The 144,179-nt window shown below is 43.7% G+C and overlaps 2 protein-coding genes across 4 annotated transcripts; one reads left to right on the top strand and one right to left on the bottom strand.

Annotated features, from left to right (window-relative positions):
* The first annotated feature begins 77,845 nt into the window (after positions 1-77,845).
* Positions 77,846-129,994, top strand: LOC135193138 (atrial natriuretic peptide receptor 2-like). The gene is made up of 23 exons (XM_064176651.1): positions 77,846-77,934; positions 78,965-79,061; positions 84,081-84,213; positions 89,087-89,210; positions 91,315-91,419; positions 91,993-92,095; positions 93,709-93,854; positions 102,284-102,356; positions 104,575-104,719; positions 106,881-106,967; positions 107,228-107,371; positions 109,504-109,625; positions 111,141-111,282; positions 113,562-113,610; positions 114,500-114,604; positions 115,523-115,642; positions 116,385-116,478; positions 119,432-119,519; positions 120,274-120,413; positions 122,243-122,395; positions 123,275-123,373; positions 127,132-127,223; positions 127,732-129,994. The coding sequence occupies exons 1-23, from the start codon at positions 77,869-77,871 to the stop codon at positions 127,894-127,896; spliced, it is 2,592 nt and encodes an 863-aa protein (XP_064032721.1). The 5' UTR covers positions 77,846-77,868; the 3' UTR covers positions 127,897-129,994.
* A 2,626-nt stretch (positions 129,995-132,620) lies between these two features.
* Positions 132,621-140,776, bottom strand: TMEM215 (transmembrane protein 215). Of its 3 annotated transcripts, XM_064176624.1 has the most exons (3): positions 139,628-140,776; positions 134,657-134,747; positions 132,621-133,206 (listed from the first exon to the last, which is right to left on the bottom strand). In XM_064176624.1, exon 1 carries the CDS (start codon positions 140,514-140,516, stop codon positions 139,794-139,796), a length of 723 nt encoding a protein of 240 aa, XP_064032694.1. In that variant the 5' UTR covers positions 140,517-140,776; the 3' UTR covers positions 132,621-133,206; positions 134,657-134,747; positions 139,628-139,793. The 3 variants fall into 3 exon arrangements, with proteins under 3 accessions (XP_064032694.1, XP_064032693.1, XP_064032691.1); XM_064176623.1 differs by lacking the exon at positions 134,657-134,747; XM_064176621.1 differs by lacking the exon at positions 132,621-133,206 and having other exon boundaries at positions 134,384-134,747.
* Positions 140,777-144,179: the final 3,403 nt, after the last annotated feature.

Here is a 144,179-nt window from a genome sequence, read left to right as displayed (position 1 = left end):
AAAGTAAAAGAGCCTAAAACTGGGAATAAATTTGCTTTGGATCTGAAAAGAGTTCAGAAAATACTTCATATACAATAAGAAATGGAGTCTGGGGGAAAGAAAAAATCATTTCATTGCAGATATCTGGAACTCCTCAGCATGAAAGGAAAATAACTGAGTGACTTCCAGAAAAACAAACCACTTCTCATGTGATCTATAAAGCCACAGTTTTCCTGAAGAGGAGCTCACCTCTTGCCTTTCATAAATCTGGTTTTCCTCAGAAGGCCTCTGACACCAAGCCCTAGTGCTTAAAGGAAGGGTTTATGTGTGCACAGAAAGCTTTATGGTATTCCTATATAATAAAATCCTTACTTGTCTATGCAGCTAGAAGCTAGAGTTTGCAATTACTTTCTTAACTTCTTCTAAGCAGATAACATTTGTTCGTATTCACAAGACACTCATCCATCTGGCATGTGATTACTTACAAGTTTAACAGCTTGTTACCTTACAGAAACAAATCACATCTGAAACACTGAAGCCACTTTCCTCTGACAAGTTAATTAGAAAGAGAATTTCTACACACAGCTCTAAAATATTTTCTTAAAAGCTGATATCTTATTTCCTGCACCCCAAAAAGATCATATAAAGCCTACAAATGGGGGGGTGGGGGGGGTGGGGGGGGCGGGGGGTGCGGGTGTAAGTACGAATTTACTCATTTTAATTCCTAGAGGGTAAAGATCTTCCCATTTCATGTTCTGTTTGATGGCAAAAAGTAAGGAGTTGTTGAATGTTCCCCAATACAAAGTCATGGAATAATGAAACAGAGGAAAGCAACACAGACAACAAGTTTGCTATTCTACTCACTCCCAGACTGATCTGCCTTCCAAGCATCTCCTCTAACCTCACAGGAGTTTACAAGAGGGCAGTCTTGTCTGAAATTGTTTTATGTGCTACACAGCAGCGGTCGCTGAACTCCCATTGGGATGACTAGATGAAGAAGAGGAAGGAGGAGGAAATCTCAGGAGGGAGAATGCTGATTTCTCACTAACAAATAAAATATTTGAAGCTCAAGACCACATAGTGTTGTCTCCTTCAGTTAGGCTTCACATGAAAAGTATTTGATACTGCCTGAAATCCACTAAAGGCTACAAATTAAGCAAAGTGAGATTTAATTATTACAAGCAAAAGGACTTAGAATGAATCACAGGATTTGAAAGATGGAAGAGACCAGTTAAGCTATTTCAGCTAGCCCAGAGCTTTTCCTGATTGTACCTTTCCAGACCTGTGCCCAACCCAGTTTGAAATGACCAGACACACCAACAAGTTGGAAGAAAACTACCATCAGTCAAGTGTCAGCATGGGAGAGAGGTTGGGACCCTTCTCAGGACTTGGCTGAGCTGTAGAAAAGAGGCATTGTTCTGTCCTCCGTATACTCTGTTGGATTTGAGAAGAAACATTATCACACCATTTCTACTCCATTAATGAAGACAGCAGTAAGAGAGTGATTAGAAATCACCAGGACTGACATGCAGCAGAGTATTTAACTTCCTGGTTTTAAATCCCACCACAGTATACATCTTTGCCAACTACCAGTATAAAGACTATGGCTGATTCTAGGTTGTAAAGCTGAAGCTGGAAAAGAATTCAAAGTGGAGATTGCTTGGAGATCACCTTAGGTGGTATGTGAGAGTGCTGGGTGACTTTTGCATCTGAAAAACAACACATTGGTCAAAGGTTTCAGGGAAGGCTTTTGTCCACACTGTCCAGGGTGTTTGGGCACAACAGAATTTCTCTGCCTTTCAGTCTTGTCTAAGGAAAGTACAACAACAACACAGGTTTTGTCAATAGGAGCAAGTTTTGCAAGTTCAACAAGACTACAATCCAGATGTCTCACATGGGCTGCAAATCATTCAACAGCTTCAAGATGTTCCTTCCCACGGCTGTTGCATTTGCCTGCATGTATGGTAATTGTTTCTAGAAGTGTATACTGTGAATCCCCATTTGCAAAATAAAATGTGATGTGTTACTATTCCTTCCTAGGAACAAGGTTGTTGTCATCTTAGCAGTAAAAGGAAATTGTGGGAAGGCAGTAGAGATGTCAGAATTTGGGTTATGTTATCTGTATCTAGATGGGCAAGCTGCTGTCAGAGAAAAGCTTGATTTACCCTAAATCTCCTAGAAGATGGTTGCCTCAGACTGAAGGAAGCAACTAGAGAAAAGGCAGCTTTCCATGTGCTTGGAATCACAAGGAGAATATCCAGAGCCTGCACTATCTTCAGAATGAAGACAAAGTAAAAGGATCATTTCTTGCCTTTGCAGCTTCCTCCCAGGGAACCCACTACATGGTGTACACTGCAGAATAACCCAGTCCACAGGATTTATCCCAACAGTTGAAGATCCCTTCATTTTACTCTTATCAGCATTTTCTTTCACTCATATTTCTAGTGCACCCTCCTCACTTCTTGCCTCTATTTTCTTCTAACGTTAGGTTGATTGCTGCTTGACTTGTAGCACAGCATCAGCTATAATGCTCTGCAAGATTTCTTTATATAAGGTTTCTTTATCCAGGAGCTCTGGAGCACGTCATTTGGAAGAAGTACTTGCTCTTGTTTCATGCCAACTCTTTATTCATACTAATACTTTGAACTTGGGGAGCTGGAGGGGATGGGAAGAAAAGGGAGTATTTTCATCAATTCAATTAGAGGTGCTCATTGTAACCAGTACCCAGCACAGTGCTGTTCTGCATTACTGCCACACGGATTTCATTTGAAATTAAACACAGAATTAGAGCTTCTCATGCCATTTCCAAATAAAAACCAGGTGTTTCTAACCCAGAAGTGCCATGCAAACAGCATGTCATATTTGGTCTGGAAAGGTTAAATAACTACAAACGTCACAAGAAATTTGACTTGCTGACCAGTCTTTGAAGCAGAGAAAATTGAGAAATAAGATGTCTGATATTATTATTATTATTATTATTATTATTATTATTATTATTATTATTATTATTATTATTATTATTGTAAATCAGCTTCTGGGATAAATCCTCAGTATCACCCTCCTCTGGGAAGTTTGTCTCAAAGCTGATTTCATTAAACTAGTGGTTGTAAAGCACTGCAGAGCTAACAGTTTTGCAGGATGTTGCCTTGTGCATGCACTAGATGTACTGGATGCTTTCACAACTGAGAGTAGTGTAAGCAAAATGCTCGTCCGCAGTAGGAAGCATGGAGAGGCACAAACCAAAGTCGAGACTGTCATGCCTTCTCCCGGGTATCTGGGAAGAGAAGAGGGCCTGAAACACTGGTGGGGTTATTCTGTGAACAATGCAGAAAGGTTAATTTGCTTCACTCCCTAACCATGTCCAGTGCAATAGTTAAACAGCTACAGTGAAGAATGTGGGTATGGAACACAGAAACTCAGTTCTGATACAGAAACTGAATTCTTAGGACTACACAATGTTTCTCAAACACTGCAGAATGAAAGCACAAAACTGCTATTTCCTCAGTATTAAATTGGTATATCTAGAGGCAGATGTCCTCCTGACTGGCAATAAACACTGATTAATCAAGAGCACATTATTAAAGCGGTAAGATTAAATAACAAAGCAAAACAGAGTTTAATGTCTTTAATAGATGTTAATTTACAATCAAGTTACTCGGAGGATCAGAATTCCATGACATTCTATACAGTGCTGATGTTTCAGTGTCTCAGGTGATAAACTTTGTCTGATACATGAAAAAGTGTAATTGTAACTCCTCAGAATTCATCTACGAAACTTCAGAGCAACAGAGTATTTACTTAAAGGTCCACTTGAACATGAAATGGAAAACCATTGAGGAAGAACAATAGAGGAACGATTGCTAAATAAAAGCTTCAGTTCCACAGGTTACTGGCTACACAGTCCTCTGAATGTCAACATTTGGGTGTTCTGGTTTTGTAGTCTGAAGTCAGCATTAAATATGTCATGGTGTATTATCCTCCTCTGCTTTCTGTAATTTCTTTTACAGCACTCTTGCGTAGATTTAAACCATATTAAAGGAAGTGGAAATTAAGCTGATTAGCAAAAGAATGTGATTTTCAGCAGTGAATAAGTTATCCTCACTTTTCATCAATGTTGAGTTATTCCCATTGTTCTGTTCCACTGGAGGGCTGCTGAAACACAGCTGTGCAAGTACCGAAGACTACTATCCACATCCCAGTCAGGTTTGTTTAAAGGTTCATGGGCAACTGGCTAAGTGGTTAAGTGATATTTACTATCACATCATTCATCAAACAACTATTTCAAATCAAGACAAAAGGGGCCCCTTAAAAGAGGGTAATGGTATTCAGATGAAAACAGAAGGGGTGCCTCAAGTGTGCAGAAAGACCTGCTAATCAGGATGCTCCTATGTATTGCTACCACAAATGGATTTCTTCTTGGATCATAGGGAGATGCCACATGACTCTAGAAATATTGTATTGTACTGAGACCTGGAAGGTAAGGCAAAATGGGTTTGGGTTCTCTTTTTGTTTTGGTGTGTTTTTTTTGGGGGGTGGTGGTGGTGGTGGTTTGTTTTTGGTTTTGTTTTTTTTTAATAAGCAGGGCATATTTTCAGGGGGAAAAAAGGAAAAAAAATACTCCATATTCTTCTCAAATTAAAGTTGTATCTTAATATGAAAGAACAAAGACCATTACACAAATGATGTCACATTTTATCAAAAATTCTTGTCTTTGCCTACACGAGATGTGGTATTTTTAAGACCAGACCAGTATTTTTCACACTGAAAAAAAAAAAAAAACAGACAGTGGATCATATAATTAATGTTTGCTACATCTGCACTAATAGGTTTAAAACCACTTGCACTGATAAAGCACTCCTACCGAAGAATAAATTTACATACGCATTTTCCCTTTCCTCTTGCAAGAGATTGCTGTTGAATGCTTTCAGCACCCAAAAAGGGACACAGCTGTACACAGTCATTAATATAAACACTAAGAACTGCTCTAGAGTTTTCCAGCATTAATGTCCTTCTATAACAACACAGCTGCCTTCTCAGAGGCATGGTGAAAAGACAGAAAAGGAGAGGAAAGCACAGAAGCGTCAGCACTGATTCCCTCTCTCAAAGAGACAGACTCTTCACACTTGTCCCTACATTGTTCTCCTGCCTTCCCCTCTTTCTAATCCTCTCTACTTTTAGCAGAAGAGAGACAGACATCCTGTCTGTCAAATAAACATAGATGCACTCCTTTATAATGAGTCTGCTTTGCTTTATAAAACAGCTAATTTACGAGCAACCGTGCGAGCCAATTCTCTACAGCCATCTATGAACGTTCCCTAGCCACATCCGTGAAGAGAAGCAGAAAGAAGAATGCAGTTTCAGCAAAAAAAAAAAAAAAAAAAAAAAAAAGAATTCATAACACATAAGCTATAACATGACCTCAGGCTGGTTTCTGGATGAGTTAGCAGAAAATGGATTATGAAGTAAAACAAAAGCCTTTGAAATCTACCTCAGTACTGGCAACAGGTTGAATAAATTAAGTATCTTGAGTAAAGGTATGCAATATCATCCCCCAGACTAGATCCTAAGCACATTATCACTTAAGCCATGGGACACTTCATAAGCCACTTCACTGAGTTCTAACTGGAAGCATTGCTTAAACCATCTTTGGCTCTTTGTTGTGGCAGATGGATCAGACATTTCTAGAAGAGGCCAGACATGTCTGCTTCTTGTAACAACTGTGGCTCATGTGGAAAATACTGCTCACCTCATATGCATCTCCACCAAGAGTAGGACCTACAGCACCTAACAGTGTCACCAGGAAAACACCTCTGACTTTAACAGTAAGCATTAAATTACAACAGCCACCAGAATTTCCACTTTGCAAGCAAAGTACTGCCTTAAGTCTGTAGCTGACAAAAGCCATTCTCTTGGTATGTAGTGTCACTCCATAACTATGTTACTGAAGGTACCAATAAACAATTACCCTTCATGCCACAGGGTGGTTTTGCCTAGTTTTTACAAGCATTCTCATGACTTGAAATTCTGCAGCAGAGCCAAACAAGAGAGTTTTATCTAGATTTTAATGGAGTCAGCTCTACCAGAGGAGAGCCAGAGCTGTCACTTATGTAGATAATCTTACATTTTAAGGATAATGCTGTATGTTAGGTACTAATATCTATTAGACCCAAACTCATAAACATAGAGTCAGATACTCATCTGTGGTAAGACATGGTAGCAGCTCTAACTTCAAAAGAGTGTTTTACTTTCATCATCCCCTGAACTGGTCCTAATAATTGTAGTTTTAATCACAGGCAGAGCCAGGTTCAGGTTAAGACTGCTGGAAAATCCAGAGGCCATGGCTCTACTGTCTGATTTGCTGGTGTTAGAGAACTGAGCTTAGGGATAATTTTCACTTCCAGGCATCTGTCACAGAATCTAAAATCTTTAAAAATCATGCCTTACCCTTCAGACATCTGCCCTGCCTCCTATTCATTCTGATTTTCCTTGTCCTTCCATTATCTCCCTGAGGCAGAAAAAAAGTTTAAAAAAGGTCCTGTTTCTAATCTTTGCCTTGCAGAGCTTTGTTCCCAAGGCTGAAAAGTGTTCAGCTGGCTCTGGTAAAGAGTTAACTCCACCAGGTGAGAGGACAGGCTTTCTCACTTGTGCAATCTCTCAGAAAGGCCTTACTGAGAAGAAAAACCTGGTCATTTGTGCTAGTTTGAAGCAAGCTGGAATGTTTTGGTAACAGATCTAGATAACGGGCAGTGAAATGAAAATAATTGATGTCAACTTCTCTCACAGTCTTGATGAGAGCTCTGGGAAGAAGAAAAACTTTCTCCATTTTGTTTCTCACTCTTGCTTTTGCCTTAGACCTGGTCACATCTCATTAATCCTGCTCCTACTAACCTTGCTCCCTAACCTCTTGGCTGCACCTCTCTTCTTCCTGAGAACTGGGGTAAGGTTGAGAGGGCCGGGGGGAGGTGTTGGGGTGGTTTGAGAGCCCCTCCTGGGGACTCAGGTTTCTGGGAGGGGAGTTGTGCTTTTGTATTGTTTATCCTTTGTATATTTCTGTATATAATTGTATATAACTGTATATATTGTAAATAGCTGCTTGTAAATTCTGCTAGCTGTAAATAAATTGCTTCATCTATATTCCCAGGGTCCGTCTGAGTTAGCTGGGGCAAATTCAAAAGTGTGGGGGGGCGGGGTAACCCCCAAACCATCACATCATTCTAAGCCAGTGAGAGCTTTGGCAGGATCATTATTCAGTGTTTGCCCTCCATGTCTAATCCTTAACTGAAAATTATTTTTCTGTAAGCAGTAAAATTGATGTTTCCATCCATGGAAGGGAAAATGTCCATCTTATTTGAAACCACATAAGATCTTATTGTTTAATGGCAAGGACAGCATCAGTAAGTCTGCAGATGACACCAAGCTAGGAGTAGATGTTGATCTGTTGGAAGGTAGGAGAGCACTGCAGAGGGACCTAGACAGGGTGGATGGGTGGGCAGAGGCCAATGGGATGAGATTTAACAAGGCCAAGTGCAGGGTTCTGCACTTTGGCCACAACAACCCCAGGCAGCACTACAGGCTGGGGGCAGAGTGGCTGGACAGCAGACAGAAAGAAAGGGACCTGGGGGTACTGACAGAGAGTAGCTGAAGATGAACCAGCAGTGTGCCTAGGTGGCCAAGAGAGCCAATGGCATCCTGGCCTGCATCAGGAACAGTGTGGCCAGTAGGACAATGGAGGTTATTCTGCCCCTGTACTCAGCACTGGTCAGGCCACACCTTGAGTGCTGTGTCCAGTTCTGGGCTCCTCAATTCAAGAGAGATGTTGAGGTGCTGGAATGTGTCCAGAGAAGGGCAAAGAAGCTGGTGAGAGGCCTGGAACACAAACCCTCTGAGGAGAGGCTGAGGGAGCTGGGGGTGTTTAGCCTGGAGAAGAGGAGGCTCAGGGCTGACCACATTGCTGTCTACAACTACCTGAAGGGACATTGTAGCCAGGTGGGGGTTGGTCTCTTCTGTCAGGCAACCAGCAACAGAACAAGGGGACACAGTCTCACGTTGTGCTGGGGGAAGCATAGGCTGGATGTTCGGAGGAAGTTGTTGCCAGAGAGAGTGATTGGCATTGGAATGGGCTGCCCAGGGAAGTGGTGGAGTCACCATCCCTGGAGGTGTTGAAGAAAAGCCTGGATGAGGCACTTGGTGACATGGTCTAGTTGAGTGGATAGGGCTGGGTTGGACTGGATGATCTTGGAGGTCTCTTCCAACCTGGTTAATTCTATGATTCTATGACAGTAGTTTTTATTGGATTTTTTAAGCATTTGCACTTAAAAAGGGTCTTTATCTGAGTGGAAGGGGATAATTTAGTACAAAAATCACTGTATTCCATTAGCCAGAACAGATGGAAAACTCAGGTTTCAGATGGATTACACTCCCACAAAAGCCAAAAAAAAGTTCAGCTAACAACCACTGAGAACACCAAAAGGATCAATTTGAGGTTTTGCAATGCTAATTTTCAAAAGGTAATATACACTAGGGAAAATATTCAGAATTCAAAGAGTAAATATGTTGGAACTATGTAAAATGCAGAAAACTTTGGAGATGCCAGCTTCTGGTGGTGAGACAATGAATAGGGACGACTTAATGCAGAGAATAGAATTCCATTTGGGGAAAAAAATAAAAATCTTGCACATTCTTTCTCATATTGATCAGTTTTGAGAATTGTCTAACCACAGATCAGCTGTTATTGTCCCACAGTGAATGAGCAGGAATCATAGAATCACAGAATCAACCAGGTTGAAAGAGACCTCCAAGATCATCCAGTCCAACCTAGCACCTAGCCCTATCCAGTCAACTAGACCATGGCACTAAGTGCCTCATCCAGGCTTTTCTTCAACACCTTCAGGGATTATGACTCCACCACCTCCCTGGGCAGCCCATTCCAATGCCAATCACTCTCTCTGCCAACAACTTCCTCCGAACATCCAGCCTATGCTTCCCCCAGCACAACTTGAGACTGTGTCCCCTTGTTCTGTTGCTGGTTGCCTGGCAGAAGAGACCAACTTCCACCTGGCTACAACCTCCCTTCAGGTAGTTGTAGACAGCAATGAGGTCACCCCTGAGCCTCCTCTTCTCCAGGCTAAACACCCCCAGCTCCCTCAGCCTCCCCTCATAGGGTTTGTGTTCCAGGCCCTTCACCAGCTTTGTTGCCCTTCTCTGGACACATTCCAGCACCTCAACATCTCTCTTGAATCTGCCATCTGCCTCAGGGGCTGCAAAACACTGAAGTTCACAGCTGTAAGGAAAAAAGGAAAAAAAGGTAGAAGCAAGTGATAAGTATCCAAAAACAGTAATTATATTCTTTTCAGGTATAGAATAGAATAGCTCAAACTGAATGTGACCCCTTTTAGGGCTTACAACAAGTTAAAGCATGAATTTAAGAGCATTGTGGAAATGCCTGTTAAACACTGACAGGCATGAAATATTCAATCACCTCTCTAGGAAGACTATTCCAGAGTTTGACCATTCTCTCAGTAAAGAAATGCTTCCTAATGTTCAATATAAACCCCTTGTGCTAGTTTGAAGCTAGCTAGAATGTTTTGGTGAGAAGGACTAGATTACAGGCTGTGAAAGGAAAACAATGGTGATGTCTACTTCCCTCGTAGGCTTGCTGAGATGTATCACAGTATCACAGTATCACAGTATCATCAGGGTTGGAAGAGACCTCACAGATCATCAAGTCCAACCCTTTACCACAGAGCTCAAGGCTAGACCATGGCACCAAGTGCCACGTCCAATCCTGCCTTGAACAGCTGTGTAAGAACAAGAATCAAAACATAGATAAGGCACTTCTGCTGGGGAGCTCCAAGCTGCATTTTCCCCTTCTAGCCTCTCTGCCATTTCTCTGATTAATCCACTTTGCTTCCTAACCCCCTGGCCAAACCTCCATTCTTCCTTGGGACTGGGGCAAGGTTTGGGGGCGAGGGGGAGAGAGAAGGTGGAAGGGCAGTTGGAAGCCCCTCCTGGGGACTCAGGTTTCTGGGAGCGGAGTTGTGTTTCTGTATTACCTTTTACTTTGTGTATTTCTGTAGATAAATGTACATACTGTAAATATCTGCTTGTATATTGTGCTAGCTCTAAATATAAGCTTCATTCAATTTCCAAAGCTGGCTGAGTCCAGTCTGGGTGATTTCCAAGTGTGTGGGGGGCAGAGAACACCCAAACCGCCACACCCCCTGTGGCACAGCTTTCAACAACTGCCATGTATCATACCACAGGATCTCAGAGAGAAGACATCAGCATCTTTCCCTCTCCACTTCCATCCCCTAGGAAGCTACATAGAGCAACGAGGTCGCCTCCCAGCCTCCTTTACTCCAAGCTAGACAAACCCAGAGTCTTCAGCTGCTCCTTGTAGAATAAGCAATAGTAATTTGCATTTAGAGAAAGCTGGCTTAAAATCAAATTCTTTCCCTGGAAAATCACATACATGCTCTATAGCCTAAAGTTCATTTTAAAGTCAGATTGGCCACTTGCTACAAATTCCTCACCACAGAATAAGCAGTTTGTTAAATAGTTTCCATTGAGGTCTTCCATGAAGAAGGATATTAGGAAGAAGTTCTTCACAGAGAGAGTGATTTCCCATTGGAATGGGCTGCCCAGGGAGGTGGTGGAGGCACCGTCCCTGGGGGTCTTCAAGAAAAGACTGGATGAGGCACTTAGTGCCATGGTCTAGTTGACTGGATAGGGCTGGGTGCTAGGTTGGACTGGATGATCTTGGAGGTCTCTTCCAACCTGGTTGATTCTATGATTCTATGATTCTATGATTCTATGATTCTATGATACTTTTCAACTGGTTTGACTTCAATCTTTTGAGTTGGTCAGTCATTAGTACACCACATCTTCAGCTTCACAGAATCATAGATTGTATCTGGTTGTAAGAGACTGCAAAAAACATCCAACCCTCAACACGGTGCTGAAGGGTCAACATTAAACCATGTCTCTAAGCACTAAATCCATACATCATTTAAATACCTTCAGGGATGGTGACTCCCACACTGCTCTGGGCAGATCATTCAAATGTGTGACAACCCTTTCAGTGAAGAAATATTTGCTAATACCCAGCCTAAACCCCACCTGGCACAGCTTATAGAATCACAGAATCATAGAATGGTTTAGGTTGGAAGGGACCTTAAAGATCATCCATTTCCAACCTCTCGCCATAGACAGGGACACCTCCCACTAGAACAAGTTGCTCAAGGCCTCATCCAACCTGGCCTGGAACACCTCTAGGGAGGAAGCATCCACAACCTCCTTCGCCAACCTGTTCCAGTGTTTCACTACCCTCACTGTAAAGAGCTTCTTCTGAAAAGCCAGCTTAAATCTCCCCTCTTCCAGTTTAATCCTATTACTCCTTGTCCTATCAGTAGAAAAGCTTGTAAATAATCCCCCTCCAGCCTCCCTGTAGCCCTCTTTAGATACTGAAAAGCCACTATAAGGTCTCCTGGAAGCCTTCTCTTCTCCACACTGAAGAGCCCCAGGTCTTGTAGCCTGTCCTCACAGCAGAGCTTCTCCAGCTATCATCTTCATGGCCCTCCTCTGGACTCGCTCCAACAGCCTGATGCCCTTCTCGTGTTGGGGGCTCCAGAACCACACACAGTTCTCCAAGCGGGTGTGACAAGAGCAGAGTAAAGAGGGAGAATCCTCTCCCTTGCCCTGCTGGCCATGCTTCCTTTGATGCAGGCCCAGGACAGTTTCTGTCTGGGCTGCCTGTGTACACACTGCCTGTTCATGTTGAGCTCTTCATCAACCCAGACCCCCAGGTCTTCTTCCTCAGGGCTGCTCTCCAGCCTGGATTTGTGCTTGGGATTGTGCTGACCCAGGTGCAGGACCTTACACTTGGCCTTGCTGAATGTCATGAGGTTGGCCTAGGCCCATCTCTGCAGCCTGTCCAGGTCCCTCTGGATGGATCCCTGCCCTCTAGCAACCCAACTGTGCCACACAGCTTGGTATCATCTGCAAACTTGTTGAGGGTGCACTTGATTCCTCTGTCCATATCTCTGACAAAGATGTTAGACAGCACTGGTCCCAGCACTGACCCCTGAGGGATGCCACTTGTCACTGGTGTCCAGGTGGACATTGTGCTGTTGATCACCACTCTCTGCATTTGACCATCCAGCCAATTCCTTATCCAGCACTGCTCCACCCATCAAGTCTGTGTTTTTCCAGTTTGGTGACCAGGATGTCATGTGGGACAGGGTCAAATGCCTTACTCAGGTCCAGGTAGATGATGTCAGTTGCCCTTCCCTTGTCCACTGTTGCTGTGACTTCATCATAAAAAGCCACCAAATTTGTCAGGCATGATTTGCCCTTGGTGAAGCCACTGCTGGTTACCACCAATCACCTCTGCTTTGTTTTCCATTTGCCTTAGCAGAGCCTTCAGGAGAATCTGCTCCACAGTCCTCCTGCACAGAGGTGAGACTGACTGCTCTGTAGTTCCTAGGGTCATCCTTTTTTCCCTTCTTGAAGATGGATGTTATGTTTGCCCTTTTCCAGTCAGCAGGAACTCACCAATGTGCCATGACCTTTCAAATATGATGGACAGTGGTTTAGCAACTTCATTTGCCAGTTCCCCCAGGACCCCTGGGTGGATCTTGTCAGACCACATGGATTTGTGCATGTTTAGATTTTGTACGTGCTCATGAACATGATTTTTAATTATACTGGGCAGATCTTCCTTCTCCCAGTCTTTACTTTTGCCCTCTGGGACAATTGGCACCTCAGCTTTATCCATATCCTTTGTCACCAGCTCTTCATCTTCCTTCTGGAAGGGTCCCACATTCTCCCTAGTCCTCCTTCTCTCACTAATGTACCTGAAGAAGTTCTTCTTGTTCCTCTTAATGTCCCTAGCCAGATTTAATTCTAGCTGTGCTTTAGCTTTCCTAACCTGAGCTCTGGTTGCAGGAACAATTTCTTTGTGTTCATTCCATTCAAATGCTCACTCCAACCTCTCTTTACATAGTTGTAGAGAGCAATGAGGTCTCCCCTAAGCCTCCTCCTCTCCAGACTGAATAATCCCAGCTCCCTCAGTTGCTCCTTGTAGGCCAAGTGCTCTAAACCCTTCATTGACCTTGTTGCTGTTCTCTGGACATGCTCCAGAACCTCAGTGTCCTTCTTGTAGTGAGGGGCCCAGAACTGAACATGACACTTGAGGTGTCGTCCCACCAGTGCCAAGAAGACCTAAAAGGGACTGGAGAGCTGTGTCAGTTCCAGAAAGATAGTCATAGTAGAGGGAGGTAGGCAGAAAACACATCCCACCAGCATATGTGCAGCTTCAAGGGTGCAGGGACAGGAATACATTGAGTAATTAGTTGAGACCTTGAAAGCTAGGGAAGCAGAGGACAAGGAGTTAACATTGATTCACAGAAAATACAGGTGGAGAATCATAGAATCAACCAGGATTCTATGAAGAGACCTCCAAGATCATCCAGTCCAACATAGCACCCAGACCTATCCACTCAACTAGACCATGGCACCAAGTGCCTCATCCAGGCTTTTTTTGAACACCTCCAGGGACAGTGCCTCCAACACCTCCCTGGGCAGCCCATTCCAATGCCAATCACTCGCTCTGGCAACAACTTCCTCCTAACATCCAGCTTAGACCTCCCCTGGCACAACTTGAGACTGTGTCCACTTGCTCTGTTGCTGGTTGCCTGGGAGAAGAGACCAACCCCACCTGGCTACAGCCTCCCTTCAGGTAGTTGACACAGCAATGAGGTCACCCCTGAGCCTCCTCTTCCCCAGGCTAAACAACCCCAGCTCCCTCAGCCTCTCCTCATAGGGGTTGTGTTCCAGGCCCCTCACCAGCTTTGTTGCCCTTCTCTGGACACGTTCCAGCACCTCAACATCTCTCTTGAATTGAGGAGCCCAGAACTGGACACAGCACTCAAGGTGTGGCCTCACCAGTGCTGAGTACAGGGGCAGAATAACCTCCCTTGTCCTACTGGCCACACTGTTCCTGATCCAGGCCAGGATGCCATTGGCTCTCCTGGCCACCTGGGCACACTGCTGGCTCATCTTCAGCTACTCTCTATCAGTACCCCCAGGTCCCTTTGTTCCTGTCTGCTGTCCAGCCACTCAGTCCCCAGCCTGTAGTGCTGCCTGGGGTTGTTGTGGCCAAAGTGCAGAACCCTGCACTTGGCCTTGTTAAATCTCATCCCATTGGCCTCTGCCCACCCATCCACCCTGTCTAGGTCCCTCTGCAGGGCTCTCCTACCTTCCAACAGATCAACACCTGATCCTAGCTTGGTGTCATCTCAATCTCCTCGTCCAGATCATCAATAAATGTATTGAACAGGACTGGGCCCAGCACTGATCCTTGGGAACACCACTAGTGACAGCTGCCAACTGGATGTGGCACCATTCACCAGCACTCTCTGGGCTCTGCCATCCAGCCAGTTCTTGACCCAGCACAGAGTGAATCTGTCCAAGCCATGAGCTGCCAGCTTTGCCAGGAGCTTGTTGTGGCAGTGTCAAAGGCTTTGCTGAAGTCCAAGTAGACTCCATCCACAGCCTGCCCCACATTCACCAGGTGGGAAACCTGATCATAAAAGCAGATCAGGTTGGTCAAGCATGACCTGCCCTTCCTAAACCCATGCTGGCTGGGCCTGATCCCTTGGCCATCCTGTAGGTGCTTTGTTATGGCACTCAAGACGACCTGTTCCATCACCTTGCCTGGCACTGAGGTCAGGCTCATAGGTCTGTAGTTTTCCAGTTCCTCCTTCCAGCCTTTCTTGTGGGTGGGCATCACGTTGGCCAGCTTCAAGTCTTTTGGGGACCTCCCCAGTGAGCCAGGACTGTTGTTAAATGATGGAGAGTGGCTTGGCCAGCTCATCTGCCAGCTCTCTCAGCACCCTAGGATGGATCCCATCTGGTCTCATGGACTTGTGAGGATTCAAGTGACTCAGCAGGTCCCTTACTTCTTCCTCATGGATTAGAGGGGGACTACACTGGTCCCTGACTCCATCTGCCACTTCAGGAGTCCAGTTGTCCTGGAGACAACTCTTGGAGATTGAGGCAAAGAAGGTGTTAAGCACCTCTGCCTTTTCCTCATCCTTTGTCACTATATTCCCCTCTCTATCTAATAAGGACTGGAGGTTGTCCTTGGCCCTTCTCTTGCCATTCATATATTTATAGAAATGTTTTTTATCCCCTTAACAGCAGTGGCAGCCTAAGTTCTAAATGGGCTTTTGCCTCTCTATTTTTTTTTCCTACAAGATTTAGCAACATCCTTGAACTCTTACTGGGATACCTCCCCTTTGTTCCAAAGGTGACACATCCTCTTTTTATCTCTAATTCCTTCAGCAGCTCCTTGCCCATCCAGTCTGGCTGCCTCCCTTGAAGGCTCATCTTCTGGTACAATGGCACAGCTGCTCCTGTGCCTTCAGGAGTTCTTTATTGAAGTAGGTCAGTCCTTCCTGGACCCCTTTGTTTTGCTCCATTTCCCCTACTCCTATGGCTACCTGACATCCTAAAAAGTCTCTGACCAGCTTTCTTGTATGCTCATTTCAGATACTGGAAGGCCGCAATAAGGTCTCTTTGGAGCCTTCTCCTCTCCTCTGAATAATGCCAACTGTCTCAGTCTGTCTCCATAGGAGAGGTGCTCCAACCCTCTGATCATTCTTGCAGCACTTCTCTGGATACTCTCCAGCACATCCATATCCTTCTTGTAATAGGGACTCCACAACTGGATGTAGTACTCAAGGTGGGGTCTCACCAGAGTAGAGTAAAGAAGTGGTCTAAATTCTCCCATATGCCTGAAATAGTCCTGCTGCTTCATCCTTTTCCAGAACACTAACACCAGAGAGACAACAATAGAAGCTTCTGCAGCCTAAGAGTATCTTACTGTGTAACAGCTGTGCCTGCTAGAAATAAAGATCCTGCAAGTGAGGTTTTACTCATGACTTCTCAGCAGCACAGGACAATTCCAAACACTGTTATCTAAAGAAATGTTGTCAAGACCTTACCAGTCACTCATGACTGGAGGCTACAACCAGGTGTATGTAAGCCATTAGTAAAATCAACAAAGTGTTTGAAGCTCCAGTGATTATAGCCCTTCCCTGGCAGCACCTATGGGGCACAGTATGAAGCCTCCCTCTACAGCGTTAACTTTAAAAGCAGGATGGTGCCAGTCCACCTGCCTTATGTACAGAAACAGCTAAGGTGCTGCACACAGTCATGAAGAGAAGGTCTGCACTACACTGTTACACAGACAGTTGCTTAAAGAATTAGATTATTACAGATTTTCTTCCACTTAAGAAGTGTATTTATTTATTTATCAATCTCCTCCCTCCTAATCTCCAAGTAATACAAATTTACCTCCCTGATGTGCAACTCTTCATCCCAGTTCCCAAGCATGGAACAATGGGAGAAGGAAAAACAAGGCAGTTTTTCATTTGACAGCCAAAACCTTTTAACCTATAGGAAAGTGAGAAATATCACAAACTTTTTCAAGTGAAAATTCCAGCCTAAGGTGCCCTAAAGGAGCAAAAAACAGAAGAATCTCAGAAATGCTTCAGAAACATAAAATGAAGCAATTTCTTAAACAGTTGGCTGAACCATGACCACATGGATTGGCAAACAGGCTGAAAATTACTACTTCAGTCTAACTTACTGCGAGTTCCTGGCTATGTCCGATCTTTAACCTCAAAGTCACACCACTGCTTATTGTCCATTTACTAGTCTGCTTGTTATTTTTCACACTTGTAATATGTCTCTGTTTCACAAAGAGAATTTCATCCCAGCCTCTCTGCACACCAATGGAACAGTGGAAAAAAGCCTTTGTCATCTTGTGCTGCATCATTCCCCATATGAGATTGTCGTGGAGGGGTTTCTCTTATTCCTCCTCTGTTAGGGGGAGGTGAGAAATTAATTTGAGGCAGTATTAATTTTTTATAATTTTTTTAATTAAAATTAATATTTACGAATTTGTACCACCCCCAACCACTATGAAGTCAGGTTTGTTATGTGTAAAGTTGTGAAAACAGCTTGGGATATATTTACAGGGATTGATTATTAAATGGAAATATCAAATTATCAGCAACTATAGACAGAGAGAATTTCCCTTAGGCTTAATGCCTAACAACTATACTGTCTGCCCAGCAAGGGCTGAAACTGTGTCTGCTCTTCAGACAGAGGTAACTTATGTTACAAAGGAATTAAAGCTTGCTTAAATGTGTTGCTCTTAAGTATTAATCATTAATCACCCTCCTGGGATTGTGTCACAGTGTGTGCCCAGTATTTGGGTCTTGGTGAAGCTGAAATCTGTCCCAGCTTGCAGGGGATGATAGGTGTTCCCAGTCTCTGGGGTAAACAGGATTTCTCTGACCTTCTCTCCTGGTGTGAAGTGGTCTCTGCCTCGGCGCTGCTGCTTCTGGAAGCTGTGTGTGTCCAGAGATGATCAGCTGGCAGGATTTCCAGGTGCGGGAGAAGGATTTGTCCATGCAGCTTTTAGCTTCTGACAGTCGTCTCACAGCTAGCAGGCTGTGTTTGTAGGTTAGCAGACAGTCTCAAGATCTGCTGGGCCTGGATCTTTCCAGACTTCCAGAACAGCTGATAAGCAGTATATGCCGGGCAAGCAGGGTCTGCCGGGCTGCAGGGAGACTTGAGCTCCATAGATAAATGCAGGATAGCAAGCCAGTATGTATGGCTGCTCTAGGCTTAAGCAGGGGGCTCTCGGCTCCCCATATATGTATGAAGTGCAGGCGTGCATGAGCTCTGCTTCTCAAAGGGTTCACAGACAGCTTAACTGCGCCTTGAGATCAATGCAAGAGGGCTGAGCCTCAGTAACGTTTGCAAGTGAGGCCTGACTCTGTGTCTAGGCCATGCAAGCAGGTCAGGGCAGCTGGGTGCTGCTATGTGGATCAGAGAGCTGAGTTTGAACGCTTTGAATGCTCTGAACTTCTGAACACGTGGTGCACCTTTGCACTCCTCTTTATAGACTCTGAGCTGGGATTCGTAGCTCATTTGGCCATCTAAAGTGACCAATCAGGCTGGCAGTAAGCCAAACCTTACCTTAACAGGCAGTAGCTGTTTGCCTGGACTCTCCCAATAGGGGATCCCCTGGGTGGACCCCAGGGGTACACGGACTGGGCGTGTGTGTGTTACACAATCTGTTTACTGCCATGGGTCTCTGGCAGAAAAACATGTCCAGGCATGTAGAGGCATAGAGAGGCCTCAGCTTTGGGGTTGCTGCCCCTCCACCACAGAGATAAGTGAAATGATGGGCTGTCATATGCACATGAGTTTATGTGGATTTGCCTCTTGTGTAGAGAGCAGGAAGGCTAAAGGCAGGTGAGAAAATCACAAAGGTCAAGATGTAAAATCCAACAACAACTTTCATGAGGAAAGTCACCTACAGAGGACCACATCATATGTCTATAACCACCTGAAGGGACATTGTAGCCAGGTGGGGGGTGGCCTCTTCTCCCAGACAACCAGCAATAGAACAAGGGGACAGTCTCAAGATGTGCCAGGGAAAGTAAAGGCTGGATGTTAGGAGGAAGTTCTTCACAGAGAGAGTGATTTCCCATTGGAATAGGCTGCCCAGGGAGGTCGTGGAGGCACTGTCCCTGGAGATGTTCAAGAAAAGCCTGGATGAGGCACTTAGTGCCATGGTCTAGCTGACTGGATAGGGCTGGGGGATAGGTTGGCCTGGATGATCTTGTAGGTCTCTTCCAACCTGGCTGATTCTATGATTCTATGGTTCTATTCCTGGACATAATGCATGGGATAAAAGAAAATCAGCCAACAAGCACTGTGCAAACAGAATAAGTAGCCAGACAACAAAGTTCAATAAAATCAAACGGGTTAGTTCTCTCTATCCCACCTAATGAGCCTTTGTGGTACATTCTTTCCAAGTAATTTTCTGTGGTGCCCATTTAAAGTACCTCTCTCCATAATCATGAGCACAAGTAACAAGCACCACTGCATGGTATTTGACCTCCATGCAGCGCAAAACTTACTAAGCAGAACAATTTCTGCTTCATAAGTGTATATTTGAGTCTACAGTTTCTGCAACAAATTCCATTATTGTTTTCCAGCACCGTATCTCACTCTAGGCATCTAGCCCTGAGTAGTCACCATAGACACAGATGTTTGGCTGCTATACAGTCTTGGTATTCAAAACAGCTTCCCTTCCTCTCAACAACCTAGGCTCAGTAGCAGGATCAGTGGGAGCCAAAAGAAATTCCCTCAATGTGACTTACAAAGCTCCAGCTACTCTTGCAGTTGAAGTTCTTAGAGTCTGTTTAGCACAGCATTATTAGGACGGCTGAAGAAAGAGTATTAGAGCCCTGACGAACCCACCAGACTTTCAGAAAGGAAGTTTACCTTATCACTAAGGCCTCTGTTCTACAGAAGTTAACCTCTTTCTGATGGTCACGGCAAATGTATTCAAGGAGAGACATGGCAAATGGATTTCTGATTTTTAACAAGGATAGAACTTATTAATGTTTATCAATATTTGAGGGGTGGGTACCAAGAGTCTCCTTTTGGTGGTGCCCAGTAATATGACAAGAAACAACAGGTATAAGCAAGAACACTGGAAGTTCCACCTCAACATGAGAAGAAACCTCTTTATTGTGAGGGTGACAGAGCACTGGAACAGGCCACCCAGAGAGCTTGTGGAGCCTCCATCTCTGAAGCCCACTTGGATGCATTCCTGTGTGGCCTGCCCTAGGCAATCCTGCTTTGGCAGGGAGTTTGTACTGGATGATCTCTAGAAGTTCCTTCCAAACCCTAACATTCTATGATTCTGTGACCTAATATTTTCTCTTTTTATCCTCTTCTCAAGGTATTGTGTGCTATGGATGAGAACAAACACATTTCCCTCTCAGAACAGGTCCAGCTATTCTCTCTTTTCCAGCATTCCACACTGGGCTTCCTAATGCTTCCTTGTTCCTTCAACAGAGTTTAACTTGGAGTATTTCTCAGGGCACTGCACTAAGCTGTCAATAACAGCAGTCTCCTAAATGAGTGGTAAAAAGGTAAAGAGGCAATCCAAGAATTTTCCCATATGGTTTCCCCAGTGAAGTAATGTTGTTCTTTGGCCTCTAGGCGCCAGAAAGTAAATTAACTGCAAGTTTCTTTCTGAGCCTGAATTTCCTACTTTTTTATTATTTCAAGGAGAATGTCAAGGATATGTTTTGGAAGTACTAGGGAAACAGGAAATTATCATCCATAAATTGCAAAGAAGAATTGCAAAGAAATTAAAGTGCAACACAGCCAGAGCCCACAGATTACCAACAGGACAACCCATACTGGCTGTATCAGGTGTGTCACTTAGACAGATTGACACAAATTCATTAAAAAAAAAAACCAGCAATCTCATAGTTCTTTGCTTGATAGCTTTGATTCTAAAATTAATAAAATTATTAATAAATTTTAATAAATATGTACATTAAATATTGATAAAATTAATAAAATTATTGATTTGTTAGTTCTATGAGACAAAAGGAAAATCCTGCCATGACACTTGAAAGACCATGCAGCTCAGTTTTAAACAATTTGGGGAGTTACAAGATATCCAGACAGTTCACTCTAAAGTACTGGCAGTGTTGAATTGCCCAAATCACACAGAATGTCAGAAGCCCAAAGAAGACCAGCAGAACTTCAAGCACTATGTATGAGCACATATTCAACCCTCTGCACTGATCTGCTGTTGTGGTAGGTCTAGCTATGCCTACAGAAGTGCTTCTACTCTCAGAAAGGTCAATAAGCCTGTGGAAGCTTCAGATCACATCAGAATTTGTATTTACAATAAATTTCAGGGATGGAGGTAAAAGAAGCAGAAAGAATAGTTGCCTGTTAGGGTCTTTATACCACAGAAAAGGCTAGCATTAACATTAAACATGCTGGCCATGAGAGATAAAAAATAGAGTTCGGGCTTTTTTTCCTTCTTTCAGTTGACATCTGCAAAACAAAAAGCTGCAACAAACTTAACTGCATGGTGTTTGCACTAACCAGAACTAATATATCTTACAGGGGAAATAAATAGTGTCAGTAATCAGTAACAACAACATTTAAAAGGTTGACTAACGTCTGCATCACTGCTACTTTTCACCAGATCACATTCTTTACCGAATTTGTTCCCATTATCAACTTCACCAGCTTGAAAACAGAACACTGAATGTCTGTAGGAATTGGAATGGATTTCCTTCCTTTGTTTGCCACTCATGTTGCTGCTATCTTCTTGCCCGACGGTCATAGGATTGCTATTTCACACTTTGAGGTGTTCTCTGGTCAGAAAGCAAGAGTAAAATTCGCATAGTCTCCACAGTAATTTTAGCGTGTTTCACATCTGTTCATGCTTTTGCATGTCAACAACAACCCCTGCAGCTAGACGTGAAGATTCTCACCTGTGCTTGCAAACAGCAGATTAAGCTTTTTCAAATTTGTGCCCAAAACTGGTCTTCAGATTTTTCAGGGGACAATGTTATTGTTTCGCTGTCAATGTCACTCCTAAGTTCAATTTCAAATGTTCTCTGGATACACTTCAGCATAAGCCCACGACTGTTAGGGGGGACTGTTCTCTAACAACTCGACCGGCACTGTGTGATGGTTTGGGGGTTACCCTGCCCCCCCACACTTTTGAATTTGCCCCAGCTAACTCAGACGGACCCTGGGAATATAGATGAAGCAATTTATTTACAGCTAGCAGAATTTACAAGCAGCTATTTACAATATATACAGTTATATACAATTATATACAGAAATATACAAAGGATAAACAATACAAAAGCACAACTCCCCTCCCAGAAACCTAGGTCCCCAGGAGGGGCTCTCAAACCACCCCAACACCTCCCCCTGGCCCTCTCAACCTTACCCCAGTTCTCAGGAAGAAGAGAGGTGCAGCCAAGAGGTTAGGGAGCAGGGTTAGTAGGAGCAGGGTTAATGAGATGTGACCAGGTCTAAGGCAAAAGCAAAAGTGAGAAACAAAATGGAGAAAAAGTCTTTCTTCTTCCCAGAGCTCTCAGCGAGACTGTGAGAGAAGTTGACATCAATTATTTTCATTTCACTGCCCGTTATCTAGTTCTGTTACCAAAACATTCCAGCTTGCTTCAAACTAGCACACACTGATACCTCTTTCCCTGCAGCTGTGTGACACAACCCAGAGACTCTCCTCTTTGTCCTACCCAGCATGGGATGGCAGCAGCTGGGTGAGTTATCTTTCATGCCTCTGACATAACAACTCAGACTGTGCCACGGCTGCAGCATGCCAGAGCTGGAAGCAGGTGCCACATTTCTACACGAAGGGCCAGTGTCTTGGCAAGAGCACTGCAGCCAGCAAGTCTGATCATCTCAAGCATGTGGCTGGGTTTCCAGGCCTCCTCACTACCACTTAAAGAAGCTGTACTATTCCTGCAGGTGCTGCTGGGCAACAGCTTGGCAGGCAAGTGTTCTGCCATATGGGGCCCTGGGCAGGGAGCCACCACGGAAGATACGTTTGGCATGTAGGCCTGCTGCTAGGGAGGAGATTTAAGCTTATAGCTATGAGTGGTGAGGGAAGATGAGACGCCCATATGACATGCCACTAGTGGCAGATCACAGCAAGTGTCACAGTATCACAGTATCACAGTATCACACAGTATCACAGTACCATCTGGGTTGGAAGAGACCTCACAGATCATCAAGTCCAACCCTTTACCACAGAGCTCAAGGCTAGACCATGGCACCAAGTGCCACGTCCAATCCTGCCTTGAACAGCTCCAGGGACAGCGACTCCACCACCTCCCTGGGCAGCCCATTCCAGTGTCCAATGACTCTCTCAGTGAAGAACTTTCTCCTCACCTCCAGCCTAAATTTCCCCTGGTGCAGCCTGAGGCTGTGTCCTCTCGTTCTGGTGCTGGCCACCTGAGAGAAGAGAGCAACCTCCTCCTGGCCACAACCACCCCTCAGGTAGTTGTAGACAGCAATAAGGTCACCCCTGAGCCTCCTCTTCTCCAGGCTAACCAATCCCAGCTCCCTCAGACTCTCCTCGTAGGGCTGTGCTCAAGGCCTCTCACCAGCCTCGTCGCCCTTCTCTGGACACGCTCAAGCATCTCAATGTCCCTTCTAAACTGGGGGGCCTAGAACTGAACACAGTACTCAAGGTGTGGTCTAACCAGTGCAGAGTACAGGGGCAGAATGACCTCCCTGCTCCTGCTGACCACACCATTCCTGATGCAGGCCAGGATGCCACTGGCTCTCTTGGCCACCTGGGCACACTGCCGGCTCAAGTGTCAAGATGGCTTCAAATCTGGCTTCCAAGACGAGGGCAGCAAGGCTGTTTCCACTCTAGAAAATTATCACAAATGTGAGTCTGACAGGACATTACACCCAAGAGATGGCTGAGGGAGAGGGAGTTGATTCAGTACAAACACTCAAAAGCCTGCAATTCACTTTCCCTGAAGAAATTCCCACCAATACACTTTCCATCCTTTTAGTTGTGTACAGGAGACTACCAGTGTGGGCCAGTGGGAAAATGTCTCTTAAAATAGCCACAAAAACAGGCATATATGAATGAAAAATTTCAGGAGGAAAATATAAGTCACAAAGTACAGCAATGAATAAACAGTTTGTCCAGAAGCTTTTTAAAATGCAAGAGATTTCTTCATGAACTGCTTTACAGTAACAGACCACAACACTACTACACTGAATCCTTAAGCACGCTTGAGCTACAATATGCATTTATGTATCTGCTCACAGATCACTAATTTCCTTCTAAACATAGTAACCTTCTTTCACAGGGCATGACTTAATTCACTATGGGAATGACTCTTCTAAATTTCACCATGAATTAAAATCATAACGGCATACCAAATAGTAAACTGTAACAGTGGAAAGTTTATGAGCTAAGATTTCTACACAGGGATGAGACTGCAAATATTCAGCAGAAGAAGAGGAATAATTAATTGCTTGCACTTACAAAGCTGCAGTTCTAAAACAAACTATTCTAGCAAAATTAAGCTCCATACCATGTGTTGCATTGTATTGCACGACACCACAGCAAAACGCCTATCTTAATTAAACACCATATTTTTAGGGTGTTCTAGAAAAGAAATCTGACATCTTGGAGTTCTGGCAAGAAAGAGAAATGTAGTTAGGTCTAGACACAAAGGTCTTGACCTTTTGAATATCAATAAATAATTCCTGGACTCAGTAAGTACATTGCTTACTGTCATTTATTGTTGTTTAATATTGCTGATACTGAACAGATTAATTATCAGCTATAAATGCAACTATGCAGTTCCAGTAGGACTTCTTTCATCAAAGCTGAAGTGTCCTCATGTGATGGTTTGGGTGTTCCCCACCCCCCACACACTTTAGAAATCACCCAGAATAGACTCAGCCACCTCTCGAAATATGAATAAAGCTATTTATTTACAGCTGGCACAATATACAAGCAGATATTTACAGTATATACAGTTATACACAGAAATATACAAGGTAAAAGGTAATACAGAAACACAACAGCCCTCCCAGAAACCTGAATCCCCAGGAGGAGCTCTCAACTACCCCTTCACCTTCACCCTGCCCCCTCTCAACCTTACCCCAGTCCCAAGGAAGAATGGAGGTTCGGCCAGAGGTTAAGAAGCAAAGTGGGTTAGCCCAAATGGAAGGGTGTGTTAGAGAGACGTAGCTCAGGTGGATGATCTGGATGAGGGCATCGAGTCAGTCATCAGCAAGTTTGCAGACAACACCAAGCTGGGGGCAGATGTGGCTGGGTTGGAGGGCAGAAGGGCTCTGCAGTGGGCCCTTGACCGCCTGGACAGATGGGCAGAGTCCAACGGGATGGGGTTCAATAGCTCCAAGTGCAGGGTGCTGCACTTTGGCCACAACAACCCCACGCAGAGATATAGACTGGGGTCGGAGTGGCTGGAGAGCAGCCAAACAGAGAGGGATCTGGGGGTGCTGATTGATACCCACCTGAACATGAGCCAGCAGTGTGCCCAGGTGGCCAAGAGAGCCAGTGGCATCCTGGCCTGTATCAGGAATGGTGAGGTCAGCAGGAGCAGGGAGGTCATTCTGCCCCTGTACTCTGCACTGGTTAGACCTCACCTTGAGTACTGTGTACAGTTCTGGGCCCCCCAGTTTAGGAGGGACATTGAGATGCTTGAGCGTGTCCAGAGAAGGGCGACGAGGCTGGTGAGAGGCCTTGAGCACAGCCCTACGAGGAGAGGCTGAGGGAGCTGGGATTGGTTAGCCTGGAGAAGAGGAGGCTCAGGGGTGACCTTATTGCTGTCTACAACTACCTGAGGGGTGGTTGTGGCCAGGAGGAGGTTGCTCTCTTCTCTCAGGTGGCCAGCACCAGAACAAGAGGACACAGCCTCAGGCTGCGCCAGGGGAAATTTAGGCTGGAGGTGAGGAGAAAGTTCTTCACTGAGAGAGTCATTGGACACTGGAATGGGCTGCCTGGGGAGGTGGTGGAGTCGCCGTCCCTGGAGCTGTTCAAGGCAAGGTTGGACGTGGCACTTGGTGCCATGGTCTAGCCTTGAGCTCTGTGGTAAAGGGTTGGACTTGATGATCTGTGAGGTCTCTTCCAACCCTGATGATACTGTGATACTGTGATACTGTGATACTGTAATTAATGTTTTGGGTTTTGCTAGTTATTTCTTAAATGTTCTAGATCCTATATTACTCCATGACCATTGCAGAAGAACCTAATTATTATCAACAAATAGTAGTCAGGGTGGCAAGAGTTCTGAGTATTGAAAATTAATAATAATATTTTTTGAAAACCCTATCTCATATCAGTTAATTATCCCATATCAGTTAATTATTCCATTACTATAGAATGACATCCCGGTCAGTATGACCTAAGCGCCAGGGAACAGATCACCTCGAGTGTCATTACACACCGTCTAGAGGGCAATTAGGGAATCAGGTCCAGTCAACATGAGTTTATGAAAGGCAAGTCCTGCTTTACGAACCTGATCTCCTTCTATGACAAGGTAACCCATCTAATGGGTGAGGAAAAGGATGTGGATATTGTCTACCTGGACTTCCATAAAGCCTTTGACACTGTTTCCCAAGGAAAAACAACAACAACAAAACACAAATAAACAAACAAACAGAAAACCAGCTTGTCATGGCTTGGATGAGCATAAGCTATGCAGGATAAAACACTGGCAGGACAGACAGACCCGAAGAGTACTGGTCAGTGGAGTTAAATCCAGATGGCAGCCCATCACAAGTCATGCTCTTCAGGGCTCAGTATTAGGATCACTCCTATGTAACATCTTTATAATGACCTTGATGAGAAGTCAGAGTGTGCCATCAGTAAGTATGCAGATGACATCAAGTTACGTGGGAATGCTGAAGTGCTTCAAGGTAGGGAAACTCTACAGAGGGACTTAGACAGACTGGATCAATGGGCTGAGGTCAATGTTATGTGCTTCAACAAGGCCAAATGACAGGTCCTGCACTTGGACCACAACAACCCAAATCAATGTTACAGGTTACAGGCTTGGAGAAGTGTCTGGAAAGCTGTCCAGCAGAATGGGACCTGGGGGTTTTAACTGACAAGCAGGTGACTGTGAGCCAGCAGTGTGCCCACGTGGCAAAGAAAGCCAACAGCATGCTGGCTGGTATCAGAAATAGTGTGAGCAGCAGTAGGGATGTGATTGCCACCCTGTATTCAGTATTGGTAATGCCACATCTTGAGTACTTTATTCAATTTTTGGGCACCTCAGTACAAGAAAGATATTGAGGTACTGGAATGGGTGCAAAGAAGAGCAATTAAGCTGGTGAAGGGCCTAGAGAATGTCTTATGAAGAGCAGCTGAGAGAACTGTGACTGTTCATTTTGAGGAAGAGAAGTATCACAGGAGACCTTTCTGCCCTCTACAACTACCTGGAAGGACAATATACATAGGGAGGTGCTGGCATCTTCTCACAGGTAATTAATGACAAAACAAGAGGGAACAGCCTCAAGCTGTACCAGAGTAGGTTTAAGCTAGATATCAGGAAATCAGTTTCACTGAAAGAGTAGTCAAGCATTGGAACAGGTCATCCAGGGAGGTGGTTGAGTCACCATCCCTGGATGTGCTTAAATATTGTTCAGATGTAGCACTTAATGATATGGTTTAGTGGTGAACTCGGTAGAGTAGGGTTAATGGTTGCACCTGATGGTCTTAAGAATCTTTTTCAACTTGAGTGGTTCTATGATTCTATGACAACAGACTACCAGAGCTACTTCCTGGCAGTACTGACAGCATTTGGAAAAACATCAAATACCACAACCTTAAAACACCATTCTCAAGTTCTGAGCCACAGCGACAGTATCAAATTCATGTCACAAGAACTTCAGTTGTGGTACCATTTTACTGCCACTCTGTCACATGTGTTTTTTATACAAAATGCAAATCTTTACCATAGGAAGGTTAAGTAATGTTGTTCAGCACAAGCACTTAATCAGAAAGCTATAGTAGATCTGGAAGAAGCAAACAGAAAGCAACACCAAGGAACATAATACTGCCTCTCAAGTATCTCACAACATTCTGTGCACAACCTGCAAGGCACTATGCCTTGGAAACTGCTTGCTAAAGTGGCAGGAGGCCACTCTGACCACCTCACTTTACCTAGTTGGAGAAATCCCCAGGGTGTACAGCATGAGAAAGCCATGCCTGAGACATTAGCATTTAATAGCAGTCCATTCAAGTGCTAGTTATTAAGAAAACATCAGAGAAACTGTGGGGTTAAGAAGGGGATCTCCTGCAAGTAGAGCAGTAAAGCAAACACAAAGGGACTCCTTAGTATTATACAAACCTTGTTTCAAGTGCAAGGGACAAAACACTACTTGGAAGTACTTAAGGGCAGATAGCAACAATTCATATAGCAGAGAAATGCAGTGAAACGATCCTGCCATAGTAAGACAACAGTGGCACCCAGTGGTTTCTAAAATAGAGAACGTTTGGGGTGTTTGTGAAGTTTTTGTGTTGGTTTGGGTTTGGATTGTTGTTTTGTTGGGTTTGCCTTGATTTGTTTGTATGTGTTTCTTTGTTTTCTTTTGGTTGGTGGCTTTTTTTTTTAAAGCTGCATTTCCTTTTGAAACTGATTCTCGATGCCATCTCTCACAGTCAGCTAAGACCAGAGTAACGACTGACTTATTCCTAAAAAAGAATGCAGAAAGCTCAGAAAGCTTTGTTTCAGCTCTTCCTGAATGTTGTGGTACTCAATATGCTAGCCTGTTGCAGTAAGAATTAATCATAGAATCATAGAATCAACCAGGTTGGAAGAGACCTCCAACATCATCCAGTCCAACCTAGCACCCAGCCCTAACCAGTCACCTAGACCATGGCACTAAGTGCCTCATCCAGGCTTTTCTTCAACTCCTCCAGGGACAGTGCCTCCACCACCTCCCTGGGCAGCCCATTCCAATGCCAATCACTCTCTCTGTGAAGAACTTCCTCCTAACATCCAACCTAGCCCTCCCTGGCACATCTTGAGACTGTGTCCCCTTGTTCTGTTGCTGGTTGCCTGGGAGAGGAGACCAACCCCTACCTGGCTATATCCTCCCTTCAGGTAGTTGTAGAGAGCAATGAGGTCAGACCTGAGCCTCCTTTTCTCCAGGATAAACAACCCCAGCTCCCTCAGCCTCTTCTCACAGGCCTTGTGTTCCTGGCCCCTCACCAGCTTCGTTACCCTTCTCTGAACATGCTCCAGTATCTCAACTTCTCTCTTGAATTGAGGAGCCCAGAACTGGACACGGTACTCAATATCCAGGCGTACTTCAGTCCAAGAGATAGGCAGAGTAAAGACTTCTGATTTTGTCTAGGTTCCCATACCAGGTGTGGTTTCCTGCAGTGGTTTCTCTCAGTTAGAGGATTTGTTGTGTTGGTAGTCCTATCCTTATCTCACACTTATGCCATGTCCCAGTTTATTGTTTACCTAAGGAAGAATTCAACAAAAAATAAGTTTCCTAAACTTTTTTTCATGATGCTATGCTATGAGGAATGGATTATCTTTGGGCTATGACTATGTTTTACTAATATTCTAAGGAAATCTCTGGACTATGCGTGAGAATGGGGAAAATGCTTTTAGACTACTATTTTTCACACAATGCATTCTTTTTGACAAAACATTTTCCAAGTCTGCAGCGATTGATTTATAGAAGCAACACCTGCATGGTCACAGAAAACAAAGTAAGCAGTAAAATGAACTGAAAAAGAGACCTACATCGCAAAGTTAAACTAGAAAATAAGAAGGAAGCTGTTCACTACTCTTACAAAAAAATACACAGCTGTACCTGGGTGTTATTTAGAGAAGACTGATGGAGAAAGCTGTACACACTTACTCCTTTCATAGATATGGTGACAAAAAATCCATATGCTTTTCCACATTTTTGAAGCCCACTGAGACTGTAGATACTACCTGAAATACCTGCACTTAGAGACACTCAAGAAAATACTCACATGCAGTAACTCATTTGTATTTCAGGAAGCACTGCAAAGCTTACCACTCTTCAGATAAAAGCGCAGTCAAAAGGACAAGGAAAATAGACCTTGTAAGGGAACTAACAGGCATGTGGGGGGCAGAAATGAACAGTCACAGCCTTGTTTATGCAGGACTTAAACAATAGCAAAGAGTCTCAATGTTAAGGAGGGAACACAGCTGGCCAAATCACATGGCTTTGCAGTGGAAATCCAGGAATAAGTAGAACAATGTAAGGATCGGGCACAGGAAAAGGCTTTTGGAAAAAACTATGCTAGTAACAGTAACTCAGAAAAGACCTTTAATTTGGTTCACACCAAATATAGGTTGAATGGTCTTGTCCATGCACACACATGCTTCATAGAAGATTGAGCTTGCTCTGTTGTCCCTGCTGATACTCTGATTTAGGACTGTGGAAATCCAGTTAATTCGAGGTTATGCTTTTTCCCTCTGGAGTATACTGGACAACTGAAGGTGCAGATCTGATGAGTTTTATGATAGGCAATTTTACATCCAACCATAGCAGCACCTTTTGGTTGCAACAAAATTAAGCCAAGTTCCACCTATCATGACAATTGTAATAGCCTCTGCAGACCATTATAAACACAGTTGGCTTCTACTATGTATTTCTTAACAATTTTGTCCATAAATTCTGGATTTTTTTATGTCTGTCTCAAAGCAAACCTGCAAGCAACATATTGTTTAAAAGTTCTAAGATCTTAATTTGCATTTAAGCTTATTCACAAATGTAAACACATGCTTTGCTCAACTAGAATATTTACTGAAGCAGCAATGTAAGTACAATTGCATAAATCACAAACAGAAATGCTCTAAACTTCTCTGATGTTCCTACCTTCATAGCAGTTGTCAAACCCTAAGATATTCAGGCCTTATACCAAAGCAGAGAAAAGACAGACATAATTATCGTTTTATTCTGCTTGGCAAAACAGAATAAAGTGGGTGGTTCTGCTGAGTTAGAGAATGATGGGAGAGCAATTTACAAGATGAGGCTTGTGAGAGTTTGAACCATCCCACTCTATCTCTCTGCTCAAAAGTTTTTTTAAGCACTTGCATGCTGGCCCTTATTTGATTCCACTTAGTTAAGTACAGTTACAGTATTCCAATTTATTTCCATTTTTAAAGAGGAAGAATATAATCCCCAGATGGGCTTATTCAAAGAACCAACCTGAAGGGTATCTTGGGAAAAAGCCCTTAAAAATAAAAGGGTCCAGGAAGGTTGGACCTACTTCAAGAAAGAAATCTTGAAGCCACAACAACAGGCTGTCCCATGTACTGAAAGCAGAGTCACCAGAGAAGATGACCAGATTGTATGGGTGAGGAACTTGTGAAGGAATTACGGGGCAAAAAGAAGGGGTGGTAACTCAGGAAAAATTGAAGGATGTTGCTAGGTCGTGTAGGAAGAAAATTAGAGAGGCAAAAGCCCAGTTAGAACTTAAGACTGGTCACTGTTGTGGATGATAACAAGAAGTGTTTCTATAAATATATTAATGACAAAAAAATGAGCAAGGACAACCTCCACTGTTTACTGGACAAGGAGGGGGATGTAGTGACTAGAGATGAGGAAAAGGCAGAGGTGCTTAACCTCTGGAAGGTTGTCCTCAGGACAGCTGGCCTCCCGAGGTGGTAGGTGAGGTCAGGAAGCAGAGCAGCCTCCCTGTAATCCAGGAGGAACTAGTTAGGGACTTGTTGAGCTGCTTGGATCCTCACAAGTGGGACCAGATGGGATCCATCCTAGGGTGGTGAGAGAGCTGGCCAAGCTGCTCTCCATCATTTATCAACAGTCATGTCTCACTGGTGAGGTTCCTGAAGACTGGAAGCTGGCTAGTGTGGTGCCCATCCACAAGAAGGGTTTGAAGGAGGACCCAGGAAATTACAGATCTGTCAGCCTGACCTCAGCGCCATGCAAGATAATGGAGCAGATCATCCTGAGTCCAATCAGAGGGCCCCTACAGGATGGGCGACTGATCAGACCCAGTCAGCACAGATTTAGGAGGGGCAGGTCCTGCTTGGCCAACTTGATCTCTTTTTATGACCACGTGACCCAACTGGTGGACACGGGCAAGGCTGTAGATGTAGTCTACCTGGACTGCAGTGGGGCCTTTGACACTGTCTGCAATAGCAAACTCCTGGCCAAGCCGGCAGTCCTTGGCTTCAACAAGGACACTCTGTGCTGAGTTAAGAACTGACTGTCTGGCCAGGCCCAGAGAAGGATAGTGAATGGAACCACATCCAGTTGGCATCCAGTCATTAGTGGTGTGCCTTAGGGATCAGTGCTGGGCCCAGTTCTGTTTAATATCTTCATTGATGATTTGGATGAGGGGATTGAGTCCATCATCAGTAAGTTTGCAGATGACTACAAGTTGGGAGCAAGTGTGGATCTGTTAGAGGGTAGGAGGGCTCTGCAGAGGAACCTGGACAGGATGGATAGATGTGCACAGTCCAACATCGTGAGTTTTAACAAGTCCAAGTGCTAGGCTCTGCACTTTGGCATAACAACCCCATGCAGTGCAACAAGCTGGGGACAGAGTGACTGGAGAGCAGCCAGGCAGAAAGGGACCTGGGGGTATTGGCTGACAGCCAGCTGAACATGAGCCAGCAGTGTGCCCAGGTGACCAAGAAGGCCAATGCCATCCTGGCCACTATCAGGAATAGTGTGGCCAGCAAGACCAGGGAAATCATTATTCCCTCATACCCAGCACTGGTTAGGCCACACCTTGATACTGTGTCCAGTTCTGGGCCCCATCCTCTTTAACATCTTCATAGATGATCTGGATGAGGGCATGGAGTCAGTCATCAGCAAGTTTGCAGATGACACTAAGCTGGGGGCAGATGTGGCTGGGTTGGAGGGCAGAAGGGCTCTGCAGCGGGACCTTGACTGCCTGGACAGATGGGCAGAGTCCAATGGGATGGGATTCAATAGCTCCAAGTGCAGGGTGCTGCACTTTGGCCACAACAACCCCATGCAGAGATACAGGCTGGGGTCGGAGTGGCTGGAGAGCAGCCAGACAGAAAGGGATCTGGGGGTGCTGATTGATACCCGCCTGAACATGAGCCAGCAGTGTGCCCGGGTGGCCAAGAGAGCCAGTGGCATCCTGGCCTGCATCAGGAATGGTGTGGTCAGCAGGAGCAGGGAGGTCATTCTGCCCCTGAACTCTGCACTGGTTAGACCTCACCTTGAGTACTGTGTTCAGTTCTGGGCCCCCCAGTTTAGGAAGGACACTGAGATGCTTGAGCGTGTCCAGAGAAGGGCGACGAGGCTGGTGAGAGGCCTTGAGCACAGGCCTACGAGGAGAGGCTGAGGGAGCTGGGATTGTTTAGCCTGGAGAAGAGGAGGTTCAGGGGTGACCTTATTGCTGTCTACAACTACCTGAGGGGAGGTTGTGGCCAGGAGGAGGTTGCTCTCTTCTCTTAGGTGGCCAGCACCAGAACAAGAGGACACAGCCTCAGGCTGTGCCAGGGGAAATTTAGGCTGGAGGTGAGGAGAAAGTTCTTCACTGAGAGAGTCATTGGACACTGGAATGGGCTGCCCGGGAAAGTGGTGGAGTCGCCGTCCCTGGGGCAGTTCAAAGCAAGATTGGAGGTGGCACTTGGTGCTATGGTCTAGCCTTGAGCTCTGTGGTAAAGGGTTGGACTTGATGATCTGTGAGGTCTCTTCCAGCCTTGGTAATACTGTGATACTGTGAAGAAAGATCTTGAGGTGCTTGATCGTGTCCAGAGAAGGGCACCAAGGCTGGTGAGGGGGCTGGAGCACAGCCCTACTAGGAGCAGCTGAAGGAGCTGAGGTTGTTGAACCTGGAGGAGTCTCAGACCACACTGCTGTCTACAACTACCTGAAATGAAGTTGTAGCCAGGTGGGGGTTGGTCTCTTTTCCCAGGCATCCAGTGACAAACAAAAGGACACAGTCTCAAACTGTGCCAGGGCAGGTTTAGACTGGACATTAGGAAGAAGTACTTCACAGAAAGAGTGATTGCTCATTGGAATGGGCTGCCCAGGGAAGTGACGGAGCCACCATCCCTGCAAATGCTTAAAAGGAGGCTAGATGAGGCACTTAGTGCCATGGTTTAGTTAATTAGAAGGGTTAGGCGACAGGTTTGACTCCATGATTGCAGAAGTCTCTTCCAAGCTGGTTAATTCTGTGATTCTGTGTGACTGCAGGAGAACATTTTAGACTCAGACTCTGCAAGAGTAGATAACGCAATTGCCACTGGGCAGATTATAGAACCCACCTTCAGCGATGTCTATCTCTCCCCTTTTTCTTTTTCTGAAGCAGTTGTACTCCCTTTGGAAGGAGATGACATTTTTATTTAACTGGAAAAACAATGGAATAAAGTTTGGCTGTTTTTTTTTTTCATATGTGACTAGTTTTCAGGATTACAAATTCTACTGTATCAAAAGACAAGACCAGATGTTTACAACACATTGTTTGGGCACAGCTTGTCAAAACAGAGTCTTGGAAAACGTGAATAAGCACTCATTGCATTATTTTCTTAGTAACTGTTCACAGCTCTGAGAATTTTTGCACTCCTCCTCAGAGCTGCATTACTCAACACCTCATTTGCCGTAAGGATTTCCTGTTGTGCTGTTTATCATCTCTGGGGCCTGGACCAATGTTATCGTTGTGCTGCACTGTCTAACACTGGCTTCTGATATGACAAAATTATTCATGTGAGACCAATCTGATATTTGTACTTGTCATTGCCATCACCTCCATACTTCAAGAATTGCCCCCTGGAATCTATTATTATCTACACCTTTAACTTTTTCTCCTCAGAGAGCCATTCTATGGGTGAGATACCTTATTCCATACCCTTCCTTCCTAGGCACTGGGATCTGAATTATCAATTAAAGGGTGAATTAAAGCTCAGTGGACCCAGGACACTTCATGTCATCAAGGAAGGGATTAACATAGATGGGCTCATGATCAAAGGGAGGACTTAATCACGGACACTATTCCAGAGGTTATCCATGAATGTGAACCATGAGCTGCAAGCAAGCGAGTCAGCCAAGCAGTTAAAGCCTCTGTGGTAGGGAGGCTGATGGCTGAAATATAAATATGGAGAAGTCTGGCAGGTTGACTATATCACACTCCCACAAACCTACCAAGGCAAGCACCAGGTGCATATAATGATGAAGTAACCACCACATGTCTGGAAACCTACTCTGCACCCCATGCCATCACATGGCACACTATCCTGGGCCTTGAAAAGCAACTCTTACAGTGACAGAACACCCAAGAAAGAAATGAGCCACACAATGGGATTTATTGCCATAAATCATAGACACCTGGGCCAAAGAGCATGGCATCAAATGGCTGTATCACATCCTCTGTCATGAACCAGCCTCTAGAAAAAGTCAAACACTACCATGGAGTGCTAAGAACTACAGAAAGCAATGCAAGGTTGGACCTTTAAACTTTGGGACACATATTTAGCAACAGCCACCTGGTTAGTCAACACCAGGGAATATGCAATCAGGCTGGCCTATTCAAACAAGCTCCTATATACTGCAGAAGGAGATACAGTTCCTGTAGTGCAGGAAATATACTGTGGAAAACACACAGGGTTATTTCTGGTCTGGGCAAAGGTAAACTTATCCACAAGATTGCTTTTGCTGAAGGATCAATATACACTTGGTGGGCAATATCGAAGGATGGGGAAGTTCAGTGTGTACTTCAAAGAGATTTGATTCTGGATGAGAATAGCCAATGATTTGAATTGCATGATGTTGCCTAAAGCACATCACCACTACTAGAGTTGCTACACACCACAGCAATAGTAATACAATAACAATGTGACAATTTGGGAGTTACCCATCCCCCCACACTTGAGAAAATCACCCAACTAGATTCAGACAGATGGAAATTAAAGAATGGAGCTATACTTACAGATTAGCAAAACACACAAGCATATATACACAAATACATACAGCTATATAGAAATTAAAAGTAACACAGAAACACAATACCCCTCCCTGTTATGAAAGGGGATAGTTGAAATCTGAGTTTGGGGTGAAATGCAATGAGGCCGATTCAAAAGTTATTAAATAATTTATTCATATATAGAAAGATAATTCCCCCCAAATTTATCTACAACTATCCACATAAGTTCTTGGATGCAGTTAGCAGAACTATTTTACAGAATGTCTCCATACAATGGAATTTTGAAAGACTTCAGAAAATGTCTTTAATAGAGAGTCTGGCGGCCTAATTCACTGCTTCTGAGGTTAAGCAAATTCCTTTAAAAACCTGAATAAAGAATTCAGAATGCTCACTAGTCCTCAGTCTTAATGTCTGTGGCCCAAAACGTACGCAGGAAAATACTCAATAGAAGTCTTGTGGTGAATTCCATGTGGGCTGCAATGTGGAATCGGCTGCTGGCTGCGGTAGCTGAAGTGTCTGAAGTGGCGGGCGAGCGGCAGGTGAGTGAGGAACGAACAAGCACGCAAGCACCTTATTCACCTGTTCACCCCCTTCTGTAAGACAATGGCCAAGGCTAATGGTCTCATTGGCCACACAATCAACCAATCACCTTTGGCAATCACCCAAAAATGCCCAAAAAAAGGAAGAACCCACAGGCTGTTCTCCGAAAATGGGGGGCACATACACCTTGCACGTGACAGGGGCATGGGCCTTATGAAACCACTCTTATGCAGCCAGACTAAACCAGACTAGGTTGCCTGGGTTTCTTTTTTCCTGTTTTCCTGCCTCTGGCTGCAATGCAGACAGGCAGGTAAACATATCTGGACAAGACAGGACATGCTCAAGCCCATCTTGTGACCTTTGGGACTCTCCACCACACTCCCAGAAACAATCAGAGTCCCAAGGAGGGATCCTGACCCAAACCCCCTTCCTCCTCGTTCTTTCCCTCCCTTCAGAAATAACCAGATCAACACACATATATCTCATGTGATAAAACTGGAGATCTGAGGTGAGATGTCAAAAAGAGATGACAAGGAGTTTAGAGGAAAAAGGGATTAGGTGGATTAGAGAGTTAAAGGCAGAACCAGCCACAGAGAGCAGACCACTAGAAAGAAGGCACAGCCTGAAGTGAGAACTGAGGAGTGTGTGTGTGAAGTGCCTGACTTACCTATATTTTGACTAGTTGCGTTTCTTAGTAGAAGAACAGTGATATAGGTTACTGTTGCTTTTCTTTCTTCTCACAGCTAAGGATTCAATTTCTCTCAGTAAAATATTTCAGTTAGTCTCAAACCAGCACAAACAGTTATCCAGATTAATGAATTTTGATGAAACCAAGTGAAGTGCAGCAATGGCAGATTCAGGACTGGTTTCAGCATAGAACAATCCAACACCATCCACCATCTTTCCTGTTCCAACTACTTTAACAGATGAAGCCCAAAGTCATAGACTAGACTAGCTCAATGGACATTTTAGAAGGATGGAAAATAGACTAAGGGAATTATATCTGCACATATGTATCAAAAGATGGCAACAGAAGTCCTGGGAAGCATAGGAGCTGGGTATGATGTCACTGGTATTGAACAAGGGGTGGATATTAAACTAGGGTGGAGATTATCACAGTATCACAGTATCACAGTATCATCAAGGTTGGAAGAGACCTCATAGATCATCAAGTCCAACCCTTTACCACAGAGCCCAAGGCTAGACCATGGCACCAAGTGCCACGTCCAATCTTGCCTTGAACAGCTCCAGGGACGGCGACTCCACCACTTTCCCGGGCAGCCCATTCCAGTGCCCAATGACTCTCTCAGTGAAGAATTTTCTCCTCACCTCCAGCCTAAATTTCCCCTGGCACAGCCTGAGGCTGTGTCCTCTCGTTCTGGTGCTGGCCACCTAAGAGAAGAGAGCAACCTCCTCCTGGCCACAACCACCCCTCAGGTAGTTGTAGACAGCAATAAGGTCACCCCTGAACCTCCTCTTCTCCAGGCTAAACAATCCCAGATCCCTCATTATACCAGGGTGGTCCTGGTTTCCATTGGTACAGAGTTCATTTTCTACCTAGTAGCTGGTACAGAGCTGTGTTCTGGATTTACCTTGTTGACAACATTGACATTTTACTTGTTTCTCAGCAGAGCAACCTAGAGCATTGATATCTCGTTGCCTGATTAAGCAGGTACATATGGAGTGTTCAGATGTTCTATGATAGCACAGATTCACTATCCCTCCTTACTTTCTTTCAATGAACTTTGCAGTGAGTTCAAACTGACAAAACATTGCCAGGCAAAGAAAAATGTTTTAGATTAGAAGGGAAAGAAACACAAATGGGACTAATAAAACTACATTTGAACAGGAGGTACCTAATTATTTCAGTGCATGTAATAATGCAAATGTAAGATTTTGTTTCTTAGATTCACAGAATCACAGAGTATCTTTGGATGGAAGACACCCTGAAATCATCTAGTCCAACCTGCAATTCAGCACTGCACAGCCACCACTAAGCCATGTCCCTAAGCACCAAGTCCACACATCATTTAAACACCTTCAGGGATGGTGACTCCACCACTGCCCTGAGCAGTGTTTGACATCCCTTTCAGTGAAGAAATATTTCCTAATACCCAGCAAGAACGCCCCTCGGTACAGCTTGCATCCATCTACTCTAGTCCCATCACTTGCCACCAGGGAGAAGAGGCTGTCCCACTGCTCACTCCAATCCCCTTTCAGGTAGTTGTAGAGAGCAAGAAGGTTCCCACTCAACCTCCTCTTTTCCAGACTAAACAACCTCAGTTTTCTCATCTGCTCCTCATACACCATTTGCTCTAGGCTGCTCATGAGACTTGCTGGCCTTCTCTGGACATGCTTCTTACAGTGAGGGGCCCAGAATCACACACTATACTTGAGATGTGGTCTCACCAGCACTGAGTACAGGAGGCTGATTGCCTCCCTGTTCCTGATGGCCACAGTGTTTCTAATGTAAATCAGAATGCCATTGGCTTTCTCACCCACCTGGGCACACTGTGACTCATATTTAGTCAACTATCAACAAATACTCCATGTCCCTTTCCAAGTTGCAGCTTTCCAACACACATGACCAAGTCTGTAGCTTACCATGGGGTTGCTATGATCTAAAAGCAGGACCTGGTACTTGGTGTTGTTGAACCTCATACAGTTAACCTTGGCCCATCAGTCTAACCTGTCCAGATCCCATTGTAAAGCTTCCCTAGCCTCTGGCAGACCAATACAGCCACCAAGATTGGTGTCACCTGCAAACATATTGAGGGTGGCCTCAGTCCCCTCATAATAAAGATATTAAAGAGGACAGGACCTAGTACTGAACCCTGGGAAACATCATTTGTGACCAGACACCAGCCAGATTTAGCTCCATTCACCATCACTCTTTGGGTCTAGCCATCCAGTCAGTTTTTTTACCCTGCACAGTGCACTTATCTAAGCCTTGTGCCATGAGTTTCTGAAGAATGCCTTGGCAGACAGTGTCAAAGGCTTCACTGAAGTCCAGGCTGACAGTGCCCACATCCTTTCCCTCATCCACTAGGTGAGTCACCTTGTTGCAGAAGGAGCTCAGGCCAGTCAGACAGGATCTGCACTTCATAAACCCATTGTTGTGGAAGATATGCATCCTGGCTTGCCGCGGCATGATCTCATTGTCCCCTTCCCTCCAGTGGGGAGGGGCAAAAGTAGAGTGTAGGGAGAAGGCAAGACTTGCCCAGACTTGTACTTCCTATGTAAGGGAAAACAAGCTCCTGACTTCACCTAATATGGTCAAGTTTGGCAAAATGCCGTTCTGATTGGTGAATCACTGTGGTCCAAGGGGCCATCACATTTCAATCAATCAATAAATAGGCTTTTGCTACATGGGTTTTTTGCTTTTTGCTTTTGTTTTGCTTTCCCTGCTTTGTCCTGCCACGTTATGGTCTGATTTGCCTGCAACAACTCTCAAGACATCAACAGAACTCCCTTCAAATGTTTTGGGGTACTGTCTGATTCTATTTTATGAGTAAATATTCAAAGCTTCTTTGTAAGAAATTCTGTAACTAGATTCTGTTGTGCTGGTGAGGGGCCTGGAGCACAAATCCTATGAGGAGAGGTTGAGGGAGCTGGGCCTGTTTAGCCTGGACAAGAGGAGGCTCAGGGGTGATCTTATTACTGTCTACAACTACCTGAAGGGGCATTGTAGCCAGGTGGGGGGTGGCCTCTTCTCCCAGGCAACCAGCAATAGAACAAGGGGACACAGTCTCAAGTTGTGCCAGGGTAGGTATAGGCTGGATATTAGGAAGAAGTTCTTCACAGAGAGAGTGATTTCCCATTGGAATGGGCTGCCCAGGGAGGTGGTGGAGGCACCGTCCCTGGGGGTCTTCAAGAAAAGACTGGATGAGGCACTCAGTGCCATGGTCTAGTTGACTGGCTAGGGCTGGAGGATAGGTTGGCCTGGATGATCTTGGAGGTCTCTTCCAACCTGGTTGATTCTATGATTCTATGATTCTGCCTTAGTAGCAGAAAGGAGCCTCTCAAGTCTCCTGGTGGGCAAGCAATATAATTGAAACTAAGAACCTCTTTGCAGTTTTAAGTTTAATGTTTGTATTTGCTAGTTATTTTCTTAAAAGTGTTCTAGTTGGTCTGTCCCCTGTGTGCATAAGCATTGAAACCACAAATTTTGAACATTTTAAGAAAGTTTTCTGGTGAGATTTAATGTTAATAAACAATTTTCATAGTTATCAACAATCTTTTGCAGACTTTGTAACACCCATATTGACTGGGCCTGATCACCTGGTTGTCTTGACTTTGCTATGTGATGGCACTTACCTGCTCCACAATCTTCATTAGCATCAAGGTCAGACTGACAGGCCTGTAGTTGCCTGGATCATTCTTCCAGCCATTCCTGTAGACACATGTCACATTTGTTAGCTTTCAGCCAGCTGGAGCCTCCTTGGATAGCCAGGACCACTGATAAACAATGAACAGTGGCTTGATGAATACATCTGCCAGATCCTTAAGCACCCTTAGGTGGACCATACAGACTTGTGCACATTGGCGTGGCACAACAGGTCTCTGATCATTTCTTCTTGTACTGTGGGGGCTGCATTCTGCACTCCAATCCTGTCTTCCGGTTCAGGGAATTGGACTCGCACAGAGTAGCTGGTGTTGCTGACAAAGACTGAGGCAAAGTAGGCATTCAATAGCTCAACCTTTTACTTCTGCTTCATCACCAGGTTCCCTCTCCCATCCAGTGGAGGGTGGTTTCTCCTTTGATCTTCTTTTACTGTTAACATATTTATAAAAACATTTTTTACTACCTTTAATGACACAGGCCACATGAAATTCTAGCTGAGCTTTGGCCTTTCTAATTTTCTCCCAGCATATCCTTGCAACAACCTTGTACTCTTCCTGAGCTGACTGCCCCTTCTTCCACAATCAGTAGATTTTCCATTTCTTTATAAGTTCTACCCAAAACTCTGTTCAGTCAGGCTGGTCTTGTCCCCAGCAGATTTTTTTATGGTACACAGAGATAGCTTGTTCCTGTGCCTTGCAGATTTTCCTCCTGAAGAATGCCCAGAGTTCCTGTACTCCTTTTTCTTCAGGACTACATCCCAAGGGATGCCATCAACCAGTCTCCTAAACATGCCTAAGTCTGCCCTCAGCAAGTCCAAGGACATGCAGTTCTACTGAGCCTACTCCTACCTTCCCTAAGAATTGAAAACTCCACCATCTCGCGCTCACTTTATTCATTCAAATGCAGCTTTGTCTTCTATACTTGTATATTTGTTGTGAATGTTTAGAAAGGGATTTTGTTGATGATAGAAAGATGCAGGTCCTTACAGGTACTGAAGGAAACAGTGTTTTCAAGAGAGCAGGTCTTGCTGTTGCCTTGGGAAGTGACCATTAATGGCTGTAATGTCAGTATGCCAGCGTTTGAGCAGGATTGAGTAACTGAATAGTCTGAGAAGGGAGAACAGGCAGGGTGAGACCAGGGTCACTCTGATAAGAGGCACAGCTGCAGAGAAGCAGCCTTAGGTAGAAGCTGAGAAAGTTAGTTGTTGTCTGTAGCTAGCCGTGCAAGGGGGCCATGAAAGGGGTGTTATAGAGGGGTTTGAGTCTGCATTTGGGGTGAGATAGGAGGCCAATTTGAAGATTATTAAATAATTTATTAATACATACAAAGAGAATTTCCCCCAAACTTATGTACAGCCAAGCCACACAAATTCTTTGTACATGGTTAGTGAAACTATTTTACAGAACGTCTATTTACAGCCAAATTAAGCACTTTGGTACAGGTTTTGGAAATGTTCTGGTCAGAGAGTCTTGCGGCATAAAGTGCCACCGGTAAAGTCAATGAAATTCCTTGGCAACTTGAATCAAGAGAGTTCAAATACTCACTAATTGGAAGTCTCAGTATCTGTGGTCCCAAAATATATATAACAAAAGCCACGTAGCTGGTTCTCGTGGAGCTAAGAGTTCAATTCAAATTTGGGGCACGCTGTGTGAGAAGATTCCACGGACATGATTGGGCTGATGCAGCGGGCTGGAGCAGTGGCCATCCCAGAACACCTCGTTCGATCGTCCACTGGATCGGTGCGGAGTGCCATGGAACAAAGGGTCACGTATAGCAGATAAAGGTAGTGGCCCCAGGCAGCAGGCAGGGAGAGGTGAGCGGCAGGAGTGGCAACAGCACCTTGTTTACCTGGATCGCCCTATGGGTCAAGACTGATGGTCCTTTGGCCACAATATTGTCCAAACACACCAAATTAGGAAGGGTCCACAAGTCTAGTACCCCCAAATATGGGAAGAGCATAGGTGGGCCACGCGCTAATCGTGTGGGCTTATGCAACCTGTTTACATCCACATTATATAATCAGGGCAGGCCAGACTTTATGGCACCAGGCCTATTGTGCCCCTTTGTCCATTTAATGTGTTTACCTCTGGTTTGGGCAGAAAAACGTGTTTGGGCGGGAAAACATGTCCAGGCAAGTATAGGCATATGTAAGCCTATTTGGGCCTATGTGGCCCTCCACCACAAGGGGACAGGCTGATCAGCCCTGAGAACAAGCAAAATTGTTGTGGCTAGCAAAGCCTATCAGAATTACGTATGTATGTACCCAATCCACTCTATAAGTATCACACTTAGCTTCAATAAATGGATTGACCTTCTATGTATCATATTGGTATAAGCTCATGTCTTTCTGGTCTCCCGCATGGACTTTGAGCAACCCAGCATCAGTACCTGAGGTAAATTAGAATCATAGAATTGTTTTGGTTGGAAAAGACATCTAACATCATTGAGTGCAACTGTCATGGCAAAGATCAACAGAACAGAGAGCTGTTGCACACCTGAACTTAACAGAGAACTTTCAAACTTACTGGAGCATTTACACGTTTATATGAAGCAATATGTCTCTTCCAACCTGGTTGATTCTATGATTCTAAGTACAAATACAGTGATTAAAGTGATGCCATGAGTTCTGAATCCCTTTAATATGTCTTTCCAGTTATACTCACAGCGATTAGCAATACAGAACGGATAAGTCCTACTCTTGTAGGAAAACTCCAGAAAGTGTACCCTGATGCATAAAGAAGACACAAAATTATTGATAAAAGCAAAACACAGGTTTATTTTATATTATTTTTATTTTAATGCCATTTCTTTAGCTCTGACTCATGTTACAGAAAAGCATATCTTCAATTTATTTTATCCAGGCTCTTACTTAAATTTAAATGCAGATAAATACCTACATTAAAATGAAATCCTGCAATGTATCCTTTCAGGCTTGAGTGACCTGCTTTATGACTTAGTCAATCCTTAAGAACTTGGTAAAGATAAGTTGGTGGTTGGTTGGTTTCCCTTCAGACCATAAATTCAAGCAAGCAAATCTGAGATCTTGTATTTTTCAACTAATACTGTACAAATTTCTCATGGTTATTTTTGAAGGATGGTGATTTCTTCAATACAGATTTCAGAAATACTGACAATTTTGTAATGAATTAATTGCTTCCATTGCTTGTTTTTCAATCAAGACAGGTCTTACTGGTTCACTAGTTGAAACCTAGTTTCATTACACAATTCAGAAGGCTGCTCTTTAGGAAACCACAGCAGTTTCAGAAAGTCTCTGTGAAATGAGTACTGAAGTGATGCAGTAGATAAACTGAGCTGGAGAAGAAAGCTTTTACATGCTAGGGTTAATAAAGAAAAAGCCATTGAATGAAACCTGTTTTCACAGAAACCATGACAACAGGGTACTGAACTCAGTGATGTGACATTGGTGACTATGTACCAGGACTCTCAGTGGCCACAGCCTTGCTTCAGCCTGTCTTTTGTCCCCTCCACACCCCACACCCAAACTGAATCCTTCCTTTTATTTGGAAACAATTCAACATACCAAATGCAAGTATCACCTTGGGCAGATAGATTCACCATGTCACTGACTGACAGTCAGTACTCTGCTCTCCAGAAAAGTGACAGCCCAACCAGAGATGCAGATGGGAGACTCAAGGGAAGAGCTCAGAGGGCTGATACTTTCTCGACATCTTCCCGATGGGGGCATAGCTGCATGGCCCTAAGTCAGGTGCAGAGAATGAGAGGTTCCCCATTTTAATAAATTTGACAGTGATCAAATCTGTGGGCAGGGATGGCTGAAGCTGTCTTGCAGCAAGTGGTCCAGCACAAACTTTGTGTGGATCCCAGCCCACTTTCTCACCATTCTAGTTGTGTTCCTTCACCCTGACTCTATTCTCTTAGAACCCAGATACTTTGCAACCTGTGTTTCCTGAAAGCCAGAAGCACACAGGCGGAAACATCTATCCTTAGAGTCACTCTTGTGTTCTTCAGTGCAACTAAACACGAAAGGCAACTTACTAGCAATTCAGAGTGCTGCAGTGTCAGCTATCTCTGCCAAGCACTGTGCCAAACAGTTGAAATGAAGTTACATGGTTTAGTCAAACATTAACATAAGAGCAATACAAGGAGCAAAAAAGTGCCTCAGTATTTAGAATTACTCACATGAATCACATCTCTGAGGTTATGTAACAACCAAGACTGTGATAATAAAACTCAACCATGCTGAAGGATTGTACAATCAGAAAGCATTTGTTGTGTGGACAGCTAACAGAAATTTGCCTGCAGAGACATCACTGCTGCTAATTAAAGACTATCTATTTTAATTACATTTTCCTGAGTTTTCCAGAGCAATATATTTGCATAACTTGGGGGTCATAAGATTTTTTTTTTTTACATATGAAGCCCAGCTTAGCAAGTTGTCTTCACAATACCAATACAACCCAAGTTTATGCAAACCATGTCCTCAAAAACATCCTGAATAAAACACCAAAGCATGGCACAACCAGGGAGATCTAAGACTCGCCCTTGAGCTTCTTCCTTTACAGCCATTTCTTCCTCTTTTTTGGTGACACAGCTCTTGAAAAAGACCATAGAATCATAGAATCAACCAGGTTGGAAGAGACCTCCAAGATCAGCCAGTCCAACCTGGCACCCAGACCTAGCCACTCAACTAGACCATGGCACTAAGTGCCTCATCCAGTCTTTTCTTGAACACATCCAGGGACAGTGCCTCCACCTCCTCCCTGGGCAGCCCATTCCAATGCCAATCACTCTCTCTGGCAAGAACTTCCTCCTGACATCCAGCCTATACTTTCCCCAGCACAACTTGAGACTGTGTCGAAAATAGAGAGCCAAAAGACTGTCTAATGGGTATGTTATTTTACAAAAAGATGATGGAACTGAGTAGATGACACTGACAGTCATCTACTGTCACATTGCTTTATTTCAGTCCAGCAACACCATCTGGAATACATTATCATACATTTGTTACTGGACCTGTATTTGCATCCAGCGAAGTGCACGTAACACATTTAGTACTTTTTCCTCTTTGGTTTAGCCTGCTGAAATTGCAGGAAGTGCTGTGGCAGAGAAGAGAGAGAACTTCTGATCCTATGGTGTTTGTTTGGGTTAGGGTTTGGGTCTGATGGTTGGTTGGTTGTTTTCTTTTCTGAGAAAGCTCTTGCAAATTTGACCACACCAGGTAGTATACAGGGTTTGTGTAAGGAAATTTGACAAATGATAATTACAAGCATGCATTTGGCTCATGTAAGCTCCATCAGCTTGTTCCTCAAAAGAAAGAACACAAAAATAATGGGAATTTCACTGTCAGAAATGGTCACGCAGCCTACAGAGCTACCTAATCTGAGCACAGACCAACTTGTGCTGCAAATTACATTGCAACGCACCAAAAATCTATAAAATCAAGCCAGAAGTCCATGGGTTTTGCTATCCTTGACATCCTATTCAGACCTTGAGCTGCATTGGCTGAGAATGAGGACAGGACTGGCGACCTTGGGCATGCATCAGATTCAAGCAGAAGCTGGGGAGCACCAAGGATTCACAATGCCTGGGTTTGCTGCATTTCTTTTTTCTGGGCAGGTCATTCTGCTTGTCATAAACTAAGGCAATTAACACTTCTCCTGCTGCAGGGAAGAGGAAGGAGCAGCTGTCAGCATGCCGCAATAAGGGTGGATGGAAGCGGGCTGGATGTAGGAGAGTTGTAGGCAAGGCTCTCTGACAGCTGAAACTCTCCAGAAAGGCAAGTGCTGCCCTGGCGAGGAGGCCACCCGGAAGGCAAAGGGAGAGAGCCCGCTCGGGAAAGAGCCTGCAGCAGCCGCGCTGTGAGGGCAGCAGCCACGCTGAGAACCACAGCCAGACAGACTATCAGGGGAGACAAACTCCTGAGGAGCCCGCTCGGGAAAGAGCCTGCAGCAGCCACGCTGAGGGCAACAGCCAGACAGACTATCAGGGGAAACAAACTCCTGAGGAGCCCGTTCGGGAAAGAGCCTGCAGCGGCCACGCTGAAGGCAACAGACAATCAGGGGAAACAAACTCCTGAGGGGCCCGTTCGGTGCCCAGCCTCAGACCCCCCCGCGTCTTCCTGCCCGCGGTGCTGCAGGCGGCTGCCCGCCACCGCCAGCCGCCCGGCGGGCTGCAGGCTGCCGCCACGGCACACTGTGCCCCGCGGTGCCTCCCGTCACGCCATGCGCCGCCATGTCCCCAGGCGCCGCCATCTCCCCGCCTCACCGCTGGCCGCTGTCTTCCGGCAGGCCGCGCAGCCCGGGGCAGCGCATTCTCTGTGCAAACCTGCCATCTTCTGGCGAACGTGGGGTTGAAGGCGTGCTTTGGAAAGCCGTGCTGCCGCGGCGGGTTCCCAAAGGCTGGAATCACAGAATCAGAGCGGTCTCAGGTGAGAAGGACCTTACCATTTAGTTCCAAGCGCCCTGCCACGGATGGGGCAGTTCCCACTAGAGCAGCCTGCTCAAAGCTTCATCCAGCCTGCTTTTAAACACCTCCAGAGCTCCTCTGGACAGTAAATCTCTGAGTAGTAGATTTCAGAAACATGGGCAGGGTTGGTTTTTTGTTTGTTTGTTAACTTTTGGATGTAGCACATTGTGATTTGTCCTATACTCAACATGCTTCTTACGAATCCATGAGATTTGGTGGGTTTGGCACAGCTGCTGGGTTTCCTTTGCAAGTGATAGATAGTAGCTGAAGACGAGCCAGCAGTGTGCCCAAGTGGCCAAGAGAGCCAATGGCATCCTGGCCTGTATCAGGAACAGTGTGGCCAGTAGGACAAGGGAGGTTATTCTTCCCCTGTACTCAGCACTGGTCAGGCCACACCTTGAGTGCTGTGTCCAGTTCTGGGCTCCTCAATTCAAGAGAGATGTTGAGGTGCTGGAACATGTCCAGAGAAGGGCGACAAAGCTGGTGAAGGGCCTGGAACACAAACCCTATGAGGGGAGGCTGAGGGAGCTGGGGTTGTTTAGTCTGGAGAAGAGGAGGCTCAGGGCTGACCTCATTGCTGTCTACAACTACCTGAAGGGAGGTTGTAGCCAGGTGGGGGTTGGTCTCTTCTGCCAGGCAACCAGCAACAGAACAAGGGGACACAGTCTCAAGTTGTGCTGGGGAAAGTATAGGCTGCATGTTAGGAGGAAGTTCTTGCCAGAGAGAGTGATTGGCATTGGAATGGGCTGCCCAGGGAGGTGGTGAAGGCACTGTCCCTGGACGTGTTCAGGAAAAGAGTGGATGAGGCACTTAGTGCCATGGTCTAGTTGAGTGGCTAGGTCTGGGTGCCAGGTTGGACTGGCTGATCTTGGAGGTCTCTTCCAACCTGGTTGATTCTATGATTCTATGATTCACTGCAACCCATGGTTTCCTGGCCCATTGCTGGGCTAGGTTGCTCAGAACCTTGCAGGGACTGCCCTTGGGAAAAAAATAAGCAGCAGCAGGGTCTGCACTGTGGACATGCCCAGAAGAGGCCCAGGATGGACCTGCCCCATAACTTAGACAGGAAACATTGTTTCCCACATAAAATCCCTGGGAGCTCCACAAGGACCTTGATGTCGGCTGCACATCCCCAGGTTCTGAGGCTTCCAGTGCCCACTTGTCCTCTGTTTGCCATCATGCTGTCAGTGTGAAAAATACAATAGCTAAGAGCAAGTCCTTCATGGAGATCATCCTCCCCTTGGTGACATGGTCGTGGAAGGTGTCAGAAGCCACAGTGTCCCTCAGCCTGAGGAATTTGTCAGAGAATTTGAGGTTCACAGTGACATTGGTAGAGGACTCCACCAGCATGTTCGCCATCTGCCACACAGTCATGCCAGTCACCATGCTACCTGCTGGAGAGTGGGGTGGGATGTCGGGGTACGGAGGCTGGCGAGAGGGGAGATCGGGGTACTGACGACTCGAGACAGCAGCTTCTAGGCATCTGTGCATCAGCACATCAGTACCACCTTATTAGGGTAGTGCAGTGTCTTATATAGTGCTCAGAGGAGGTGTTTCCAGCCAGCCTGGGGCTGGCAGAAGTGGACAGTACAGATTGGCCCCAAGTTATGTGTAAGGCAGAGATAGATTACCTGTGGTAAACAACCTGTGAGTACCACCCAGGGTCAGCCCCCCTTGGGGCTGCGTCCGCCCCGGGGTCCGGCAGATTCCACCCCCTGACAGCTGTGCGTGGGTTGCTCATGGTTGCCAGCTTAGGCCCCTGGGAATCAGTAAGACCCAAGGACACTTCCCATCACAGGGCCTGATGTTTACATTTCACGCTCCGCTGCAGGAGAAAGCTTCCCACAGTGGGAAAGGAGTTAGGGGGCACCTTGGGGGATTAAGGGACACCTCAGGTGGTCAAAGGACACCCTGGAGTGCAGGAGTCCATCTTGGATGGTCAAGGGACACATCAAGTGGTCACGAGGTGCTTTGGATGGGTAAAGAACACTTAAAGGGCCACTATGGATGCCAAGAAGACCTATCAAGGCATCCCACCAAAGTGCTGTGGAGTCCCTCAAGGGTGTTCTGAGATCCCACCAAGGCTTCTTGAGGCCCCCCAAGGTATGTCCAGCACCTTGTTTCATGGTCAACAGGATGAGTTGAGCATTATGGAGGGAGCTACTGATGCCGCTTCGGTGTCCCCAAGCCTCTGCATGATTGCCATGAAAACAGAAAGGAGAATGTTGGGTGGAGGGGTGGGGGTGGGGGGGGTCTTCCAGTGCTCCCATTTGAACCTCCCACTACCCATTTGGGCCAGCTTCTTCATTGTGTGGACAAAGGCATGGAGGAAACCAATGACAGTGTCCCAGAGGAGGCTGTGGGCTAGGCTCTGCTGGTTGCCCATGCAGGGATCCTGAGAGTGGCAGGAGATGGAACCAGGGGCTTCCAGAGAGTATCCTGGGGTCTCTTGGGATATCAAGGTCCATGACATCAGGAGGTCTTAGATATTGAGGGCCTTGAGAACCTTCTAGGGAAACTGGGACCTCTGGAACCTCAAGATCCTTGGGAACCTCCTAGGGACATCAAGAATCCCTAGGTCATCAAGGTCCTTGGGGACCATCAGGATCCTTTAGACAGGGTGTCTTGAGGACTTCCTAGGGATACTGGGACCTCTAGAACTTCAATGTCTTTGGAGGATCTCCAAGGGACACCAGAATCTCCAGAGTGCCAAGGCTTCTGGAGACCCTGAGGACCTTCTAGGGAGATACTTGAGAAGATCTCTTGTGGGTCTCATCTGGATGTACTTGGTGGGGCTGTTGAAGACCTGCTTGGCCATACCCATAGCCTTGGAGAAGTTGCTTTTACCTTGCTCATCAGTGACATCCTTCTCCACACCTGCACCAGCCCCTCAATGTCCTTCATGTGGTGAAGGGCCCAGAACTGAGCACAGCAGTCAAAGTGTGGCCTGACCAGTGCTTAGTGCAGCACATCCCACACCTTCACCAAAGCAGGGGTGGCTTTGGGCATTATGGTTTGCCTTCTACATCTACAAATAGTGTCAGAGGTCAGCAGGACACCAGCCCTGATGTGGTACCATCAGTTCACCCTGAGTGCTCAGTTCTCATGCCCAGATGCTCTCTGCTGACAGCAGTGGCATCACTATCCCTGAGCTGAGGCATCTCCAGCAGGCAGCAGTGGGACAGCTGAGCTCAGTGAAGTGCTGGTGGAGAGTACCTGGACAGTCTCTAATGAACAATATCCAGGCCTTGCTCAGCTGCCCCAAGCTCTGAGCATCTCTTTAAACAAGACCGCTCAGCAGCACAGGCAGCTGCAAGACTACAGAACGATGCTGGCCCATTTTGCTCCTCTGAGAAGCATCAATCCTGAGAATCCATTAACAGCATCTTTCCAGCTTCATGGAGAATTCCCTCCTGTGCCAGCTTAATAGAAACACCACAGGCTGCCCAGGGCCTGGGCTCATTCTCAAGCTGCAAGTTCTGATATCACTGCCATGATTTCAGCTGCTGTGAAGATCCAGGGTTCAGTTTCACTCTTAAAGAATCCTTACAGCCTGGCGATCCATGTCCTTATACTGTCCAGGACCTCCTGAGGAAGGAGGACTTGTTTGAGCTCCAAATTGGCTCCCAATCTGCCAGCTCCTCAGATAAGTCATTGTAGAGGAAGAAAAGCTGCAAATCTGGCACAGAAAACTTTTTCTGCCCAGCAAACCACTGAACACAAACTGTTCTTACCTGATGCCTTCCCACTGGTATGTTCATGAACTTCCACGCTGAGGACCCTGAGGAGCTTTTGCATGCAATTGCTCTCCAGCTGCTCTTTGAGGGCAATTCTGTGCTCCTGGACCAGATGAGCTCTGGACCTACATCCTGTGACATGGTTGGTCAGAGCCCTACTCAGGATGGTCTATGAAGGGAGCCCTCTGTCCACATGGTGACATTGCCAGCTTTGAGAAAGGATGTGGAGCCACATTTAGGAAAGGTGCACCTTGAAAGCTAAGGGGCAAGTCAGATCTAGAGGCTGGCTGTTGGTGCCTGTCAAATCTTTGACATATGGCTGTATCAAATTGTTCTCATGGTCCTTGCAGCCCTGATGCCTGACCATGTGACCCCTCAAACCTAAGTCCACTTCCAGGTTGACCATGGGGCCCCAAGGGCTGGCCATAAGGTTCCTCAAACCTCAGGCCACACCTTGCTTAATTATGAGTCCTCAAGGGCTGTCCTGGAGTTTCCTCAACACTGGGGCCACAACTTGATTGATAATGAGGCCTCAATGGAGGGACCTGGAGGTCCCTCAAACCTGAGGTCTGACCAGTGCTGCTGCTTTGGTGGTCTTGGTGATAAGATTTCTCACCAGAAGGACAGTTCTCCTGGTGTCTTTGTTGCATGGTGTTCTTCACCCTGCTATAAGCTAAAAGCAAGAACATATTTCAGACACGGAGTGGTCCTTCCTTTAGGACAGAGCTGTTCCATTGCTGCTAGAGCTGCTCACAGCCAAACCTCATCACTCTGTTAGAATCTCAGTCTGTGTCCCTTCCATGTTTCACCAGTAGCAATCAAGTCAGTTTCCCAGTTTCAACAATCTGAAGGTTGCCTCCTAAATCCTGAAGACAGCAGCAGAATTTCCACCCACAGCACTCAAGAGTTGTTTCAGAGCTAAAAACTTCCTTCAGATTTTCTTCCCAATAAGAGTCCAGTCCCATTTGCCCCATTTTGTCATTCCCAGTTTTCTGTGTTCTCCTTTGGATAGGAAGATTTTGCAGAATTCTGACTTGCTGTTCCTTGGAGACTGTCTCCTTGGGCTTCATTCACTTCCTTTGGACCCTGCACATTTTCTGTGACACTGCTCTCACTGAATTTCTGTCAGCTTTTGCTACTTGCCTGCCTTCTTCCACCTGAGATGCCTATCTGATGCATCTTTCTAATTTCAGGAGTTCATGAAGTAGGAGACAAACATCTAAGCCTTCTTTTCAGTGATCTCCTTGCCAGCCTTTGTGGAGAACGTGATCTCCAGTGATCTCCTTGCCAGCCTTTGTGGAGAACGTGTAGCTGGTGCCTGTGCCTCAACATGGGGGGATGGTGACCGTTTCCTGCCACTTGCTCTCCTGTCTCTGACCCCACTGCAGTTGTCTCCTCTTTCTGATCAGCCTTTTCCCTCTGCTGCCCTCTGCTCTGTCTCTGCACGACGTGGCTTTTTCTTCTTTCTTTTTGCAGCTCGTCTTTGATTTCACCTCCTTCTCTTCACCCTCTAACTTACCCTGAACATGTTATTTCAGCCTTGGATTCTGCTTACAAATTTCAGATACTCTGCCTGCCCTGAAGAAGAGCCAGGGACACCCATCCCTTAGGGAGGGGCAGCAGCTGTGGGTGGCGCAAGAAGCAGGGGATCTCATGCGCTCTTTTCACCCAGAAAAAGAGACATAGGAGATGGGGAAGAATAGAAGCAGGTCCCTCTCTGGCAAGGCAGGAGAGAGAAGGCAAGGGTAGTTGTCGCGGAGGGGGATTCTCAGTACCTACACCTATTTGGTGTAGGGGAGAAATTAATTGGGGTGAGATAATTTTATATAAAAATATAGATTCATTAAATTCAATATTCTCAACTCTCACCACCCCCAACCACTGTATATTAACATTAATATTTGATACACGGTTATGAAAACAATCTAGGATAAAATATGTACAGAAACTGGTTAATTAACTAGCAAACATTCAAACTATAAATAGAGGAGTTTTCCCTATGGCTTAATGCCGTTTGGGGTCTCTATACTATTTGCCCAACAGAGCAGGCTGGAGCTGATTCTGCTCTACGGCAGAGGCAACAGATATTTACAGAGGTATTAAAGCTTTTACTCACAACTCTTATTAATTATTAATCACCCTCCAGGGCCGCATCACAGCCTATACAAATGTCCAATTCTCCAAGGTCTCTGCCTGTGGACTCTGAGGCTGGAATCTTCCCAGCTTGAGGGAAAAGGATAAATCTTCCCAGCTTCTGATGGAATAGGTTTCTGACCTTGTTCTTCTCCAGGCTGTTTAGCCTGGAGAAGAGGAGGCTCAGGGGTGATCTTATTACTGCCTACAACTACCTGAAGGGGCATTGTAGCCAGGTGGGGGTTGGCCTCTTCTCCCAGGTAACCAGCAATAGAACAAGGGGACACAGTCTCAAGTTGTGCCAGGGTAGGTCTAGGCTGGATGTTAGGAAGAAGTTCTTCACAGAGAGAGTGATTTCCCATTGGAATGGGCTGCCCAGGGAGGTGGTGGAGGCACTGTCCCTGGGGGTCTTCAAGAAAAGACTGGATGAGGCACTCAGTGCCATGGTCTAGTTGACTGGCTAGGGCTGGGTGATAGGTTGGACTCGATGATCTTGGAGGTCTCTTCCAACCTGGTTGATTCTATGATTCTATGATTCTATGATTCTATGATTCTTGATGAAGATGCGATCTCTGCCTTTGGTGCTGCTGGCTCCTCTGGATGCTGTGTCCAGGAATTCTCAGCTGGCAGGATCTCAGGTATAGGAGGAGAATACTGTGATGTCTCTGGCATGATTCTTCACGGCTTCCAGGCCATGTGTGCAGACAATTCAGGGTCTGCTTCCTGGTTATCTCAGCAGCAACGGCTCTTACCAGGCAACGATAGGCAGTGGGCATGCAGGATGTGCGCAGCTGCTGGGAGTCTGAACTCCGTAGGTAAATGCAATATAGGATCTGGTCCTGATAACACGATGGCGTGCAGATGTGCACAGCTGGCTTAGGAGACTATAAGCTCTGCATATATATGTGCAGGCTTAAATGAGCTCTGCAAGAAAGGTACACAGGGAGGTGAGCTGCAACTAGGTCAAAGCATTTGGATCTGAGCCTCTGAGCATCGGAGCTATGCAATGGAGTCCAAGCATGGGGGTCTGAGTGGCTGAGCTATCAAGGTAGCATCTAAGCGTCTGAGCATGTTGTTTACCTATGCACCCCTATTTATTGAATGTGGGCCAAGATTAATGGGTCCTTTGGCCATTGGAATGACCAATCAGGTTGGCAGTTAGCCAAACCTTACCATAATAGGCAGAAGCTGCTTGCCTGGACTTTCCCAAATATGGGAATCACATGGACTTAGCCTAGGGAGACACAAGCTGGGTGTGGGGGGGTTTATACAACCTGTTTACAACCAGAGATCCTGGCAGAAAAACATGTCCAGGCAGGACAAGGCATAAATAAGCCTCTTTTTGGGCCTACAGGCCTTCCACAACAGTAGTGAAACAGACGGCCAGATGAATGAGGATGGAGATGAATGTCCGTGCGTGCAGCTACCCAGTACATACCAGCCAGTCCTATGACTTAGGACTAGCGCAAACAAATGAAAAAGAACAGTAGTGGTAGTAGGAGATTCCTTTATCATGGGAACTGGGGACCTGATTTGCAGGCTGGATCTTTCCCAATGAGAAGTCTGCTGCCTGCTAGGGACACAGGTTAGGAACATTTCTAGGAGACTCCCCAGTTTGATGCAGCCATCAGGCTGCTGGTTATACAGACTGGAAGTGATGAGGCAATGAATAGGAGTACAAAAGCAATTAAAACAGACTTCAGGGCTTTGTGGACATTACTTGAGGGCGCAGGAGCACAAGTGGTGTTCTCCTCAATGCCTCGAGTCACAGGAAGAGATATTGAAGGAAGGAAAAAAATCCATGTGATTAATACATGGCGTAGAGATTGGTGCCACCAACAGACATTTGCGGTTTTGATCATGGGGAAGTTTTCTCAGCTCTGGGTCTAGTGGCAATAGATGGAATTCATCTGTCCCTTAAGGGCAAAAGTATTCTTGCACATGATTTGGCTGGGCTCACTGACAAAGCTTAGACTAGTTATAACAGGGGATAGGGACGTAGTCAGCCTTGCCACCGAGAACCCTGGGTGTAGTAGCTCGACACTTCAGGAGCAGTGTGTTGGGATCTTAGATAATCAGAGGGTCTACCCCACTTTGTATAGGGTTAACACTCCAGGGGGAGTAACCCTCAATCTGACCCTAGGGGTCTTGACCCCTCCCCAGGGGTGGGTCACACCACCCACTTCCTGTCCTATGAAAAGGTGGGGGGGGGACACTTCCTGTTCTCTCTCTCTGCTGCTCCCCCTACTTCACTCTCAGCACCTCACTCCACTACCTGCATTCCAGCATACCACGTGGCAGACAAAGCCACCATCACAAACTTGGGTTGTATTTATACATTTTGTATCACAGTATCATACAGTATCATCAGGGTTGGGAGAGACCTCACAGATCATCAAGTCCAACCCTTTACCACAGAGCTCAAGGCTAGACCATGGCACCAAGTGTATTTGTATTTTGCTATTTTTCCCCTTCCCTATCCTTTGTAAAGTTCCCTACCTCCAATACCTTTCTAAGTTATTGTTAAACTTTTCCTTTTAACTTCCAAATCGAGTGAGCTTGATTTATTCGGGTGTGTTTACCTCTCTCTCTCCCTAGATCTAATCACTTCCTTTGGGAAAGAAGGAGGAAGAGGGGAGGGCACTCTACAAATTGTTATTGGTTCTATCAAACTTATTAGAGTCTCTGGGAACTTGGATTAGAACCCAAGACAATTTATTTGGCGACCAGGTTGGATGAGACCTTGAGCAGCCTGTTCTAGTGGGAGGTGTCCCTGCCTATCGTGGGAGGTTGGAACTAGATGATCTTTGAGGTCTCTTCCAACCTAAACCGTTCTATGATCCTATGATACTTCCTTCAAGCCAGCACTGTAGTTGAAAAACAAAAAGGCTATGTAATATACATTTTCTTCCCAGTCATTTAATTCAACATTCTATAATACCTCTGTTAAGTTTAGTGTTCTTAAAAATCTATAGACATCATATGAATTTAAGTTGCAAGTAGTATAAGGTGTTCTTTCTGTCAATCTCATAGTCATCACACTGGTTAGGGAAGCAGTCAATTATACAATCTGCATTTTTTTATGCACTGCAATGCTAATGTGTGTAAATTACTATATTTTTCTCATGATAGCTCGAGAGAGCTGCATTCAGTGGAAAGAATTGCATTTGTGTTTGTGCTTATAATAGGATAGTGTTGTTTCTTCTGTTTTAATGGCTGTGTGAACTGTGAGATTTTTTTATATCACCAAAATACATTTATGCACACTCTCATTTTTTCAGTTTTTATTTCACAGTTCCTACAGTTCGTGGTGTTTATTTTTCAGCACATGTTCATACTTAGGTATACATGCTCTAGATATGTGTAAACAAAGCACAATGCATCTGCTTCTGTGCCTAGCTTTACACATGTCCAATACACCTACATGAACTTTACTGCATGACATTTTTTAATTTCATGTTTTCAATCTGACAACATGCAATGGCTTTGTTGATAGTTGCTTTTATTCTTCCCGTGTATAAACTTTAATTTCTTCCACTCAACCAAGTGAATAAGTGGAAGTATGAAAGGACTGGAATATAGTATTCAATTTTTAAATGCATCAGTGAAAGGGGAAAAATGTGCTGTTGGTTCAGAATACCATGTACCTGCTGTATGTGATTCCCCATTGTGTCAGTTACTATTGAAAAGTAAAATGGCAAGACAGACAGTGAAGCACTAATATAAAACCAGAGAATGCCAGGAAATCCAATGGACTTCTGTTGACTAGACCAAAAAATAAACTTCCAAGTCTTCTGCTTTTCAAGTGCTCAAGATATGTAGAATTCCAGTCTGTTTTGGCACAAGCTAATGGCTTGCCCACCAAGGACTGAACGATGTCACTCACTATGTATTCTTAGTCTGCGCTGTCATCTCTAGAAAGTCACTGAATGTTCCCAGACCTTCACAGAATGGTAGGGGTTGAAAGTGACCTCTGAAGATCATTGAGTCCAGCTGCCTCTGCCAGAGCAGAATTACTTTTGGACAGCTTGTTCCAGTGCTCTGCCACCCTCAAAGAAATTCCTTCCCATGTTTAGATAGAACTTCCTTGTGTTCAAATTTATGCCCATTACCTCTTGTGCTATCACTGAGGACCACTGAAACGAGTATAGCCCCATCTTCCAAACACCCATTTCTGAGGTATTTGTAAGTATTAGTAAGATCTTCCCTCAGTCTCCTCTAAGCTAAACAGCCCCAGCTCTCTCAGCCTGTTCTCATGTGATAGATGTTACAGGCTTCTAATCATCTTAGTGGCCCTGTGCTGTACTCCCTCCATTAGTTTCTTGTCCTTGAGTTGGGGTGCCCAGAACTGGACATGGTCCTCCAGGTGAGGCCTCACCAGCACAAAGCAGCGGGTGACAAGAACCACCCTCAGTCTACTGGCTACACTCATCCTAATGCATCCCAGGATGCCATTTCTTTCTTGGCAGTGAGGGCACACTGCTGGCTCACTGTCCTGGAGTCCTGTACCCCTAAATTCCTCTCCTGCCCGGACTTCGGGGGGAAAGGGGAAAAGCCGCCTGGTTTCCCCCCCCCTCGCCTGCCCTGCAGCCGAGAAGGGGGTGGCGACTGCCCCGTGAGTTCCCGCGCTGGAGCCAGGCTGGGATTGGCCGTGCGCTTTCGCGCCTAAAGTGTGGTAACTCTGCCCTTTGTCTAGCGAAGGGTATAAATATTGGGGGTCTTCCCGCCTTTGGGGTTCCCGCTTTGGATTTTGCCCGTGTTGGACGCATGTCTCTGCCTGAGTTCGCTCACTCCCCCTGTGCCTGGACTGCAGAGAGACCAAAGGATTCGCGTTACTGTTAGGCACACCTTTGTCTGCCTAACGACCCTTAACGACCCTTAACGACTCCTACAGCCGCTGGAGGAGGAAGACAGACCGCACGAGCCAGCCTGAGTGAGTTATTTGGCTTAGCTTAATTTAGTAAGAAACCGCTATTAATTAATAGCTGAGTCCTTCTCCAAAAACTGACTTCCAAATATATATAGTCAGATTATTAATGGTATCCTTGTAGAATTCTTAGGCAACTGAACCTGTTTATCAAACGAAATTAATCTTTGTATATATAGTTGTGGGGGCGGGTTTTGTAAAAATAAAAAATATCTATTTTTGATAAATTTTCTTCTCGGCCACGTATTTCTGCCCTCCGCAACATTATGGCGCAGTGTAAGCAGGGTAGTTCAATCACAGAATTTCTACAAGAAAAGGGATGCCTAATCACAGGTCTTGATTTAATTTGGGCTCAGCAAAATTGTAAAAATCCGGAGAAAATCCTGGGAAAATTAGCTGAGCGCTCAGACCCTGTGATTACAGAGTCTCCAATGGAGCATTTCTCTGTTGTTCTGGGGTCAGTCGTGACCCAGACTCTGGCCGAATTTGAAAATTATGAAAAAAGAATTCAGGCCTTGGAAAAGGACTTATTAGCAGAAAAAGCTAAGAGCCAAAGTATCTGGGAAAGCATGCTGGCGCAGACAAAGAGCCTGACCGCGGCACTGACTGCCCGGATGAAAGAAAGTCTTGTAACGCCTGCAGACACCACCTCTTCGGTCTCCGTGTCTGAATTTGAATGGAGTGATTCGCGGGAATCGGGGAGAAAGGCAGAGAATGCCCCGAGGGGCTCTTCGGGGGAGAGGAGTTCCCCGAAACCAGGCACAAAAGACTCTGCCAGAGACTCAGAGAATTCCTCTGCACATGCCTCTGTGCGGCAGAAAGCCTCAAAGCCACGCAGAAAGCGCAGGTCCCGACCGGACTTCCCCGTAGCTAGCGGTGAAGAGAGCTCCGGTGAGGAGGGCGCCGCGGTGCAGAGGCACGTGTTGCCTGTGATTAGGACTGAGTCCGTGAAGGGCAGGAAAGGAGCTGCAGGGACCTCCGTGATCAAAAAGCAGTTCACAGACGCACAGCTCAGTGACTTACAAGTCAAATACGCGAGAGATCCTGGGGACTCAGTCGCTGACTATGTGTATCGAGTGTCCCGAGCCGGCGGGGACCGGGTCCTTCTAGACTCGCAGGAAGCTGCTGGAGACTGGGGGGACGATGTGTTCCTGACACGTGAACCCGAGGGGACACACAGCCTCACCGCTCGGATAGCCTACTGGGCAAGCAGTGTCCGTCCAGCCTACCGGGGGGAGCCGACGGAACTACGGGTCACCAGCTCCTCTGAGCTCATCACTGCTCTCCGCAGACTGGCGTGTGTCCAGGCTATCTATGATAAGGGACATTATGATTGCCCATTTTATGCCCCTGTGGACCCGGAGAGACTGCACCCTATTATGAAGGGTTTGCCAGCAACTCTGCAAATCCAACTAATGAAGAATGTTGAGAAAATTGAACGTGTGCTTGGAGAAAATGCAGAGAACGATGGTGCTAAAGAGCACGTAATGACTTGGGCTGAACTGTTAACTGACTTGAATGCCCACGGGCTGCAGTTTGGGTTTGGGTCTCCTGAAGGAAAAGGGGCTGGGGAGAGACAGTCTTGTGCTTCTCCCCCAGAAAATCCCAGGACTCTGCGCAGGCAGGTCCGGCCAGTGCAGGACTGCCCCCCCAGGGGGACCGGTCCTTCAGGCTTCTTCCCGAGGGGAAGGGGCAGAGACCCACAGAGTGACTGGAGACCCAGAGAAAAGAACAGTTGGTATAGACAAGCCCTGACTTTAGGGGTACCAAAGACTGTTTTAAGGCAGCTGGCAGACTGGCAGCTGAAGGATCTAGTGCGGTGCCTTCAGAAATCGGCTGCAAAATCCAGAGGCAGCCGTGAGAAACCCAGGGCCAGCGGCTCGCCCAGCGGTGGCTCCCAGAGCGGCTCGCCCAGAAGCGGCAGCCCCCCCGCTGGGAACTGCAGCTCGTCCCCAGACAGAAAGGTTAACCCTTTCTCATCTCCCACACGGGAGGCAAAACACTGAATTAGTGTAATAGTGGCTCGGCAGCTTTTAATGGTCAGCAGTCACGGGGAGAGCTACAGAAGCCCCAGAATAAAGACCTGCTGCCTAGGTGAGCCACGTGGTCACTGACCACCTGCCCCAGTACAAAAGGCCACCGGATCAGTGCACGGTGGATCGTCCCCAATTATTAATTGTCAAGCCTGGCCTTTATAGGCCGAGGCAGATTTTGTCTCCTTACAGGTTAAGGTCGAGGCAGAGGACCAGTTCCTGACCACCTGACCAGCACCTGGGAAAGGGAGAACCAGCTACACGAGAAATGGAGTCATATCACCGGGGTGGCCAGTGGATGATGGCATCAGGACCCACGGACTGTGACCTCCAGCCATGGACTCAGAGCATCTAAGGCTCTGCCATGAACTTGGTTGCTCTACCAAGAACAGAGCAATCTTCAAATGGACTGTGTAGCTTTATTTAATACTGTTTGGGCTATTGTTAAGCCTTGTTAAGTATTGTTAAATATTGTTGGGGCGATTAATGTATTACCTATTGTTAATGTTGGAAAAGGCTAAGCCATATATATATATTAATAGGTTCCTAAATTGAAGGGGGATCACTTCTCACTCAAGTTCTAGACAAAGATGCTCATTACCACCGGGGTGGGATGTCCTGGAGTCCTGTACCCCTAAATTCCTCTCCTGCCCGGACTTCGGGGGGAAAGGGGAAAAGCCGCCTGGTTTCCCCCCCCCTCGCCTGCCCTGCAGCCGAGAAGGGGGTGGCGACTGCCCCGTGAGTTCCCGCGCTGGAGCCAGGCTGGGATTGGCCGTGCGCTTTCGCGCCTAAAGTGTGGTAACTCTGCCCTTTGTCTAGCGAAGGGTATAAATATTGGGGGTCTTCCCGCCTTTGGGGTTCCCGCTTTGGATTTTGCCCGTGTTGGACGCATGTCTCTGCCTGAGTTCGCTCACTCCCCCTGTGCCTGGACTGCAGAGAGACCAAAGGATTCGCGTTACTGTTAGGCACACCTTTGTCTGCCTAACGACCCTTAACGACCCTTAACGACTCTACAGCCGCTGAGGAGGAAGACAGACCGCACGAGCCAGCCTGAGTGAGTTATTTGGCTTAGCTTAATTTAGTAAGAAACCGCTATTAATTAATAGCTGAGTCCTTCTCCAAAAACTGACTTCCAAATATATATAGTCAGATTATTAATGGTATCCTTGTAGAATTCTTAGGCAACTGAACCTGTTTATCAAACGAAATTAATCTTTGTATATATAGTTGTGGGGGCGGGTTTTGTAAAAATAAAAAATATCTATTTTTGATAAATTTTCTTCTCGGCCACGTATTTCTGCCCTCCGCAACACTCACAGTCATTCTGTTGACTACCAGGACTCTCAGGTCCTTTTCCTCAGAGATGCTTCCAAAACCCTACCCTCTACTGGTACATGGGGTTGTTCTTCCCTGGATGCAGCACTTTACACCTGCCCTTACTGAATTTCATTAGATTTCTCCCCACCCAGCTCTCCAGATTATCTAGTTCATGCTGGGTAGCAGCACAGACTTCTGGCATGTCAGCCATTCTCCCAGTTTAATATCAACAGCAAATATGCTGAGGGTACACTCTATCCCTTCATCTAAATCATTAATGAATATGTTGAATAGGGTCTTAATTTCCTGTCTTTTAACACAGACCCTAAAAAAATGATGAATTTTATTAAGCATTGTCCTTTAATAGATATCAGACTAGTTTGAATCACATCATCACAGAGCCGGTTTTCAAGAAGACATTCTCAATGTGTTACCTTATGTATAGACATGCAGACAATAAACACCTCAGGGTGGACACAGGCATCATCCAGGTACTACAGTGGCTGAGCAATGTTTAGCAGATATGGCTTAATGTCATGATATTGCTTTATAAAGTGTTTCATATTAAGTATTCTGTTTGAAGGACAATAGCCTATCTTGTGCACTGCTAAGTCAACTCCATGCTCTGGAGACTTAAGATTTGGAGCCACAGTTTAAAATAGAAAAGATTATCTATCTAAGCAGTCACATCAGCCAAGAATCTGAAAGGCAGGATCAGTTCCCCTTAAACTGATACTGTCAATTGTTTATGAAGGAACTTCTACTTCCTACCCAAATAGATAATTGAAGCCTTGCTGGTTTGCGTCTTTAAAGAACACAATGACACTAAAGCCATTATTCAAAGGGCAAAAAATGTTACAGGTAAAGCCTTAAAAAATACAAGGAAAAGAGTTTGTTCTTAATTCAACACTGTCACAATATATAATTTCTTCTTAAAAATCAAGAACCAGAACTGATATGAAATTACTGAGGTAATACAACATCCTAAGGAAAGTAGGTTTTTGAATGGAGCTCTTAGGATATGTCTAGGGCTGCAGCCTGACTCCCTGTGGAGAAAAAAAAAGGAGTGCTTCTCAGGCACTGAAAATTGGCTTCTAAGAAGGGATTAAAAACAGACAAGAACAAACACATGGTATCTATGATGATATCAGTGGCATCCTTGAAGCGTTTTATTTCAAATTACCTGAGTCAGTGGTAACAGCTTGTGGACTGTCATGCCTTTTACCAACCTCTGTTTCTTTCCTCTGAGGAGTTGTGGACTGTTCATTAAAGGCTTTCTTCCCCTTGTTAGAACTCTGACAGAGCCCTCAGCTGAGACTAGGATATAAATTTTTTAAGACTTCAGCTTTCAAAACAGCTGCTCTAGGGATTGAAATGCCTGGATCATTCAGTTAGAAAGAAGAAGGTCAAGTGTGTATACACAGATTAAAAAATAGCTAACTTTGCAAGAACATTGAGTAGGTCTCCTACTTGTGGTAAATCAGGATCCATTAATTATGAGACATTTAAAAGTCATATTTTAAACAACTGTGTTAAGTAATTTGTGTTAAATGTCTGCTTGAGTGCTGTAAACTGCATCCTTGGCATTGTCTCAGAAGATACTCATTAAAACTACTGTTATCACTCAATTGTTCTTACAGAGGTGTGGAAAGTGCCATAACACAGTTTCAATAGCAGCCAAACTATTAACCCCTCCTGGTAGTGCTGTTTTCTGTAATTAAATGTTGTGCTGGTTTGCAGCTAATTGGAATATTTTAATGAAAGAAATTAGATTATTGGCTGTGAAAAAAAAATAAGTGATGTATATATCACCCATTGGATTTGCTTAGAAAACCAAGAAACAATAACAAAGTTTCTCAGTCTCTGGCTGCTGCTTGCTGTGTTAATTGTCTCTGCATGGATCTGTGTAACCCAATTTAATGGCTCTGCTTCTAACCTCTTGTTGTCTTTTTTTGCATCTCACCCCTGCACATAAGCCTTCTGAGATAAGGGAGAGGGTGGGAAGAAGGAGGGGAGTTAATTCGGAGCTCTCCTGGGTGTTTCTGCTGTTTGGGAGGGGTTTTGAATTTCGGTTTTACTCTTAACTCATATATAGTTGTGAATATCTGAATATGTTTTGTACAGATGCTTATAAATGTTGTGTTATGGTGTAAAATATAGCTTCATCCTTAACTTCCAGCATTCTTAACCTCAGTGGGGGCAGCGAGGGAAATCCCAAACCACCACAAATGTGATGAACCTGGGTTTGTTGTTTTTTTGGTGGTGTTTTTTGTTTGGTTGGGGGTTTTGTTGGTTTATTTGTTTTCTCTTGGACAAAATGTTTTGGTTTTCTCTTTGAAGCCCTGGGAGCTTCATAGCAGCATTGGGTCACCACATTCCTACCTCATCTAGTTACCTGAGATCTTCCAAGGTTCTCTGTAAATTCACTTTTCATTAAAGTTAGGCAGATATGCCTCTTTAAGCAGGTTAAAAATCTTTCTGTCTCAGCTTTAAATTAAACAGCTGAAGGGGGGAAAAAAGGGAAGGAAAGGGAGGAAAGGAAGGGATTTGGTCAGAAAAATCTTCACAAGGATACTTATGGGCAATTCATTCATTTAGCAGAATCAGAAAAATTGGAAAAGTTTAGCCACAAAATGGCTTTGCACCACTTACAAGTATCACAGTATCACCAAGGTTGGAAGAGACCTCACAGATCATCAAGTCCAACCCTTTACCACAGTGCCCAAGGCTAGACCATGGCACCAAGTGCCACGTCCAACCTTGCCTTGAACTGCCCCAGGGACGACGACTCCACCACCTCCCCAGGCAGCCCATTCCTGTGCCCAATGACTCTCTCAGTGAAGAACTTTCTCCTCACCTCCAGCCTAAATTTCCCCTGGTGCAGCCTGAGGCTGTGTCCTCTTGTTCTGGAGCTGGCCACCTGAGAGAAGAGAGCAACCTCCCCCTGGCCACAACCACCCTTCAGGTAGTTGTAGACAGCAATAAGGTCACCCCTGAGCCTCCTCTTCTCCAGGCTAAACAATCCCAGCTCCCTCAGCCTCTCCTTGTGGGGCTTGTGCTGAAAGCCTCTCACCAGCCTCGTCGCCCTTCTCTGGACACGCTCGAGCATCTCAATGTCCTTCCTAAACTGGGGGGCCCAGAACTGAACACAGTACTCAAGGTGTGGTCTGACCAGTGCAGAGTACAGGGGCAGAATGACCTCCCTGCTCCTGCTGACCACACCATTCCTGATGCAGGCCAAGATGCCGCTGGCTCTCTTGGCCACCTGGGCACACTGCTGGCTCATGTTCAGGCGGGTATCAATCAGCACCGCCAGATCCCTCTCTGTCTGGCTGCTCTCCAGCCACTCCGACCCCAGCCTGTATCTCTGCATGGGGTTGTTGTGGCCAAAGTGCAGCACCCTGCACTTGGAGCTATTGAACCCCATCCCATTGGCCTCTGCCCATCTGTCCAGGCGGTCAAGGTCCCGCTGCAGAGCCCTTCTGCCCTCCAACCCAGCCACATCTGTCCACAGCTTAGTGTCATCTGCAAACTTGCTGATGACTGACTCGATGCCCTCATCCAGATCATCTATGAAGATGTTAAAGAGGATGGGGCCCAGCACAGATCCCTGAGGGACACCACTAGTGACTGGCCACCAGCTGGATGTGGCACCATTCACCACCAGCTGGATGTGGCACCATTCACCACCACCAGTAGGCAGCCTGGAGCCCTAGGGAATGTCTGTTCTACTCACTGCAGTGGAGTAGAAATTTCAAGATAGTCCCTGGCTTCTTTGTGGCAATGTTGGAACTACTTGGCCATTGAGAGGCTTCTAGATCTTCCCAAGGTGCTGGGAAAGAGGCAGACAATCTCTGACTTGATCCTGGTTCCTCTTGGCACACAGGTTTGCAGAGGTGCAGGCAGGATCTCTTGCATATGTGCAAAGAGCATGATGTCGCTGCCACTTCTTGCCACGTCGTAAGGCACTTAAATGCCTTCTTCTGGGAAACTTAAGGCACTTAAGTTTCCAGGTAGTTCAAGCCCAAAACATCAGGGCTAAGCTGGGGTGAAGCACGAGGCAGAGCAGAACACATTGTCCAAGAGCAGTGAGGCAGAGGCAGCTCTGTGAGGTGGAGGCAGCAAGGCAGAAGCAACACAACTGCTTGCAACTTACATTACTTGCCCAAGTGTAATGGTTTTTTTGGCTACAGATTCACGAATCAAAATGGTATTTGCAAAACTGACCATATTAGGTGAAACCAGGGCTTGCTCACCCTTATTTGGGCAAGATGCCAACAAATTTGGGATGGCGTTCAATAGCTCCAAGTGCCGAGTGCTGCACTTTGACCACAACAACCCCACGCAGAGATACAGGCTGGGGTCAGAGTGGCTGGAGAGCAGCCAGACAGAGAGGGATATGGGGGTGCTGATTGATACCCACCTGAACATGAGCCAACAGTATGCCCAGGTGGCCAAGAGAGCCAGTGGCATCCTGGCCTGCATCAGGAATGGTGTGGTCAGCAGGAGCAGGGAGGTCATTCTGCCCCTGTACTCTGCACTGGTTAGACCACACCTTGAGTACTGTGTTCAGTTCTAGGCCCCCCAGTTTAGAAGGGACATTGAGATGCTTGAGCGTGTCCAGAGAAGGGCGACGAGGCTGGTGAGAGGCCTTGAGCACAAGCCCCACAAGGAGAGGCTGAGGGAGCTGGGATTGTTTAGCCTGGAGAAGAGGAGGCTCAGGGGTGACCTTATTGCTGTCTACAACTACCTGAGGGGTGGTTGTGGCCAGGAGGAGGTTGCTGTCTTCTCTCAGGCGGCCAGCACCAGAACGAGAGGACACAGCCTCAGGCTGTGCCAGGGGAGATTTAGGCTGGAGGTGAGGAGAAAGTTCTTCACTGAGAGAGTCATTGGACACTGTAATGGGCTGCCCGGGGAGGTGGTGGAGTCGCCGTCCCTGGGGCTGTTCAAGGCAGGATTGGACGTGGCACTTGGTGCCATGGTCTAGCCTTGGGCACTGTGGTAAAGGGTTGGACTTGATGATCTATGAGGTCTCTGCCAACCCTGATGATACTGTGATACTGTGAAATACCTAAACACCTGTGGGTACCTGTTTATCACTTTGGGAGGGGACATAGTGGCCCAAGCCTTTGTTTTCCTCCTACCCTTGCTTCCCCCATCAGAAGGGTGGGGTAAACCAGGACATTGAATAGGCCTATCAGCCTTCCAGGACAGGTATTGCAAATATTTCCTCCAAAGAAAAGGTGCATTAGCTAAGCTAGAAAAAAATCTGAAAAAAAAATAAATTTTACAAGTATTAAATTTAAGTAAATGAAAAAAATACTGAGAAGAAAATTGATTTAATCTTGGCAAATAAGATAGGCTAACTCTTCTCTGTAATTCAGCAGAGTAATAAAATCCAACTACAAATAAAGAAAGAAGTTAGAAAGTCCTGAGATAATTATAGTGAAGTGATAATGCATTCTGGGATAACTTTGACAAAACTGATTAGCTCATGGAGTAGGAAAAAAATCTGTAGGAAATTGCTGGAAGTATTTTTTTGTACTGCTGATTGCCTAATGCAGTCTTAGGGAAGGATAAATTCAGGTTACAGTTCTGCAGCCATGGACTGTGAACTCAGAAGAAGCATATGAGAATGTAGAAGTTTCTCCATTCTGATTTATCTACGTCTTCTATATCTACTGCTTAATACAAATTTGTTCTTCATACCTATTTCCTTTCATTCAATGCAGTGACAAAGCCAAGAGAAATTTTTTGTTTCTAAAGAATTTGTTTTCTTGGTGTTGTTTCACTGTGTGACTCTAACTATCAGTATTGTTGCCTCTAACAGATGAGACACGTTTCACCACTGAGGCAGAACTGAAATTTTTCCAGAAACAGTAAATTGATACCATGTGTACGGAATTATGTTTGTTCTATCCCAGGACTAAAGGAGTTAAATGAGTGTATTCTAGAACTAAGTATTAATAGAAGACCATCACCTTGGCTAATGAAATGCGACAAAAAGAATATGTTAGGAATAATAAAGTTTACTCTGTCTAAACCAAAACCAATGGGCTTTCAAAAAATTATTACAGAAAACTGATGAAGATATATCTATAAAAATGTTGTGTTACAAGCATTCCCCACTGTGACAATTAATCATGTATGATCACTATCATCTTTTTTTACAGTGTGGGTTCTTCTTTAAATACCAGGTAGAAATTTGCTTTACTTTATAGCTGTTGTGTCTGAACATCCCTGGCATCAGTCTGAATTTTTCTCTTCCATTCCAAATCTAAATTCCTCATTAGCAATACAAGGCACAGTCAAAGCTAGGAATATGCAAACACAGATGAAAAATGACTGTGTTAAATATGTGATTAGAATTTCTTTTATGTGTAAGAAAACATAATTTGTGTAGCACTGCTTTAGACACATTTAACTTATACAAACTACTTGCTTGGAATCTGGCATTTTGCCCTAGGAGCTGAGACTTCTGGTTTATCAAGTATCTTTTTTTCTCTATTTCTTGTAGTTCTTAGGCAAGGCAATTGTTTCAGTACACTGTAAGGAAAAATGGAGGCTCTTCATTCACTGCAGAAAGTAGCAGTAACAAATACCAATGACAGTTCTCCTGTGAAACAGAGAAGAAACACTCAATGGCACCTCAAGATAAGTCCATACATGCTTGTCTCTTGTCACTATTTATTTTGTACATCTAGTGAAGAGTAAATATATATCTCACAATTCTGAATGACACTTATCCATTCTTCCCTAGCAACTGAGACTCTTTCTTTAAGGTCATGTTGTCCCTCTCAAATAAATCAAACCAAGCTGGTTATTGAAATCCTGTTCTAGGGAGGGTCAGTAAAGCATGTACTTCTACCTACTCCTAGACTGCCTGTCTGGCATTATTCTTTGTGAATTCCCATTGTCAGTGCTTTTGAAATAAGAGGACGATCTTGCTGTCTCTGTTCTGCCAGTGGCCAGCATTCTGTATAATCTGTTGCCTTTTATTTAGTTTCATCTAGTAATCAGGGATTCCAGTAAGGAAAATGAGGACAGCATAACAGAGCACTTGGAGTATGTCTGCATTCCATCAAGGTCACTTTCAGCCCAGAAATCAAGTGAAACACAGAGGTATAAAACAATTTCTTACTGTGCAACACCAGACATGGAAATTTTGTCCTTACAGCTCTGGTCTTTGATCCTGCCTTCTATTCTTCACTTTGGTGTCCTGGATACTCCTTGCTCTGTTCCTCACTTCTTTAATCACAGACATTTTGGCTATTTAAATTCTTTTAGAATGCATACAGCCTGTAGGACTCCATACAGTCCTACTGGTCATACAAATCCAGGAAACTCTGAAACAAATTTTCTTTCCTTCATTTTTCCCAGGCTTTAGCATTTATACTCCAAACCTTTTACTTGGCCAGCCTTACCAAAGCTGGTTAACCTAAGTTTATGTGCACAGCTATAAAATGCATTGCAATATTGTGTAAGTATATGATTCTCTTCTATATCATGACGACTTAAACAGAAGTGCCTCTCAAGCATGTAAGAATGGAGTTAGAAATGCTACTTCATGTGAAAGTCAGTCTGGCTCACTGGATACATCCTGTGAAATGAGCTGCTAATGATAGGTCATGTTCGTTTTATCGTTGGAAGTGAAAGTGATCTCAGAATTCTTTTAAGAGAGAAGAGAATGCTTTTTATGGAACCAGAGAGATCAGATTTTTAAAATATGCTCATCCTAATACACAGGGATGTAGCTCATAAAAGCTGCCTAACTCCATTGTTTGAAGTAGAACAATGTATAAGTTGGTTTAAGAACCAAACTTAAGTGCTGGGTACTTATCGAACCACTGGTACCTCAGAGGGAACAAAAATAACCACTGAGTTATTTAAGGGAATGATCCACTTATGTTTAACCCAAGCCAAAGAAGTCATCTTCTCTTCGGCTTTATGCTAGCCACTGGTTGCCAGTGGAATTTCAATTTATGTCTCTTACATAATCAGAGCATGCATTCAGAGGAGATTTGACCCTGAGGGAGGCAGGAAGACTGGAGAGACTTGCTAATAGTCATATGGTAAAATTAGTCTTTTCATAAACCCTGCATGAAGCATGGAGCACGCCTTGAAACATGTCCTAGCTAGGAAACTCTAAACCCGTGGCCAGTCTGAGGCACATATTTTGAAGCAGGAGTGTGCCTGGAAATCAAAATAAATTAATGGTAATGCTGTTTAATTAAGAATATGAAGAAAATCCCAAGACAGTCATAGTGTCTATGTTTGAAGTTAAATATATATATAATTCTGTCCTGATAATTACCTATGTAATATGAAAAAAATATATTTCTTGTCTGTAAAACCCTTTACAATAACCCACACTTGCACTTGGAAACAGCTTAACAGAAGATGCTGTAGAAAAGTATCTCTATGAGGGTCTGTGCAAAGCATTTACATGTTCACTTATGGGTAGGATTTTGTTTTATTGTGTATTTACACTTTTTTTTGTTGGTTTGTTTTTTTTTTTAACCACAGCATTACAGATGAGGTGTCCTTGTCAGCAAGCAGCAAGGGCAGAGTGCTCCACAATGAAGGGAGATCCGAGGTGACAGCAAGGCTGTCAGAGTAGTGTCACCTCAAGCAGACTCCAGATCTACAGTGCCTGAAGAGGACAAGCATAGCAGGTCTGGAGATAAAGAACAGGATCAGGCAAAAATGAAGATTGATGGATAAGTCCATGGTGGTAAGACAAGTCTGTGGTCAAGCCAGGAAGTCAAATCCATGTGTCATGGTAAGAAGTCAAATCAACAGGGTGTGTGGTTGAGTATGGGAATATGTGCAACATTGCTCGGGCAAAAAATAAGCCTGAAAAGCCAGTCTAATTGCAGGTCCTAGAGAAAGATAGAGAGCCTCTGCAAGGAATTCTCAGGTAGCTTTCCCTCAGACAGCTTCAACACTGGAGATCTGCAACAGTGTTAGCCCTGAGATGAGAGAGCATAAATTCCGGGAGAGAGGAGTATGATCAGGGCCCTGATAGCCTGCATTTCCTGTTATTACTCACTGTGCACTTAGTTTACATAAACAACCGAAGACATTTTTCCAAATGGCAGTAAACCATCAGAGTTTACATTCAGTGGTCATTAGGCCTCTGGTTGCTATTTTCGCTTTTGATAATCTCCTACTTTTGGAATTTTAAACTCAAGGAGTTATTATATAGGAATAAAATTATAAGGGAAGCAAGGAGTCTGGGGAGTAAGTGTAAGACGAGAAGCCACAGCTCAATTCTTAACTACAACATGTCAGAGTAGAGAAACTAAATACTTCATAGCAGAATCGTATCGAAACCCCATGCTTGTTAAGCAGACTATAAACCATTAAGGATAGAACCCTAGAGTGTGCTCTCTGAAAGGAGGTATCAAAAGACAAGAGAAAAAGCTAATCAACTAGTAGCCCTAGACAATACGAAAGAAATAAAAATCATATTTATAAGTACTGACTTAGTATGCCTACTTTTCTTCTGCAGTGTATTCTCAATTTCTTGATTCTGAGACCAGGATATTGTTGGAAAAAACAAAGACACATGCCAGGGACTTCAGTTTAAGTGAGGCTGAGCCCTGAATCGGAGGGCAGTTGCACATGGATGCCTTATTACATCAGGCCACATCTGGTATTTGGGTTTCAAATCCAGAACAATTTGCTATCTCTTACTTTCTGTCCCCATCTGAATCTCTGTTCCTCGTGTCAATTCTACAGTGCAAATGGTAGAGTGATCTCTGGGTACTAACCTTTACAAGAAAAGAAGCTGTTGGCTCTCCAGTGTTTTCTGACAGAATGAAGGCATGGCTGACTTCAGCAGAGAAAGTAAGGTACTCAAAGGACCAGAGAATCCTGAATGGCAGTGAGATATTTTCAGGTTCAGTAGCATGTGAAAATCCTCGGCTTCTTCCACTAGACTAGTTCTAACAACTAGTCAGTCACAAAACAGTCTACAAAGCGGCATCGTGCCAATTGGACATTTACCAGTTTTGCTTCACTTGAGGCACAGATTTTAAAAGCTGATTGACACAAAGGCTCTATGAGCAGAAAGGCCAGGATGTTAAACAAAGAGTAGTTTTCAGTTCTTTCTGGAAATGTGACATTTAATTGCAATATGAGAGTAGTCTTGTAATTATGATCCTGGGTTTTATTTGGGATCACTGGTTTGAATCAAAAGATACAAGTAGAAAGCATTCATTCCTAGCCTTGAAATACCTGTTCTTCTTAGGCTCGCACATTTCCTTTAATCACTCTTTATTGCTGTATTATATTGCTAGAACTCTTTTATGTTTTTCCTGTGAAGAAATGTGAGAATACATTTGTGCAAGGCATTTTGATACCTAGTTAACTGCAGAAGCCAGAATGGTAGACTCCAAGCATGTAAAAAGCATACAGAACAAGCTCTGTGTAGTAGGAATAAGTACTGAGATTAAATTATAGCAAGAAGAAAGGCAGGTGGGGCGATAGAGAAAACCTTCTAACAAGGAAGGTGTGGTGGGTTGAGAAACTTCCCACCACACACACACTACTGGAATTTAACAGACCACCTCAGACAGTTTGGAAGTAAGATAAAGCAAAATTTACAAGCATATGTATACAATATATTTACAAGTATTTACAATTATATACAAATTAGAAATAATACAGAAATCCAAACAAAAGCCCAGAAAGGGCTCAAAGCCACCTTCTCTCTCCCAGACAGCAAAACTTACTTGTTAACCAAGGGTAGTGGAGAGATTAGAGAGCAGTGGATAGATCTCATGCTTAGGAGCAAAGAAGGCAAAGGAGGGACGAATTGTTCACATTTTGGCTTTTCATCTCTTTTAGCAAACCAGTGAATGATACAGACTCTATAATTATTTTCTTTTTACAACCAATGATCTAATTTCGCTCACTAGAATATTCCAATTAGCCTTAAACTAGCACAGAAGGATAATGAAGCATTAGACTAAAACAGAAAGGAAAGGATAGAGGATTCACTACTGAAGGCCATTAAAAACATGTTAGGCAAACATCTCTCTAGTCCGACATATACAGAAACAATCATTGTTTGAGGAAAGGAAATATTCTGGACCTCTGTTTGGTTATGGGGTTGCTCCAAAGAGATTGGCAAATGACTACATGATCCTTCAATTACAAATACCTTCTGTCTCAGAGTCTCTTAAGAACTCCTGATCATGTGAGACCCTAGCAGTGTAGAAGCAATTGTAGCTTGTGAGGGTGTCTTTTTCAGAGAGAGAAGAGGCGTGTGCAGTGTCAATAAATGTGCAGTGCTAATGTGCTTAAAAATATGGGCAGAAAGTAATTCAAGAGTTCTGAAAATGAGTCATGCCATGAGCAGTGTGGAGGAGAAGAAAAGCCCTTTAAGTCAAAAGATGGGTTTTCACTGGTGGCATTACAAACTGTGGAGTGACCAGTGGATATTAATGCAAGTAAGAACACAAATGTCCCTCAGCTGCCATCTGTCACTTACTCCCAGATCCTCCACAGCAGGTCTTAAGAGCAGCCACGTTTGCTCTTCTTAAGCACTGCAAATATCTGTAACATTTCTACCTGTGTGGGTAGACTGAAAGACGGGAGACGTTTGAGAACGTTGGTGATGTTCTGCTCAGTTTTTTCCCGAAGAGAAAACTTGCATTACTCTGTGTCAAATTTGGACTATCTCTTCTTAAGGCTCTTAGGCAGTTATCCTATCAAACTGAAATTCAGTCCCACATTCTCAAACTTGCTGAATACCCTTTGAACAACTACAGCATTGACATACTGCATTATAGTAACAGAAGCCCAGTGATTTATTCAAACAAATACCTTGATGCAGAAATCTCTTTTAAGTTGTGTACTAGGATTATTTAAGGGTTAATCTGGATGACTTTACAGGTGAAGTTCCCTTTGGCTTCTCTGAGAACTATGAGTTCAGTTTTTCTTATCCAGTCTCTACTGAGGCTTTCGGTCATATGTTTGACCAACACCATTTTCAGATGAAGAAATCATCTCTATCACCTGTCAGTTTTCCAGCTGTGAGTATTCTCCCTGCAAAAGTCCAGATTCATCTTTCTTTCCACCTTTTCTTTAGAAGACAAAAAATTGCAGATTGTTTACATGATGAAAATTCTGGAATGTCATTTTCCTTCCACAACAGTTCATGTACTGAGAAATCCTCTAAATAGATAATAGTGCATATTCTTAAAGAGAAATATTTCTTCTCGAAGTCTGTGATATATCCCAAATGACAGTCCCCATACAACTTGAAGGGATTATACATGATGCTTTTTGTTTCAAATGTTGATGGTTTCCTGAAGATTTTTGAAAATAATTTTTAAAGTAATCTTGTTTAGTGCTGTGGATCAATTTTGTAAGTGCAGCAACAGAGCAAATTTTCCTGTGATACCCTGTGAACTAGAGTGGACCTTAGGAATGCATCTTTGAAAGCATAAACCTGTCCAGCATTCCCAGTAACTTGATAGTCCAGTTAAGACTATCTGCCACCACACCAGTGAATACTATTTGCATCTTTGAGGTTTCTATGAGTCTGTGAGATATGTGTAACATCATAGATGGCAGTCAGGAAAAAAACAGTGTTTAGCCCTACTTTTCAATGTCCCTAATTAACTTTTTACAAAATCTTTCTCTGATCTGTCATGCTTTCATTCTGCCTCCCAGCACTGTTCCTCTGTTCGCTCCTTCTGCTGCAATTGAGTTTAACTGTCATCAAAGATTAATCATCTGACATTAACCTTTCAGATATTTAGTAACAAATATGTCACTATTTTTTTTTTTTATTTTTATGATTGCTATTCTTTTACCCTAAGGCCTCTTTCTTTGGAATTCTCTCAAATTTTCCATATTTGGGAGAGTGTGTGAGAGAAATAGAAAGATACTGCAAAGCCAAGAGATGGTGTGTGGGCATTGCTCAATAGGTTGCTTACAGATCTCCAGCACTTTGCCAGACCCACACCTGTTCCTTGTTGAGCATTTTCAGCAAATCAAGGGCACTCACTACTTCTGAAGCTACTGATCTATTACAAAACTTTTGGTAAAGTTTAGTCTTTTGATTAAAAGGCCAAGAATTCTGGAGAGCAGTCTTGCCAATCCAGACTCAGCTGAGGGTTCTCAATCTGAGCACTGAACCATGAGTTGCTCCATTGTTATTACCATCAACAAGAGCAATTGTAACCAGATCAGACTTTTGAGTGCCACAAGAATGATTAAGGGAGTGGAACATCTTCCTTACAATGAGAGATTGAGGAAGATGGGGCTCTTTATCTCGGAGAAGAGGAGACTGAGGGGTGACCTCATTAATGTTGTTAAATATATGAAGGATGAGTGCCAAGAGGATGGAGCCAGGCTCTGCTCAGTGATGCCCAATGACAGAACAAGGGGCAACAGGTGGTAGTTGAGGCATAAGTTCCATGGAAACATGAGGAAAATCTTTTTCACTGTGAGGGTGATGGAGCACTGGAACAGACTGCCTAGGGGGACTGTGAATGCTTCTTCTCTGGAGGTACTCAAAACCTGCCTGGATATGCTCCTGTGTGATCTGGTATAAGTGACCCTGCTCTGGCAGGGGGATTGGACTCGATGGTCTTTCAAGGTTCCTTCTAGCCCCTAACATTCTGTGATTCTGTGATTCTGTTTTCTAATTGTCAAGTTCATCTCACAGGCAGCAGAAAATTTGGAGGACCAACACCACAGGGAGAGCACTCTGGAAGTTCATGTTATAAGGCATCTTTGGACACATATACTTGTTTGTATACACATGGACAGACTGGAGAGCTGGGCACAGAGGACCTAATGTGGTTCAAGAAGGATAAGTGCAGAGTCCTGCACCAGGGAAGGAATAATAAACTGCAGCAATACAGAATGGGAGGTTATCTGCTGGAAAGCAGCCCTGTAGAGAAGGACCTAGGAGATCTGTTGGGCAACGAGCTATCCTTGAGACAGCAATATGACCTTGTGGCCAAGAAGGCCAGTGGGATCCTGATGTGCATTAAGAGGAGTGTGGCCAGCAGATCAAGGAAGGTTCTTCTTGCTCTCTACTCTGCCCTAGTGAAGCCCCACCTAGAATATTGCATTCAGTTCTGGGCTCCTCAGTTCAAGAGGGACAGGGATCTACTTGAGAGAGTCCAACCAGGATGATTAAGAGTCTGGAGCACTGCCTTTTGAGGAAAGGCTGAGACCCAGGGTTAGTTAGTCTGGAGAGGAGAAGACTTAGAGGGGATATATGTATATAAATATATGAGGGCTGGGAGTCAAGAAGGATGCATCCGGATGCAGTCCTGTGTGACGTCCTCTAGACTGTATGGCCATGTTCCGGCAGGGGAGTTAGAATGGAAGCTTTCCAGAGATGCCTCCCAACCCCAAACATCCTGTGATCCTGTGGTCATGAGGAAGCGGTCCTGAAACAAAAAAATCTGCTGGCCGTTGTTCTGCAATCAAACCGCTAGAGGGAAGTGGCCACCGCTCTGACCGTACCGCGAACATACAATTCGAAGCTTTGCAGGTCAGTTATCATCACAGTAAGAAAGGCGTTTGGACTCGGTCATTACAGCGCTTTTTGTTGGCGCTAACCCTATAAAATATGAGTAAGAGAGAAACTCGAATCCCTTTAGATGGCAGGAACCTGGCGAGATGTAGCGCGATGCCAAATCATGTGCAGGATGAGCAACATTGCAAACAGGAGCTTTCTTGTTCAATAAAGTATTAACTACTGGTTTAAAAAATGACAGTGCCATTTTTGGAATTCCATAATTTTGAAAGTTCAACTACTGTCTGATAGTGTTTTGTGGGGTATTGGGGTTGGGGTTTTGTTCGTTTGTTTGTTTGTTAAAGTATATTTGAGGATATATTTATTTTTAGGGATATTTGAAGATTCCATCACAGTAATTTTTGTTTCCTTTTATTGGTGGATATTGCTTTCCTAAAATACTTAAAAGCAGTCTCTGGAGATCCTTCCCAACCCCTAACATCCTGTGATCCTGTGATTTTAAACGTTGTTACTATTTTCTACAAATATTGCATTTCCATTTTAGTTTCAAGATTATTATAAAAATGCATGCTTTCACTAATATGTATACTGACATTGCTAATAAGACTTTGAAACATCTTTATTTTCCCTCTGCTTTGTTGCAGAAATTATTACCAAGTTAACTTAAATTAAAACAGTGTGGCTTAAGGGACTAGAAATTAATATGTGAATGTAAAGTTTATTTGATAAATTTAATTTCAATCAGTAAAATTACTTCGGGTTTGTTTTTTTTTTTTCAGATTAAGAGATGCCTCTAAGAGAAGAAACCATTAGTGTCATTGCACTGAATCAGCCAAGTGGCAGTATGCAGAGTACAGTTAGTTTGTGCAAGTCTGAGTCTGACTGTGTTAATAAACTCACTCATGATATGATGCAATGTTAAAGTGTTAAGGCAAGTCATGTAACTGCATGTAACTTACAAATAGACAAAGGAGCAAATGTGAACCAAAGACTATTAGGTTTGAGATTACCATCTCACTCTGATTTCCTTTATATACAAGAAGTTTAGATAGACTTGAATGCATTACTCACTATGCTGTCAATCTTTTTTTTTTTCTTTTTTTAACCCAAGGTTCATGTATTTGTATAGCAAAATAGTCCTCACTGGTTTTCCTTTTTAAAATTTCCAGTGTATAAATGCAGAGGTGGTAATGTGCTTCTCAAATAGCTGGAATAGGTGGCTAAGTCATCCATCCATCTTTAACTCAGTAGTCCCAGATCAGCTTCTTGTACTTGACCACTCTCCAGGAGCTCTGGACTTAGTGATGGACAAGTACCTGTCAAGGTAATGTAGGATATTTACAGTCCTTGAATCATAATATTAACATTGTGAATATTTGACAGTCCTGTTAAAGAAAATAGGATCAGTCTGTTAATCTTTTGTCTGCTGTGGGGTCTAACAAGTCATAATCCTCATCTTTCCTGCCAGCACATTCTTCATTAAGCACAAGATATCCTAAAACAAATCACCAGTAAAACCTCTCCAAGACATTAATATATGTAGAGTTCTTTCAAGCAGATAATTCTAGCCAAAGACAAGACACTTTTTTTTTCCCTCTTCTTTTTATATCACTATGGAGTTTAGGATTTAATTAAAAAAACACAATTCTAACCTAAAACGTTTTTATTAGCTGATATAGAGCTCTTTTATGAGTGAATCTAAACACTTTTTTAAAAAAAACTGAACTACAACTCCTTTCAAGATGAATTTGTCACTCATTGCTTTGATGGAATAGATAGTGAAATCTAAGCACTTTGGCTAAGATTCTTAATCTTCGTTTGAGCTGAAAGAATTCCAGAGGAGATGCAGAAAAATATTCAGGAGAACTGATGTTCTGTGTTGGCAGTAGTTGCAGAAAATGGTAATAGTCAAGTTTTACTGTCTTTATCATATCAAAGTGGCTAGGCAGACATCTGTTTTACTCATGTGTGTAGCAGGACTCTTCTCATACAGAAGCTATTCTACATCTCCAGGGACTAAAAAATTTAAGTCATAGGGTCTAATAAAATACAGGTTGGAAGGAACCTCAGGAGAACACCTAGTCCAACCTCTAGTTTCCAGTTTATCTTAGGAGACCTTTTCATGCCACAGAGTTTATACACCTTTCCTCCACAGGTCCAGCTGTATCTCTCTGTTTATTTCCACATTGTAGATTCATCTGCGTAAGGGTCAGATGCTGCTCAAGTTCAACCAGGCAGTGAAATAAATGTCTCCTGTCAGTTTTCCAGCTTTAAGCTGACAGGGGTAGAGACATCAATGGTCAGGAAGTCAGGCTGACCCTAAGACAAGTCATGTTTTTTCAGAGAGGCTCAACACAGCTGCAGAGGGGTGTTTTCACCTTGCACTGAGAAGTGGGGTAGGGAAGAAGAGGGAAGGAGAAGGCAGAACAGCTGCAGCAGCTGGAGTTGCCAGGATCAGCTTGCCTAGCAACCCCCTTTCTTAGTCAGGAACATCTAATTCAGTAGCAACATCAGAAGCAGCCCCGGGACTTGGTGAACTGGGTGCATGTTAGGGAGCATGAGAGCTGTCAAAATACCAGCCTTAGGGCTCCGAAGCCTCCTGAGTTTATTGGTAGGTAAACTACAAAGATCTGCTTTCCAGAGTGTATTCTTGCAGTCTGGGCATATGGGAAGAATGGTGTGTGGTTTATTGCAGTAAGAACATGATTTATACCAGGGAATTGTTGGATGTTATTTAGCAATGAAGAAAGCAAGAGTAATAGAAGAATATGTTATTAAAAAAAACAGCAGAATAATTCTATTTGATTTCATTAATAGTGTGATAAGTAATTGTATAACTCAGTAGACAACTGTCCTCGAATAATATATAGAAAAAGTGATAGCCAATTACATGAATAGAAACTATTATCTTTTTACCAGAAGTGGAGTAAGATCAGGGTGCATTATTATAACATACTCTGTTCCATTGATATATAATCTACAGCATGTATTTTAATACATAGTATAGCTCTTACAATGTATAAAGTATATACTGATATAATGTATATTCTGCCATTGCTGCAATTCAACCTGTATGCTATTATGATGCTGTATATTCTAGCTGTAATAGGCTTATGTAATCTTAATATTATCTACAAGTATATAATTTAACATTGTATAAGTGACAGCTGTGTTAGTAAAGGTATAACCAAAATGACTCACTCAATTCCAGTGTAAAAGATGAAGAAAAAATAAACAGTCTAGAGCAGGGGGAAAGCCATTTCAAAAGCAAACAAAAAGAACTTAAATTAAATATCCTTGTGCGTGTGATCCTAGAACCACCTGCTCTTTGTAGACATAACATCCTCCAAGAATTACTTAAGTACTCTTATTTCATGCATAATTTCTAGATAGATCAAAATAATATACTGATCAAGTTTGCATACCCCTAAGAAGCTGTCATTTTTTTGCTCCAGAATTTGAAGAGAGAAAAATATGCCAGGCTATATTTCTCCATTTAAGTTGTTTTCTTTAGAAGAAATATATACTTTGCAAATGGAACTCATCATTCCCTTGTTCTTATACTGTCTTTTTTTGAGGGTATTAATATGCATTCTTCCCTGCCCCCCCTACCCCCTCTTATTTATTTTTCTTTATGGCAGGTCATATTAGTGGAGGGGTGGCATGATTTGGATAACAAAGACTATGACTGTTGGCCCTTGGAAAAACCAGATGAGTATAACATGCTGGACTGTGGAGGTGAGTGAGTGATACGTAAAGCTGCTCAAGAAAGATCATCTCTTGCTTGGGGAATGGTTGAAAACCCAAAACTAAAGTGCTCAGAATAGTGTCTAGCTCATGACAAAAGTTATGCAAGGTGGAAAGCCTCTGAATCACTGACATCTCTTAATAGAGAATAAGTAAGAGAAAATGTCCAAAAGGTACTTCAAAGCAATTATTTGTCCAGTAGTCATTATGTCAAAAAGAAAAAATAACAGCTAAATGCTTCCCCCATAAAGAATCTAAACCCATTTTAAACCCATTTTTTTCTCACTAGAAAACCAAATACAGCTTATTCCAAACAAAGCAGGTAGGCAGCTCTGCGTTGACTCATTGCTGAAATTTTGTAGTGTCAGTTCAGAAAAGGGCTGTGTTTAAACCCTCCAGCCAGTGAGCAAAATCACTAGTTCTTCATATTACGCCTTTCCACTTTGCTCAGAACTCTGTTCTGTGAGCACTTAAGAAAAACTGAGACCTTTAACCATTTGTTCCTGTCAGTCTCAAAAATTAATTTACATGATAAAGGAATTTTAAAATGAGGGCTTTTTTGTTGACTATTGATTGTTTGAGATTGCAAAATAATTGAAAAGCAATCAAAATACAGGAAATTATATTTAAATATAAGAAAAATCTTTTAAACTGAAAGACTGGTTGAACAATAGAACAGGTTCCCAGAAAGGCTGTGGTTTCTCCATCCTTGGAGATTTTCAATACTCAGCTTAATAAAATTTTGAGCAACCTGCTTTAGATGACCCTGCCTTGAGTAACACAGGTTTGGATCAAATTATTTCCAGAGGTGCCTTTAATTTCAACTATTCTGTAGTTTTGTGGCTTTGTAACTGATAAATAACTAACATAAAAGTACACTTTTGTTTATGTTTTAAAAGACTAGACCAGACACAATGTGTTTCAATAGTTTTTTTCAGAAACAAAACAAGAACACTTGAGAAACTGAGAAAACACTCCAAGAAATATACTGCTGCGTCATGCTCTGAGCTCAGTATTGCTGTTAAATGTTCTCCAAAGTTCCACTGGAACAGTGAAATTCAAAGCCTGTAGACAACTGTCAACCAAAACTGTATGAATTCACTATTGGTTTAATGTTGAACAACTGCTCATCAAAAGAGATGACTCGTTTAAAGCTATTCTTACTAATAATCAAAGTGTGAACTGAGTACAAGGGAAACATTGCTTTATGTTACACCCTTTACAATCAATTTTAGAGTTAACTCCAACTTCTATTCTACCTTTCTCTGTACTTTTTATTCCTTTTCATCCTCTGGACCTTGCTAAAAGCCAAGCAAGAGGCATATATTTTAGTCTCATTGCTGTGGATTTAACAAAAGATCTTCAAAGCATTTAGATGTAGGAGTATCTATCATTGAAAGAGGAGTTGTTTATTTTGTGAGACCTTTAAAAGAAAGTAGAAAGCAATTTAACTGAAATTTATGCTGACCTTTTGCCTTCATTCTTACACATTCTATGAAACACAGCTCTCTCTTACCTTTTAGCACAAATCACACTAGCATTTGTTTTTTTTTTAAACCTTTGTGTTGTAGTTTCTCTCATAGTGTTAGCATTTATATGGAGTGTTTACTTTTCAAGGTAACTGGGAAATCAGTAGATTGCTTTACAATTTGCTTATATATATATGAAAGGAAATTATATTTAGAGCAAAAATTAGCAGCTCCACTAACCATGCAAATGAAGAGTGCACTTGTATAAACAACTCCAGGATAATAAAAAGCCTTTATAATTGGACAATTACAGCAACAAAAATGAAGACCTCTTTAAAGAAAAGTTTACCACATTCCCTGCAGATGGGATTTAAATTTTCCAGAGATTCTGGTTTGACACAGCATTCTCTCACAAGCCAGGTACTCCACACAAAGAGCGGGAGGGAAAGTAACACAAAAAGGTCTAGGTTGAGGTAAGGAGTTCAATGGAAATAATACAATGTATTAGACTATTTCACAGAAAAGCACAGCAAAAACAGAAGCAGTAGAAGCCGGCAATAAAATGATCTCCACAACCCTTCTTGCTCACAGCCAGCCCAGCATCAGAGCCCAAAACCAGAAACCAGAACCAGAAATTTGAAACAGGAAGTTTCTCATATTACAATTCAAACTACAAGCTACATAATACTTTGCTCCAGCCTGCACTTTCATTTTAAAGCGGGTGTGACATCATCATGGTATTGAATATCAGCAGATTCAAATGGCTAAACCCATGACATTCTCCATCCCTTATTCTATACCACCTACATCACGCCTAGCAACAAGTAACATCATGCAAACATACATCACACATCATTCACTGTCTGTCCTCACTCAAATGAGATTACCTTGAGGTACAAAACAGACTTACTGCAGATGCTCTGGAGCTCCACTCTGTTCCACTACAGTCTGAATCAGCCCATGACCAGTCCAGTAGGTAAGGCTGTGTTTCCACCTTTGGGGCAATTGATTCCAGTGACTCTTTCCACCCCTTCAAGTGAAAGAAAACTGCAGCTTGCTTTCTGGTACTCTGCTTCCAAAATATCCAGATGTTGCTGGGATTCCACTGTCACGCCACCCCTCATAATTTGATGGCATTGGAGATGCACTGTGAGCCTGCATCTACTCAGGCTTTATATGTTTGTGTATTTAACTTCCAAAGCCATCAAATCCATACAGTCTCTCCTCCATGTGGTTGGAGGCAGGCCCTCCTCTAATTCTGACTGGAATCACTTGCACCTTGTGAAGATGCTTTGATACTCACTTCAGGAGGATCAGAAGAGTCCTGCTCTTTTGGGGTGATATTCCACTGGAAATTTGAGCAGCATTCTTCCAGGGAGGATTTCCTTGTAATTCACAGACTCATACAGCCAGGACTGAAGAAGGTTCTTCCTCCCACTCCTTCATGTGCTCCCGATGGTCACCCAAGTAAAACAACTGAGTATGTCATGGTATGTACCTCACAGATGGTCTTGTTTGAACAGGGAAGCACCTGCTCCTCACAGCTGAAACACAGAGACAGAAACATACAGGTAGGGAATAGGACTGGTTCTTTTTTGAGTTTATGGACCTCTCAGGACAGTTCTTTCACAGCTGATACACAGGCCTGGACAGAGGAAGACAGACTTCCCTTTGCCAGGGGCCTAATACTCATTTCATCCACCATTTGTCGCTGAGCATCTTTCAAGGCCAGGGATAAAGATGGAGAGACCAGCTCTGCCTCTTGTCCTTGAGATGACCCTGATTCATCCTTATCCTTTGCCAGAGCTGCCACTTCCCTTGTATATTTCTTTCTCTGTACAGGGACATCTGATACGGGCACAGGCTGCTTCTTTGATGCAGCTGCTGTGTCTGCTGTCGGAGTCTGAGCAGCCATGGTGTCTGTTGATCTGCCTGTAGGTCCAGAGACCTTCTGTTGCTCCTGAATGTTCTGAATAGGGCACAATAGGCACAGGCCAGGACCCACACGTTAATACATTGCAGTGATTTCTGTCTCTTGGGAAATTCCAGGCTGCCAACAGACTTTTTCCAACTATTTTACCAGCTTTTCAGGATTTTGAGCTTTTTGAGGGATGAAATTCCAAGAGATTGTAGGTGACCACTGTCCTAGGCACATGCCTATATTTTCCCACACACTCTGCCACTCATAATTATCGAGCCTCAAGGCAGATCCCCAGATGGTATTCCTGGGAAGACCTGCATCACTCTGGACAAGACTTGGCCTATCATTTGGGTGAAATTACATTTAAAATGTGTGGCCAGTGGAGCAGCCAGTACAGATACATGATAACTCTAATCCATTTCCCAGAGGCAACAAGCACCACCATAGAGCACATATACTGTACAAGTATGCGAGGCTTTAGGTACCATAACCAGAGCTGGCCCTCAGCCAGCTTCAGAAAGCAAATGCATCAACATGGTGAACATACTATTTAAAAAAACAGTATACAAAACTCTTTTAACAAGCCCTAACTGAACCTTTAAGTTATCTCACTCCTCATTATCTCAACCCTTCGAAGCCACATGTTCAGGTACCAAAATAGACTGGCCTGGTTTAGCACAGTCTACTTTCACAAGCAAGTCCCTCACACAAAGAGCAGGAGGGAATGTAACACAAGTATCTCTGGGTTAAGATAAGGAGTTTAATAGAAATAACACAATGTACATTTACCTTAGTCTATTTCATAGAAATGCACAGCAAAAGCAGAAACAGCAGGAGAAACCACAAAACAACCCCACCCACCCCCCAAGGCCACAGCCCACCCAGCAGAAGAGACCAACACCCAAAAACTGGAAACCAGAAGCAGCAACTGGAGCAGGAAGCTGCTCATGTTACAATCTGAACTAAAAGCTCCAAGATCACAGCATTGCAGAGTGTTAGGCATTGGAAAAGACCTCTGGAAATCATCCAGTCCAACCTTCATTTTATTGGGAGCAAAGTTACTTTAGACACGTGGCCAGATTTTTTTGTTACATTTCTCTGTCATTGCCAGTAGCACTGGACAAAGGCAGTGACCACATTTGGGTTCATGCAGGTGCCTCTTTATTGTGGCCAGAGCTAATTTTTATACCATCATACAAAGACATCATTAACACAACACAAATGATGTACAGCCCTGTTTTTAACAGACTCTTCCCTCCATGCCTCATTTTAATGTGCCGCCTGGCCCTGTTATCTCAGCTGGTTCTTCTCTCCCATGTGGCAGACATCCTGCAGCCTCTAGGAACCAAGGCTGCTCACTCTCTACCCAGCTCATTATTTTTCTTTCTTACATTTCTCCTTCTTGCATTCCCACATTTCTCCAACAACGTGATTCTTTCAAAACTGTTCCATTAATATGCATCTGTATTTATTTATACAGCAACTACAATGGGTGGCTCTTTTTGGCTCATTTAAACCAATGGGAACTACAGATTAAAATTACTACAGAGAAAGTTGTACATTTGCATGCATCTCTAAGGTAGAAATTAATAGCAAATATGATTGTTGTGTTCTTTCTAGGCCTGGAGATGGTGTGGATACAAAGGCCTCCAGAAAAGGTTGTAAGTGGGGAATTCTTCAATGTGACCTATGCAGTCTTTGCTTCAGACAGCTTTTATCAATATGCAGTGCAAAATGGAATCCTTTCTCACAGGTATGAGCTCCTAGAAAAAATGTTTTTATGGTCATGAATATCCAGGGATTATGTATGTACATTTTCAGTAACATAATTGGAACATAGCCTCCAGGGCTTCTCAATGATTTCTTGCATCTCATGAGATCTCTTATAGCTCTGTTTGCTCTTGTATTTTCTTCTCTGCAATGACTTTGCTTTCTGAGTGGCCATCATGACATGATTGCATACATGATCAAGGACAGAATGTGTCGTCATGTTAACTGCATTGCTGTCCCAGTGTAAATCTGATTACTTCTTGTCTTCTTTACACAAGGAATTTACAACTGAAGTTTACTCAAATGTCCCAGAATAACTGTGTTGTACACTCATTTTAATCCTGTCTCAAGTGCACAAGATGGGTATGAAAAAGAGGCTGGCCCAAACTTAAAATTCACTTAATTCAGTGATGAACGTCTTTTGATTCTTCTGGGAATGAAATCAGCCAAAATCTTACATATCATTTCAGAGACTGTGCTGGTAACTGTAGACAATAGAAGTTAAATATAGAATGTTTATGTGTACAACTCCAGATCACTAAAAGGCTATTACACCTTGATTTTACAGTTTTTGCTTTATAGCAATTTCTGGGACAGAGGCTGCAGCTGCAATTCCCTTCTTACTGTTCTGTTCTTGGTTAGTGTAACAGATGTTCATGGAAAACCTCACATTTTTCTCTGCCAGTCTGAATGTTTGCATTGTAAAGTTCAAATTGTAAAACCTGTTATTCAGAGATATTTTTTTTTTCATATTGAAAGATCACCTGGAACCCATTTGCAATGGATAAAAGTTTATATTGGCTTTTGATCACTTGTGCACAGTTTTACAAAGTATTTTTATTATATTTTCTGAAATTTGTGGACAGTAATAGTTCCAAAAGCCACGTTTATCTTTTAGGGATGAACTTTTCAGAGGCCTACCTTGGTTTGCAGAACAGTCTATTCGTATTTTGGTTTGAGGAAATGTATCTGATGTAATTCACAGAATCATAGAACATTAGGGGTTGAAAGAGACCTTGAAAGATCATCTAGTACAACCCCACTGCCATAGCAGGATCATGTCGAGTAGGTCACGCAGGAATGTGTCCAGGCAAGTTTTGAGTATCTCCAGAGGAAGCTCCACAACCCCTCTGGGCAGCCCATTACAGTGTTTTGTCACCCTCGTGGTGAAAATTTTTTTCCTTACATTCACATGGCATCTCCAGCTTGCACCCACTGCCCCTTGTCCTATCATTGGACATCACTGAGAAGAGTGACAATTGCCCTTTGTGTATTTTATAAACATTGATGAGGTCACCTCCCAGTCTCTTCTTCTCCAAGCTGAAGAGTCCCATTTCCCTCAGCCCTTCCTCACAAGGGAGATGTTCCACTCCCTTAATCATCTATGTGGCTCTGTGCTGGACTGCTTCAAGCAGGTCTCTGTGGTCCATCTTGAACTAAGGAGCCCAGAACTGAACACAGTGTTCCAGACGAGGCAAGAGTAGAAGGTGAGGAGAACCTCTCTTGACCTACTAACCAGAGCCTTTCTAATACACCCCAGGATGGAACTGGGCTTCCTGGCCACAAGGGCACATTGCCCAGCATGGTTAATTTCTGTGGCAGCTTGGGTTATGGAGCAACCATTCAGACTGGACCTCAGTTATATGTATGAATCACAGGCATAGGTGAATATGTATAGCTGAAAACACAGAGAACAAAAGTACATAGGGACACTTTTTTTTTTTAATTATTACTCTCAGGGTTGGAAGGAACCACAAGGATCATCTACTTCCCAACCCCTCTGCCATGGGCTGGGACACCCTACTCTAGATCAGGCTGGCCAGAGACCCATCCAGCCTAACCTTAAACACCTCCAGACATGGGGCTTCAACCACCTCCCTGGGCAGCCCACTCCAGGCTCTCACCACTCTCATGGCAAAAAACTTCCTCCTCATGTCCAACCTGAGCCTACCCATCTCCAGCTTTGCTCCATTTCCCCTTGTCCTGTCACTCCCTGATATCCTGAAAAATCCCTCCCCAGCTTTTTTGTAGGCTCTTTTCAGATACCGAAAGGCCACAAGAAGGTCACCTGGGACCCTCCTCTTCTCCAGACTGAACAGCCCTAACTGTTTAAGTCTGTCCTCATAGGAGAGCTGCTCCAGCCCTCTGATCATCCCCATGGCCCTTCTCTGGACATGCTCCAGCACATCCACATCCTTCTTGTAATGGGGGCTCCAGAACTGGATGTAATACTCCAGGTGGTGTCTCACCAGAGTGGAGTAGAGGAGGAGAATCGCCTCTCTGGCCCTGCTGGCCACACTTCTCCTGATGCAGCCCAGGATCTGGTTGGCCCTCTGGGCTGCAAGTGCACACTGCTGGCTCCTGTTTAGCATTTCATCCACCAGCATCCCAAGGTCCCTCTCCTCAGGACTGCTCTCCAGCCAGTCACTGCCCAGCCTGTATTTGTGCTTGGGATTGCCTCGACCCAGATGCAGGACCCCACACTTGGTCTTGTTGAACCTCATGAGGTTGGTTTGTGCCCACCTCTCCAGCCTGTCCAGGTCCCTCTGGATGGCATCCCTTCCCTCCAGCGTGTCTGCTGCACCACACAGCCTGGTGTCATCATCAAACTTGCTGAGGGTGCACTCAATGCCTCTGTCCATGTCACTGACAAAGATGTTGAACAAGACTGGTCCCAGGACTGATCCCTGAAGGACTCCACTTGTCACTGGTCTCCACTTGGACATAGACCCATTGACAACCACTCTTTGGGTGCAGCCTTCAAGGCAGTTCTTTTTCCATGTAGTGGTCCACCCATCAAACCCATGTTTCTCCAGCTTGGAGACCAGGATGTGGTGTGGGACAGTGTCAAAGGCCTTGCTCAGGTCCAGGTAAATGATATCAGTTGCTTGCCTCTCATCTATTAATGTTGTGACCTCTTCATAGAAGGCCACCAGGTTTGTCAGGCAGGATTTCCCTTGGTGAAGCCGTGCTGACTCTAGCCAATCACCTCTTCACTATTCTTCTGTCTCAGTAATGCCTCCAGGAGGATCTGCTCCATGATCTTACTGGGCACAGAGGTGAGACTGACTGGCCTGGAATTCCCTGGCTCCTCCTTCTACCCTTTTTGAAAGTGTTTCCCCTTTTCCAGTCAGTGGAGACTTCACCAGACTGCCATGACTTTTGGAATATAATAGAGAGGAGTTTAGCAACCTCATCTGCCAGTTCCCTCAGCACCCATGGGTGTATTCCCTCAGGTCCCATGGACTTGAGCACTTTCAGGTTCTTCAGGTGATCACAAACCTGATCTTCACTTATGATGGGCAGTTCTTCCTTCCAGTCCCTGCTGTTATCTTCCATGGCTCCAGGAGTGCAGCTGGAGGCCTTTGCAGTGAAGACTGAGGTAAAGAAGTCATTGAGAACCTCAGCCTTTTCCATGTCACTTGTGACCATTTCACCTGTTTCCTTTCTGAGGGGGCCCACACCTTCCCTAGGCTTCTTTTTGCCATTAGTATACCTGTAGAAATTCTTGGTGTTCCCTTTGACTTCCCTGGAAAGTTTCAATTCAAACTCTGCCTTGGCTTTCCAAACCAGATCTCCAGCTGCTCAGGCAGCTTCCTGATATACGCCCCATTCCAGCTGTCTTTTCTTCCACTCCTTGTAGAGTTTCTTTTTGTGTGACAATGTGTCCAGGAGCTCCTTGCTCAACCAGGCAGGCCTCCTAACATTCTTCCCTGCTTTCCTCTTTGTAGCTATGCACTGCTCCTGGACATAGAGGAAGTGATCCTTGAATACTGACCATCTGTCCTGGGCCACTCTTCCCTCTAGGGCTTCATCCCATGATATTTTGGCCAGCAGCTCCTTGAAGTGATCAAAGTCCGCATGCCTCAAGTCTAGGGTTGTGAGCTTAGAACACATCCTCTTGCTTGCCCTGAGGATTTTTAATTCAGCTGCAACCAAGGCTGTCCCTGAGCCTCACATGAGTCACCAGCCCTTCCCTGTTGGTGAGAACAAGGTCCAGCATAGCACCTTTTCTTGTTGGTTCCTCTACCATTTGGAAGAGGAAGTTGTCATCTATGCAATCCAGGAACATCCTGGATTGCTGATGCCTTGCTATGTTGTCCCCCCAGCAGATGTTAGGGTGGTTGAAGTCCCCCATGAGGACCAGGGCTTGAAAGCCACTTCTATTTGCCTGTGAAGGACCTCATCTGTTTGGTTCTGCTGTTCAGATGGCCTGTAGCATACCCCTACAGTAACATCACTCTCTCCTGTCTTTCCTTTCATTTTAACCCATACACTTTCAACCAGCTTATCATCCTTCCCCAGGTGGAGCTCCACTGATTCTAGCAGGTCACTGATATAGAAGACAATGCCTCCTCCTCTCCTTCCCTGCCTATCCTTCCTAAAGAGCTTATACCCATCTATCCCTACGTTCCAGTCATGGGCATCATCCCACCAAGTTTCAGTAATAGCCACTGTGTCATGGCATCCCAGCAGAATTATATATTATATATATTTCTGATTGTGTAAGCAGAGTAACGGTATCTTCTTCTGTGTCTGGTAATCCCATCTGGTCATGAAGTCAGTCTGGCAAGAGAAGTGGAGACTGGTACCTGCTTGTGGTGCAGTATCTGCTAGAAGCCCCTGCTGCATGGCAGTAGACAGTGATTCAGTTGATAGCAATCTCCATTGTTCTAGGAGCACTTCAACCAGACATGAAACAAAAAAGAAAGAAATAGTGTACCTGTATTTCACTGCATATGTTTTTGGACCCAATAATAGGAGGACAAAGGACAGGCTCTCATGTGCTTGTTGTAATTTTGGGGAATGAGGAGTGAATATGAAAGTTTCTCTCCCTCTCTTTGCTGCTTGGCTAGCAACGCTGCTGCTGCAAAGGAATTCTGTGAGGAGCACGAATGTCCTGCCAGCTGGAAAGATGCAGATGAGGAGAACTGCTGTGTCCACCACGCCAACATTCACTCCTGTCCTTTGGCCTTCATGGTTAGTGTAATGGTGCAGTATGTGCTCTGTTCTTACTACTGGATGGAACTTCATCGTACTGACTGGATTCAAGTTAACAACTTCTATCTGTGATTATAATTAAACTACATCTATAGTTTGCTAAAACCACTGTGAGGAACTACATCAAGTTTAGAATGTTTTTTCATTGATGCTGAGATTGCATAGCTATCAGTGTTGGGGTTTTGGGTTATTTTTTTTGATGAGGCAGTATTCAGAATCTTTCATGTTTATTGTGACCTGTTTCATCTCTTTGAGATTACTTGACTCAGGACTCTGTACATTCAATAGAGAAAAAGAGACAATTTAATTCTAAAGCAAGAATGTTGAATTGCCAGCCAGAGGTGTGGCTGTCTCTGCAGAGGGCCCCCGAATTACTTACTTGAATTACTGAATTGAATGAGGTGTCACAGGGTGTGACTTCTACAATTGAAGCATGTATACAAACATCCTGAGATGCAAAGATTTTATTCTCTATTAGATCACAGGAGAAAAAAATCACCACTGAATACAGGATGACAGGGTTTGTTCATGCAGTGTAAGCAGAACTCATTCTTAACCTGTCTGATTGGCTTGCTATAAGAGCCTAGCCCTTTTTGAATGCATGGTTAAAGTTCTTACTATAACAATACAGTTTTGGACAGGGGTTTGTTTGGGGTTTTTTGTTTGTGTGGGTTTTTTTGTTTGGTTGGTTGGTTGGTTTGTTGTTGTTTTTTTTTTTTAATCTCTGAGGTAAGCCTCATCCTACATAATAATGTTCATGCTGTTGATCTCCCTCCTGGCAATTTGGCATATTCTTCATGATCAAACATAATATAAAACCTAGTGTACACAGCTTGCAGCTGTTTCATGTACTCTTCTGAGTGAAGGTTTAGTGTCTCCTTAGGAGCTCTGGCTTACTTCCTGGTAATCCTTTCCTGAGGAGCTGTTTAATTAATGATTCCCCAATGGCCTTACCTGATGCCAAAACTTTGTTTTAAAAGAGCAATCCAATTACATCAAAAAATTTGTTTAGAACTGTTGCAGAGATCAAGATCCTACCACTTCGGTGACCTCTCCATTGTTTGTTTCTTTCACAGTTAGTTCTGCTTGGAATTAAGGTGTGGAAAAGTGAAAGTATGTAGCCAATACGCATTGTCCTGCTTCCATGTAATACTATAAATATTTCCATTTGTTCTTTGAAGAAATCTAAGCAGCTTGGCTATCATATGTCAAGAATGCCATGAGAACCATTGCATAAAACTGAACATCCATTTCAAAGCAAGCTTTTTCCATTATTTGAGAGGACATTTTGTTGCATGGTTTTGTTGGTTTTGATTGGGATTTGGTTTTGAGGTTTGTTTTTCAGTGTTATGACTTTAAAAAAATTTGTCTTATTTAACATGAACTCAGTTGCTTTTGATTTGTTCTGTTTCTTAGAGTGCTTTGAAAGAAGTGCCTGAAGAAGTATCTGGAGTTAGGATATAGACTTAATCCTTTCAAACAAACAAACAAAAAAAAAAAAGCAAGAGCTTGGGGCAGCCAAAATGTTCTATGGCTGCAATTACTGGGAGGTTTACAGCTTAACTGAGGAGTGATCTGCAAACAGACACAGAAGAAATGCCTTTCTTCCTCATTTGTGTATATATTTATATATATATATATATATGGACAGGTATATGTGCAGCCACATAAAAAGTGAAATTGCAGTAAAACCCCTTTAGAAGTGGGATGTGATTCTGGTTCTAATATAGCAGATCCTGGAAAAGTGCATTTGCTTCACAGAATTACTACAGTTTAAATTCAGCACCACGTTTTGTCTCTTGTACTTTAAAAAATAACATTTGTGAGATTTTAACTCAGTACTGGAATAATTACTTGTCACTTACTTTTTGTTTTATCACAGAACCATATTTCTTTGGTATTTTAGTAGATTGCTTTGGTACTTTAGTAGGTCTTCAGGTTTGTTTGGTTTGGTTGTTTTGGTTTTTTTTATTTTAGTAGATCTTTTTACTCTTACAGAATACATTCCATTTTAAGTGAAAGAGGAAGAGATAGGACTTTGATTGTGTCATGATTACTAATGCCACCTATATGTGTCATACAGGGTAGAGGAGGAATATGTGGTCCATGGATCCCAGACGATGGCCAGATATTTACTCACACTTTGTCTACAGCTGGCAAAATGAGCCAAAGAAACTGGACTGCCAAGGTACAGTATATTATTGCATAAAATATTTTAACTAGTTAGATTTTTTTCAGTTAGTTTGGCTACTAGTTTGGTGCAGTTCATGTACACATTCCCTGCCTCATTTATTTGACGCTGTTAGGTGTGTGTAAGTGATGCATATGACTTTTCACATCATTACTCCTGAGGTAGGTAGTAGAAATAATGGGGGTGAGAAGAAACAGAACAGCCTAGTTTGTCCATTTTGACCTAAACTATCACTATACTGCACTACTGACCGGACTGTGTGGCAGGTCAATATGGTCATTAGGGGGCCTCTACCCAGCAGAAGTAACAGGAAGGCAAATACGGCAGAAGGAATGCACAGACTGATAGCCCCGCCCCGCCTGGTCAGAAGAATACACATCGTGAGGGCTGGGGAAAATCGGTCCTGCTTTTCCCGCAGGAGTTCTGTCTTCTGCTTCTGTTTGTCTCCTCAATCAAGAACACCTGTCCTTCCTTGTGTTGGAAAAATGCACACGTTCTTTTGCAAGACATCACAATTAGATAATTGTTGCTGTCATATCTTACTGTATGCTTTGTACACTTGTTTGGCAGGTTGTTCTAGTCCATGTGGGTGTGACTTCTCTCATTGCACACATCAGAGTTGGAAGAATGCAAGTTGCTCTGGAAGCAAAAAGCACAGTCCTTCCTGCAGTAGGTATGATATAAAATGAAGATGTAAGGAAAACACTTAGTGATTGTGAGCCTCAATGCTTCTGTCTTTCCTACATGGTTACCAAGAGCAAAAGAGACTCCTGTTCATCCTTGCTATTGAAAATACTAGGAGCCTTCCAAAAATTCTTCTTCAGATAACAGTGAGTATCTGAAAAAGTGCTTGAGCCTCTCTGAATCTGGAAGACTAGGAAGCTACTCTTGTCGAATAAATGAAGTCAGATACCTATGCCAACAGCTTCAGATACTACAAGGGCTTTCTGCAGTTGATGGGGATGTGAAAATAATCTGCCTATTACTATATTTTGTGGCTCTGAACACTTCATCTGAAGGTGAGCAGACTATCCTTAGAATATTGGAAAGGTAGGAATCCATCTTGGTGCTCTTGTTCACATCAAAATTCAGTTGTTCACAAAGACATAAGTCTTTTGTTCATTCTAGCAGAGCCACATGCAAGGAAGCAGAAGTAACAGCAACAATTCTCTCAGCAATGAAAAAATATAAAAGTGGATTTTATTTAATAAATTAAACACATAACCTGAAGTGAAATACAGGGTAAAGCACAAATGTCATCACAGTAGCCTTGGTAGGTATTCTTCTGAAAGACAAAAGTATATTTGCCAATGTTATGGTGAAAAAAAAAAGGGGGGGGAGGGGGGGGGGGGGAAGGGGGAGGAGAAAGAACCAAGAAAACTCAAATGTGGCTGGAAGTATTTAGCTATAGATTTTGCTAGTCATTTCAAGACAGCTGCAGCTGAGTTTTCCAGGAAACTTACTGTTTATAATAAACAAACAAACAAATAAATAAATTGTGCAACTCTACCCCTGAGGCAGAAAGTGACTTTTGTGATTTTCCTGGTATTACACTGGAATTCAGTGGATTGAGGCAGAATTATTATTGAGCAAAAGACTTTATTTTGCTGAGTTTTTTTTAAGAAAATGCATTACATAGCAACAGAAAAATGCTTTCAGCTCATCTCAGAGGGCTGAAGTACTGTGATATTAGTTTAGTCATAGAGGTAAAATTGAAACACCATTGAGGACATGGGAGAAGTAGTTTTGGCCTTCAGGGCTTTTGTTTGATGGTTTTGATAGTTTTCATAAAACCTTGGAGAAAAAGAAATCCTTGAAGTATAGATTGCAAGATTTCATTCTGCAGTAACTAGCATCTGCTGCTGCTCAAGGGCTGAATTAAGTACAGATAATACAAAAGACAATATGTACCTTGAAGAATTTTAAGTCACAGAAAAACAGATGGCCCATGAAAAGCAAAGTAGTGACTAAGTGTTTTATACACAAAACGTATAAAAGACTCTGCTCTTAGAATCATAGAAGAGTGGGTTGAAAGGGACCTCCAGAGGTCATCTAGTCCAACCTCAGTGTCATTAACAATTTAATATGATCAGAGACATTCTGTACCACCTTAAAAATTCAGATTATTCTTTCACCTGGTGGGCTGCTATTTCTGGATTCTTCAGTATGTATTCTTTCTGGTGCCCTGTGATGTCCCATCCCAGGAACTATACATTTAAATTTGGGTACAACTTTGTGGATAAAGTATCTTAAAATAGTCTGATAAATGTTTTCTTTTCTAATCAGTCTGTGGAGATGGCTTTTGTGAGGAAGAAGAAGACTGCTATACCTGTCCAGCAGATTGTGGGGAATGTCCACTGTCTACTGATGCTAGGATAGCAATTGCCTTACCAATATGTTTAGTCTGTGCTGGCTTCATTTTGACAGTCACAGTAAGTATTCTTTCTGTCCTACTTTGTTCCACTTCTATGTTTTAGTTGCAGTGGAGGGGTAGATTTGCTTCTGCATGCAGAACCTGTGGCCTACGGAAGACAGCAGAAAGAAATGGAGACTCACTAGGCTGGGAGTTTTCATCCTGTAGGAGAGAAGACTGAAAAGGAATGTAACAGAGGGATGAACACATAATGGTAAAAAAAGAAGATTTTTTTTCACAGCATAAGAGCTAGGAGATTCCAGTAATGTGAGAGTACTTTTCACACATAATAAAACTCTGTTCTGAAATTAACTGCTCCAACCCCCTATGGAGGCCAGAAGTATAAGTGAATTCAGAAACTAATTAAGTAAATTCATGAAGGGATTAGCTCCACCAGAGGCCATTAAATCTCAGAGTCCAGATAGAATTTCTGATGGAAAACATTCAATTTGTGACATTCATAAGAAATAATGAGAAAATATTTTTTTCTCTCTTCTGTTTTTGTTTGTTTACTTGCTTTCTTGTTTGTTTGTTTGGGGTTTTTTTGTTGGTTTTGGTTGGTTGGTGGGTTGGGGTTTTGGGTTTGATTTAGAGTTTGAAGGTTTTTGGAGTTTGGCTTGTTTTGGTTTTTGGTGGTGGTTTGTGATAGGCTCATTCTCTAAGTGTAACTGAACTGGTATGGATCAAAGTGGTTTGTTTTACGTAATAGTTTTTTGTGAAGTTAAAACAAAAGGGGAATGAGGAGAGAAGAGTGTATGAACATGGGAGAAGTAGTTTTGGATACATTTGAATGAAAATGACTGTGTAAAGAAGAGGCTGCAGGTTATCATGGATTTTTACTTCCCAGTGATCCTGTGAAAGAGGATCTATATTCCATATGTGTCTGTATCTTTAAAAAAGCCTATATTTCTGAATTTCACAACAAGGGTTTATCACTGCCATAGTTTACTCCCTACTGAAGGGAGTGGAAGGCTCAATATGCAGGCCAGATCCATGTCTTCTGGAACTCTACTGTCTAACAGCAGCCTGGGTTATTGACATGAAAAGAAAGCTTCCTTCCTTAGTGCAGCCCTGAGACTACTCTCCACTGCTGATCTTTAAGGTAGGCAGTGGTGAAATAATGACAAGAAGTCCAAAGGCAAAGAAGTCCAAGGGCAATGAAGAGAGACTTGAGGGCCTTGGAATGATTGGTTAAGGGATTAGGAACACAAGTCATGTTCTCTTCTATCCCTCTAACTGTGGGAAGTGATGAGGGAATAAACAGGAAGAGCCAGATTAATGCCTAGCTCTGGTATGTCCAGCAGAACTTTGGGTTCTTTAATCATGGTCTGATTTACAGGACACCAGACCTGCTGGCAATGGATATGATACACCTGTCTCAAACTGGGAAAAGGATCCTAGTCCAGCAGCTGGCAGGGCTCATTTAAAGAGCTTTAAATTAGATTGGAAGAGTGTAGAGTACAAAACCTGGATTGGTAGAAATAAACCCAAGGGCAGCACAGCAATATTTAAGAGATAATGTTCTAGTGAGGTCTGTTAATCTGTCCATATCAGTGGAGGTGGGGACTAAAGATACTAGGGTTAGTGATGAATTAGCCATCACAGGAGCACCCAAGAGCAGCCAGTTAGGACTTCTCTCTGCAAAAAGGTGGCAGGATCTTTAGACAAACAGAAGTGCATCTACAGTAATGGACACAGCATGGGGAAAAAAAACAGGAGAAGCTGGAAGTCATTGTGCACTATGATATAGTGGCCACCAAAGAAACATGCTAGGATGTCTCACATGACTGAAGCGCCACAAGCAATAGCTACAAACTCTTCAGAAGGGACAAACAACAAAGGAGAGGCAATGAGGTGGTCCTGTATGTCAGAGAGTGTTTTGACTGTAATGAGGTTAGAGATGGTGATGATAGGGTTATGGGCAAGAATCAGAGAGAAGGCCAACAGGGCAGATATCCTGGTGAGCGCTTGTTACAGACCCAACCACAATGAAGAGACAGATGAAATATTCTTTAGGCATCTGAGAAAATCACAATCCTTTGTTCTCATGCATGATTTCAACTTTCCTGACATCTGCTGGGAATGTAACAGAGCAGGTAGCAGTCCCAGAGGTTTCTAGAGTGTGTAGAGAACTTCCTGACACAGCTTGTGAGGGAGACACCTAGGCAAGGCTCCCTGATGGACCTGCTTCTTGTGAGTAGAGGAGGACTTGTAAGTGATGTAACGGTTAGGGGCCATCCTGGGCAGAGTGGTCATGAGATGACAGAGATCCCAGTTGTTGGAGAAGAGGGCTTCAGCAGAACTGCCATCTCAGACTTCTGGTAGGTAGGCTTTGGCTGGTTTCAGAAACTTGGGTCGCAACAACCCAGGCAATGCTACAGACTTGAGGCAGAATGTCTGGAAAGCTGTCTCACAGAGAAGAACCTGGAGCTGCTGTTTGCCAGCTGGCTGAACATTAGAAAGCAACTTGCTCAGGTGGCCAAGAAGGAATAGTGGAACCCACAGGAATAGGCAAGTGATTGCACTCCTCTTCTCAGCACTGGTGAGTCTGCACCCTGAGTACTGTGTTCAGTTTTGGGACCCTCACTATAAGAAAGACATTGAGTTGCTGGAATGTGCCCAGAGAAGGGCAGCAAAGCTGGTGAAGAGCCTGGAAAACAAGCCTTACAAGGAGTGACTGAGGGAACCAGGATTGTGATAGAGCAGGGGTCCTCAAACTATGGCCTGTGGGGCAGATATGGACCCCCAGGGTCCTCAGTCCAGTCTGATGGAATTTACAGAACCCCCTTGCCCCCTGCCAGGGGGGTCAACCAGACCATGGCACTAAATGCCTCATCCAGGCTTTGCTTGAACACCTCCAGGGACGGTGACTCCACCACCTCCCTGGGCAGTCCCTTCCAATGCCAATCACTCTCTCTGGCAACAACTTCCTCCTAATATCCAGCCTATACTTCACCCCGGCACAACTTGAGACTGTGTCACCTTGTTCTGTTGCTGGTTGTCTGGGAGAAGAGACCAACCCCCACCTGGCTACAACCTCCCTTCAGGTAGTTGTAGACAGCAATGAGGTCACCCCTGAGCCTCCTCTTCTCAAGGCTAAACAACCCCAGCTCCCTCAGCCTCTCCTCACAGGGTTTGTGTTCCAGGCCTCTCATCAGCCTTGTTGCCCTTCTCTGGACACGTTCCAGCACCTCAACATCTCTCTTGAATCGAGGGGCCCAGAACTGGACACAAGACTCAAGGTGTGGCCTGACCAGTGCTGAGTACAGGGGAAGAATAACCTTCCTCATCCTACTGGCCACACTGTTCCTGATACAGGCCAGGATGCCATTGGCTCGCTTGGCCACCTGGGCACACTGCTGGCTCATCCTCAGCCTACTATCCACCAGTACCCCCAGGTCCCTTTCTTTCTGTCTGCTCTCCAGCCACTCAGTCCCCAGCCTGTAGCGCTGCTTGGAGTTGTTGTGGCCAACGTGCAGAACCCTGCACTTGGCCTTGTTCAATCTCATCCCATTGGCCTCTGCCCACCCATCCAGCCTGGCCAGGTCCCTCTGCAGGGCTCTCCTACCTTCCAATAGATCCACACCTGCTCCTAGCTTGGTGTCATCTGCAAACTTACTGATGCTGGACTCAATCCCCTCATCCAGATCATCAATAAAGATGTTGAACAGGACTGGGCCCAGCACTGATCCCTGGGGCACACCACTAGTGACTGGCTGCCAGCTGAATGTGGCACCATTCACCACCACTTTCTGAGCCTGGTCTTCTAGCCAGTTCTTGACCCATTTCAGAGTGAATCTGTCCAAGCCACAAGCTGCCAGCTTTGCCAGGAGCTTGTTGTGGCAGACAGTGTCAAAGGCTTTGCTGAAGTCCAGGTAGACTACATCCACAGCCTGCCCCACACTCACCAGGCAGGTAACCTGATCATAAAAGCAGATCAGGTTGGTCAGGCAGGACCTGCCCTTCCTAAACCCATGCTGGCTGGGCCTGATCCCTTGGCCATCCTGTAGGTGCTTTGCAATGGCACTCAAGATGACCTATTCCATGACCTTGCCTGGCACTGAGGTCAGGCTCACAGGTCTGTAGTTTTCTGGCTCCTCCTTACGACCCTTCTTGTGGATGGACATCATATTGGCCAGTTTCAAGTCTTTGGGGACCTCTCCAGTGAGCCAGGACTGTTGATAAATGATGGCAAGTGGTTTGGCCAGCTCATCTGCCAGCTCCCTCAGCACCCTAGGATGGATCCCATCTGATCCCATGGACTTGTGAAGGTCCAAGTGGCTCAGCAGGTCTCTTACTTCTTCCTTGTGGATTACAGGGGGACTATACTGGTCCCTGACTCCATCTGCCAGTTCAGGAGTCCAGTTGTCCTGGTAGCTAGTTTGAAGCTAGCTAGAATGTTTTGGTGAGAAGAACCAGATTACCGGCTGTGAAAGGAAAACAGTGATGATGTCTACTTCCCTTATTGGCTTGCTGAGATGTATAAGAATAAGAAATAAAAACATAGATAACCACTTTGCCTGCTCGGGAGCTCTGAGCTACATCTCTCTCTTTCTAACCGCACCCTGCGTTTCTTTAATCAATCCACTTTTGCTTCCTAACCCCCCTGGCTGAACCTCTCTTCTTCCTCAAGACTGGGGTAAGGTTGAAAGGGGTAGGGGGAAAGTGAAGGGGTGGGTGGGAGCCCCTCCTGGGGACTTAGGTTTCTGGGAGGGCTGTTGTGTTTCCATATTACCCTTTTACCTTGTATATTTCTGTCTATAACTGTATATACTGTAAATATCTGCTCGTATATTGTGCTAAGATGTAAATATAAGCTTCATTCAATTTCCAGAGCCGGCTGAGTCTAGTCTGGGTGACTTCCAAAGTGGGGGGGGGGGGAGGGGGGGGGGAGGCAGGGAAAACCCAAACCATCACACATGGAGACAACCTGTCCCACTATTGAAGACTGAGGCAAAAAGAAGGTGTTAAGCACCTCTGCCTTTTCCTCATCTGTCACGAAGGGGTATTCTGCTGCCTATGCCAGTTTTGGTGAAGGGGAGAAATTAATTGGTGCAAGATAATATTCTATAAAAATATATATTTATTAAACTCAATATTCTGAACTCTCACCACCCCCAACCACTGTATATTTAATATTAAAAGGATTTTACATGGTCATGAAAACATTCTAGGATAAATACCTACAGTAACTTATTAATAACTAGCAAACATTCAAACTATTAACAGAGAGAAGATCTTCCCCGCGGCTTAATGCCACTTGGGGTCTATATGCTATTCGCCCAGCAGAGTGGGCTGGAAACTGTTTCTGCCCTGTGGCAGAGGCAACAGATATTACAGAGGCATTAAAGCATTTACTCACAATTCTTATTAATTATCAATCACCCTCCGGGACTACACCACAGTCTATTACTAGTGTCCAAGCTTCAGGGGAGTCTTTGCCCATGGACTTTAGGGCTGGAATCCTCCTGGCTTCAGGGGAAAGGAGATTCTTCCCGGCTTCTGGAGAAATGACAGTCTCTGACCTTTTCTCCTGGCGACGGATGCAATCTCTGCCTTTGTGCTGCTGGCTTCTTCTGGATGCTTTGTCCAGGGATACGTAGGCAGGTTCTCAGGTGCTGGAGTTGGACGTCATGCAGTCTCAACACGGTGTAAAGCTGGCTAGCAGGCCGATCACATGCAGATGATTCAGAGTCCGCTTCCTAGTAACTCAGCGGCAATGGTGCTTACCAGGCAATGATAAGGCAGCGGGCATATAACAGGGTGCACAGCTGCTTGGGAGTCTGCTCTGTAGGTAAAGGCAGGCAATACAGGATCTGGTCCTGATAACACAGTGGCATGCAAATGTGCACAGCTGGCTGGGAGACTATGGGCTCCACATATATATAGGCAGGCTTAAGTGAGCTCTGCAAAGAAGTACGCAGGCAGGGGAGTCCGAGCTATGCAGGGGGAGTCCGAGCACGTTGTTTACCTGTGTACCCCTATTTATTGAATGTGGGCCGAGATTAATGGCCCTTTGGCCACTAGAATGCCCAATCAGGTTGGCAGTCATCCAAACTTTACCATAATAGGCAAATGCCAGAGTGCTTGGACTTTCCCCAGATATGGGAATCACATAGGCCTGCACCAGGGAAGCACGAGCTGGGCATGTTTACAAACAGGGGTCCTGGCAGACCAGACTTTGTGGCACCAGGTCTGTTGTGCCCCTTGTATCCATTTAATGTGTTTACCTCTTGTTTGGGCAGAAAAACATTTCCAGGCAAGGCAAGGCTTAAATAAGCCTATTTTCGGGCCCACAGGCCCTCCATGACATCATCCTTTGTCACTATATTACCCTCTCCATCTAATAAGGACTGGAGGTTGTCCTTGCCCCTTCTCTTGCCATTAATATACTTATATAAATGTATTTTATTCTCCTTAACAGGAGAATAACAGTTGTCACTATGAGTTTGTAGTAACTGTCCTGTAAAATTGAATTATCTCATTGAAATGTGTAATTGGACAGATGATAAATTCAGAGAATTTTAATCAATTGGCATTTTAGAAAAAGCAGTGGAGTCTCTTAGTCTTTCAGAGGTTTATCTATAGGTCTTGTAGCAAAGTTTACCTATTATTTCTGCTGTTTTCCTTTAGGCTTTGAGGTTTGTTTTTATCTTCTTTCATTTCTGTGTGTTTATTCCTGCTAACTTCTGCAGTGACATCTTTCCTCTTTATGAAGTTTTGTTTAGATGATAAGTAAACAAGATAGGAAAGATCCTTTTATGCAATTCACTAATTAATGTAATGTAAAAAGAACCATCAGGGAATTTAATGCCTTCTTTATTTAAGTAGAGAAGAGAATTTCTTTGTTATTGGTGTCTATAGCAATCCTAACAGTGACTTCTAGCTAATGCATTTTCGTTCAGTTGTACCTTTGCAAGATAAATGTAGATGCTTTTTCTCAGAAACCTTTTGAGTTAAATGGGATGTTTTGGTTTTGATTCAGTAAGATCTGTACTTGTCATAAGTTTCTAACAAAATATCAACACAGTCTTCACACCATGTTCTTTGCTTATTATCTGTTTTGATGAATGCATGGCTCCTGTTATTAAATTGCACACTAAAGAAAATACTATAATGATGGTAAAACGCTACTTTGTTTTGACATTTTGGCATTGCCTGCTGTTGTAACAACTGCATACTTTAATATGCTGCTTCTCTTTTGAAGGTCTGTGTTTATACTTTCTATGTTACTTTTGTCTGCCATACACACAGAAAATGAGCTATTAGAACAATGCCTTCTGCACTATGTAGCTACAGAATCCCTACCTAATATTCTTTATGCTAGAGTATTTGACACAACATGACCTCATTAGTGAATCAGGGGCTAATTTTATTACAGTATGTAAGATGTACTGCACCTTATCTTGGGGTTGTGGTAAGGTGTTCTCTTCATACGTGCTTACATAGCAGAGGACATTTTCATGACATAAGGTGATGTAAAGTATTCATCTGATACCCAAACAGAGATAGATGTTAATGTAGCACCTAAGAAGTATTGACAATAATGGAAAGGTTTGGGCCAGTGCAAAATATGACACGTAATTAAATTAGAATCATAGAATCAGTCAGGGTTGGAAGGCACCACAAGAATCATCTAGTTCCAAGCCCCCTGCCATGGGCAGGGACACCCTACCCTAGTTCAGCCGGGCCACAACCTCATGCAGCTTGGCCTTAAACACCTCCGGGGTGAGGCCTCAACCACCTCCCTGGGCAATGCATTCCAGGGTCTCACCACTCTCATGGTGAAGAACTTCCTGCTCATGTCCAGCCTGAGCCTACCCATCTCCAGCCTTGCTCCATTTCCCCTAGTCCTGTCACTACCTGATATCCTAAGAAGTACCTCCCCAGCTTTTTTGTAGGCCCCCTTTCAGATACTGGAAGGCCACAAGAAGGTCACCTTGACCTTCCTCTTCTCCAAACTGAACAGCCCTAACTGTTTAAGTCTGTCCTCATAGGAGAGGTGCTCCAGCCCTCTGATCATCCCCGTGGTCCTTCTCTGGACATGCTCCAACATGTCCACATCCTTCCTGTAATGGGGATGCAGTACTGCAGGTGAGGTTTCACCAGAGTGGAGTAGAGGGGGAGAATCACCTCAACCTGCTGGCCACACTTCTCCTGGTGCAGCCCAGGATCTGGTTGGCCCTCTGGGCTGCAAGTGCACACTGCTGGCTCCTGTTGTAGAAATTATAGAAAGAATGTAGCAGTTTTGAGATACTTATTGCATGATGTTTTCTTTTAGCCTGTTGTTAATACTCTTGGTTCTAATGTTACTTACAAGATATGTGATAGGTGCTTAAACAATAGATTTTCTTTGGACACTTATAAACTTTCATATTTGGAAAAACAAATTAATTCCTTCAAATTCAGTAGAAATACATCAGGAATTAACTTATTTTATTTTTATAGTGGTTTCAATATCAGAAACAGAAAATGCTTTGGGATGAAAGCTGGATTATAGACTTTGCATGCATCAAACAAGGTTGGTAACTTGCCATTTTGATACTATAATCCTTTTCCTCAATCATTTTGAGAAATAATCTAAATTATAAGTGTATCTTTATGTTTTAAAGGTCTTACAAAAGGTGAACCAACATGTGAAAGACATATTCGAATTTCCATCTCTGTAACCTCCGTGAACTGGTCGCTAATATTTTTTATTTAGCTGAACTTAAGGTGTCAAAACTTATTTTAATAGTTTCCTTTTTTTTTTTTTTAATTATGATTTTTTTTTTACTTCAAAAAAATGACAGGCCTATCCTCAAATAAATAGATGGTGTCTGGACTGGGACAAAATAAATTAGAGTTGCTTCATTGGATGTATTATTCTGTGTAATTCATCTCACTAAATTGCCCTGGACTTGTAGAAATATAATGAGAGATATAATGAGATCTTAATTTCTCTCAGCGTATGCTATATGTGACAAACTATAAAATATTATTTAATTTGTTCTACTTAAGCATGTTAAGAATAAAATCAGATGTTATTGCATGCTTTATTATGCTGCACATAAACCAGATAGATTATTTACTTTGACATTTATTGTTTTAGCGTTCTGAAAGAAAACAATGCCTATATGCTCAGAATGGGTAGATCTGTAGAAAGGCTGAAGCTGATAAGTCTTTGCTGATACACACTCTCTCACTTTCTGTCTCTGCAAGGTTGGACGTGGCACTTGGTGCCATGGTCTAGCCTTGGGCACTGTGGTAAAGGGTTGGACTTGATGATCTGTGAGGTCTCTTCCAACCTTGGTGATACTGTGATACTGTGATACTGTGAAACATGTCTGCTTTATCTATGTTATATCATTATGTTGCCAGTAGAAATATTAAGACATTCTTCTGTTAATATATAGTAGAGATACTTTTGGACTTGAAGATTGGTGTCTGTGTAGTATGGGTACAGTATCATTGTTGCTGTAAAGAATAGATACTGGCTTAGAAATTAATTTGAGTACGTGACCCAAACTGAATCTCAATACAGATTTTTGAAAATAGAAATGGAACACCCAAGGAAAATTGTCTTTAAATATGTTAAAAAGGAATGCATGCAAATTTTCAGCTGATGGAAGACATAAACAGGAGAAACAATAGAAGGAGACTGAGGGAAATTTGAAGAATGATGACAAAAATAACACTTAGAGACTATGAAATTGAAGAACTCAAAATGAAAGACAGTTTTCTTGGAGAGCAGCCTGTGAAGCAACAATACTGTTGAAGATCTAGATGTGATAATTAACATTTGAAGTGTAATGAGAAGCGATAACGTGATGAGATTTGGAAACAAGGCAGACTTCTCTGGGCAGAACTGTCCAGGGGATACCCATGGTAGCCTGAAATATATGATTGTCTTAATGGAAACACACCAACAGTGCTGTACACAGGGTATGTAGCCTGCACTGTGAAAAATCAACTTTATATTCTCAAAATAACTACAATTTGGGTGCATTGCACTATATGTAAGTATATACACGCACTCTTACTTGGAACACAATTTAAAATTGCATATGAATAATACTATGGCGTGGGAACATGACAGTCCTGACAAAAGATGAGATGCAGAACCTCCTCAGCAGCAATGTATTGGATACTGGTACCAGGATGATTCAAGAGTTTTCAGCAGTGTTGAGACTAATTGACTAAATCTCATTTTTTAACTGGAGATTATGAAATTATATTATGAAATTACATTAAACTTATTTTTAAATGTACTTTGTTACCTTGAGCTGGTCATCAGAGATTAAAAACACATACTTTCAAGTTTTCTTTTCATCTGACTGTTTTGTTGCTCTTCTCTGACTTCTCTCTGGTGTCAGAATCACTTCCCACATCCCTGTACTTTACAGTCTTCTAGGAGCTCCAAATAGACTTGTTAAAGTATGGCACAGGGCTTGCTCTGCTTCCCTGGGTTTTGTCCTCATCATTTAAGTAACAGCAAGAGATCATCCCAAGAACAGAGAAACTAGATTCGTATCACATCCTGAGGATTAGTGAGAAAGATCTCTGGCAATTAATTACCTCTTTTCTACTTTTTGTGCAGTAGATATATCCCATGCAATGGCTTTCCATTTTAAATGCTAATAAGACTACCTGAGATACAAAAATTTGAATAATTTCCTGTACTTATCTGCATTTTTAGTGTCTACCTTGGCAATAATATGCATCTTCAAATGCCTTTTCTCATCCCACATGCCATTTAGATCGCACAGTTTGGACAGCTACAGGAAGCATGAGTGCTCCTCCATTACCCAGTGACTCCAATGCCAGTTGTATCAGCGCTCTGAGCTCTTGCACAGCAGCTGCTAACACATCCAGGAAACAGTACTTCACCCAGACTGGGAGATAGTAAGTCAATACATTGCTAATATATTGCAGTACCTTCTACTCTGCAGTTCCTTAATATTTTGTTTCTTGCTGCTTTACAGTTGATAGGTAGTGCAAAAGCTTGCAGTTATCTCATTAGGCCAAATCCAGCATCACAGTATCACAGTATCACTAAGGTTGGAAGAGACCTCATAGATCATCAAGTCCAACCCTTTACCACAGAGCTCGAGGCTAGACCATGGCACCAAGTGCCACGTCCAATCCTGCCTTGAACAGCCCCAGGGATGGCGACTCCACCACCTCCCCGGGCAGCCCATTCCAGTGTCCAATGACTCTCTCAGTGAAGAACTTTCTCCTCACCTCAAGCCTAAATCTCCCCTGGCGTAGCTTGAGGCTGTGTCCTCTCGTTCTGGTGCTGGCCACCTGAGAGAAGAGAGCAACCTCCTCCTGGCCACAACCACCCCTCAGGTAGTTGTAGACAGCAATAAGGTCACCCCTGAGCCTCCTCTTCTCCAGGCTAAACAATCCCAGCTCCCTCAGCCTCTCCTCGTAGGGCTTGTACTCAAGGCCTCTCACCAGCCTCGTCGCCCTTCTCTGGACACGCTCAAGCATCTCAATGTCCTTCTTAAACTGAGGGGCCCAGAACTGGACACAGTACTCAAGGTGTGGTCTAACCAGTGCAGAGTACAGGGGCAGAATGACCTCCCTGCTCCTGCTGACCACACCATTCCTGATGCAGGCCAGGATGCCATTGGCCCTCTTGGCCACCTGGGCACACTGCTGGCTCATGTTCAGGCAGGTATCAGTCAGCACCCCCAGATCCCTCTCTGTCTGGCTGCTCTCCAGCCACTCCGACCCCAGCCTGTATCTCTGAATGGGGTTGTTGTGGCCAAAGTGCAGCACCCTGCACTTGGAGCTATTGAATGCCATCCCATTGGACTCTGCCCATCTGTACAGGCGGTCAAGGTCCCGATGCAGAGCCCTTCTGCCCTCCAACCCAGCCACATCTGCCCCCAGCTTGGTGTCAACTTGCTGCAAACTTGCTGATGACTGATTCCATACCTTCATCCAGATCATCTATGAAGATGTTAAAGAGGATGGGGCCCAGCACAGATCCCTGAGGGACACCACTAGTGACTGGCCACCAGCTGGGTGTGGCACCATTCACCACCACTCTCTGGGTCCAGCCCTCCAGCCAGTTCCTAACCCAGCACAGAGTGTTGCCATCCAAGCCATGGGCTGACAGCTTAGCCAGCAGTTTGCTGTGGGGGACAGTGTCAAAGGCCTTGCTGAAGTCCAGATAGACCACATCCACAGGCCTCCCCACATCCACCAAGTGGGTCACCTGATCATAGAAGGAGATCAGGTTGGAGAGGCAGGATCTGCTCTTCCTAAATCCATGTTGGCTGGACCTGAGCCCTTGGCCATCCCTCAGGTGCGCAGTTATTGTCCCCAAGATAACCTGCTCCATCAGTTTCCCTGGCACTGAGGTCAGGCTGACGGGTCTGTAGTTCCCAGGTTCCTCCATCCGACCCTTCTTGTGGATGGGGACCACGTTGGGCAGTTTCCAGTCTCCTGGGACCTCTCTGGTGAGCCGGGACTGCAGGAAAATGATGGAGAGCAGCTTGGCCAGCTCAGCTGCCAGCTCTCTCAGCACCCTGGGATGGATCCCATCTGGTCCCATGGACTTGTGGGTGTCCAAGTGGCTCAGCAGGTCTTGAACTTCTGTACCACATAATGGCTGTGGCATGTTTTATATGCCAGACTTCTGTTTTGGATAGTCATTTCTCCCAGCTAGACATCGGAATAATCTCCCAGGAGAAGTAGTGGGTTACTCTACAGTAGTCAGTTTTAAGACTCAGCTTGACAGAGTGCTAGGCCATCTCATTTAAACTTCACTATAACCTTAAAAGGTTGTGTTCTGATCCCTGGAGTGCTTTCCAACCTGATATTCTGTGATTCTGTGATTCCTTTATCACAGAAGCAGGGCTCTGTCACCTGTGATGTACTTAGATTTGTATTTACACCCACATAGGGACATGCTTAATGCCTGTGCTTCACCTTTACAGATAGTAAGCTATCCACTGTAGAAAAAAAATATATATACAGTCCATTTTTAGTAGTCTGGCTAGCTTACACAGTAGGTCTAAAACTCTGTGAAGAGCATTTCATTCTGTTTCAGTGATGGCAGAACAGTGGCCATAAAGAAATTAAAGAAGAAGGCATTCACACTGTCCAAATCCATACGTAAAGAAGTAAAGCAAGTGAGGTAAGATGTGTAACGTGCAGTGTGTGTTCCAGTTTTACACTGGTTCTTTAGAGTCTATAATTTGTTCAAATGTAACTATAAAAGCATATTCCTCTTTCTTTAAAACTTTGCTTTGACACCAGATCAAAATCTTCTTGTGCCTATTTTGTATTTTCTTCTGCCTTCTGAGAAAAGGCACTTGATTTTCCATTTACCCTAAAAAAAGCAGGTGGGATATCCATTAATTGCCAGGGTGCTGATACTTCCGTTAATTTTTACAGGGAGCTTGACCATCCAAATCTCTGCAAATTCATTGGAGGCTGTACAGAAGTGCCAAATGTTGCCATTGTGACAGAATATTGCCCCAAGGGCAGCTTGAGTGATGTCCTGCTCAATGAAGACATCCCTCTGAACTGGGGTTTCAGGTAGTAAAAAAAAGCTTTTGAAAAGTCAATGATGCAATTTGTGCTATGTGCTGTTTAGGACAAGATAATAATTTTACATAAAGTCCTTGGATAGTCAGGCCTGCACTGTGATACCAAGAGAATGAAGAAGAAAGAAAATTAATTCAAATATCCAGCCCAAGGTTTTTGAGCAATCGTAACCACGCTGCTCATGCTTAGCCAATGGCTTTTCAAGTCACTTCTAGTTTGTTGTGGAGGGGTATTCTGCCGCCGACGCCGATTGTGGCGGAGAGCAGAAATTAATTGATGCAAGAGGGTATTTTATAAAAATACATATATTTATTAACTTCAATATTTTGCACTCTCGCCACCCCCAACCACTGAACTTTAATATTAATATGGATCTACACGGTCATGGAGGACATTATGGGAATATCTTGAACAGTAACTTGTTAATAACTAGCATACATTCAAACTATTAAACAGAGAGGATTTTCCCTGTGGCTTAATGCTGTTTGGGGTCAGTATACTGTTTGCCCTGCAAGGGTGGGTTGAAAGCTCTTTTTGCTTTATGGCAGGAGGCAATAGAAATTACAGAGGCATCAAAGCATTTACTCACAAGTTTTGATTAATTATCAATCACTCTCTGGGGTTACGTCACAGCCTGTTACTAATGTCCAAACTTCAGGGGAGTCTTTGTCCGTGGACTTTGAGGCTGGAATACTCCCAGCTTCAGGGGAAAGGAGAATCTTCCCAGTTTCTGGGGAAATGACAGTCTCTGACCTTGTTCTCCTGGTGAAGGATGCAATCTCTGCTCTTGCCTCCTGGCTTCTTCTGGACACTCTGTCCAGGGACTCTTGGCAGAACCTTAGGTGCAGAAGTGCGATGCTGTGCAGTCTGAGCATGGTCTCACACTGGCTAGCAGGCCAATCGCGTGCAGACAATCCAGGGTCTGCTTCCTGGTAACTCAGCAGCAGTAGAGCTTACCAGGCAATGATAAGGCAGCTGGCATACAATAGGGTGCACGGCTGCACTGGAATCTGAGCTCCACATATATACAGGCAGGCTTAAGTGAGCTCTGCAAGTCAGTACACAGGCAGGCAAGCAATGCGGGGGAGCAAGCACATGTTTACCTGTATGCCCTCATTTATTAAATGTGGGCTGAGAATTATGGCCCATTGGCCACTAGAATGACCAATCAGGTTGGCAGTTAGCCAAACCTTACCATGATAGACAAAAGCCACAGGCCTGGACCTCCCAAATATGGGGTCACATGGGTCTAATACCCAGCAAGCATGAGCTGGGCGTGTGGGGGCTTCCACAACCACCTTAGACAATCGGGGTCCTGGGCAGGCCAGACTTCATGGCATGAAGTCTGTTGTCCCCCTTTGTGCTTATTATGTGTTTACCTCTGATTATGGGCAGAAAAACATGTCCAGGCAGGGCAAGGCGTAAATAAGCCTATTTTCAGGCCTACACGGCCCTCCATGACATAGTTACACTGCAAAACTGGTTTTAACCCTTCTTACTCATGTAATTTCAATCTGTTGTCAGATATCTTGGGCATCCCCATTTTACTGAAAATCATTGCATCTCTGTTTGTGAAGACACATTTCTGAAATTAGTATCATACCTACAAACACTTAATAGCATTTTTCAATACCTAAATAGCATTTTTTCAATACCTATAATGAGCTCACATTGTCAGTGAGACTTTCAAAAAAGCAATGACATTGTTTTTTGAGAATAATATTCTTGGTGCACTCTTCATACTTCTGCCCTATATTTGCCTTCAGCAAAGAAAAAGATTGCAAGGGAGGAAGCCCTCCAAATAAAGTGAGAAAGTTAATAAAAAGTTGTTTCTCTTGTAAACATTTGAAAGCACTTTCAAAGCTAACGAAGGCACTGTGAATTTCCAGAAGAAACTCAACTTTCTTAAAAGAAGATAAAGACTTATGGGCTCAGACAACTGAGTTGGAATTAAGGGCTTTCAGCAATCCACCTTAAGTGTTTTGGAAAAAATGAACATGGGGCTGCATAATTGAAAGCTATTGCAGTCCTTGAGAGGCTTTCTCTGAACTTCACCAGGCTTTTGAGCCACTCCCAAGTGAAAATTTAGTGGAAATATCAACTCATTGATTTTTGTCTTTCAGATTTTCTTTTGCTACTGATATTGCACAAGGAATGGCCTATCTTCACCACCACAAAATGTATCATGGTCGATTGAAGTCAAGTAACTGTGTGATAGATGACCGTTGGGTTTGTAAAATTGCAGGTAAAGGGAAATAAGAACATACCAAAACTGTCCAGCTAACCTACTCATATATATATATAGATTTCACATTCAGCACTGTTCCCAAGCACCTGTATCTTCACATTTCTTGTGGAAACAATGAATATACAGGCCTTCACTAGAAATGCCCTGTGCTGGAGCAAATTTCATGCCACACTGTCATGTCAAATAATTTAATGTATGTTACTGATGCACAGTTAAAATCACACAAATTATGGATTCTGTCAACATCACTCTGCACAGAAATCCTGTCTCGTTCTCAGTTTTGCTACACTCATTCTCAGTTTTGCTACAGAGAGCAAACTAGAGCCATGGACAGTGCTGTAAAGACATGTAATAATGCTGACTGATTGATGAACACAGAGTTTAATGGAGAAAAGCAGACTCAGCTCAGAGCTTTTTAGTCCTGTACACAGAATTGAATTGTATCCTACTAGAAACAGAGATACATGTCTGATCTGCTCCTGGAATACAGTCTGTGGAGGACAGGAAAACCATGGGAGGGTTTAGTTTAGCTTGCAGTTGCCAAAGGAAATGAAATCAAGATCATCTCCTCTATTTTCTCCCTGAAGTAATTATCATTCCTTATAACCTGCAGCCATCTTAAAACCAGCAGCAACAGTTTTGTATTTCAATGGGTCATCCTATGACTAAGGCTCCTACACAGGGCCTTGCCTGCTACTCCAACTCATTTAGCATCTTGCTGTCTTCAAATTGTTCAGAAGTTAACTAGTATCACTGTAGAGACTTCAAATATTCTTGGTTTATCTAGATGCAACAGTGTTAAATAAACCTCACAAATAAGCAATATGAGTGATTACAAAAGCTCTAATGATCTCTAATATAAAGAAGAAGGCTTTAGGACCATCTTAATCATATGCCATTCCCAGCAAAGTCAGACATCTGCATTGTGCCTTCCTATACACTCAGCAGAATGCTGTTCAGAAAACTGAAGTTGGCTGTGTTTTTTCTCCTCTCCAGTGCAGTCACATGCTGAGAATCTCTTCTATATTAAGCTAGAACTATAGCTGCAGAGAAATGTTCCACATTTTCTGCTCTGAAGCCAGTTGTGTGCAAGAGAAGCCCACCATCTGATTTTCAGTAGTTCCTGTCTGTCTAACTTGTAATTACTCTAGCAATCTGATACTACAGATAAGGGTCAGGGGATGAGTAGAGCAGAAACCTCTATTTTCATGCTAACTTCTTGCACTGCAGTAAGCCTGTTTTTTATATGCAGTTTTACAAAATCATAAAATAATTGGTATTGGAAGGGGCCATGCAGTTCCACTTCCTTTGTGTCATATGATCTCACCTACACATGCAGTTGGTTTAGAAAAGCAAGGCTAATACAGAGACACATGCTATTGATGGACTAAGGTAGGTATTTCAAATAGGGAAAATTAATTGCTTTAGACTAGTTGTGTTACTGTCAACTAATGTACATATTTCAGAGAAGTACCCACTGTACAATTTGTTTCCTATTTCCTTCCCTGTTAGATTATGGTTTGCAGTCATACAGAAAAGAAGATTGTCCTGAGGGGTCAGGCTCATACCATCAACATCTGATGCAGATTTACACAGCTCCTGAAATCCATTCCCTTTCAGACTTTGAACCCAATTCTATGGCTGACGTCTACAGGTAGTGAACACTTCCTGCTTCTCACTCTTAAAAGTCTCATCCCAAATCGAGTATTCTTTAATGACATTTAGGCTCCAAATAATTCTGTAGTCACTCCAGGTATATGTTTGATGTTCCTGGAAGCACAGAGCAACATAGATGCCACAGAATCTTCTCTTTCAAGGTAGACAACCAAATATAGAATTTGCTGACATTATGAAAATGCAGAGTTGGTGTAATGATATATAAAGATTTAGTCTCATACATTAAAAAAAAATATATATATAAAGATCTGCTAATGTAAATTAATACATTTTTGTTGCTGTTTCTTATGAAAAAAAAAATAAAAGAGAAAGATTATTTTCAATAATGGAAATATGCTAAAACCTTTAAGTCCAGGATTTTGCACTCAGCACAGTCACAGAACGCTAAGGGTTGGAAGGTCTTTGTAACTGAGCTATTCTTCAAAACCTGCATTTTAACACAGCTCACATTTGATGATACAAGTAAGTGCTAAACTTCCCTAATGTGGCTTATTGGCCAAGGAGCAGTGTCCTGGTCTTGAAATCCTCAGTTGTTATCCGTGCAAAAATTTCATTAAGATTCCTGAAGGTTTGGCCAAAATAAAAATTAATAGAAAGTGCAAGAGTGGGACTTAAAATTTTGTGTGCTCTTACACATGAATACTTGCTTTTAAAGTTCTGTGGGGAATGTGTTGGTCAGATGGGAAAGCTGAAACAGAAACAAGATCAGGAGCAAGAAAGGAGCTCCTGTTTGAGCTAAAGAGGCTATTTCCAAACACAGTTTCTCCTCAGCTGGATCCTCTTGATTTGTAATTTTCATGTGACTTTCCACTATGTTAAGACCTTTTTTTTGAGCAGCGCTACTGAAGCTGCTTGAAATCAATACTGCTTTATTTGAGTTCCCAATGTCAAATTACCCTCCTTGAAAGTATATTTGAACTTGCTATCTCACAATCACTGGTATTCCTTTTTACTACCAAATCACCCTAAAATGAAAACAAAAAACCTCATCAGATTAATTTCTATATCATTCAAGCATGGTTTATATGTGTTATTTTATTTACCTGTGGTGGTCCATGAGTGGACTGAAAGATAGGTATATATATACCCCGTTATACAGCTACAACTCCTCACAGAACAGAGCAACCATTAGCAAGCCAATATTCCCCATAAAAATGAATGCTATCAAGTAGATGTGTGTGCAGGGAGTTAATTATTACACAAGTTTCCATAAATAAAGAGACAATAGAATCTTTATCAGGGCTGCTGCCTAGAGATGTTCTAAAAGATCACTTTGGAGTTCATTAAAGGGCCTGAGCACCCAGGTGTTACCCCACGTTTTCCATTCTTCACTCTAGATCAATGTGATCAGTCTCCTTCTCTGGAGACTTTCAAGACCCATGTGGATGCATTCTTGCATGATCCACACTAGATTATGGTCCTGCTCTGGAAGGGAGGGTTGGACTCAATGAGAGAGTCATTAGATACTGGAATGGGCTGCCCAGGGAGGTGGTGGAGTCGCTGTCCCTGGAGCTGTTCAAGGCAAGGTTGGACGTGGCACTTGGTGCCATGGTCTAGCCTTGAGCTCTGTGGTAAAGGGTTGGACTTGATGATCTATGAGGTCTCTTCCAACCTTGGTGATACTGTGTGATACTGTGATACTGTGATGTCCAGAGGGAGATCCCTTCCAAAACCTAACATGCTGTGATCCTGTGATGCTCTGTTTGATGTTGGTTTGTCTGAGGGAAATGATGATGATGAAAGTACAATTCAGAAAGAATAAGGTAATATGCTTGTTGTAAATGATCTGATTTGGACACACTGCTTCATCACTGACTTTATGGAGATTTTACAGAGGAGTGATCTGTGCTGAAAAGAAGCCACTCTCCCAGCTGACAATCCTGATGAACCTCCTGCCCCTTGGTTACAGCACAAACCTATTCTGTGCATTTAATTGTTAGATATCATGTAAGTCCCTGCACATATCCCCTCTGGATTCCACTAATTCTTCCAGAGAAAATTGCTTTGCTGTTCATCAGACTCAAGTGACTCATCTCTGAGACTGATAACTGTGAGAGGAGACTCCTCTGAAATGATCAGTGACAGGTCTCTGGAAACACAGACTAGTAACAGCACCACTGTTGCCATCATCCCTCTTTGGGGATAGTGGGATTTCAGTCATAAAATGGAGAAGAATAAAACAATCACAGATAAAAAGAAATCACTGACTCCACTAAATGTTATTTCATTAAGATTTGATTTGCTTTTATTCTGCAGCTATGCCATCATTTTACTAGAAATTGCCACGAGAAGTGACCCTATGCCAGTAAGTAAAGATATACTGTGAAGTTTCCATGACAATTTTGATTCTGTTTCTGTTGAGTATACAAACCAAACACTGCACATTTGATTTATTTTTTGAGCTTGCATTTTCCTACTGATATTGTGAGTGCAAGTTCACTTCCAGTGAAAAATGCAATTAGGGCTTCCTCATGCATCTGCCAGTCTTCCCTTCAGGATTTGAAAAGTGTATGACAAAACTCATGTAGCTCCAAAACTGCCTTTTGCGTAGCTTTCTGGGGCATAATGGCTGGCAGATGAAGGGGTAGGGTATGCCACAACTTCTTTCATTCTTGTTATTCCTTCCCCTTCCTCCCATGAACAGGACTCTTGCAGTGGTTAGAATATTCTAGAAGAGGAAATGAGCTGCTCTTCACAAGGAATATGTTGGTTTTGTGTGCATCTTGTAATCATTGCTAAATGACAAACACAAAAATTGCAACTTGAAAATGAAGTCAGATGTTCTGGATATGTGACCATATTCTGTCTGAAATTATTCGCTTAACAAGAATTCTAGCAGCAGAGACCTGAAACTGCCATACTTACATTTCTCATGGTTTGTGATAATAGATCAGTACAGGTCTTGTGATTTCTGAAAGGCTTCCGAGTATTTCACCAGATGTTAATTTGTTTCACTGAGATTGAAATCTCAGAGTCATGAAAAAGATTCTAGACAAGGCCATCCAATTTAGGGTATGTTATATATCTTTTTTTTTTAACTTTTTTTTTTTTTTGTGATGTACTTTCATGGAAAAAAAAAGCTGATCTGCAAGCAATAGGGAAGATGTCATAAAAGTAAGGATCATAGTAATACATATTCAATGGATGGTATGAAAAACACAGCACTTACTTCAACATTATTTTTTTTTCTCTAGAGAGATGATGTGCACTCAGCTGAATATTTTTGGTGCCCATCTTTGGCAGAACTAATTTCAGGAAAGGCTGAGAACCCTTGCCCATGTCCCACAGATTACATAGAGGTAAGTTAAAATATTATGTACAAAAAAAATCATTATTGAAGTGAATTTAAGGCATCACTGAAGTTTTGTGGCAGTATTACCATTGTTGGTTGTAAACAACCCGAAAGTCAAGAAGCACATCTCAAGCAAGATGCTGTTACATGCTGTAATACTCTTAATTAAAAAACAGTCATGCTGACAAATTCAGCTGTCTTCTCAAATTGTCAGTGTGATAAATTATGTTTTTAATATTAAATCATCGATTTTTTTGTGCATTTTGATTTTATTATAAAGTGTTGAGTTCCACATCTATTTATCTTAATGACAGGGGACTTTCAGATAGTGAGGTATGTGTCTCAGGCAAAGCATGAGTTTGGTTTGATTCTCATGCTAAAGGTCTGTGCGTTCACTAGCCTCAAACTGCCTAATAATGTACAGCCCCTCCCAGTTCAATTAAATCAGAACGAGACTGTGGCATACTTGTTTCAGCTTAAGAGCTACATAATTCACCGTTGGTGTTTTGCACAGACCTAAATGTAACAGATTTCTCAGGAACAGCATTGGATTTTAGTCAGGAGTTAATATTTTTTAGACATAGTTAAATTGTTAATCTTCCCCTTTGTGTGCAGACAAATCCCTTGAAAACAGTATGTGACTCCAAGAGCATGACAATGTCTTAAAGAGCTTAAGCGGTGTTTGGCAGAAGGATTGTGAGCATCTAATTCATGGTATCTAGGAGCAGCACGTTAATGAGCTGACATCCCTCTTTCCACACAGATCTGTATGACACCTTATAGCTCAGCCACTTTTTACCAGCTGCAGAGCAAGGCTTCACATGCACACTTTGCACTGAGAAGATACTGGTGTTAATTAAAACAATATCTGTGCTTGGAATGACAAAAGACTCTTTGCTTTTCTTACTCTCTTTCCCTGTTGCAGTTAATCAGAAGGTGCAGAAAAAACAACCCAGCTCAAAGGCCTACATTTGAACAAGTCAAGAAAACATTGTATAAGATGAATCCTAATAAAGTTAGCCCTGTTGACATGATGATGACTCTGGTAAATTTAGTTTTTTTAATCTAATCTCAATCAATCCGCCTACCTGCAACAACTTTCACCCCTCTCCTTTAGGTTTAGGTTTTTATCTCATACCCCTTGTTCATCATAACTTTCTCACCTTTCTTGGGGCTGAACACTTTCGTTTCTTCGGACAAATGTAATTTGTTTTTTAATGCACTCACAGGAAACTGTATTCCCCTTTCCAGTGGCTCAGTGGTGGCCTTGAAAGACAGGAGTGTAGAATCACTCCATACCACAAATAGGATATTTGTAGATGCATCCTGAGCAGAGTATTTTAAGACCATTAGAAGGATTCCTGTCTCCATAGCCTGTTGCCTCACACAGAACAAGAAGGCAAAAAATATAGTACAGCATAGCAGGACAGTTTATGAAAGAGCATTGTAAGCTTTTGATAAGACTGAGATTTAGAAACCCCCAGGTTTGGTAGTATTTTAATCCATGTCTGCAGCTTGAATTTGAACCCTGCTGTTTACATGAGCTTTGAAAAGTCTGGAATTGGCCTCTGTCTTATGTGTTAGCAAAAATCTCAAATCTAGAATCATATTTTTACCAATGGGGAAATCTGGTCTCTGGATTTCGTAGTAAAAATTAGCTATTTCAGACCCAAGCCTTAGCACAGCTGAATGTTTTCAAAACAGAATCATTCACATGCTTGAACCCTATTCAAGTCAGAATTGTTTCGGCAAAATGATTATTTCATGCAACTCTCTATGTTATTTAGATGGAGAAATACAGCAAACATCTGGAGATACTGGTTTCTGAGAGAACACAGGATTTAATGCATGAGAAACAGAAGACTGATCGTCTGTTGTACAGTAAGTTATATAGCAAAACCAATAGATACTCTTGTCAATAACAATCTGATTTTAACTACCTAATTTCAAACAGAAACATCTTGATATGTGATTTTTTAATAGATAGCATTTAGTCATAAGTAAATTAACACACTTGATCTGTGCAAAAGCAGAAGAATATTTAGCTAGTTTTTAATACTTTTCCCCTAAAATCAGTGCACTTATCTAAGAGCTGTGACCCAGAAACCATAGTGATCTCCTGGAATTCCAAAAGAAAAAAAGACATAAAGGAAAACAGGGGAAGCACATGGCAAGGCAAGGGAAAGTGCAAGATAGGAAAAAATAAGATTTAAAAAATCAGAGATGAGGTAGTAAACAAACTCAACAGAGGAAGAAAACACTAGCAAAACCTTGTCAAAGGAGGAGTTAGCATGCCAGGTCACACTGTCAGAATATAACCTTGCTGTGACTCGAGATGCATAGAGATTAATTTGTTTCAACTAGAATTTACGGGTCATCTGAAAAATCTTAAGCTGTTATCTGTGCAATTTACTGTGAATTCTCACATTACAGCAAAGCAGATTCTGATGCTAAAGAGAGCTTTCATTTTCAGAATAGCTCACATTTATCTGGAGATATATTAAGAAAAATATTTCCAGCAGATCTAGGGAAGTTCGCCTTCCCCCCTCTACTATGCCCTGGTGAGACCACACCTGGGAGACTGTGTCCAGTTTTGGGCTTCCCAATTAGAGAGAGGCAGGAATCTGCTGGAAAGAGTCCAACAGAGCTATGAGGATGACTAAGGGACCTGAACATCTCTCCCATGAAGAAAGGCTGAGAGAATTGGGGCTGTTTAGTCTTGAGAAGAGAAGGCTGAGAGGGGATCTCAGTAAGGTCTCTAAATATCTGAGGGATGGGTGTCAGGAGGAAGGTGCCAGGTTCTTTCTGGTAGTGCCCAGTGACAGGACAAGGAACAATGGGTACAAGCTAGTGTAGCAGTTTGTTGGCGCGGACTCCAGAAGTTCCTCTTTAACAAACCAAAACATAAAACTTAACATTGCCTGATTAGCTACACTCCTTTTCTCCAGCAATTTCGATACAGCGAAATAGTTACAAAGCGACAAAGAGGTGCTGCAAGCGATTTTTTATCCCTCCCGTGCAGCAGGAGAATTCTCCGCTGCTTTTTTATGGTTGGTTGGGAGTTTTTTGGGGGGGTTGTTTGGTTTTGTTTGTTGTTATTGTTTTTTCAACAATCAGACGGTGATACTTAAATAACACTACAATTAATATAATTAGCATGGCAGGGTGGGGGGGACGACGACGGGGGGACGGACTCTCAAACGCTATCCTTTCTGTGTACCACAAACATATCCAAAACAACAATTGTGTCTTTTAAACAATCTACAAAATGTTAAAATAGTTGTTTGGGACTTTGCTTTATCGAGGTAAGAAGAAAGTGTAGACTTGTTTAAGTCTGGAGCTTGGCTTAATGCCTGGTGAGCAAGTTCTTTACTTAAAACAAGAATGTCCTGATGCCACTGAGCCTGCAAAACTTAACTTCGCTTTGAACTGAGTTTGGCTTTTACTGCCTCCAGCTCTTCTGGTGGATGTGGGGGTGGGCAGCAGTCGGCGCCAGCCCTTTCCCTCAGTCCGAGTACAGCGTTATCAGTGTCCTGTCCCGAGCAGCAGCATCCTCAGCAGCAGCCGCAGCATGGCTACGTAGCAGCGTTACCTTCTTTATCTCCATGGTAATAGGCAGCCGACCTGATGCTGCCCGCTGCTCCTTTTCCTGTCGCTGCCGGCCGCTCATCGCCACCCGCAGCCGATTTCGGACGGGCAAGTTTGCAACACTGCAGCTCCCGCGGACAGCCGGCTGGGAGCCAGCTCCGTGCACGGCTGAATAAACGCACAGTCGCTGTCCTCAAGCCACAACGAAACAGAGGATCGGGCCCCCCCAGAGGTAGATCAGGAATATCAAACAAGGGCAGACTAATCGTAGATGCTTTCGAGTCCCGAAAACGAGTTCCAAGGCATTCAAAAGAACTTCGTAGGGCGTGCCGAGTGCTGTGGCATCATTCCTTCCACTTCTGTGGCAGCGGTGGCAGCAGTCCCACGATTTCAACTGACACGCTGTGAGCAAAACCATTCAAGATACTATTATGTTCCCTGGTCATACGCTGATCCATAATTACTAAAGTCTCCAGCTGCTCACCTCTTCTCTCGAAACCGTAGAGGCGTTTAGAATGTTGTGTGACTAAGCAGCTTTCTGGAGCACTGTGTTATTTAGTTCATCTGGGCTTGCTACCTGCTGCTCTCTGGTCAGCGGTATCAGAACCCTCACGTTGGGTTTCATCATTTGTAGCAGTTTATTGGTACAGACTCCAGAAGGCTTTTCCCCGGTGAAGACGTTTATTTGCATGACTTATTTTTCTTATATACACTTCCAGTTCTATTCATATGGCAATCGACAGATAATCTTCAGATCACACCCCTTACCACCCATGCATAGTAATTACATCAGACCTAGGCCAGCATGCCTTCCATCCACACTTCCATTTATCTTATCTTCCATCTACACCAAGATGGCAGGCCATTGTTTCAATACTGAACTGAGCTGAAATATTCCATTCCCATAAGCTAGAACATGGGAAATTCCACTTCCACACAAGGAGACATTTCTTTGCACTGAGGGTGACAGAGCACTGGAGCAGGCTGTCCAGAGAGGTTGTGGAGTCTCCTTATCTGGAGACTTTCAGAACCCACCTGGATGTGTTCCTGTGCAGACTACCCTAGAGAATTCTGCCTTGGCAGGGAGGTTGGATTTGATGATCTCTGGAGGTCCCTTCCTATTCCTGACATTCTATGACTTTGTCATTTACAAATATTGCTCTTATACCTTTAAACAAACATGTGCTGTTTATTATGTGCTTTTATCCATGTCTAAAGAGTGACCATGCTCTACTTTCTGTAACAGGTATGTTGCCAAAGCAAGTAGCAGATGATCTCAGGCAAGGAAAGCACACACAAGCTCAAAGTTACTCAAGTGCCACCATCTTTTTCAGGTAAACAAAAATGAAAGATAGGACTAGAACTGACTCCTACTGAAGAAACTTGTAGGATCTTAGTGGAGGTGAACCTGCCGAATGAGTACAGAATTTCTGGCTAAACTGCCATTTATTGCACCAGGTGTCAACATTTGACTCTGCAGATTAGTGTCTTTCAAAACTCTAACAGCTCTCCATTTTTCATTATAAAAAATGGGATTACTGTGGAGCTCTAGCACACAGTAGCACATCACTTCACGTGTATTATGTTACAGACACAAGCATATATGCTTTATTCATAAGACAGGCCTAAGTAAAATATCCAGCATTTGTCTGTGTGAAGGAAACCTGTCTATCCTTAGAGTCTACATGGATTTACAGTCATTGTCTTGTTATGTGTGCATGAAGCAAAATATAAATTGCATAATCTGTCATAAATGGACAAATATTAAGTTACCTGTTTTCATTTGCACATAACCCAAAATTGAAGGCTACTTAATTACAGGTGAAAGCTGAGCTCATTTACTGCATTGGTAAGCAAGAAGGCTTAAGTCAGTCAGTACTTTTAAACTGAAGAAGTCTGTTTTCTGTTTAAGTAAATGTTTGAAGTCAAAACTATGATGTAAGAACCTTAGTGAAAGAAATAATGGGAAAAGGTAAGGTCAAGGTGATAATTCCACTGAGAAATTATTAGTTTGTGTTTAGGTAGGATTGCCAGTCTGCAATAGATAAAACAGTGGCTAAGTATGTTCTTTTTGTTGTGTTTTAACAGTGACATTGTTGGCTTCACTCAGCTGTCCAGCAGCAGCACACCTTACCAAGTGGTAGATCTCTTGAACAAGCTTTATACCACTTTTGATGAAATCATTGATAACTATGATGTCTACAAGGTGGAGACAATAGGAGATGCCTGTAAGTTTCTTGAGCTGTGGACACTGGTGAGGGATGAGTATTCATTTCATCCTTTGATGACCAGGAAGAAAAGATGAAGGAGATTTAGAAAGCTTATTACCCCTGGAAACACCACAAAAGCAATTAGGGAAGTCCTAGCACAGCCCTAGCGAAGTAGGAACATTTTCATGCATAGCTTTCATCATTTCTACAAAAGATGAATGTTATAGATGAGACAAATGAGTTGAGTAAACTAGTGCTGCTGTTTATTTGCTTCCTATGAGCAGTAAGGTCTGGCTTTAAACAGGGCAACAGATTAATCTCAATTGACAATTTCTGCTTCACAGGAACACAACTGAAAATATTACCTTCTGAATGGGACCACAGAAGCCATTTCACAAGCTTTATTATCTCTGTCTTTTTTTGTAAAGATCATGACAATATTTCCTTTCTTAATACTCTGCAGGGGCTTGGCTGCCATATCTTTTTGAATTAGCAGGAAAACTGCTTTCTATTTGCCACGATTGGAATCTGCTGGGGACAGACTAACATTAAAACTCAGTTTCATCAAAAGCCTATCAGAGTTTTTGAATGAGACACACATGAATGCTATAAGACATGTTTTGTTTTCCTTTTCTTTTCCTTTCTTTTCTTTTCTTTTCTTTTCTTTTCTTTTCTTTTCTTTTCTTTTCTTTTCTTTTCTTTTCTTTTCTTTTCTTTTCTCTTGTGCATGATTGAGCACATTCTGGGGCATAAAATTCCTGAACAAATGCACTCAAGGGAGCCTGAAGAGACCTGATTTTTGTCTTATACAGTAACAGTCAGTGCAGGACGTACAGGACAATGCCTAGCCAAAATCATTGTCTATCTCTATAATACCTTTCCAAAGGCAAAATGTATTGAACAGCCACTTTCCCACCACTATGCATCCATAATGGAGGCAGAGAGGCAGAAAGACAGTAAAGGGTAGGACATAAGCAGACAGTGTGCACTTGCAGCCCAGAAGACCAGCTGCATCCTGGCCTGCATCAAAAAATGTGTGGCCAGGAGACTCAGAGAGGTGGGTCTGCCACTTTACCCTGCTCTGGTGAGACCTCACCTGGAGTACTGCGTCCATTTCTGGAGCCCTCAATACAGGGAGAACATGGATCTGATGGAGCAGGTCCAGAGGAGGACCATGAAAATGATCAGGGGGTTGGAATACTTCTGCTACAAGGACAGGCTGAGGGAAGTGGGATTGTTCAGCCCAGAGAACAGAAGACTCTGGGGAGCCTTAATAACAACCCTCCAGCAGCTGAAGGGGACCTACAAGAAGGATGGAGAGAGACTGTTTACAGAGGCCTGCAGTAATAGGGCAAAGGGCAGTGACTTCAAACCATAGAAGAGCAGATTTAGATTGGATGTGAGGAACAAGTTCTTTCCCATGAGGGCAGTCAAACACTGGAACAGGTTGCCCAGGGAGGTGGTTGTGGCCCCATCCCTGGGGATACTCAAGGTCAGGATCAACAGGGCTCTGGGAAACCTGATCTAGTTGAGGATGCCCCTGCTTACTGCAAAGGGGGTTGGACTAGATGGCCTTTGGAGGTCCCTTCCAACCCAGACTATTATGTTTCTGTGATTCTAGGGCAGAACAAATCTTATGGAAAAGTATAGGAAACAGCATTTTTCAGAGCTAGGGTAATTACACACATGAGCTGTCGCCCTAAACTTCACTCGTTTGTGGCATTTTCTTCTCATCAGGCAAAAGTATGCTACTGGCCATGAAGGTACAGGGCTTTTTTTTTTTTCCCTAGTTTAGGTAAACCTGTGTGTAATGTCAAAGGTTAATACAGTTTTATTGTTGTATTAAGACATGGTGGTGTCGGGAGTGCCCAGAGAGAACGGGATCCGTCACGCTGGTCAGATTGCAAGCATGGCTTTAGACCTTCTGGATGTCTGCAAGACTTTTACCATCCCACACATGCCCAGCACTCTCTTAAAGATAAGAGCAGGAATCCATTCAGGTATGTTGAGAGGGCTGCAAAAGAGCCATCCTCAGGTTTAACAAATACTTCTGTAGTGGCATCACCTCTCCATTAAAAATGAAGTTAATTTTTTGACATGAGGTGGAAAACCCCATAGAGGTCATCTGAACAGAACAAATCATTGGATACCTGGAATATTTGGAATGTAATGGGGAATAAATCATTGGAAATACCACGACACCTGTGCCTTTACTGATGTGAGGACTGCCATTCTGTGTCTGTCACTTGTCATTTTCAGATGTTGTCTTCTGAAAACAGTCAGTTTCTCCTTGACACTTTGATCTGGCTTTCAGTCCCAGTCTTCTCTCTCCCTGATCTAAGCTAATGTGTAGTTGCACCTCCTTCAGTTGCAACTCCTTCTTGACAGACAACCATAACTGGGCATGTGCTATGCAGCCCAGTGCCTGCAAAGCGGTTTACATTGTCTCAGCAAGAGATCATATCTTCTGTATTTTAAATCCACTGAGGCTGACATGAAGTAATAAAAATGCTCATTTTATGCCTTTAGCAGGAGCAAGTTACTTCCTGATCCTGCTTTTCTATCCATCCAGCACAAAACTTCTGGCAGTTATTTCTCTGCCCCTCAAAATATTCTCATGTCATGATGAAACATGATTCTGCAGGTGCCTTAATTCATGCACAGTACCTCCATTCCATCATCACTTCTACCATTCTCCTCTGAAGCCCTTTTGCAATTCCCACCATGGCTCTGGAAGCCATCTCTAAGACAGTACTGGCACTTAGTCTTTCTCTTGTTAATGAATGAGACATAAGGTGAGGAAGGATACAGTCCTGAGGCCGTATGACTGATTCTGTAATTTAAAACCACAAAGCATCTTGTTTACTTTTCTTTCACAGGGGCAGTTGTAGCTGGAGTTGTCGGGACCAAAATGCCGAGGTATTGTTTATTTGGAGATACTGTGAACACAGCTTCCAGGATGGAATCTACCAGTGAAGGTAACAAACAACAAACTGCAGACATGATTTGACCTCCCTCAATGAGTTCTGGGAAAACCTTATGCTGAGTTCTGAGTCCTGTCCTGTTTAAATGACTGCAAAACCTTTAAGGAAGGTGCTGAATTGCCTATGGGCAAATTATGCCAGTAATATTCTCTTCAATCTTTGTAACAATATCACCTTATTCCCCAGGTCTCAGAAGTTCTTTTCAATAAAAAAGGTTAAGAATCAAATAAAATGAGAATATATTCACCGTTTCTATTCCTTCCTGGCACCAAGCTGAATTAATAGTAAAAATGTTTTCTTGATGCCTCTTTTTCACTGATAAACTAGACAGGTGGCCAAGAGAGCCAGTGGCATCCTGGACTGCATCAGGAATGGTGTGGTCAGCAGGAGCAGGGAGGTCATTCTGCCCCTGTACTCTGCACTGGTTAGACCACACCTTGAGTACTGTGTTCAGTTCTGGGCCCCCCAGTTTAGGAGGGACATTGAGATGCTTGAGCGTGTCCAGAGAAGGGCGACAAGGCTGGTGAGAGGCCTCGAGCACAGCCCTACGAGGAGAGGCTGAGGGAGCTGGGATTGTTTAGCCTGGAGAAGAGGAGGCTCAGGGGAGACCTTATTGCTGTCTACAACTACCTGAGGGGTGGTTGTGGCCAGGAGGAGGTTGCTCTCTTCTCTCAGGTGGCCAGCACCAGAACGAGAGGACACAGCCTCAAGCTACTCCAGGGGAGATTTAGGCTGGAGGTGAGGAGAAAGTTCTTCACTGAGAGAGTCATTGGACACTGGAATGGGCTGCCCGGGGAGGTGGTGGAGTCGCCGTCCCTGGGGCTGTTCAAGGCAGGACTGGACGTGGCAGTTGGTGCCATGGTCTAGCCTTGAGCTCTGTGGTAAAGGGTTGGACTTGATGATCTGTGAGGTCTCTTCCAACCCAGATGGTACTGTGATACTGTGTGATACTGTGATACTGTGATACTATGACAGTAGGACACCATGAGAGCTGTGTCTGCCTTTAACCACTACATAAGATTATATATATCCATCCTCCAGCAAAGACACTGAATAAAAATCTCTAAACATTAAGTCATGGAGATAGCCCCCCTTTGACTTCTTTCCAGGAGGTAACAGAGCTCCATGTTTAATTAGCCAGCTTCTTTCCCAGGGATCCGTGTTGGGTCCAGTTTTGTTCAATATCTTTGTCAACAACTTGGATGAGGGCATTGGGTGTACCCTCAGCAAGTTTGCAGATGATACAAAACTTGGGTGTGGGAGGGTGGTGGGGAGATGATTGATAGCCTGTCAGGCTGTGCTGCCATCCAATGAGATCTGGACAGGCTGAAGAGCTGGGTGAAGGCAAACCTCATGAAGTTCACTAAGGACAAGTGCAAGGTCCTGCACCTGAGAAGGAATAACAACAGGCACCAGTAAAGGTTGGGGTCTGTCCTGGAAAGCAGCTCTGTAGAGAAAGACCTTAGAGTCCTGGTGGACAGCAAGTTCTGCATGGGCCATGAATGTGCTCTTGGGACCAAGAGAGCCAACGCCATCCTGGGGTGCATCAGGAAATGTGTGTCCAGCAGGTCTAGGGAAGTTCTTCTCCCCCTCTAGTCTGCCTTGGTGAAACCACACCTGGTATACTGTGTCCAGTTTTGGGCTGCCCATTTCAAAAGAGACAGGGACTTGCTGGAAAGAATCCAGTGGAGAGCCACAAGAATGTCTGGGGGACTTGAGCATCTCCTCTATGGAGAGAGACTGAGAGCCCTGGGGCTGTTAAGTCTGGAGAAGTGAAGACTGGGAGGAGATTTGATCAATGTATACAAATATCTGAGGGATGGGTGTCAAGCGGATGGGGCCAATCACTTTTTGCTGTTCAGCAGCAATAAGACAAGGACCAATCATTGCAAACTGGAACACAGAAGGTTTCACCTCAACATGAGGAGCAACTTCTCTACAGTGAGGGTGACAACACTGGAACAGGCTGTCCAGAGAGGCTGGAGTCTCCTTCTCTGGAGACTTTCAAAACCCATCTGGATGTGTTCCTGTATGAGCTACCCTAGGCAATCCTCCCTTGGCAGAGGGGTTGGACTTGATGACCTCTGGAGGTCCCTTCCAGCCTCTAAAGTTCTGTGATCCTGTGACTCTGTGATCTTTAGCCAGTACAAGGATTTGAAACTTAGCTTCTGAAATGTTTTAGCCTGGTCTAAAAGAACTGGAAAAAATAAAAGAATGAGAGAGTGATTCAAGATCAAACAACTTGTATGGCTTGTTTGGTGATTTTGTTTTTCATTCCTGAAATGAAGCTAGATAGTTTTTATGACTTACATAGAAGTGCTTTGTAAATGTATTTGAATTAGGCAACATCCAAGGAGTTTTCAAGTTTAATTTCAAATGATTCTTTAATCTATCACAATCCACTAGAAACAAGACAGGAAGGCAGAGGAGTGGTTCCATGTGATGCCTTTGAAGGTTGATTGTGGGGATTTCAGAGTCAACCAGGATCTGATCCTTCTCACCACTTTAGACATTTTTCCAAAGCAAATGCTAGCCTGAGTGGAACATACATAACTGCACTCGTCTTCTGCTGGTCTCCCACATAACTATTTTCCTTCTCCTTTCAGGCTCTTTGTATCATCTCATCTGAACTACTTTAATGCCTTCAAGATCTTCTTCGTATTTCATCTTTTATTCTAGATTTCAGTCTATTTCTTATGTGGCACAACAACACTACAAATTTAAATATAGAGTCAGAGCTTCTTATCTTTTAAGCCTTTCTCTTATTTCTCTCTTTCTCTGGCCTTACGTGCAAGGATCTTGTATAAACATGTTTTAACTCCAAGATGAGGACTTCAAAATAGATCAATTAATTACTAGCAATGTAATCAAAATTGCTGTCAGCTAGAACTTAAGTGCTGGTGTCTTGTTCCCAAGCAGGGTGACCACTTAAAATATCACGTATCTACTAGAAATAATCTTTCAGAGATTAGATGGATATATATATGAATATGTTGAAACAGATATTTCCTGTTCTACATTAAACATAAAACAAACAAACAAACTTTGGGGGGGGGGGGGGGGGGGGGGGGCAGGTTTCCAAATCTTGGCAACTTTTTGCTTTCTGGCAGGAGTAGGGGTGTTCAGAATTTGTTCTGTCTTCCTCCTCGGTCCTTCCTCCACCATTTGCAAAAGGCAACATAGACAAGGTTTACATAAAGATAAATTGTCAAGTAAAGAAAAAGCACACTGTTTAAAAAAAACAGTGGAATCATAGTAATGTGGTCTCTCTCCCTCCTTCTTTTATTTACAAGTTTGGAGGCAGAACTAGAAGGGTAGTTTATCTAATGGTTAGTTTTTACTGAAAAGTGTTTGTGAAAAGACTGCACAAACTGGCTCTTTGTTGGCTCTTTATTGAGCTCTTTATTGACCAGGAAGTAGAACTGTGCATGGTTTTCTTTGCAAGATGAAAAAGGTGCTCCTCAGTAACTCTAACCTGCCAGCTATTAAGAGTAGGCAAACATTAGATGCAGGATGTGAAGAGCAGTGTTTGTTGACAGTCAGGTATTTGTCCTGAGATGCTCTCACAAAGAGCCCAGGATATTGAAGCTTGGCTATGAACATTTAATCTACAGAGAAATAATAGCAAAGACACGGGGGAAAAAAAGCAAGAAGTTCATTAATGAGTCTTGAAGTCTTTGTCACACAGAGTGGGCTGGATTTGTCTTTGATATTTAAATGGTTATGATAATATAAGTTGTTTCTCTTTGCAGCTCTTAAAATACAGTGCAGTTCAAGTTCATACCAGCTGCTGGAGCAGATTGGAGAGTATGTACTAGTATGCCGTGGGAATTTACAAGTCAAGGTGTGTATGCAACATTTATACTCATCTTTTCAGAGAGGAGAGTGTGAAAGCACTCTAGAGGCCCTGAATTTTAACCCATGCAGTCCTCTATGTCTCTAAGTCCTTGGATTAGACTAGCTCCTGTACTGAAGAGAGCAGGCTTAAGTTTTAAACCTGGACCAATTCTATGGGACAACGCTAACAATCCAGAAATGAAGGGTACTGCTTGGCACATCACTTTGTCATAAGAAATCAAGAAAGGTCATTTGCAGACATTATAAATCATCATGGTTTCCATAAGAGGACTAGCATACTTCCAGACCCACATTTAGATGGAAATCCAAATAATTGTTTTCATGAACAGTGCTGCCATTGTCTTCTAAGGAAAAGGGTTGTGCCTCAGCTTTCCTGTATGTGAAATGGCTGACTTCATCAGCCTCTTTTTGAGACTTGCTTTGATTTGCAATAGGATGATTATTACATGAGTGGTGGGTAGAATTATAACCCCATAACTCTTTTTCATCCTTAGGGGAAAGGAGATATGATAACATACTGGCTTGAAGGTAAGAAGACCTCTACTGCCCAGAAGACCATCACCAACACTTCTCTGACTCTTCAGGACACCAACAGGGCTTTGTTTAGTTTAATACCAGGTGTCCTGACTAGTGATCATCTCTCAAGTCCTGCTTACTAGCCATTCACTAACTCCAGCATCCATCCTGCTTTCAGGCTGTTAGGTCATCCCACTGGACTAGAAAGTAAGACAAGAGATAGCATGGTTCTTTGGCCTTGTGGATGTGTTAGCTCAAACTTTATTCACAGACGTCCCTCTTCCACCAGTGGCAGGAAAAACACAAAACAGCAAAAATTCATCTTGAGGAATGATAGAGAAGACTTGAACACCAGCATCTAGGGTAGAAGGTATCTTCCAGTGTTACTTGTTGATTTGTTTTGCCTTGATAATCCCCTGCTAGCAGCCTACATCACTTCACATCCAAACTAGCTGGACATTTCAGCATGTAAACTGCTCCCACAGGAAAGAAGAAGAGAGTATAATGTTGCTATTTAGTGGTATGACAAACATTGTGACTATGATTGGTTTTGTCCCATGAAAGGGAAAAATGAGATGTGTACTATATTAGAAAGCAAGGCTTATTAAAAGAGGACAATGAAGCAGAGCAGTCATAGTGATCATAAATCAAAATGAGCACTTGTGCTTCTGTTTCCATTTGATTTCCATTGCCTGGAGCATAGAAGAAGAATTAAGAAGAAAAGCTAAGAAGACAGTCCAGGGAATTTCCATACACTCACCATTTAGTGATACCTGCCATTTTGGTACAGAGCTCTGAAAACCTTGGTGCAGAAAAATTAAAGACATTGCATACTGTTCTGAAACAGAAGAGTCCATTACATCTGTTCTTGTCTTTGGCTGCTCCGGGATTTCTCTGAAAAACTGCTTTTAATATTAGCTTACATTATGGGGTCACTTTTGAGCCCACTTTTGCTGGCTAGCTGTCTGGCTGTGACATCAATCAGCCCTCTGAGTCACTGTGTAATTTAGGACATAGTTTAGAAAAGGTCATTCCTGAGCAAGAACTTCCTGTAAAGAGAGACCTGTTGCTACAAGTGCAGTAATCTGTTGATGAGCATCGTGCTGTAAGCACTGCTGGTGTTGGCTTTCTCTAAAGACAAAGCATACGTACAGCAGACCCTGTTTATACACTTAGAGTTTTATTTATGGCAGTAAATTACCTTTGAGGTTAATCAGGCAGTTCCAGTAAAAATTATTAACAAACAGTCTAAAAGAATAAGATACGTGAAAAAGAGGAAGGAAAAATACTAAGTGTCACAGGAGTTCCACCATATGAATTGGACTGACCAAAGCCAGCTGGAAGGAGGTGAAAAGAAAATGTTATGACTGACCTGGCACCATTTACCCCTCCTGATTTTGATTCCTTACTCTCCAGTCTGTCCCCAGACCTAGGTACAAGTACAAAAACACACATGCAGCTGCATTTTTTTCTGATGTAAGTGTGTATAGGTTAAACAAGCAGCTGTCTAATTGCCCATGTTCCCACATAGCTAGCATGCTTTCAGTGTTGAAGATGTGCTGTGTGATAGTAATAGGAGAGTCCTTCCTCAGCTTCTATGGGGACTAAATTCAGTGGTAATGACATTAGATTCTTTTCAGAGGTGCCTAACAGTAGAAAACTAAATCCTTCCAAATTACAGAACTGTTTTGAAGTTAACTGAAAAAATGTGAAACACTTGGAGTGAAATTCTGTGGGAATACTGCCCACTACTTGAGTAGGACCAGAATCTCAGCAAGGGACACACACATAGCTGACCTTGTCACATGATATGAGAATTTAGAGCCCACTCAATTTTTAAAGAATGCTTTCACTTCTTTTCTTCTAAACATAAAAGATTCCCTTTCCTACTTTTGTTTTTTTTTCATATTAGTACACGGTACAGTAGAGTTATCTTATTTGTAACCTTAGCAAAATACATCTTTCCATTATCAAGAGCTCAGAGATATCCTTTAATATGACAGTTTCCTTTATCCAGGTCCTCCCTACATGTAGTGAAAGTCTGCTCTGTTACAGTGCTGTATGATGTGTGAACAGTTTGCCTTATTCTTTCCAATGAGTTGGTGTTTTCCATGTTTTTATTAGAAAGGTGCATATCACAGAGTCCTTTATCAAGTGTGAATGTAAGAGAATTTGTAGTTTTTATCTTGTGAAATGCTCATCTGTAGCAGTACTGCAGCTGTAACTATTCTGTTTTATTTTAGTGACTATTTTAGAATTAAAAAGCTTTAAAATTAGTGTCTCCCGAGTTTGGAGTCTTCCAAATAGAAATGAGTGACCACTAGCAAGCTTGTTTGATTGACAGCCTTCACCACCAACATGCCCTTGGGTAGTATTCAATTTCTGCTGAGGAGAGTAGACAGGCTCTTGCTGACTTCAAGAGGATTAAAGTCTGGTGATGACCTACAAAAGAACACTACCGTCAGCCTACTTCTGTTTGGTTTTATCTCTTGATCCTCTCCTTGAACAAAACACCTCCAAAATGAGAACTGGATTTATTTTCTAAGTATCATTGAACCTGTGATATCTCTCCCAAGACTTCAAGCACTAGTCCTTGTTAATGTCAGTTTGTCTGATGACTGTAGTGATAGGACTGTTCTTCCTCCAGAAGACAGAATTACAGGATAAAGAACATTATAGATAAAAACGGAGAAGTCTTCAGTCAAACAGCAAGTATTTAAGATTTATCTCAGGCGTTTTGACAGATGCAGTCCACAGCCACAGCTATATTCCACTGTGAACTACCATAGCTGTAGGCAAGTTTCAGGAGCATGAGCTCTGTTTGATCACACTGGTTGTTACTAGTGGTTAGATACAAGGCAGTGGTCATCCCAGCTTGTATGATACAGCAACTTCAGCGAAGGCAGTTGCAGCGTAAGGCCTATGAGATGTATTTTGTCTTTACCTCTTGAGGATGGCACTGCTGCAAAGATAATTTCTTTTCTGTATTGTTGTGGTCAAGCAGGCATACATATATACAATAATGTATCTGTAGAATATACACAATCAAGAGAAGATTATATATGTAAAACATCTGGCTAAAAATATAATGGTATAGGGTTAGGGCTAGGGTTAAGGTTAGGCTACTGTAGATTAGTGCCTGGTGTAAGGATACAAAGCTGCTAACGATTTTTGCCTCACAGCTCAACTTCACAAGCATCAGCTTTTGAGCACACCAAAGGAATACAGAGTGAGGCTCCACATCAAACTTCATATACAAGGGTGAGTGGTCTTTAGAGCACCTGCAAACCAAGACACTGACCCATTTCACCACCCTAAGTCTCTATTTCTTTGTGGGGTGGCACTTGTGACTGATGTTACTGCAAATTCAGACCTCCAGGGAGACCTCTTACAGCAATCAGTGTCATTCACTGTCCCAGAAACGTAGCAAGGAAACTTTTTGTGGCTAATATTGTAGTTGCTGACTAAGTCCTGATGACCTTGGCAATGCAGGAAAACATTTACCAGATGGTAAAGATGAAGTATGATAACCAGCATGGCGCTCATCTGCGAGATGATTTAAATCCACGGAGATTCACATCCCAGCTGTGGTTAGTCAGCTAATCTAGCAAATATTCTTTTCTGAAATGGCACTCTATACAGATAGATATGTGATGTGTTCTTCCTTTCCTAGCAGATTATTTCCCTCACCAAAAATATGGGAAAGCAAAGGTAATAATCATAGAATGTTTTGGGTTGGAAGGAATGTTAAAGATCATCTTGATCCAAACACCCTGCCATGAGCACAGACACATACAACTAAACAGGATTCCTCAAAACCCCATCCAGCATGGTCTCAAACACTTTCAGGGATGGGGCATTCACAGCTGCTCTGGGCAACCTGTTCCAGTGCCTCACAACCCTCACAGTTAAGATCTTCTTCCTTACAGCTAATCTTAACCTATCCTCTTTCAATTTAAAGCCATTATTCCTTGTTCTATCACAACATGCCCTCACAAAAAGCTTTTTTTTAGTCCCGCTTTGTGTACTGGAAGGCTTCTATAAGGTCTCTCCAGAGCATTGTCTTCCCCAGGCTGAACAACCCCAATTATCTCATCTTGTCTTCACAGGGGAGGTGCTCCAGACCTCTATCATTATTTGTGGAGAGGAGATGGGAAGGGAGGGGAATCACCTCACCTGCTGGTCATGTTTCTTTTGATAAAGCACAGGATATAGTTTGCTTTCTGAGCTGCATAACCACACTGTGGTGTCACATTGAGCTTCTCATGAACCAACACCCCAAAGTCCTTCTCCAAATGACTGCCCTTAAGCCACTCATCCCCAAGCCTATATGAATACTGGGGACTGCCCCTGCTAATGTGCAGGACCTTGCACTTGGCCTTGTTGAACCTCACCAGGATCTCACAGGCCTACTTCTCATGGATTTCCAGATCTCTCTGGATGGCATCCTATCCCTCCAGTGTATCAGCTGCAAAACTCTGCTGGGTTTCATTAGCAGACTTGTAGCTTGGTGTCACAGGCAAACTTGCTGAGGGTGCACTCAATCCTGCTAACTATATCACCTAGAGGTCATGGACACTGCATCCTACTGTCCATGCCATGCACTTAACAGAGCTGAGGAACTGAAGGCAATATGTACTTTACAGATCTTCAGTTCTTCACTGAGTAGCCATTCATTATCCATGGTCATTCAAAGAATGCTGAGGATGTTAAAACTGTATTCACCATGTGGTGGTTTTATGGAAAGATGGTGCATTTTGATTATTGTTTATTGGAGCTTCATCTACACACAGGTGAGTATTCAGGCAGGTACATCAAAATAAATCACACAACACAAAAACTGACTGATTAAAGTCTTTAATCACACCAATAAACCTTCACAATATTATTTCAGTTTGAGTGTTGAGGAACAGATTGAACAACCACAATATCTTAAAAAATCTCAACAAGTAAAAAAAATGGTTAATACACTTCCAGCTGTAAAACTTCCCAGATTTTATTCACACTTTGGGCTTGGAAAAGACTGTGTTTTGCCACCAAAAAGTTAGTCTTTATCCCCTAGATAAGGTAGCAAACATCTTTTATTTAGCTTGTTATCACTGTCTGCAGAGGGTCTCCAGTTCCACGGTTCTTTTTGTGTAAACACAAAAGTTGTCTGCTTCTTCCTACAGCTAATCAGTCAAACCAGGAAAATTAATTCATTTAAAGAAAATAATGGAATGAAGTCAGGTGCTCTTTACAAACAGAACAAGGGCATACTCTAAGTGTTAAGCCTGACTGTGCAAGTCATTTGGATGTGGTGTTTAAAAGTCCTTTAGATGTGGTGCTTGGGGATACAGTTTTGGATGCACCTTGTAAAGTAGAGTTATCCTTGGTGATCCTGAAGGTCTTTTCCGACTTGAATATTTCTGTGATTCTGTACAGTTGGAGCATGCAGGGTCTCCTGAAGATGTCTGAAGAAGAGATTGGTATGAGGTTCCCCATCTTGTAGGACATCTCTCTCTCACACCCCACTTGGACCCCCAAAATCTGTTAGTAGCCCTTCCATCTGAATAAACCTCAAAAGTAAGTCTTTGGTTTTTTTAAGAGTGTCTTTCTGGGGCTGTCCATTCAGACCAATAAAAAGACAAGGCTATGCAGAATATCTTGATTATTCACCAGCTGACTACCATCTGTTTTTCCACTAATGAGAACTCTGTCCTCTTAATTCCTGCCTGAATTTTCCCCTACTTCACAGTAGTTAGCATAAAACATTGAACTGCATATTATTACATTCTAAACAAGAATTCAAAGACAAATTAATTTGCCATCCAATGTTCTCTTAATTAATATTTTTCTAAAATGCATTTTCTGATGTGAAGATGTAAACCAAGACAGCCTAAAATCTGATGGAGAATTTGTTTGTGTGAGAACCCTAATGACTGAAACCTTCCAATGAGCATGCCTGAGTCTGCAGTCTCTTGTTTAGTGTCCCATACTATACTGGCTAGAGTAGTCTGGTTCAGACCAGGAACTTAACTACCCCACTGTACTCATGATTTGCATTCCCACTGCACCAGGTCTGTTTGGCACAAACTTCTAGTGCTGGATGGAGCAGCTTTCATACAACACTAAGTTTGACTTTGAAGTCAAATACATACTGCCTTGTCCAGTGAAGCTGCTGTAGTAGCATCCTTATCTTCATGAGTGCACATAATTAGTAATGGTCACTACTGCATTCCATAGTAAAATGCAGTGGTGTGCAAATCAGCATTTTGATGAGATCTGAAAATTAATCAGACCCTTACTACATACCAAGGTTTTTCCCTGTATCTCTGGCATTCTGCCTCCAGATGGAAAACCACTGTCTCTACCTGAGGTGCCTCCTACTCAGGGTAAATTATCAAAGAGTAGGTACGCATGTAGAAGAATGCACTAAACATCCTAAGTGCTCAGAATATTACACAGTTAATCCAAGAAAGTAATTAAATAAAGCTCTATGAGGCCTTTTTTGTCTCCTTTGCTTTCATGAATAATATTTTTTTGTTGGTGGTGGTGAGGATTTGGGGGGGGTTTGGTTGTTGGGTTGTTTTTTTTTTGTAGTTTTTTTGTTTTGTTCTTTTTTGATTTTTTTTTTTTTGGGGGGGGGGGGTTGTTGTTGTTGATGGTGATGATCTTGTTGTTCTTGCCTCACTAGAACAATACCCAGAGCCAGATTTTCAGAGCATTTAACCCTTTTCTACTCCCTGAATAATGAAACCACATGCTGAAGAAATGCTAGCACTGAACTGGTCAGAACTGACCAAGGGTTCAAGGATTTTACCAATTATTTGGAGAAATGCTGAATGCAAAGCTCTGAAAAAATTCAGTTTGTGATTGGTAACAGAGCCAGGATTTCACAGGGGAGGATGATAAAACACATACCTGGGACATTTAAATTCTGTGTATCCTGTTGGAAGAGCCCTGTGTCCTTAAAGAGTCACACTGGAGTTCTTCCTAGAAAAATTCTCTTCTCCTAAAGGTCAGAAGGAATTTTAAATTTCAGCATTTAGCTTGAAGCAGAAAATCTGACCGAGGCACCAGAAAGAGAGAGGGGTCCTCTGAGTAGATCTGAAATTAATAAGTTGCTAGTTTTGTGATTTCCATGACCTGCTCTTAAAAACAAGTGTGTAATACATATACACCTGTGCATTGTGCAAGGGTTTTTTAAAGTAAAACTATTAAACATAAACACTTCTGGGTGCATCTGACAACCGGATGGTCAGGGCTAATTCATGCAACTGACCATCTGAACAGAAAATGAATAGTGATTAAAAAACAATCATAGCTGGACCTCCTTGTCAGGTAAAATACAAGTTTGAAATTCCTCCACTGAAAGTACTGATACTTACTGAGGAAAGTCTACCAGACAGCTTTAAAAGTGAATTCTAGGTCCACCCTCTGTGTTGTTTCTATATACTAAACATAAAAGGGCCTATAGCACCGGAGAAACAACAAACCTGCCAACTGTCATCTCAGTAGGGACTGCATGTTCAGACAAGCTGCAGAGTAGAAACAGGCTCAGAAAAAGCTCTGTGTCAGGTGTTAATGTGTCAAGAAAAATCTCCTAGTTTACATATCAAGAAACTCTTCTATGAGTTCTAGTATTATTACTACTAGAAACTTACACAGAAACCTTTCAAGACTCAGAACATCTCCCATTTCAGAGCTATCCTACCTAGCAATATAGCTTTAGTGGCAACGTGTTGAGATTGAAGTTTCTGAGTGCAGACTGTGCTCTGCATACAAATAGATCAGTCCCCCATAAAAATCAGGCTGGAAGTGCCTTTGAGGGCTGACAGCGACACATCTCTAACCCATCTCTACAGCACCTTCAGAGCGACAGGTATTACATGGAGATGGAAAATCCCAGGTCTGTGCTGCAAGAACTGGAAATTCAGTTGGATGTCTCAAAATAACAGTATATGTCGGGTGGATGATGTACGGTCAGATTCTACCACCCTAGGCAAGAGTAGGATTTCATGCTGCAAACACTCTGCTATATACCAAGAGAAATGCCGAGAGGAGCTGTTACTCTGCTAATTACAATAAATAGTTACATGAGCCAGGACTGTGGAGAGACTGTGGATCAAATGGGGAGGAACAGCAGTGGAACCACATTTCTGCAGAAGACAGTTCAAGAGTACAGTATCTGTCTGGAGGGATGCTCAGCCTGTGCACATTCACCTCGCACTCATTCAGTTCCAAGCAGCAACGACCACCTCTTGTTTTTAATGCTGCAAGAGGACAAAGTACAGATTGACTAAACCTCCTAGTTTTCTATTAAAGGTTTTGCAATGATCATCTCATATGGCTGTAAAAATGCTATTTAGGACAACAGAAACATAAACAAAGCCACATGAAAATCCCCTGTGTGTGGCTGATCTCTGTATCATAAGAAGTTAAACTCCACTGTAGCACTATGACAAATGCTATTCTAAATATGTTCTTATATGTATCTTAGAAACCTGCTCTGAATGTCCAGCTCCCTGCTTTTCTTCAAACACGATGATACACTCTGCTAAGAAATAGGTGACTTCAATAAGACCAGGTATTAAACCCAGAAACACAGCTTCACTACAGCTGCATGTGTTGATTGGAGAATAGCAATGAGGAGTGGGATCTGGACCAAGAGATGCTTTAAAGGTGGCAGAGACAGAAAGAAGCTCTCATCTCTGAGTCACACCCGCAGCTGTGCTATCCTGAAGCCACATTCAGACCCATGACTGAAACGCAGCGTGATTATTCTTGCTTGTTCCAAGATCAGCACCAGTCCTATGAGTTCTAGTTCCCATAAGAAGAGACCATGCAAGCTGAATTAAAAAAACCCAGTAGTTCACTGGCCTGGGCATGGTATCTGCATAAAAAGCTTGTAGCTGCTGTCATTCCATCTTTGATCAAAAAAAAAGAAGCAGTAGATTTCTACTAGCAAAACCATGATGTATGATTTTTCCCCCCACATTAATAAATGGATAGACAGATAGATAAAATTTCCTTTAAAACAGACAAGATCTTATTTTATAATGGCCAAATAAATCCACTTCCATTTCATTCTCTGCTTAACTACCAGAAAAGAAAGGAAAGATCATAGAAAAGGAGATTTTAAAGGCAGTACTAATGTATTTCTTTAACTTCAAATTCCCACATGTTCAATAAAAAGCTTCAGTGGATTATGATGGATTAGCCTAGAAATGCTGCTTAAACTTATATTTTGGTGTGAAATCTTACCTCAGCTAAATGCATGGTGGAAGGACAGTGCCAGTAAATATCATATGCTAAATAAACTTTTTCCTTTTTTTTTACATCTCTTTCTGTATTACGGGAAATTTTCAGTCCCATTAAGCATTGCTAAATGCATGGTGGAAGGACAGTGCCAGTAAATATCATATGTTAAATAAACTTTTTTTTCTTTTTTTTTTTACATCTCTTTCTGTACTTTGGGAACTTTTCAGTCCCATTAAGCATTGCTTTAACCCAAACCTTTTCTTGTTTTTACACTGAGAACGGAATAAAGCACATGACTGGGATCTGCACAGCTGCAGCTCAAGTTATATATATTCACCATTCCATTTGTCACTGGAGTTTGCTGTCTTGCCTTGTAAAACGCCGTACAACTTTTGGCAGAGAACATCTAATCCTGACAAAATGGAAAAACTTGACCTCTTCCTATATATATTTGCAGAACTGTACAAATGTAGGTTCCCAGCGGGCTGGCGCTTTGCTCGCTTATGCAAGCAGAGTGATTGCTCACGACCCTGGAAAAGGCAGTATGCAGCTACCTGGTAGCCTGTTTTCTAGTGGTGGGTCTGATCTTCAAGGATACTGATCACCCATGGGCACAGGCTCAGGCCCTCACCTGCTTCCTTTGGGAACAGAAGTGATGAAAGATCCTATTCCTCATTGTGTTCTTCGGCAGTATTTTAGCTGTTGCTTACAGAGGTCACGAAGTAAGACTTCCAGTGCCATCGAAAAGCTGCTCTGTGCATTACAGCATGAGGTCCTGCAGTGACTAAGCCTGCAGGAAACAATCTGCCTGACAACAGAGTGCTTTTATGTGGAAGTGCAAGTTGAACATGTCAGGGAAAGGGTCTGTTTTTGTGGAATTCCTTTCTCTGGGGATAAAACTTGGGGTGTAGAGTATAAAGTGTTCTTCTTTATTCTCACAGTGCTGCTGTGGCACACCAGAGCAGCAAAGCTGCCTATATAACCAGCTGTTGAGAGGTTTTACCTGACTCAGACTTGATATTTTTCTTTTCTTTTTCATTATTTTACCCTAATAGCATCCTGATACTCAACAAAAGCCTGGCCAAAGTGTTAACATCTTGTTTGTTCCAAGAGAAATCAAACAATCTTATACAAAAGACATATTTCTTCCTTCTGGAAACCTCTTCAGAGACTGATTGCCTTGTTAGGATTTGACAGAAGCTTCTGAACAAACAAACGAGTGGATGCACAAAGTTTCCACTCACTTTCCCAACAATTCCACAGGGAGTGAGGAATGGGTTATTTTAGTGGAGCATTTCTTGCAACTTTCTACACAGCATCTCAGGCTGCTAAAAAAACAAAAGGCTGTTTTTTTTTCTTTCCTGCTCTGGTAATTCCTTTGTCCGGTACAACCTATGGTCAACCAAAGACAGCAAGTAAAAAGCAATCACTAAGACTTCCATCACAGAGGATTTGTGAGGGGTTAGTTAGAGGAACTGGGACTTTGTGAGATGATAGCAAATGACTCCATGATTTAGGAACCATTTCTCTAAGGATTTTACCCTTACAGTAGCTGTGTATTGGGTAGATCACATTATTCCACATTTCTGTTACCTACATAGTAGAGGCCACCTAATTTTTTTACACACAGCATGGAACATCCAATTTACTGTTTAACAGAGGAGTCAGGATTTGTGTCCCCACACATAAGCTGTAGGCTCAGAATCTGAATGATTACTCATTACTCACTTTATATTTCTCTTGCTATGTGAGCATAAAACATGAACAAAAACATCTGCTAGCCAAGTCCTCTGTGCTGTCCCACAGTAAAACATGCCTTTGAGACCCCTGAGTGGACTGTAATCATTCATCACCCACAGACAAACATCTGGTATTTTATCAAAGGCACATGAAAATGACATTTTCAGAAGACTCAGATCCAGATCTGAACAAAACCCATGGAAGTGCATTCCGTAAGCAACTTTAGAGGTACTCAAACGTACCTTTAAGATCTTGAGTCCACTCACATCTGCTCCTACTCTCTGCAAGAACTGTGTCATGATTATGTTCTAATCTACTTTCAGGTCTGCCTTCAAAATCTGAAAGTGTCAGAAACATTTCAATAGACTCAATACCAGCAGGGAATGAGGCTAGAAAGCCTGTACCTTGCATGCTATTGATGATGGATTAGTCTTTGAAATCTCCCCTGAGCCTATTTGGCTCTTAGGAAACTTTCAGAAGAGCCCACAGAGTCAACACATTGGTTCCTTGAAGCAGAGGAAAATGAAATCATGCCACAAAAATGAAGGAAGGGAGACAAACCACTTCTTCACTCCCCAAGCAGCTATTGGGGTGGATGCTGACATCTCTCAATCCCTGCTAAAGCAAAGTGACACTATTGCTGAGACCCATTCAGTCATAGAGCAACACACCCTTTCCTACAGACAGCTCCAGAGTTTTGATTCAACTCCTGGCTTCAGCTGATAGCCACTGCTGCCTTCCTGCCAGCGTGTCTATGGGCTTGGTTATGACAGGCAGCAGGACAACAAGAGGGAAAGGGAGAAAACAGAATTTAAATGTAGGTTGCTGGTTTGTTTTTTTCCAAAATGAAGATTTGAATTCTTTAACCTTTAAACATGCTTGTTTACTTACATAAAGAGTATTTCAGGCACAAAAGGCTTGAGCATCAGTCACATACCAGGTTAAATTGTAATAGTATCAGGATTGTCCCATGCAGTGCAGTCAGCTATATTATCCCCTATCAAGAAGTCGAAGTTGTTGGCTTTGTACACATACACATATATAAAGTATGCATCTCTCACACTATGGTCTCCTGGTCTGAGTTGACTCCAGTAGGATTTATGTAACAACAGTATCTGTCATAAGGGCTGTTCTCCTTGTAAGAGCAGACAATGATACTGTCTTTAGGAGCAACAAAAATATTGTCTTCAACGTCAGGGCAAGAAGCACTGTCCCTGGCGGGAGAAGAGCTTTTCTTCTCCAAGGCACTGTACATGGAGCCATCTCCCACGAACACATTTCCCGGCATCTCTGGGTAACAGGCCTCCAGGTATTTCAGCATCTCCTCCTGCTCCACCTTTCTGATGAGGCTCTTGCACTCTCCCATGGTGGTGGTGGTGGTCATAGTGCAGATGGACACAGAGTCCTCTCCCCTCAGCACTCTCCTGTCCTTCTGGTATGCTTTTTTGGCCAGCTCGTCACAACTCCCTTTGCCAGACTCAAGGTCTGAGGGGGTCCTCAGCAGCTCCATGACATCCCGGTCCCTGACTTGCTTGCAGCATGGACACCTATAGTTCTTGGGCCATTTGGTGCAACCGTCGGTCTTTCTGGCGAGGGCGATGGCGGCGATGCCCGGAAGGCAGATGGCCGGCCCGATGGCCAACAGAGGGATGTCCCCCAGTGTCTCTCCCTTGATGCCGGACACAGTGAACATGAAGCCGAACACCAGGAAGACGCTGACCAAAGCCACCACAAGCCCTGTCCGGGGGTTGATGTCATCCGGTCTCAGGGTCCTCCCCATCTTGCTGGCGAACAAGTGTGACCGCTTTTCTTCACCGGAGCGTCCCCTCAGGGCAGGTAGTGGACGCTCCCCGGCAACTGGCTGAAGTTTCCCGGGGAGTGAAGAGCGGCGGCCCCCGACGGCCGGCACCGCTCCGCTTTCCCTCGGTAGAGCAGTAGCCGAAGGGCAGGACGAGGACGGAGTCGGCAGCTGGGACGCGCACGGGGCCGGGGCCGGGCCGGGCCGGGCCGGGCCGGCGGGCGGGAGTCGTCCTGCGTCCTGCCTCCTACCTCCCCGGAGCCGCTCTGAGCCGCATTCCGCCGAACGCTCCGCCGAAAGTGGGAGCGGCCACCCCCGCGGCAGCCCCGCCGCGCCCGCTCACGCGTGACGCTGTGGGCACGGCCGTGCAGCCGTGGGCTCGGGGCTCAAACTCTGACAAAGGGCTGCGAGGAGAGAGAAGGAAGAGAGAGCCAGGCGGCTCCGAGCAACCGAGGGGCAGGGAGCGGGTAGCTGCAAGGGACACCTGCCCTTCCTCCTTCGCCTCCTCCTTCTCCTCTTCGCCCATCCCCGCCGAAGCCCCGCAGCAGTCGTGAGTACGTGCACCGCCCACGGGTGCCGCAGCGTAGCGACCCGTGGGGTCGAGGAGCGGGAAAGTGGGCTTTTAGGAGGGCAGCCCGGCAAGGTCCGAAGGGGCTCGCCCCGTAACACAGCCGCCGGGTTTCGCTAATAGCGGCAGTCTCCGCGGCCGCTTTATCTCCTAGGCGAACGGACAGTCTGGGAAGCCCTCGCCGGATTCTACAGCAGCCGGGGACCCCACCCCCGCTTCTGGCCGTGGCGGCTTTGCGGGGCCTCCTGTCCTGGAAGCCTCAGCGTTCGAAGTTCTTGCCCTCAGACCTGTCGCCCTCAAAGCCAGTGCCGTCAAACCCCGTGCCCTCAGAGCCCCTGCTCACAAACCTCCTGCCCTCAAAGCCTCTGCTCTCAAAGCCCTTGCCCTCGAAGCTGCTGCCTTTGTGGGGCTGGGGCTTGCGGACTAAATTCTCCTCAGGACGGAGAGCAGACACCAGCCGGTGTTAGGTTCAATCAGAGGACAAGGCATTAGGAGATGCCATCCTGATGCTGAATTTCGTCCTAGAAAATCATAGAATCATAGAATCAACCAGGTTGGAAGAGACCTCCAAGATCTTCCAGTCCAACCTATCACCCAACCCTATCCAGTCAACTAGACCATGGCACCGAGTGCCTCATCCAGTCTTTTCTTGAAGAGCTCCAGGGACGGTGCCTCCTTCCTCTAGTGTTCTCTCCAAGACCCCAAAAAAGAGGCTTAGCTATTGGGTTGCACCTCACAGGGTTTCCCTTGGTGTCCAAGACCTGCCACGAGGTGGTCATGATGACTATTTTCAGTCTCTGTGTTTAGTGCACATGGTTGTTGGCAATTCAGAGAAAGACCCCTCCATACGAAAGACTGTAGGAAAGAATCTGTGGCGTGTGGGAAGGCAAGAGGAACCTTGGCATTTTCAGCCAAGTTGCTTCAACATTTAATGTGCCACTTACATGAAGGAGTAAATGCTTTCACCTGGGGCAAAGGTACTGGGAGATAAAAAGGAGCGGTGCCAGAAAGTGTCTAAGAGAATTAAGAGAATAAAAAAGGACATTCTGAGCTAAATAATGAAATCATAGTTTTGCCCCTTAACACTTTTCTAGAAATTTGGAAATCTCAGAGAAGCCATTTTAGAGAACACTCAAACACCTCTCAGCTTTCAGCTATGAAAAGACACAGCTTTTGCTTTCTTCCCTACAATACAGCAGGAACAAAGCACATCTGTGTTGTGGATTTCCAGTCTGCCTTGCGAAGTCCAGGGCCAAGAATATCCTCTTGTTAATGGGCACAACTCCTGCCTTACAGTTGTCATAAACAAGGTGTCAAGTGATAGCATTTGTTGTCTTGTGAAGGAGAAGTGTGGGAGCAGAAGTACACATGCTAGAGAGAAGTGTTTAAATTGGTGGCAATGGCCTGGTTTTGAGATTAAAATTCTGCCATGGACAAAGGTTGTTATCTGAACTTGTCCTCCTGAAAGCTGTCTGGTAAAACCCACACTGTGCCTCTCACCTGCTGCTTCTGGGCCCAATCGGTCTCTTCCAACCCTGATGATACTATGATACTATACTATGATACTATGATAATATCTTTACTGATGATCTGGACAAGGGGATTGAGTCCCCCACTAGTAAGTTTGCAGATGACACCACGTTGGGAACAAGTGCCAATCTGTTGGAGTGTAGGAGGGCTCTGCAGAGGAACCTGGACAGGCTGGATAGATGGGCAGAGTCCGATGGCAGAGTGAACAAGGCCAAGTGCAGGATTCTGCACGCTGGCCACAACAACCCCACGCAGCGCTACAGGCTGGGGACTGAGTGGCTGGAGAGCAGCCAGGCAGAGAGTGGCCCGGGGGTACTGATTGACAGCCAGCTGAACATGAGCCTGCAATATGCCCAGGTGGCCAAGAAGGCCAGTAGCATCCTGGCCACGATCAGGAATAATGTGGCCAGCAGGACCAGGGAAGTCATTCTGCCCCGGTACTCAGAACTGGTTGGGTCACACCTTGAGTACTGTGTCCAGTTCTGGGCCCCTCAGTCTAAGAAAGATGTTGAGGTGCTTGAACATGTCCAGAGAAGGGCAACGAGGCTGGTGAGGGGGCTGGAGCACAGCCCTGTGAGGAGAGGCTGAGGGAGCTGGGGGTGTTCAGCCTGGAGAAGAAAAGTCTCAGGGGAGATCTTACTGCTTTCTACAACTACTTGAAAGGAGGTTGTAGCTGTGGCAGGGTTGGCGGGGAGTTGATATCTTCTCCCAGGCAACCAGTGACAGAAGAAGGGGACACAGCCCCAAGCTGTGCCAGGGCAAGTTTAGGCTGGAAGTTAGGAAGAAGTTCTTGACAGAAGGAGGGACTGGCATTAGAATGGGATGCCCAGGGAGGTGGTGGAGTTACCATCCCTGGAAGTGGTTAAAAAGAGACTGGATGTGACACTTGCTGCTATGATTTAGTTGATTAGATGATGTTGGGTGATAGGTTGGACTTGATGATCTCAAAGGTCTTTTCCAACCTGGCTGATTTTGTGATTCTGTTGAAACAGGAATAATTTGGACTTTGTTAGGATACCCTCCACCTTGACTGAAAGACTTGGAAAACCTTCCAGGTTGATCGCAGCACAAGTTGGCTTCTGCTTTTGTCGCTGTGCAGGATTTAACAGGGTGAGAAACTACTTTGGCTCCCTGGCTCATATTTTCTGGAGTCAGAATTTGCTGCTTATTTCCATCTGCTGTTATTCAGATATGCAGCTTTTATGTCCTCACATTAGAATGAATAATGCCTTTTTTACCCGTCTGCTGTACTCTGGTTGAAGTGATTAACCTCCAGCCAGTCTGTCCCACATAGCTAAAATGTTGTGAAGGTTATGTTAGGAGCAGGGTTACATTGATAACTAGTGCTGTGAAGCTCACCTTTCTCACCTCCCTGACCTTCCTTCACCTCCTCTCATATGTAAGAATGGTCTTTTAAGATTCCCTTTTGGGTTGGAAATTGGTCTGTTGCTGAAAAACAAATTATGTTGCTTGAGAATAGCAATTAGCTGTAGCTATATTCATCAACAGCCCTTCAGAGATAGGAAAGCTGCACCAGTAGATGACAC

Source organism: Pogoniulus pusillus, chromosome Z, assembly GCF_015220805.1.
Source record: "Pogoniulus pusillus isolate bPogPus1 chromosome Z, bPogPus1.pri, whole genome shotgun sequence".
Taxonomy (NCBI): domain Eukaryota; kingdom Metazoa; phylum Chordata; class Aves; order Piciformes; family Lybiidae; genus Pogoniulus; species Pogoniulus pusillus.
The sequence above is the reverse complement of the archived record's forward strand: the minus strand, read 5'-3'. Positions and strand labels throughout refer to the sequence as shown.

Coding starts and splice junctions, on each gene's coding strand:
- LOC135193138 (XM_064176651.1), top strand. CDS start 77,869: ATGTTAGGGAGCATGAGAGCTGTCAAAATACCAGCCTTAGGGCTCCGA. Junction 79,062..84,080: donor TAACATGCTGGACTGTGGAG/GTGAGTGAGTGA, acceptor TGTTCTTTCTAG/GCCTGGAGATGGTGTGGATA. Junction 89,211..91,314: donor CCTGTCCTTTGGCCTTCATG/GTTAGTGTAATG, acceptor TGTGTCATACAG/GGTAGAGGAGGAATATGTGG.
- TMEM215 (XM_064176624.1), bottom strand. CDS start 140,516: ATGGGGAGGACCCTGAGACCGGATGACATCAACCCCCGGACAGGGCTT.